Genomic DNA, 144,179 nt, shown 5'->3' with positions numbered 1-144,179 from the left:
AGTTTCCTTACAAATGAATATGGTTTTGGTAAGTGTTAAACAAAAGACAGGCTGGTAACAACCAAGAAAGGTGGGATTGTAAAAACCAGGAAATTTACTTGGGGTTAAAAGAAAAACATTAAGTTTTATTTTACGTTTCAGGTTTAGAGAAGGCAAAATATGGCATCAGTAACTGTAGTAATTTATTTTTTCTTATTTTAAATAGCTGTATATTACATGTTTGTTTGGTGCCTACAGTTATTAAGAGTTGCTTGGATGATGGGCAGTGATGGCAGTTTCATCCCTGCCTTTCTAATCTGTCCTGGCCCCTCCAAGCAAATGTTAGCACAAGTGACAGAAATGGAGACAAGAGAGTGATCGATGGGGCTTAGGGAAATAGCATCAATGATAGGGTGGAAAAACACCAGGGAAAGGAAAATATGTCTTTCCGAACTCAAGAGTGCAAGCAAGAGTCACTGCCTCCAGAAAGCCTTCCTCAGGAATCTATCAGTGGAGGGACCTAATCTCTTGATGCTGAGAAGGAAGCATTGTAGTGCTGGGTCACCAAACTTCTGACATTTTATTCAAGATTTTCACTGATGGCAGTCTGGATCATCCTTTCCATTTTAAAAATGCAGAGAAAAACCTCAGCAATAGCAGAGTGGATGTTACAGTGCACAAAAACTTAAGTTTTCAGAAGTAGGCATGTAAAAATGCCAAATCTAGCAATAAAACATCTGTCTTTGTTTTATAGCAGTATGATGCTTTTGGTGGTTTAAACTACAGAAATGCCTTTGAGATCTTGACTATTTAACAGAACTGTGCTGTACCATGCTTTTCACTGTGGGAAAGAGAGTATGAGTGGTGCCTATGGACCAATAAAAGTCTCTCTTCATAATGAGATATAATCTGAAGGCAAACACTGCTCTATCTTTACAGATGACATTCACACTGGAATGTTTTAGGCTAATTTTCATCACAAATAAAGTTCATGGATTATTTTACCAGTGCTATTACATACCCATGTCCAGCAAGCCCAAAACAATCTGTGTACCTTTTCAAAAGACAGCTGCTGGGAAGTGGAAATGAGACCTGAGGCATTGCAAGATTTGTACCTTATTAAAATGTAGGCTGAATTCCTTACAGATACCTACTCAGATATCTTGTATAATCTTCTATCGGGATTGTATCTTAGCTTCAGTTTGTATGACATTGCATGTTTTGAATAGGACAAAGGCTCACTGCTGTCAGTCCTGTTTCAAGCCCAGAATTTATCTGCTTCTTTGCGGAAAGCATTTTTTATCTGGTATCCAGAAGAGCATACCTCTGCCAACACACCATTTCCCAATACATTGCTCTTTGGCTTGCATGATTTCTGGAGAGACAAGCTCAGACGTGGATGCTTTTCCTCGCTGTGGTAGAGAAAAGGGACGTCTCTGGTGCCTGCTCTGACAAGAAAGTTGATTCATGTGTAAATTACCAGTTGCCCTTTATTTGCTTGGTCCATGGAGACATACACAGATAAAAGGCTCAGTGGGTCAGAGCTGAGTGTGTGCCGGTTTCTCCCATGGCCACGATTACAGGGTTAGGGTTGTTGTCAAAGATTATCAGACAGCCTCTGATGTCTTATCACTATTTACTTGCAGGGTAATACAGAAAAATAAAATTTGGCACATAGAAGCCTTTTACAGCATTTCAGCCACGTGTGCATTTTCAGATGCCTGATGTCATCACCATTGACTTTCAATATCAGGAGTTCTGCACATCTGTCTTTATACTTAAATGCTTTGCTTTTAATACATAGAGATTTTAATACATAGAGAGGGAGCATGCCCCAGGCTTCTTCAGTCCTCTACAGGAAAAAAAAAAAAAAAAGAAGTATTATCTGAGCAAAATCACTTCTAAAATCATATATAAAAAAGTAACAGAGGGAAGCTTGCAATAATTTTGAACTGAAGCCCCTTTAGTGTGTGATTTTGCATGCTTGTAATTCCCAGTCACGGCATTGAACAGCTCTCTAATACTTGCAACACCCCGTGTTGTGTCTCATTTAATAACATAGTTATAATATATTTGTCTACTTTACAACTGTATTTGTATTGGCATATAAAGTGTGCAGCAGCTGGGAGCTGTGTGGGGGTGGCAGAAAGTTATTTGATCTACAAAATCAGTTACTTGTCACTCAGTTGCCTTTCACTGAAGCATAATAAAGAATCATTATGGGCCTATTAGGCAGTGCTGATGTAAATGCATTTTATGTGCCATTTTCAGATCAACAGTTAACCACACAAAAGTAAAGTTGTTAAGTACATCCTTCTTTGTTTAAGAAGGCAAATCATAAATCAGGCAGAATATTAAGCTTATGAAATTTAAATTTGAGACCCCAAGGGTTTTATCTATTAGGTCAACTTCAGATTAGGCATCAGGCCTATCCTTTGCTTCAATAGCAAGGAGACAAAGTCATCTGTGCTAGCTTTCTACTTCTGTGACAGTGTTATGAATGCCTCTTAAAAGGTTTTTGTGGGGAGAAAAAAGCAAACCTTTTAATATATTTTAAAAACCCTAGAAATTAAATGTCTCAGACTGGATTAGGAGAGTGAGGATTTAACTTGTTGCGCATGCATTTTATATCTCCCATGAGAATTCTTTTCTTCTTCATTGTTATTAATGATATCCCATTTTTGTGTATAATATTGATGCTACTGGAATCACTTAACGGCTTTATTTGCCAGACAGAACCTGTCTGAAAAAAGAAAGTTATTAATGCTAATATTTTGAAATTCTCCTCACATCCCATGTTACTCTTTTAGTTACTGAAATTGCAATTTGAAAATCCCCACATTTTCAGAATCTGAGTTTCATCTTGATCTTATTGGTGAAGTTTGAAGCAAATGTTTTCAAAGCCATCTGTACAGCAGTGCACTTTTGGCTCCTTTTATGGACTACCAAGGTCAGGGGTAAAAAGGAAATATGGAATATAGTAAAATCCATAGTTCACAATCTCATTTTGCCTTCTTCTGCACAAGTTTTCCAGTTCATTTTATTGGTCCATCTGGGCATCCCCAGTACCTGCTGCAGGTTTAGTGGTAAAACACAAGAAAGAATGTTGTACATACTAGTACACACTAGTATGTGTGTACTACACACATACCGTACATATGTGTACGGTATCTGGGAAAGCAAAGATTTGGTAACTTGGTTCAAAAGCTTAGCTGATAATACCCAAAATGGGCTGCTATAAGCAAATGGTAGGTTTAGTAGTAGTTCATGTGGAGTGTTTGGCACTAGGAGATAGCAAGTAATGGAGATAGCAGTGGAGGCTACAGTTTGAATAAGTCTTGATTTAATTGGATAGATAAAAGCTGTGTTCTTAGCTGCAAGCCTACCTAGATGCATAGTATCCTTAGTTCTAGTGTGATGCAGCCTTATCAGTATAAAAACATATTTTCTGAAAGGTATGTTGGTAACCCAGTCTCAAAAAGACTTAGGAGAGTTAGTGGAAGGAATTTTTTTCAGTAATATCAATGTGTTTGTATAGTAACAGAACTGAAATATTTGGCAGTTCTGTAAGTATACAAATATGCTTCATATATGTAAGTATGGAGCACAGTACACAAATACAGCATTTCCTTATTATAAGCAGTAACATTCTGTGGCAAATTTCCTAAGAATATATTTTATACATCTGTGAGGATATTTATGAGATATAATTATACGACAAAAATATTTGAAGGTAGTGAACAGATTTGTTTATACATATAGTCTTTTACTTACCAGGATAGCTGATCACAAATGTGGAATTCTTACTTACATTGTGCCATTAGCATGTGTTCTTATGCATACAGAACTATACCTAACAACAAAGAGCAAATATCAGTGCTAAAACTCAGTCTACAGCATACATGGCACTGTCTATTGAAACTCGGTGAATAAATGCTGCAGCACAATTGGCCAGGTGTGTTTTGAGGGAGATCACAGCATTGTCTTTATCTTGTGAAGCCAAGTCATGTGCTTGATGTAAAGTTTATGAGGCAGACTTTCAGGTGCTTAGTGTTCATTTGTGCCTGAGAACTGCATACTCAAGGCCTGGTTTGTGTTCACCAGTGTTTTGATTTATGAACACAAATCAGTTAATATGCTACAAATTATGTATGCACTTAAACTGAGTGACATTTGAAAACTTGCATGCTATTTGCATGATATCTGATCTTACTGCATCAGGTTCTGCAACCCAGAAACAAGCAAGGAAGGTCATGGGGTGATGTGACTTCCAGCAACATTCCCCGTTGATTATGGGATGATTGCAAAGAAGAAAGCTGGCTTCACACCATTTTATGCTTTCTGTCACATATCATTAATTGATGGCAAACAACTCTTGTGCAGCCACACACTTCTAAGCAACCTTATCTCACCTTCATGCAACTTAACAGCACAAAGAAAATTTTGTTATTTGTTATTGTTTAGGGCAGGCACAAAAGCAACAACAAAAACTTTATAAGATAAAGTCATGAAGTCAGTATAACAGTAATTCTTATAGCTGTGCATCTCACTGTTTTCTGGATTACTTTGCAAATAATAAATCAAATTCTTCCTCAAGGTGACATGTCAGTAATTTCAAATTTGATTAGCTTTATATGAAGAATATTGGTACATTTCTGTATGAATCTTTGATAGCTCAGCATGTGACCTTAACACGTAGAATGCCCCTTTGTGACAGTGTGGCACACTGAAGTAAAGTTAGCTACTTACATCTATAAAATCATGGGGATTCCGGTTGGGGTATGGCTCAGCAAGCTTGACTTTGGCCTGTTCCTCCTAAAAGAATCTGAGACATGTAGTAACTGTTCAAGAATTTTGGTGGGTTTATATTTTGATATCATAAAAGAAAACAGATGGGTCTGAAGGGGAACATCTACATCATGCAATAACATGACCCATAACTTCAAGCTTCCAGGTGATGGAGTCAAATCTAAAGTGATCCATAGGACATTTAGTCCCTAGAATTGTAAACCACGCCATGTGTAAGGCAAAAAGCACTGATTTTAAGCACTGCTACTTGATGTGCTGTATTTTTTTGTTGATGAGGCTTTGTGAAAGTGCCAGGTTTTCATCATTTTATAGTTAAAGCTTGTTACAAATCATAACTCAAACATTCCTCCTAGCAAAAGTGCCACAGCACAAATTCATGTTGCTGCTTGCACAATGATCTATCTTTATTTTCTTTGAAAAGGCTTTAACAGGGCCTGTATGGATTGCAAAACTGGCAATTTTATGAAAAGTCTTTTTTACCCCAGGTATTTATCTTTAAAAAGTGAAAAGCTAAATTCTTTTAGTTTTGTTTTTATTCTGGCTTCAGATTCTTCACTGTCTTATTCCCACTCTTTATCCACATTAAGTAAAGATGGTCTTATATTAGTATATGTATCATGAGCCCTTTAAAGAAAACTCACCTACCTGCCTACTCCCTGAGCCTGCCAATTAGTCTTCTACAGTTAATGACATCACTTCAATTTTGGAGGTAGATATTTTGAAGAGGAAGAACTTGAAAAACCCAAAAACATTAGTAAAGCCCAGTAACTATTGTTCAGCAAACTAATTCATGTCTTATGCACATTCCACATTTCATAATGGGTTAGCTGCTGAGTTTCTCACTTTGGAGAGTTAAACAGATGGGATATTGCTATTTTAAGAAATAAATGTTTGTGCTAGTGGCCAGTTTGCATTCAGGAGAAAGGGAATAGAAGAGTTCTTATCCTGAAAATCTGACTAGTAATTAGAAAGTTTTACCCAAATAATTGAGAAAATGATGCACACGAGAGCACTGACTGCTAGGGCATCTGCACATAGGCCCTGTTAGAAGAGACAGCATTTTACTTCCCTGTTGTGTCAGGCAATTTAAAACATGCTGGTAAGTGCATGGGTTAAGAGTCTGCTGGAATAAATCAAGGTGTTATAACATTATGCCTTTTCAGAGCCACTAAGAACTGGGATTTTTGCATTAGCAGTTTGTGTACTGCACAGAACTAAGGTAGAGCATCCTGTGGTGCTAAGCAAAAAAACCTGCTGAGAGTATGTATAGCAACACCTGTCACTGCCAAGCCCAGGATGGATGTTGTGATGTGGCACTAGTAAACAGAGCAACAAACGATAGTTGGTAAAAGATACTGGGCCTTAAAACATGGATAAGAGTGTGCAACATGTGTAGTGTTATTGAAATGGTAACATGTTGCATGAGCAGTATAATTGCCATAAATATACTACTGAACACGAATGTTTATAGGGTGATTTCCTCTTTGGGCATATTAATGCTTTCATAATTTGCCTGGCTTGTTACATATTTCATATGAGTATTAGGTATCTGCTTTTGAAACAAAGCCTTCTATGACTTGACTGGACTCAGCAGATTTGCTGTATTTGAAATTGATCAATTAGATCGGTTGGGGGGGTAATTGATTCTGCTTGCTGCAGAGCAGCCTGTGGCTCAGTCATCATTCCTTTTTATCGTATTCGAAGAAAACTGTCATATTAGCACAGAAATGTATGTGCTAGCAGCTGATGCAAGAAAAAGAAACCATGCATGGCTGTCATTCCAAAATAAGTAACTCATATATGTCATAGAATCATATATCATATAAAGTTAAAATTTGGATGCTGGTTCTTTCCTATAAGATACGTATTAAAACTGCCATTGGTGATACTACATCTGCCATCTGCCATTTATGATCATTTGCATGATTCTTCATACAGCTTTTTCATTTATTCATTTTCTTTATCACTGTTCTGATAAAAAAATGTCAAAAAAAAAAAAATTGTTATCTAAAGCCACAGAAGCAAACTGCAGGGATGAGTCTACAAATGCATATGATGTGATTACAGAATAATATTGCTTTTAGTGACCAGCCATTCTTACCTCCAACAATGTATGAAGTATTTAAATTTTTTATTGACTTATGTTACAGTGAAAGACCAGCTGAAGCTCATGTTAGAGCGTGAGCAAGATACAAACATTTTGTGCTTCATACTTTTTTACTCCTACCTGTGTTGTGTCTTTCAAAACCTCTTTGTACCCTGCAGTGAGTGCAGCTCTGCAGATCCTTTCTTTTACCACTAGATTTGCAGAACCACAGGGCTTGCGCATCCCCAGACCAAGCCAACCTGTGATATCCCTTGGAATTGCCACATTCAGCCCATCACCAGTGTTACTCAGCTCCTCTGCTAGTTTAGATGCTAATGCATCTGAGATTTTTGGTGGACTGTGCATCACCCTAAAAAAAAGTTGTGGGTAGGCTTGCAAAGTAATTATTTTGTCTTAAACAAGTTTTATTTGGAATGGGTAGGAAAACAGAATAACAGACTGCTGTGAAACAAAAGTCACCTCACTTATATGTTCGCAGGAGGGGATCCTGTTGTATCACACAGTATCATTAAAGGACTGATGATTTCTTCAAATTGCTCTCAGTTACCATTTCAGGAAATAATGAAATAATAGAAATATAAAGCTTTCAGTTGCCTTGTTGTGTGGCTTTCAGTTTCCTTCTTGTGTACCTCATCTATTTTTTCATAACAAACCATTATTTCTGTATTACCTCTTATATGTGATCCCAACTACATAATGCAACTACACACTCAGGTTAAAATAGCAGTTACTGTGAGGTAGATGTATAAGAATGACCATTAGGGGAAGCTTTGCTCTTCTTTGACTACTGGGAATTTAGGTAACCTGGAAACTTTGAATGTATGAGAAAGAGTCATGTCTTTCCACCAGCAGAGATTAGAGAGTCAGTTCAGCTGTGAGCTGCTTGCAGTGAGATTCATGTCTATAGATGCTCAAAAAATCCTCCTTGGGGCTCTGTAAAGTTTTTTTCTGTTAATGAGATTAATTCCTTATTGATACTTTTAAAAATAGCCATTAGTCTTTAAATACCTGGGGGTTTTTATCCAAACACTTACAACTTCTTTCACTGCCCATGTAATAGCCAATATACATTTCAAAGCAGTGTATTACAGGAGTTTCCCATATTCAAATTGTGTTACATTCTCCTTCATTTACTCATTGTACTGCATTGAAATGAAGTTATTTCATGTTTTGTTGCAAAAGCCTCATCTGTTTGGACCGGTTCTCTCTACTCCCAGGCAATAGCTGCTGGTCAACAGAGGTGTCTGGTAGAGAAATGCACAAGTGATGCTCAAGGGCAGCATAACACTCTCTGCAAAGTCAACACAAGCTGTACCAGAGCAGCGCCAGCAAGCACCATCCCCCCTCAGTTTTGTCTGAACCATTTTGACATCGACTAAACTGAATGTCCTTAACTTGTCCCTTCAGCATGCATGCTTCAAATATTCTCCTAATACAGTTTTCTGTGTGTAATTTGTTTTCTTCAACCACAATAAGACTAAGAAAGGCAATTTTATCATGTGATGTTCTATGGCTGCATGTCAGTTGCAGAGGTGGAGATTTCAGACATGGAGTTTGAGCTCAGACGCACAGGATGGTGTAGCAAGGTAAAGGTGCTGAGAGTATTAGTGCAGTAGATTGTTACCTTCTCTGTAACCCACAGCCAAGGGAGAATGAAACATTGGCAGTTTTGTCTTTGCCTGGAGAGACTTGAGTCTCCCATAGGGCAGCTCTTACCTAGTTTGGAGAGTCATGAGAGTCATGTGCCACTGTGCCTCTCCTCCTCTCCATGTCTCCCCTGTCCCTGCTCTGTCCAATCTGTCTGCTGTTCCTCAGGTCTGCCTCCTAACCTCTTTTTGCTGCCAGTTCCCTGCTTTTCAAGGTCTTTCCTTCTCCTGCAGAGGTGTTCCCTTCACCTTCCTTGGTGTTCCTATGCCACTTCTTTGATCTTTTTACACAGTCAACCTCATGCCTTGATTCACTCACCCTGCTCCCCAGAGACTAGATCTCCTCTCTATTTAATTAGGCTGCTTTTTTCCCCTTCTCCCCTGGTTCTGCCTGCATTTGGAGCCCAAGACAGAGTGCTGTCTGCACGTAGTTCCTGTGCCTGATGCCACATTAGAGTGCAACATCTGGGAGCAGCAGTGGCAAAAAAAAAGTCTGGCTTAGCCCTGTAGACTCTGGGCAAACTGCATCTTCAGAGGAATCTTTGGCCACTTAGACTTGCAGATTCTGGGGACTCTGTGCTGAGCATATGCTAATGAGTTTTTACAAAGGCTTGTGACTAGGCAAAAAGCTGGCTGTTTTTTCATGGGAATTGCAAAAGGACTCCAGGGATCTTACCTTCCAAATTTCAAACTGTGAAGAATAGAGACAGAGGAGCTACTCAGCAAAATTCTTGTAAGACCTTTTTTTATTTTTTTGTTTGTATCATTTTTTTATTCCTCCCAGCAGGGCCAAAATATGTTTTCCCTCAGTCTTATTTCCTGAAGTGCCTAAATCCTCTCACTTGAAATGTAAAAAAATAATAATAATCAGCCTAAGGCAGAGATGGAGCCTGGGAATTTTCATCCCAAATACTTAGCTTAACAAAATATATAAACAACTGAAAACAAGCTCTTATAAAGGGAAGTATTGAGATCCCAAACTACAGAGGACTTGCTTGCTTATACACAGAAGTCAGATAAGATTTCCTCTGTGATCCATTTGGGATACGAAACTCAATTAAAAAGAATCCACTTTTCCTATTTCAGAAATCCACCTTAAGTAATGGGTGTCATAAGGAAACATTTGATTTCAGCACTTCTCAGGCCATACCAAAGCTGTTGCAACCAGTTGATTTGTTAAGTATGTCACAGATTTATTTTATCAGTTTTCTTGTGGGATTTTGTGGGGTTTTTACTGAATCTCTTTTGTTGTGAAACATAATTTAAGTACTTACATGCATTTTAGAAGTACAGCCCAGTCAGCATTGTACAAGTTGAGCAGTAGGATTCCTTCAATGCACATCTTTAGTATCCCCTGGGCATTTCAAATATGAAAATGATAGATCAGGTTATTCTTAATTTAGACCAGTAGCAAACTTATTTCCTACCAGCATCCTTGGTCCTAGGCTTACAGGGCAAATCCTGATGCTTCCACCTATTGCCATGGTAGTAGATGAGATGTGGTGTTTCTACCACAAGTGGATTTACATGCCCCATTTCTCTTGCTGTGAAAGAGCAGGAGCACCTTGTCAGTGTGCAGCATGGGGCATGGTGTCCTTCATGCCAAGGCTCTGTGAAGGCTTCTGCAGCTGCAGAAGACATGACCTTGGTGAGCAGGCTTCACTGTTCCTCTTGCAGCTGCAGAGGACCTGCTGTTGCAGTCCAGTTTTGCTAAAGATATTTTGGCATGGAAGCAGGTTTGCCTTGGGGTGTGAGTTCTTTGCAATAAAAAGCAGCAAATCTTTTTGACCACACCCATTGTTCCCACTGCAGATGCCAAGATGCACAGACCTCAGCATGGCAGAAAGTTTCCTGAGCTGCCTGGCTGCTGGTTTCCCCAGCTTCGCAAAGGAGAGCAAACCCTACATTTACAGTGCTGTGTCCCCTCAGCAGTCCTTCCTCAGAGGAAGTCTTGTAGGCTTTGAGTGTGTGTCCAAATGCAGATGTGGAATAGCAATTCTGAAACCTGTGAGAATGGAATATTTGCACTGTAAAACTTCATTTGGAAAGTAACAATCATGGCTGCAGAGACACTGATGTGAAGTGTTTGTCATTCTGGAACTGTAAAACATGATAAAACATATGGGAATGTTGTTGACTTCAAGGTCTTTGCTTTTTAGTCACTCATAGACTCTTCACTTTTCACAACAGAGTGAAAAAAATGTTTTCTTAATTTAATATTGTGGTTATAGTGTTTCCTTTATCCTCAGACTAACAGGAAATGTTCAAGCCACAGCACAAGTTTTCCTCAAGTGTTCACATATGAGCTCCTCTCTAACCTCCCTCTACAGGAGATAGTTTTCATATTATCTCATTGCAGGATTTTATGAGCAATGACTGTCAAACTTTAGGTGTCTATGCATTTGTGCATATTGATATTGGTCTTATTTAGACAAATTTCAGCTCCTGCCTCAATCCTTGTTTTTATGATGAAGTCTCTTCCCTTATGTGTCAATAGTTTGCTTTAAAATTGCTTGAAAAAATTCAACGTATGGTGCTTCAGACAAATTAAACCAAAATGGAGCAATAAGTGTTAAATATTAAGAGATATGCATGGGCCATCAACAAAAGAACTCCCCAGTTGTATTTAAGTGATTTTCTTCATGCTTTTTAATGTAATATTTGTAGGCCAGCTGTGGTAATAACTAATAGTTTTAATGCAAGATGACATAACTCCAGTTCAGTGATTCTTCAGAGAGAAACTACCTTGACTACCTTATTTTTATTTTGTTCTAATTTTGTGAAAAAACAAAACTGAGGTTCTTGATGAAAGAAAAAAAAAATTTGAAACATCGAATTTTGAAACTCATTTAAATATTTCATCTTTCTTGCACTTCCAAATATACTTTCCTGGCAGTTTCTGTTTCTATTCCCAGTTCCCAAGGTTTAACCATCTTTCTGAATAGAAGAAACTGGCATTTTCTTTAGAACTACTAAATGCATGGCAAAAAATCTCTACCATGACACAAGGATTTTTCTTGATTGTTCCACAGTCTGTCTCAGCAGCCCTGGTTCTGCTGGAAGATTCCACATGGAAAGATCAGTTATTAGAACAATATTGTATTTTGAAGTGAAAATTGCATTTGCAAATACAAGGCAAATGCATTGTTTTCTATCTTTGGATGTTTGGGGGTTTATTTTTCCTCTGGCTGGTGAGGAGATCATAAATTGTTTCTTCAACGTCGAAGTGACTGTGTCAGCTTGAAGATACAGCTTTGGAGTTTGATGTTACCTATTGTATTATTTTTTTAAAGGGTAATAGTGAAGTCCCTGTTCTGAAACAAATTTGGTCTCCCAAATTAAGCTTATTTAGTTAGTGTAGCATTTAAATGGAATGGTTAGAAACCTTACAACTCAGTAATTGGATGTCTAAAATTGGATTATCAGAAAAACTCTGATTTTTGAGTTGTTTTGTGTCCTGGTGTGTTTTCCCTCTGGCTGTAAAGCAGAACATTAATTGCAGTTTCTCCAGGAGAAACCCCTATCTGTTTTCATCCCACTGACTGCTGGGTCTCACTAAGCTTTCTCCAGCCACATCTCAGCAATGGGGCCCCACCAGTCACACAAGCAAACCCACAGTAAATATCCACAGCTCTAAAGGATTTATTTGGTTGGGGTGCTCTTTTTCCTTAATATGAACTTAATATTTCCCTTCACATTCATCCCAGACTTTTGAGTTCTCCCTTCTACTGTTGGCAGACCTACCTCCCACACTGATGTTCATGTCTGACTCCCATAGACAGGGATGTCAGGAGAGCTGTTGGCAGAGGTCAGCACATGCCAGCACACAACATGCCTTCTCATCTTATCTGCCGTGCGCCTGCCTTCAGCTTCACTCTGCCTGTGCCTCACTTCACTGCCTCCCCCACCTGATCCCTGTCTTGAACTCTTTGCCGCGTGACTGGCTTGCTGCCCTTGCATCCTGAGCATCACCCATGACTGATTTTGGGTGGTGCTGTTCAGAAGAGGTAGGAAGCAAGGCACATGCACTGTGCATTTCCAGGCAGAGCTGCTGTCTGCTGTAATAAGGAGGAGCGTTAAGCAGGGAGGGAATGCAGCTTTATGATCATTAATCTCAAACAGTCCCTCTAGTGACATCTCTGAGGTTAAGTCAGAGGAAGTGTGATATTATTAAGCTTAGTTAAATTTAGTGTAATTCACACCTGCAGAGCCTTTTTTGAATTAGTGTTTAGTCTTAAATTGCCAGTTTCCATGATATAGGGGCTTTATAATATCCCACACTAAGCCTTGATGTGTTATAAATTAGAGTGCAGAAGCCTAAAATCCAGATGACGTATGAAAACCCCTCAAGTTTCTGAGTACTTCTGAGACAAATATACAATTAATTTAGTTTGCAACACTAAGCAGGGATGGTACCCCTACAAAAAATTATTTTCTTCTTTATTTGTTCGCACAGCGTAGGTGTGGAAATGGGGTCACTGGAGATCTCTTGCAAAGCCCTGTTTATGAGCTGTGGTTTTTACCCAGTGCAGTTAATCCTTGCCACACACTTCATCTCATCAGGCTGTAATAGGTGCAGACCCGTATTGATTACCATGACTTGTGGGAGACAAAAATCTTTGCACTTCAAATTTGGTATAAATTATAAATAGCATCTCCAAAGGCTGTGAGTCACACAAGTGTCACTTCTCTGAGACAGCGATATGTAAAGCTGTTGTTGTAGAGGTTATTAATTTTATGATTGCAGCACAAGTGCACTTGACCCACAGCAATGATCATTGTCCATAAAATCCCACCATCTGGGTTCAGTCACCTGCCTCCTTCAAGAATGGTCATTAACAACACCTAGCAAAGGTTATGCTAATAAAAGAAAGTTAATCCCCACTATATTGGTGTAAGTTCACTGGTGAAATCACAGAATCACAGAATTTCTAGGTTGGAAGAGACCTTTAAGATCATCGAGTCCAACCCAACTAGAACTCATCACGTTCTAACACCTCAACTAGATCATGGCACCAAGTGCCACATCCAGTCTTTTTTTAAACACATCAAGGGATAGTGACTCCACCACCTCCCTGGGTAAATGATTCCAATACTTGACCACTCTTTCTTGAAAAACTTCCTCCTTAATTCTAGCCTGTATCTCCCTTGGCGCAGCTTGAGACTGTGTCCTCTTGTTCTGTCTGTTGTTGCCCGGAGAAAGAGACCGACCCCCAGCCCACCACAGTCACCCTTCAGGAAGTTGAAGAGAGTGGCAAGGTCACCTCTGAGTCTCCTTTTCTCCAGGCTGAACAACCCCAGCTCCCTTAGTCATTCTTCATACAGCTTGTGTTCCAAACCACTCACCAGCCTTGTTGCTCTCCTTTGGACGCGCTCCAGCATCTCAACGTCCCTCCTAAACTGAGGGGCCCAGAGCTGGACACAGCACTCAAGGTGTGGCCTCACCAGTGCTGAGTACAGGGGAAGAATTACCCCCCTGCTCCTGCTGGCCACACTATTCCTGATACTAGCCAGGATGCCATTGGCCTTCTTGGCCACCTGGGCACACTGCTGGCTCATGTTCAGCCGGCTGTCAACCAGCACGCCCAGGTCCCTTTCCTCCTGAGCACTGTCCAGCCACACCGTCCCCAGCCTATAATGCTGCAGGGGGTTATTGTGGCCAAAGTGCAGGACTTGGCACTTGGACTTATTGAACTTCATCCCATTCGATTCTGCCCATCCATCCAACCGTTCCAAGTCCCTCTGCAAAGCCCTCTGTCCCTCTAACAGATCAACACACGCTCCCAGCTTAGTATCATCTGCAAATTTGCTAATGAAAGACTCTAAACCCTCATCCCTGTCATCAATAAAAATATTAAACAGAACTGGCCCCAGCACAGAGCTCTGAGGGACACCCCTGGTGACTGGCCCCCAGCTGGATGCAGCACCATTCACCACCACTCTCTGAGCCTGGCCATCCAGCCAGTTCCTAACCCAGCAAAGAGTGCTCCTGTCCAAGCCACGGGCTGCCAGCTTGTCCAGGAGTGTGCTGTGGGAGACAGTGTCAAAGGCCTTGCTGAAATCCAAATAAACATCTACAGCCTTCCCTGCATCCACTAGGCAGGTTACCTGGTCATAAAAGGTGACCAGGTTGGTCAAACATGACCTACCCCTCCTAAACCCATGCTGACTGGGTCTGATACCCTGGCCATCCTGTAAATTCTATGTGATGACACTTAATATGAACTGTTCCATTATCTTGCCAGGTACTGAGATCAGGCTGACTGGTCTATAATTACCAGGATCCTCCTTTGCACCCTTTTTGTGAATGGGCATCACGTTGGCCAGCTTCCAGTCATCCGGAACCTCACCAGTGAGCCGGGACTGTTGGTAAATGATGGAGAGTGGCTTTGCAAGCTCGTTTGCCAGCTCTCTCGTTACCCTGGGGTGGATCCCCTCTGGTCCCATAGATTTATGAACATCCAAGCATTTCAGCAGTTCTTTGACTGCCTCCTCTTGGATAATGGGGGGACCATTCTGCTCCCTGACACCATCAACCATTCCAAGCGGGCAGGTGTCTTGAGGGCAAGTCATCTTCCCACTAAAAACTGAGGCAAAGTAGGCATTAAGCACTTCTGCCTTCTCCTCATCTGCAGATGCTAAGTTCCCTCCTTTGTCCAATAAAGAACAAAGGCTGGTCTTACCCTTCCTTCTAGCATTAAGGTATTTGTAAAAACATTTTTTATTATCCTTTACAGAAGTCGCCATGCTAAGTTCATAATGAGCTTTCGCCTCCTTAATTTTTTTTTTCTGCATGCTCCAGCAGCCTTCTTGAATACTTCCTTAGAGACCTGACCCTCCTTCCAATCCTGATACATCCTCTTTTTATTCCTAAGCTCCTCCAAAACCTACTTGCCCAGCCAGGCTGGACGTTTACCCCGTTGACTGATCTTTCGGCACACAGGGACAGTCTGTTCCTGTGCCCTCAAGATCTCTGTTTTGAGGCATGCCCACCTTTCCTGAACTCCTTTGTTTTTAAGGGCTGTTTCCCAAGGGAGGTTCTGAATAAGTCTCCTAAACAGGCCAAAGTCTGTCCTCCGGAAGTTCAATGTAAGAGTCTTACTGGTGCTCCTCCTGACTTCACCAAATATTGAGAATTCTATTATTTCATGATCACTCTGCCCCAAGCGACCTCCAACCACCACATCTCCCACCAGCCCATCTCTATTTGCAAACAGCAGGTCTAACATAGCCCCTCCCCTGGTGGGTTCACCCACCAGCTGCAACAGAAAGTTGTCCTCCATACATTCTAAGAATTTCCTGGACTGCCTCTTTACTGCTGTATTAAGTTCCCAGCAGATGTCTGGTAGGTTGAAGTCACCCACAAGAACAAGGGCTGATGAACTTGAAACATTACCTAGTTGCTTATAGAATAAGTCATCTACCTCTTCTTCCTGGCTGGGTAGACGATAACAGACTCCCAGTAGGGTGTCAGCCTTGTTGGCCTTCCCCTTAATTCTTACCCATAGACATTCAACTCCATCTTCCTTAGTTTCAATTTCTACAGCATTTAAAGTCTGCTTAATATAAAGGGCCACCCCTCCTCCTCTTCTTCCTTTCCTGTCTCTTCTGAGTAGCTTGTATCCATCCAGTGCGGTACTCCAGCTATGTGAGTCATCCCACCATGTTTCTGTGATGGCAACTACATCAGAGCTCTGCTGTTGCACCATGGCCTCTAGTTCTTCTTGTTTCTTGCCCAAGCTGCATGCATTGGTATACATGCACTTCAGCTGGGCTACTGACTTCGCCCCTGACTTAGCCTTGCAACCCTTGGGCCTGCTTCCAGATAGCTCAGCTGCTTCCCCTTCCCCCTTCAAACCTAGTTTAAAGCCCTCTCAATGAGGTCTGCCAGCTCATGAGCTAAAAACCTTTTGCCCTTAACAGAGAGATGTACCCCATCTGGTTCCAGCAGAGCAGATGCTGTAAAAGTTTCCCCATGATCAAAGAATACAAAATTTTGCTGATGACACCAACCCTTAAGCCACTTGTTGATGATGAGGATTCTCCTGTTTCTTTCTTCATTTTCCTCCGCCACCAAAGGGACTGAGCAGAACACTACCTGTGCCCCTGCCCTATCAACTACCTGCCCCAGTACCCTGAAGTCCTTTCTAATTGCCTTGACACTCCTCTTTTCAATCTCATCACTGCCAGCCTGGAGCATCAGCAGTGGGTAATAATCAGAGGGCTGAATCAGCCCAGGAAGTCTCTCAGTGATATTTTGTACCCGGGCCCCAGGGAGGCAACAGACCTCCCTGTGGGATGGGTCTGGTCAACATGGGGCCCTCAGTTCCCTTCAGAAGGGAATCACCTACTACGATTACCCTTCTTTTCTTCTTGATTCTAGAGGTGGTGATCCATCTTACAGATGAATCATAACTGGGGGGTTCACAGGGCAGATAATTTTCTCCTAAATCATCTAGTTGGGCCTCTAGATCCAGGACCTCATACCTATTCTGAAGTGGTACCTGGTTGGATGATGGGGATGGGGAGGAGTTTTTGCTATTACCTCCCCAAATGGGGACCCATTTCCACTCCTCTTCATCTACTGGGTGCCCTTCTATTGCCTGAGAGTGGGAGGCATATAAGTCCTCAGTCTCTCAGTCAGAGGCCTCCCTTAAAGATGGAAGGGCTGAGCTCCACCAGTCTATTTCCCTTTCACTTTCCCTGATACTCCTTAACCTTTCAACTTCCTCCCTAAGCTCAGTCACCAGTGAAAGGAGGTCGTTCACTTGTTCACACCGCAGGCAGGTCTCCTCCAACACACTCCCTGAAGCCACTGATAAACTCAAACACTCTGGGCATGGATGGGTCTGAACAGAAACATCTTTTTTGGAGGGCTCGACTTGGTCACTTACACTTGTACCAGCCACAGTTTTTGACCGTGTAGAAACCATTACTAACAGACACCTCAAACACAACCAGGCAGCAGAAAGACCTCAAAGAACACAGAGGACTCCTTACTAGCAAGAGAGCAAGTTACTAAGCAAGTAACCCTGCCTGCTTGCCCTGCCTGTGCAAACTGCCGTGCAAACTGCCTTGTATACGCCCCACAGACTCACCACACCCCTGTTTGCCCGCTCCTGTTCACCACACTCCCCAGAGGCTTCTTCTAATCAGCCACTCAGCAGCAACACAGGAAGCTCCACCCCTAGTTCCTCACTGACTCACAATGGCAATCCACTCACCTGCTCACAATCTTCTCCATCACCATCTTCTCACCATTTTTCTCACTAGTACAGCTTTGCAGACACCTGGAAGTGGGTCATATAAGTCCTAGATGCCCAGGATGGGGGAATGTAATACATGTATATATATAAACAGCAGTTGGTGTGATGCAAACAAGAAAAATTTATATGGTATGGGTTAGTCATAAATTACTTACTACAAGTGCACAAGGGTTATTCACACATCAAATATACAAATTTTTATTTTTTACAGAAATTTCTTTATACTTACTTGGCATAACTAAAATTTTATCAGACTTTAAGGAATTTGTTATTTACTCCCCAAACATGATTTTTAAACTCCATTTGTTAATTGTTGTTTGTATTCTGGTGGCCCAGCTTCATCTCCCATGGCATTTTACAAACTCAGATATGTTTCCTTTCCATTAAATCATTAAGAAAATGCCCTGAATTTCCCATGAAACTATCATTCTCACCTAGGAGATAAACATCTCATTTCTCTGATCCTGGAGAGTAGGGCAACTGCAGTTTCAGATTTGTCCTCTTTTTCTGTCCTCACCACTACATCTGGGTAGTAGGGTCATCTTGTGTTCAGCTTTTTTTAATACTTGCCAAATACTTGTCTGACTTGCCAGTCAGACCTGGGAAAACATGGAGAAGAAAGATGTGTTGGATGCCAGCAGCTGGAAGACAAAGGTGTTTGTGAGGAGAAACTGGATGGGTGCACTAGCAGTGAGGTAGAGGAAGTCTTCCTGAAATGGCTGAAGCAAAGTCAGAAAAAGGCAGAAATTGGTGGGCCATGAGAGCAGGACAGCTGAGATCAGTGTGTGGATGAGATGGAGCAAGATCAAAGCCAGGCACTGAGCATGAGTTCAAGGAGAGCTGCCAGGTGAGCATGTTATAGAAGAAGAATTCAGAATTGGATTTCCTGGAGAAACAGGTGTTCTGGAGAAACAGATGTCCCAGGTGGATGAAAAACAGGCAAGGAGTAGGAAGAGATTCATTTGAAATGAAGCCTTAGGAAGGAGATTAAAGGGTATTCCTGCCACTGTGGCTTGGACACATACTTAGCATTATGGGGCAGGGGGAGAGGGGGACATGGAAACACTATATCTGCCTGAGACCCTTGGGAATATTTTCACTGCCAAGCCTGATGTGTTTCTGTGCATGTACAGAAGTGATATCATTATAACGTGCAAACTTTAAGGTCAGGAGCTGAGGTGTTTGTGGAGCTTAGACACTTCAGGGTGTGGTGAGTGACTGAATTGGGATTTTCAGGATCACTTGGATTTAGGCTCTTCAGTTTCACCTCTCTTGATCTAAGGAAGTGAATCCTTTGCGGCAGGTGGTGGCTCCTGAAGTTGGTCTCCAGCAAAAGCAGGAAAGCAGATCAACAGCCCCATCTTAGCCCACCATTTGCTAACCCATTTCTGCAGGAGCAGCCATCAGAAGGGGAGGATCAGGTGCAGATGAAGTTAGGTTTCCCACAGGACCAAAGTTGGCACTGTAGAGGTAGCACTTGGATTCTTGAGTTTTTTTCATTTTACCTGTCACAGGATTAGCCTCTGAAGACAAATCAAGGGGAAGTGCCTTTTCTGTGACTGCTCCAGGACTAGGGAGAGGATGAATGGCGCCAGTGGCACATTGGAGGAGTTTAATTGTGTAGAGTCAGGTTAGGTTAGGCTAGGTTAGGTTAGATTAGGTTAGGTTAGGTTAGGTTAGGTTAGGTTAGGTTAGGTTAGGTTAGGTTAGTTAGGTTAGCTTGGGGCCAGCCAGAGGCAGTAGTCCCAAGATGAAGCAGATGGGTTAGTGAATACCATTGTACCGGGGAAAGTGCTCTGGACTTGGATTGACTGTAGTCTTTTGTCTACATGGATACAACAGGACACTATAATCAAAGTAAAAAATTCAGGAGGAAAACATGCTTTTGAACTATTTCTTATCTAGAAGATTTTAAACATTTTCCACTGTGGGAAGGGAGAGTTAGTGTATTCATTAAAGGCTTGCAAGGTATGAATTCAGATTCTCACTAAAATCATAAAAACACACTGAATGTTCATGTGTTTCATGCCCCACACATGTTCTCATTGCAGCTTGTTCCTTAGACACAGGCTCATTCCTGTCCCCCAGAAGACCTTATTTACTTCCACAGCTGCTGTGTCAGCATCCACACCAGTCTTCAAGCTCTGCTTCTGGTGTGAAAGAACAGAAAATTATATTCTGCTACTTTATTTTAAAATTGCTTTAGTGTAATTTGTTTGTGTGTTCAAAACTTCACAAATTGGCAAGTAGTATGTTCTTATCCTGCTAGTGATTAAGAACCTTTTTACGTCTTTAGTGTTTGGGGTGTCTCTTCTGTCATGTTAACATGTTTTAAAGCTTTGCTGCCTCTCCTAGCTGCTCTTTGGTGCCCGCATTGCCATTTCCATGGTGTTGCATTGGCTGCTGTGTTTTTGGAAAGTGCAAAACTGTGTTGGTTTATGCCTATGCTGCTGGTACATCCAGATGTTTGATGGCACAATTACTATTTAGAAACAAATAATCATAAAATATCATTACAAAGAGGAGCTATTTTCTAAGCAGCTGGTTGTTTCCCTTGTCCTGGTATCACTGTAGAATTTCTTGCATTAGTAGAGTTCTCACAAGATAGCAAGAGTGTATATCCTTCTGGTCTCTGCCCCATGGGCAGTAAAAAGCTGTGGGATTTTGGAATAAACTCAGATTTAAAAATCAGCCCTTGGGTATTTAAGATTAAAGTAACTTGCAGGAATTGCTGCAGAATGTTTTAAATTAGTTTAAATATAGTTTATAATACCTGTATGCTTGTTAACATCAGCGGCATTGCTGTGTGAACAGAGCCCTGCTGTGGGCTCAGCAGAGCTCAGGTCCATTCCTCATTTTGGCTGAGCCACTTGGTTTGCAAAAGCACAGTAATGATGACTTTTCCCTTACAAAACTCTGTTAGATGTGTCTTTGCAAAGCAGTGAGGAAAAGGGGGTATAACTGATGGCTTGCATCATGCTGCAGCGTGTTAAGATCTGTCAGGTATATTAGTATTTTTCAGGTTTATAACCTGTGGAAGCTGTGAGGCTTGAACAGTTGGTTTTCAGTGGTTTCACCCAAGAAGTCTTGTGGTTGTAAGTTCTCTCATAAAGTGACGAGTTCTGAGCAAGTCGAAACTTCCTTTATTTAAAAGCCAACTTTCTCCTAGTTGAGAAAATAATTGTTTCAAATGCTATCTACTTTATTTGTGCTCTTGCTTGCAATTTTATATAGATGTTTTCCCTAATTCATGATAGAAAATATTCTTGGGCATTTAAAAAATTGTCTCACTAACGTGTATTATTCAAATGCTTCAGAGCTACTGTGAAGTACCTTGCTAATACAATCAATTTTAGATGTTGTTTAGATAAAGCCAATGAAGTCACAGAAGCAACAAGCCTGGATAGAAAGAAACTCGGGAAGTTACTTAATTTGTCCATATTTCCCAGGGTGAGGTCAGCTATACCCATAATATTCCTAAGACATGGTTGTCTAACCTATTCTTAATTTCCATTGGTGAGATCCTGCACCTACCATTGGTATGTTCTTAGCCCAAAAATATCTTTGTAAGATGTAACCTGAGTATCCCACCTCGCAATTGTCAGGTAAGGAATTTTATACTTGAATTACATACAGTAAGGGTGAAGTTACAGGTATGAATAGATAGATGGAGGGATAGATTGACAGACAGACAGTGCTGTTGATATACATGCTATGTAGATGGAGATAGATATATGAAGATTGTATAGAGATAGGGATAAAGATAGCAGTAGAGAGGTGAACACATATACCGATATAAATACAACTTCAAACCCTACCTTCTTCTCTCTGCATGGTACACCATTTTAACATGAGTTTTAAAATCTATGGTTGCATAATATTGCGCACATCTTTACTGGATCTCTTCTTCAAGGAAATGGCTTGCTCTCCTGCAAAAATTTATTGCATTGGAAATTGCTGTCTCTGAGAATGTCATTCAGACACCATCTTTACCTTTTTTAATGTATACTCAAAAGAAAATTGCTTGACTCTGGTGAACCAGACAATGACCTAACTTTTGGTAACCTGTGCTCGGGAGAGAATGACCTCACAAGTTTCACTTATTTGGCCAGTTCACATGTAGAGGAACAAACAAATGACCTGTGCTCATAGGACTGCCCTTAATATTAAATGAAGAGTAGTGAAAAATAATGATGGTCGTGTCAGAACTCCTGTCTCTTTCCTACTTTGCAGACCTTGCTTGCAATGAGCTTTTGTCTGGATCTTTGCATCTTGTTGCTCAGAGGACAAGAGAAATTTACAAATTTTTTTTTACTCTTTTTAATCACTTGCTTCTTGTGGGAAGTTGGTGTGTTGTAAACAAGGAGTAGAAGAAAAGCAAATTGCAAGTATGGGAGTTCAGAGGTGAACTTTTTTCTTGGTAGGATGCTTGTTGCTCTGTTTTTATCATCCCACTAAAGATTATTATAGATAATAAGTGGTTATTATCTATAATAACCACTTATTATCTATAATAAGATATATTATTATATATCTTATATATATAAGATATAAGATATATATAAGATATAAGATATTTTTGTTGGACAACAAAAATAAGAACTGCTTTGTGTCACAGTAGATAATAACTAAGTAAAAAATTTCTTTAGTGTGTGTAGTCTAGTTTCCAGCATTGCTATGATTTTTCTTATATTGAGTCTTAACCAGTTTATTGTGTGCCTAAGCCCACTTAATAAGCTGTATTTCATGTCTTCAAATGGTTCTGTTTCTTCCCTCTTGGCTTCTCCAAAGAATTCATTTCCCTACAGTTACTTTCAGATTATTATCATGTCCATGACTACACAAACGATTACTTCTTAGCCAAACTAAACACATCAAAGTTTGGGGATTGTTTTGAGGTTGAGTTTTTTTATGTCCCCTCAGAAATTACTGTTTTCATGTCATTAATTGGTGTTTAGTTTATATCTTAATTTTGCCTAAGTTTTTAATCTTTCTTTACCATTGTGACATCTAGAAGTGCTTAAAAACTCCTGAGGTCATTGAATCTCAATGTTCTTGAGCTTGTGGACTCGTTCACAATTTTTCCAGAAGTTCTCGTTTTCCTAATCAGAACTATTGCATGATTTTAGGCAAGATGTATTTTTTTTAATCTCCTTTTCTGTTAGCTTTACTGGGGATGCTCTGAGAGCTTCTTCTGTTTTGGGGTTTGAGACCTGGATGTTTACATCAGTAGACCAAACTAGTCAAAAAGACACAATAATTTCTTCCCATGAAGATCAACAGGGTAAAGGAATTTTAAGTAGAGAAACCCTATGAATTAAAAGTAGTTATGTCATACTTGATAGTATCTGATTTACTGGAGAGTAAAAAATTGAAATTCCTGTTCAGAAATAGCTTTGTGATATGAAGTAAATTGTAAGCATACGGAAAGATGAATGCAGGACAGGCAGGTAGCATCTCTTATTCACACCTAAGTGCATATTTGAACAGTATTGTTATATTGCTACAGAACTCAATACCTAATAATTAAAGAAGTTCTTCAATGTGTGCATGGATAATATGATAAAGAAAGAAAGAAACTTCCATTGATTCATAACTTTCAGGAGAAAAAATCCTTTCTGAAAGGTCTGCCACACTTGTCTATGCAGTCAAATGGAGTTGGCTTATCTGTTAGTTTACCTATAAAGGACAAATTAATTGTGTTGCTTTTCATGTTTAATAATGTTTAAAGTGTTTCATTCCTGCAAATGCCCACAAAAGTCTGTATTTCAACCTCCGAACCATTTGAATCAAGTTCTGATAAGACTGAGTGCCTTTTAGATACCTAGCTTGAATCATAAATGTAAAAGCAACCTGTCTACAGACAAGGTGGCTAAGCTACTTGCATTGGCATTTTGCAGCATGACAGGGTCTCAGTGTAGATCATGATCACAGGGAGCAAACTCTCTGCTGAGCAAGACCTTGTTGAAGAGCAGCAGAATTCTCCATCCCAATGGGGACTAAACCCCAAGGCGTGGAACACCCTTAATTCATTTTGAAGCCCGCGCTATTTAGCAATGAGCTGTCACTTAGAGAAGCAGACCTGAGGTCAGCCCTGTGGCTAGTATCTGTGGAGAAGCTTTTCAACCTGGAAACTTTTCTCTGCAGAAATATTTCAGCATTAAGGCATGTATGAAGATCTCTCACAGCTCCTGTGCAGCAGGAAACCTTTGTCCCACACATCTTGTAAACGCAGTGGGGGGCCACCATTGTGCTGTGCATCTTCTGAGCACCGCGGGAGGAGGCTTTTGTCTGACACAGTGGGCAGGCACTGTAGGAGGGCACCTTTGTCCTGCACAGCCAGTAATCGCTCTGCAAGAGCGAATTATGGTGATTGCAGAGCTCTTCTCTCTCCAGACACTCTGCTTTCAGATGGAGGAATTTTTCAGCCTTGCTAGGTGAAGAGCTGCTTTTCCTGAGTGGAAGTGGAAAGGGAAGACAGTGAAAGTGCCTTTGCATGCGTGTATGCAAATGGCCATCAGGATCATTCACATAGTCATATTGCATTACCACCCCTGCAGGCACCATTCCCAGTTTCAGTCTTTGCTTTTCCTCTTCCCTGTTTTTCCTACCCATTTAGGCTGCCCTTTTGATTATTATTTCTTTGTTCCTTCTTATGTTTGTACTATCTCCTATTCAATATGCTATTCCTATATTCTGTATCTATATTCTTAGTATTCTTTCAGATGACTAATAACCACATTTAAAAGACTTGAGCCCAAATACCAATCTTTCTGGGACTTCACAGGTATATTTCCAACCCCATATTACTACTTATTATTTGTCTTCTCAAATGCTTTAACCACTTATCCAAAAGTGTGCCAGTGCCCATTTTCTAGAGTCCAAGATGATGTACAATGGGAAAGGCATAACGCGACATCTGTGAGATGGGATGGGATGAGATGAGATATGAGACAAGATGCTGAGTCTGGACCCTGTAGAGATGTGATGTGTACTGCAGCTGCTGGTGGACATGCTGCTGGCAGCTAGAGCCAGTGCAGGTATGGCAGCACATATTTGGGAGCTGCATTACTGTAGATCTCAAGTGTTTGCGGGCCCCTTGACTGGCATAAAGCAACTAATTTGCAAGTGAGAGGTAGGAGTGACCATAGTGAGCAGTGAGGGTCATAATCCATTTTAAGTGATTACATTGGTTCCCACTGCCTCAAGGCTGCCACGTTGACCTATGTCAAAAACACAGTAGTGGATAAGTCTCTCACCTGCTGATTTTTGTTATTCAATTGAGTTTGGGTTTTATCTATTCTTGTCAAATTTGAGCCTGTTGTGTCTGCTGTTATCCTAGAGGTGCTTGTGATTTTTTATAATGTTGATCCCTTTCTTTACCGGTATTCAGACATGAATTTTATGTGTGGTAGTTAGTTTCAATTAATCCTCCTTTTCTCAAATTAGAAATTTCTTTTCTTCTCATTCCCACCTCAGTCCTCTGGTGCCAACCTGATTGTACATGAATTCTCAGAAATAATTGCCAGTAGTCCAGCAAGTTCTTTAACTGATTCCCTGAAGACCCACATATGCATGTCATCCAGACCTGATAATTTGGATATTGAATTTTTAAAAGTATTCCCTTACCTGGTTTTTTGTATCAACAGCTGTATTGTCAAGTCTTCATTATTTCTAATTATATATCTCTTTATGGTACTTGGTAAATTGATTCTGGAACTTGTTCACTGTTTTACTGTCATTACTCATTTCACCTCACACATTAATGGTTCCACCATCTTTTTGGAGCTCCTTTCCAATGATGTTATGCACGTGTTAAAATATATATTCATTTCTCTCTACATCTCTTCATGCTGGCAAGTGGGAGGCTGGTTTGCTTTTTGACGTTTCTGTCATTTATTTCAGTGGAGCTGGGACTAGGAGGGATTTATACTTTTTTGTTCTGCAATTGTTGCCTTCCCATATTTTAGAGTATTCTTGCGGTTTCCCACACTTAACAGGGTTTTTATATCTTTTCCATGCCGCATGCTTCTAAGATTTCTCAAAGAGCTAATATCTGAAATCACTACATGCTGTGTAACAGCCCATCAATTAATACAATATATTGAATCATAGTTTATCATCACAGCTGTTGAAATTAGTGAGCACTAAGAATATCTGTCTCAGAGGACCTTGGCTTTAGAACAACTGCTTCTTATTGTCTGTCTCTTAAAAATTATTCTTTCTGTTAAGAAATAGATGGCTATTCATGCATTTAATTTAGATCTGTGTACTGCTAAATACACAATTGAGATTGCAGTCGTCAATGGTATTTTTCCTCTGGCAAAAATCTTATGGCTAAAATCTGTTGTCACCCTTAGGACATAATTCCACTTGCTTTGGTTGAATTTTCCAAGCCTTTGGTATATAAATCATAAATGCACAGTGTGTGCAATGTTAAATTTTTAGAGGTCTCTCTTTATTAGTAGTTAAATGTGAATATGTGAGGGCAAAATTTGACCTTTAGAAATGACTGTAAAGGTCCAAGGCAGATACTTAGCAAGCTTTTCTTATTGCAATATTAATCAAGCAAAGAATCATCATAATCCTGGAAACTAAATATCCATTGTAGTGATTTTATCACCAGGGAAATTGTTCATCTGCCAGTAAGATTGTTACTAGGAAAAGGAAAATAGGGAGTGTTAAAATTGCTTTAGACTGCTGAATCATTGAGTCCCTCTAGACTCAAAGCTTGAATTGTTTTTTGAGAAGAGTGGGTTGAGAGGAGTTGCCACAGGAAAGCTGTAGGTTAATCAGTTTCAGTAACACTAGTGAATGTGAGTGTGATCTCTCTTGGGAACATGAGGAAAGTGCATGGGAGAAGGCAGGATGAAGAAAGACACAGGGAGGCTTCAGAAACTTACTCTTTTTTTTGTTTGTTTTGGCTTGTTTTGTTTTGTGTTTGTTTTTGTTTTTGTTTTCTCATTTTTTGTTTCTGGATGACCCTTTTACAGAGGAGGAAGGTTGTTGATGAAAAAGGAAGAAGGGAAAAAAACCCATATTATTCACAGCCTATATTTTCATCTTAATCCAGTGGATATTAATGATGACTATTACAATCAAGATGGAGAATGCAGACAGGCGGAAGTGAGAAAGATGTGTTTGTGTGGGAGATATCTGTGTAGGGACCAGAAAGCCACATGGAAAGATGTTTTGCCTTCAGGGCTCAAAGATGTGTTCACCATATGCTGGGAAGGAGGTGAAACCGCTGTGCAGGAGTGTCCTTACAGTGTGTTAGGACAGCCTGTCCCTCCATAAAATCAGCTTTGGTAGATGACTTTTGTGTGCATGGTGGCAGTGGGCCGTCACAGTATACCGAGCCAAGCCATAACCTCAGGGACATGTCCGTTAGGCTGCAGGTTTTGCTAGAAGGGAAGCTTTATCCTCCTGCTGTGTTGGGCCACTTCTGTGTTTCCCGGGTGGGGAACGATTCTTAAGGAGTATTGCTATGAGGAGTCTTACAGGGGATGGGATAGGTGATCTGTATTGAAAGCCACCTGCAGGACAGAGTTAGAGAAACTTCTGTGTTGGACAGGACCCTTGGGATCATGGAGCCCAACTCAACACAGCACTGCCAAGTCCAGCACTTGATAAGATGGACTACCTCTCAGCAAAAATAATTTCTACAATGATGAGTGAATTTAAAGGTGGAAAGCATTTGTATAAAAGGAGGATGTGGGAAAATTCTGGAAGATGTCATGAGTTGTCTCTGTAAAATGAATATGAAGAGGGAGAGGAAAATCTGTGTGTGCATGTGACATGCTCTTTGTACGAAAACATCTCTTTGTGTGAGAAGTAGTGTCTTTCTAGAGAGTGCTTTTTTGAGGGTTGCTTTGCTTGTGTGATCGCTGCCTTTGAGGGTGCAGGGACGTGCAATATGGCAGGTAGTGCCTCCATCAAAGACTTGGCGGGGGGGGGGGGTGTTGGCCCACCAAGGATGCTCCATGGATGGATGCCTAGAGGGTCCTGACAGGGCTGTGAAGCTAGGAATGAGGGAAATGCCATGCCAGAGCAGCTATCTCATATCCCAGGTACTGATGGCCACCCTATGTCCTGCAGGGACCATCATCCACCCTGGACTGTATCGCTTTCCACCTGCCAGGCTGTGGCCACTGTGTCCCTCATTGTTGTCACTCTCAGATTGTGAAACTGTCACAGAACTGTTGCTAGGTAACAAATGTGGTTGCTGTGTCTCAACGAATAGCTGAAGGGGAAAGTGAAGTGTTGCACCATTGTAGAGTAACCATAGCAATGACCTACTATCACAGACTAAAGAATTATCATTAGCAATGTTAAAGTATCAAACAGAGGCCCAGGATCCAAAGACTACCAGGCAGTATCTCTGCATAATTGGGTTACCCAGGAAGAGGTCCCAACTCTTTCACACCCCTTGGCTGCCTATCTCCATTGTCTTGGTTTTGTTTTGGGGGTTGGTTGTGGGGGGGGAAGGAGGAGGAAGTGTGGTTGTTTAAATAAAGCAAATGTGTTGAGGAAGGCACTTGCAAAACAATAGAAGCATACAGCAAAATAAAATACAGAGATAAATCTGTGTGCAAAGGGAAGATACAAATAGGAAAGGTCCACTTTACTGTCTCAATATTATCTGTGGGAGCAGGTGCACAAAGGATGCCTTCGTGATGCATGAGATGTAGTTCAGATCAAGTGTTCTCTTTCACTTGAAAACAGATATGCCAGGCTAGAAGCAGTATAAAATGAAAAATAAATAATATAAAGTATGTCTGAAAAGTAGACACTTTCTTTTTCCCAAGGTAGGTCAGATCAGTGAGCTGCTTCAGTGACCTTTTATTAGCAGAGTGCTTTGAGACCTTATTTTCCCAGATACGAGACATGTTGAGGACCTCTGATTGTGATGTGGGTGGCTGTGCATGTGCATACATGTATCTTTGTGCATGTGTCTGCCTGCTTGTGTGTGCAGTTTTTCTTGTCAGCTGCCCCAGAGCTCAGCAGCAGGACAGCTCTGACCCTTCCCAGGCTCTCTCCAGACCAGCTGCAGCAGCTGGGTGTCCTCTGTGAGTTTTGCATTTTTACATTTTACAGAGCATTTATCCTGTGAACACCCAGCAGGTCAGAGAACGACCCCTAGTCAAACTGTCACCTTTGTATTTTGCAGGTACAGAACGCCATGAACTAACTTCTTGGAAGAGTTTTCCATCTGTTTTCAAATTCTTCAGTGAGGCTGTAAAGGCGAAGAACAGCTTGGTGAAACCAACCCCAACAAGGCGCTCCAACAGGATAAAATACGAAGAATTCTAAAAGGAGGGGAGGAAAAAAAACCACCTCCACCACCACCAATGTCTTTGCTGCTTGTTTTCTGCAAGGAGTCTCCCACCCCCTCATTAGATTGTTTTCTTCCTAGAGCACAGGGTCGTGATGTATACATCTAAATAGCGTTTTGCATTATTTCTAGATGAGTGCAACTGTCAAAGCAATATGGGTTCACTGGTTGTGCTTCCTGTGGGCTGTAACTTGGATTTTGTGCTGCCCATCAGTGTGCAGATTAAGGCTGACAGTGGTACTGCACAGTGCAGCATGGTGCAGCTCTAATTGCCCTGACATAGCCCTGCACCAAGCTGATGCCAGAATTTAACAGCTTCTTCGCAGTCCTATTGCCTGCAGGATATTTTGCAGCTTCCTTCTATTTTGAGACAGAACGAACTACAAATTAATCTTTTCTAAAAGATGGACCTAACTCATACCAGCCTATGATTTTACACCTAGTAGCCTTCCCTTTCTCTGGGACCAAGTGGAATTGACTTCTAACTCTGTCATTTTTCTGCTGGCAAGAGTGTCCAAGAACTTTGGCCCAGAATTCTAGAAAGGCTCTGTTGTTGAAGAGATTTTCTCTTGCTAGATCAACAGCATTATCTGTAGATCTTCTCTTCCTTTGGAAAGCTCTACTTTAAAAAATGCCTATTCATTAACAGGCTGGATCACACTGTGAAATATGACAGAAAAAAAAAAAAAGACACACTGCATATTCTTTTTGTTTCTTTTTAAACACAAAAATGCTTCCATTTTCATATGCTGAGTTTGTAATGAATTGCCATCCCATGATTATTCCCTTTTCCCTAAACTCACAGGTTCCTCCTCACTTTTCCAGTCTCTCTGACAAAGGTTGGCCAGCAGGGCACTCTGTAGGGATTTCACACCATGCATAGGGGGTATGTGGCTGGAGCCATAACTGTGGTGTTAGGCAGGTTTTCTGCACTAAAACTAAGGGAAAAGATGTGCTTGATGGCATGCCCAGTGAGCCAGCACTCTAATTAAGCTCCTTTGGTGTTGATAATACTGAATTAAAGTTGTCCTTTCTTTAATGGCCATGCCCACCTCGCCTCTGATGCTGTTAGTGGCAAGGAGGTGCCACTTAGACATGAGTTTTGGACCCAATCCCGCCCTCTCCTACGCAGTGTGTCCAATCAATCCTACAGCTGGGGGCCAGAAGTGGTGGTGGGGAGCATTAAAAGACAATGCCAAAGCAGGGGTAACCCTTCTATGCCACGGAGCAAAAGCAGAAATGCTCATAGTGAGGTGTAAAGGGAAACCCAGCTGGGTTTGGGCCTAAATCCTCCAGGTGGGGGGCTCTCAGCACCTAGAGTGCTTACATCCATCCCTACCTGCTCATACTGGCAGCAAGGCTTCACTTCCCCAGCTGCTGCTTCCTGTCATCTTGCTGCATTTGAGCTCTGCCCTTGGGGAAGGGTGCTTGGAGCAAACCCCTGGAAGGGCCATTGCCTGTGTGGAGGGAAGTGCAGTATCTGTGCCTGGAGGATTTTCTTCTTGGAGGGGAGCCTGTTGCTGAAGTGAGAGTACTGTGCCCATATTCCTGTGGCATCCAGTCTCTGCCTTCACTCCCAGTCAGAGGATGCTGCTGCCTGTGGCCAGCCTCACCCCCCCTGCCAGGGTCTAGACCCCCCCCTCCCCAGGTCCGTGTCCACCCTAGCCCCCTGGATCCTGTGTGTTCAGGGACAAGGCAAGAGTTTACATGGTGTGGTTTGGCTGTCCGTGCTTCATCCTGCAGCCAGGGAAGATGCAAAGGCCAGGGAAGTTTGCACATGCACACACCAGACCTGCCACTCTCCATCTCTGTGGAAGTGAGATGGACTCTCTAGGGTGCCCAAATATTGGAGGAGCAGATCTATTTTTTTAACTGTTGATGAGAAACAAACTACATTTTTACTGTAATGCTTATCATTTTCTAAAAAATTTTTCTTTACTGTGCCCTGGGCCCAGCTCACATTATCGCTCCTGTGGGGGGGCTGCAGAGCAGAGGGGATCCTCACCACTGGTACTGCTCTGCTTGCAATGAACAAAAAATAAATATGCTCTCTTCTTCTTGCACACTTTGTGTCCTTGTGTTGAGCTCCACAGAAGCCTCTGTCTCTGGTGGGTAGGGTGGGGGCTGCATGGGCAGCAGCTCCACCAACCTCAGAATACATGCAGGGGGGGCAAGTGTGTTTGCAAACAGGACCCCATATGGTTGCAGGGTTGGGGCTAGAAGGTGTGAGGGGGTTGAGGTTCATTTGTTCCATGGATGGGCTGCATGTCCTGCCCTGTGGCTCAGCCCACGAGCATGGGCTTCTCTCCACACACTCCACATCATCCATAGGAAGCCACATAGCCAAGTGGGCCGCACCATCCTGTCCCCTTTACTGTTCAGAAACATGAAACCATAAAGTTACACCAAGGGAGAAGTTTGACCAGTTTTTTGGGGAGGGCCTTTTGCAGGGGATGTGGGTTAGAGATGGAGGAGGCAGTGTTTGCAGCCTCAGATGAAGAGGGTGCATGGTCTGCAGAAAGAGAGGAAGGTGTGGGAGTATCCCAGCATGTACCACCGCATTAGTGTCGCATGGAAAGGTGACAATGGTAACCCTGCAGCACACTAAGGAGGGATGAGTGTTGATTTAGCCTATTCCTTTGGATTGATGTTTTTAAAGATGCACACCACTGGCCCCTCAGGCCATGATGTCTTTAGGAGACAGAGGTTTGACATCACCCTCCTCCTGGTTTCATCACAGCAAAGCTCCCTGACGTGGACATGGTGCACCAGCGTCTGCCCTAGGTAGCTTTGGAGCTACGAGTTCAAAAGTGGACAGAAAAAAAGACCAAAAACACAACAAACCCCCAAATGGAAAACAACAACAGAAAACCAACAAAACCGACCCTACAACAGGATCTAGGAAAACTCCCAGCTCCTTGTCGCCCAAAAGGTTTGCACACCATTGTCCAAGTCAAAATGCTGCCGTTAAAGCCATGGACCAATGAAAGCAGTGCTTCGTTGTCAAGAATGGAGAATAAGAAAGAAATGTTCCTAGCAGAAAACAGCCAGCAGGCCCCCAAACACAGTAGGGTTGTGTGGAAAAAGAAAGAAAAAAGGCAGAGGAGAAGCAAAGATATCCCTCACTTTCATTGTGCATACATGGCAGCGCACTGGTTACAGTTACAGTTCTCACAGTGTGATTCTCCCAGACTCAGAAGAAGCCGCTGCTTTTCATGGAAATGTGCGTTTTTCCTCTGTCTCTGAGAAACATCACTTACTGTGGGTAGTGGAGTATTTCTCCCCTCTAGAAATTTCATTCAGAAGTACAAATGAAAAGTGTCACATCTAAAACTGCATGGAGCCACATATTGCACCATTCTCAAGTCAACCAAACCAAAAATAACCTGCCAAGAAATGTGTACATCCCTCGTACACCAGGGTAGAGCTGTCTTACAGAGTGGAAGGATGCATGTGTGTGTGTGTGACTGCACGCATTCATGGATATCTCGATCTCACAGGGATGTGTGTGTGTGTGCATGTGTGTGTGCGTCCGCATTATGTTGATGTACTCGACAAAGTGTGAAAAATGTACTTCTATAAAAACTTGAAAGGAGATGTCATTTATCATTGTATCATCATAATACCACAAATTTCACTTTTCTGTTCCATTTTGGATTGCATGTGTTAGAGAGTATTTCACTAGATCAGTGACAGCTCTTTATTTGCATAATTATATGCTCTGGTCTGAAGAGAAAACTAACCCCCAAATTTCATGGGTCACCAAACTGCAACAATCAATGTTTTATCACATATGCTAAGCAAAACCTAAGGAGCTATATGAAGTTTCTTGTGGATTTTTTGCTCCTCAGAAAATTAAAGATGTGCCTCCTGAATAGATGCAAAATCTTTCCAAGCTCTTTGTAGCTGAATTCCATTTGAAGGGAAAACTAGAGATTAGCTCGTAGATCTGGATTTCAAACCCACTAGCATTCTTACTTCAAAGTGGATTCAGACAAGAAGATTTACTGCATCTCTAAATTTTGCCATTCTAAGTAATGTCATTTAAATTGTGACAATCAAAAAATTAAACTAAAAGAAAAAAAATTGGTCAAATGTAAAAAATACAATCACCCCTCTCTCATCAAGCCCATAGTGACCAGTGGGTTTAATTCTATTCATTCTGTGCAGTTTCATTGTTTCAGCTGGGTGTTATCCCTGTATAAAGATACAGATATATGGTATATGTAGAAAACCCTTTCCTGGGCTGCAGAATTTGTTCTGGTCTATCAGTTGCACAATAACCACACACTCCAGTTAGGACATACATACTCCAAGTTTCCTTCTCAATCAAAATGTTATGAGGAGGAAAGAACCTGGGGATGGGAACTGACTGGAAGATCAGTGAAGATCCCCCATATCCTCCTCTTCCATCCACACTAGTACTGCTAGAAAGGTCTACCTCTTTTTTAAAGTCAATTTAATACAATATAATAAATATAATAAATATTATATAGTGCAATATAATAATTCACACAAAGTACAGGAGGACCTCTTAGAAGTGTAGGTGACCAGCACCTATCCCCTGGGGATGCCACCCACACTTAACTTCACTGCAAACAACCCAGAAAAAACCCCAAAAGCTTCTATGGGCTTCAAGCTGTAACTGTACTGGTAGAAGTTTGCATAGGTTGCTCCCTTGAAGTTGGGTTCCTCTAAGCTCTTGGGAAGAATAAACTTTTATAAAGGGGCCTATTTCAAGTAACATGGCCCTCCGTGATCTTCTGAGCCCATGGTGGGAAGAGCAGTACCTGGGAAGGAAGGAGTGTGTGTTGTGTGGGTTAAGAACCTGGAGAGAAGCCCTTCTGCTATCTTATCTGTGGCTTCTTTTTTTCATTTTTCTGACTTTAGCATCAACTCCAGAAGCCTTCCAGGGGTAAATGGGTTTCCAGCACAGACTAGCACCTGGGAAGTTCAACTTCTCACATTTGCCTCCTGAGTGATCTCCAAACACCTGCTCCAGGCAGATACCAGCTTTGCAGCACCTCCTCGCCTTGCAGGAGGAAGAAGGTGAAACATGAGTGGGAAATAAAAGCAGTGCTAAAACACACCTCCTTACCCCCTTGTCTTACTGCTATCATGGGGTTCTGTGAGATGCAGGGACAGGGTCTGCCCAACGCTGTTCACTTTCTCCAGGGAGACCCAAAGAGAGAGCAGAAACCACTCTGAAGCATCTTACCCCTCCACACTCTCTGTATTCCTCCTCTGGAGTCAAGTAAATATGAATATTCACAGAAGATTGGTCTGCCGGCTGGTTTGTCCCAGTGGAGACAATAGCATCAGTTATTTCCCACTGAATTGCAGCACAGGGGAGAGCTGACCTCTCTGAGGAGAGGCCTAGGTCATCTTCTTTTGTCATTTCCATTTCTCTTTGCTCATGCCCTACCTAATCCCCTAATGCCTGGTAAAGGGCTGTCTCCAGATTCTGTCTTCTTTAAAAGTGCTATCTCTGCTACAATCACATAAGTAAGCTTCCTGCTCATCTCCCATCCTTCTGGGTCTGCTTTTTGCTTTCTCCTTCCAAATCAACTTGCCAAGAAATTATGTTTCCTATAGTAAAGCCCGTGGTCCTCCATGTCTCCCCACAACAAGCAGGTACAAAATTAACATACCCCATAATATAGTGTCCAGGCCTGCTTGCCTACAGTTTGTGGAGAAAGGGCCTAACATCACCAGGAACTTGCAAACACTGATGTGTCTGTTTACAGTGAGCCAGGTGTTGCCAATTTTGCCAATGGCTGAGGGGAAATCTACCTCTCATACACTTCTTGATAGGTCTTTCAGGTGTTGGTGGGGTATTTTGTTGTTTGGGGTTTTTTGTATGGTGATGGCTGTTTGGATTATAAATCGTTTCCTTCGTACTTTCTCCCAATTTAGTATGTATCCTCTTGGAGGGGGGCCCGGAAAGGGGGGTACAGAACTGCAAGCAAGAAGCACAGAGGGTGCTTATTGCAGTGTTTCCCGTGGGCTCCCCACGCCACTAAGTAGGTGCTGTGATCAAAGCCAGGACGGTTCCCGACAAGCGGCGGCGTGGTGGGGCAGACACCAAGGAGCAGGATGCCGTTCTTCCCGGGGAGTCTCGGCGCTCCCAACCCGCCCTTTCCAGGTGGCGGCAGCGCCCGGCGGCTCTCGGGGCGGGCCCAGCACCAAGGACAGCGCCCGCTCCTGGCTCGGGGGGCCCCGCGCCCCCCGCGGCCCCTCACGGCCCCCAGGGGAAGGCTCAGTGCCCGGCAGTGCTCAGCCCCAACTACCATCTCCAGGAGTGCCTAGACCGCCGCGTTCCGCCGAGGAGATCCCCCGGAGCCCCTCTCGGCGGGGGAGGGGGTCGTGGAGGGGGACATCACACCACTGCTCGGCCACTTGGCTGTCGTGACATACCTTAAGTCATGGGGCCAGCTGGGGAATAACTATTCGCTCGCCTGCGGTTTCCGGACAAAGGGAAGAGAAAAAAAAGGAGGAAAATGTTAATTTCCCGGCTCACTTCTCCGGGGTGGTAGGGAGGAACCAGGGATGCTGGGGCTGTGTCAGGTCTGTGCGCCCCGACGGGGCCCGGACCCCACGCACAAGGTTTTCCCTACTCTTCCTCCCGCGGAGCATCGCTCCCGCGGCCCCGGCGTGCAGGTGTTGGCTATGGGAGGGGCTCCTCATGGGCCGCCGCGACTCTGGTTTCGCCACGCAGGGTGGGGTGCAGGGGCCGGGCGCCGGGAATCCCTTTGCTCCCTCCAGCCGCCCCGCAGTCCTGCGGCCGCTGCTGGCCGCCGTCCCTCTGTCGTTTCGGGGCTCGCCAGGGCTGATCTCGGGGTAACGCCAGCTCTCCCCTGGCCCGTTAGGAGCCTCCATCAACTCCGGCCGGACGGAGGACGTGCGGATGCCCTCGGGGCCGGGAACCGCGGCGGAGACACCGGCGGTACCTGTGGCGCGAAACCACAGGTCTCGCTACGGGAGGCTCTGGCTTGTTTTGGCTACACAAACCCACTCCCCCACTTCCCACAGCGCGGGGTCCTTCGCTAGGAATTTTGATACAGAGGGAGACGCCTGCACCAAAGCCCTTCTCCACTCCCACGCGAAATATTTGACAGCACTGAATATTCTCCTAGATTTGTCTTTCCTTTCCTTTCCTTTCCTTTCCTTTCCTTTCCTTTCCTTTCCTTTCCTTTCCTTTCCTTTCCTTTCCTTTCCTTTCCTTTCCTTTCCTTTCCTTTCCTTTCCTTTCCTTCCTTCCTTCCCTTTTTTGTTTTTATTATTACTTAATTATTGTTATTGTTGTTATTACTATTATCGTTATGATTGCTTTTGTTATTGATTTTTGTGTTATTTCCTTTTTAAGATTAGGTGGAAAGAGAGCTATCTTCCATTCTGTGCTGTGAAAAAAGCTTCCAGATCTCCAGCAAGCCTAGAGCTATCTTGAGAGTTTTGCAAGAAAGTGCAAATGCTGAAGCTTCCTTAAGTTCTGCCCCAACTTCTTTGATTTTTACCTTAACTGCTTGTATTTAGTTGTATGCTTTTAGTAGTTTGTAGGATTTAAGTGTTGGGAGTGAGCTGGTTTTTTAAAGATCTCTATTATTCTCTCTCTTCCCAGCACCGTGTTCGCCCCTGGCTCTTATCCCGAGCCGGTGGGGCAGGCGCGGCCGGCGCCCTTCCCACGCTCCCTGCCCTGCCCGCTCGCCCCTCGTGGCCGTGACCATGGACCGGGTCCCACGCGGAGCCCCGAGCGGGGCTCGGAAAGGAAAGAGCTCTGCGGAAAGGAAAGCGTAGCTCAAACGCGCTTCTCCCTCTCCAGGCTTCCCTTCTCCCGGGGAGCACAGAAAGTTTCCTGTACAAGCAGAGCAAATGCTTTTTATCTTCCCTTTTGGAGATTTTCTCCTGCCGCTGTCTCTTTGGAAAAATGAACATATCTTCCCGAGCCCTAGGAGGAATCTGGAGACCCCCCTCGTCCTCTCTTCCCGTAACCTTTCAAAGTCGCTTAAAATTACTTTTTCTGTCTTTCGGCCATCTGTCAGTGTCACATCCACGCCGCCTGCTCGGGGTGGGGGGAAGCAGGAGGCGGATGAGGAGAGTCCCTGCGCGTTCCTGATCCCTGGCGGATCCCCTACACCCCGCTACCTTGCTGACAGACCCGCCACCCCTTCCCGCTGGGCGCCAGCCTTAGCACGGCTCCGGGGGCCAGGCGCGACAGCGGACGGGGTTTGTCCTGTCGCCGGGTGGCGACACGAGGCGCCTCTTGGGAGGCTCCGAACGCGCATCTCCCGTCCAAGGGGAACAGCGGGGCCCTCTGCTCAGGGGGGCTGAGAACAGGAAACAAAGTGTAGAGGGGGCTTAGGACGTAGCCTTCCTCCTGAAAGTTCACTAGTCGCCGTAATATTCCTCGTCAGCGTAGGGGGCACTAAGTAACCTTGCCGTGAAGATTTTTGTGCTGCGGAAGAACGAGAAAGAAGGGAAAGGAAAACAAATCCAAACTCCTGTGGTGCTGACAATGCTTCGGGAAAAGGGTTGCTCGTCTTTCTGGCGTGACACGCCGCGATAAGGAGAGGGGGTGTGCCTTGGCCTCCACGCACCGCCTGGGCACGGCGGGAGAGGCTGGGACGCGGGGCGAGTGGGGAAGCTCCGATCCCTCTGCTACTTCTTCCCTGAAACGATTACGTGGCCGAGCTTCGCTGGCGAGAAATTCAAAGCTCAGGACAGGCACAGCTTCGGTAGAAGGGCACTTGTCAAGGCTCTCTTCCCAGCTGGATGAAATTTAGAAGACTTCTTTAATTTTTTTCTAATTTCCTGGGAAAATAGAAGGGATGTGTTAGCATGCAAGTAACTGAAGTTAGAAAAAGAGCCAAACTCTTCAACATATAAATTCTCATTATCAACTTTCAGCCTAGCAAAACTAGAGCCATTTGCTTAGCTTAATCTGTAACATATGCTTGCAACAGTAGCAGATTTTATGTGTGTGTGTGTGCGCGCGTGTGCGCGCGTGTGTGTGCATGTGTGTGCGTGTGTGGTTTGGAACTGATCAAGTGGTAGGTTTTCTGCCTGACGTTTTCAGCGCCTCCTAGTTACAGCGTAACACCTATTGAGAGAGAGAGGGAGACACCACAAAGATCCCACAGCACCAAATCTGAATAATGCGACCCGAAATCGCTAGTAAATTTTATCAATTAGGCCACTCCAACTCCTTCGGATTCATCCCACTGAGAAAGGAGCTACCACGTTTCTGAGAAAATTAAACAAGCAATTCAGTAGCATCCCAATCATGCTTTATCTGCATAATTCAATGTTTACCATTACTTTTTTTTCCCATCTCATATACCACTTCTCCTTAAAGTCTCGCAGGAATGATAGAAGCAAACTGTGGTAGCCTCCCTGATCCGTTAACAATAATGACAGCAGTGACAGCGCCCGTGGGGATCCCACAGAGGACTGGTGGTTTGAAGCCTGATTCACTCTGTTGGCGTTATGTCCCACAACAACTTTTAAAGCATCTGTCCTGCAGGAAGATTTTTTTTTTTCCGTACTGAAGTGACATTTAGTCTTTAAATATGGGGTTAAAACAGGGCCCGAGCAAGATGAGGGGAGATTTTTTCGAAGTATTATAAACACACATTCACACACACATGCACACCCAATTTAGCATTATCAGTCTTTACATCGGCTATTGACGCTTGCCTTGAAAAAAAAAAGTAATAAAAATTACACAGAATGGCTCAGAAAGATCCAAGGCCCGTGATTTTTTTTGCATCTGCGTTTGGGATGCATAACGATTGTGTGGATTGGTTAGTGGCAGAGAAAACAGGGATAATTACAGAGGACATGTTGGATAATTACAGAGGACATGTTGGTATTCCTGCCAGGCGAGTCCCCGAGAGCCTTTTCCGCGGCACATCACTCCCAGCCTACGGACTTGCGCCCTCAGCCGTGCGCCACCAGGACCTGAGGCAGCGCGTTCAGGGCACCCGTGAAAGGGAGAGACCTCGCCCCCGCCTTCCCCACCGCGATGCACAGTGGCACCGAGGGCGCAGCGCCCCCGTCCAGTTCCGACCCGACTCGACCCGATCTGACCCGGTCCGGTCCCGCCCGGTCCCGCCCGCTCCGGTCCGGGGCGCTCCGCGGGCGGCGCGCGGCGGTGCGGCGAGGCAGAGCGCCCCCTAGCCCCCGCCGCGGGAACGGCGGCCGCGGGGAGCGGGAGCGGGAGCGGGAGCGGGAGCGGGAGCGGGAGCGGGAGCGGGAGCGGGAGCTGAGCGAGCGAGGCGGCCCGGCGGGGCCGGGGGAGGCGCGGGGGAACGCCTCTTCGGCAGCGGAAGGGACGACTCTGTTCTTCCTTTTAAAAATTACTTTAATTAATTCCACCTGAACACTCCACGGGCTGTGGGTTTGTGCGCAAAGATTCGCGGAGGCGAGAGCGGCGCGCACCTGCCTGTTCACCCCCAGGACTCGCCAACCCCGGACTCACGAAAAAAAAAGTAGACAAAAAAAGCCAACCAACCAAGCAAAGCACCAAAACGCCTCCTCGGTGTTACCGTGAGGAGCAACGGCACAACCGGGGTGCGGGGCGAGCGCGCCCAAAGAGCCGAGGAGATTTGTCAAGGGGAACCGAATAGGCTGCTTTAAGTGTTACTTGATAGCAGCAGCAGTGCCTTGCGTGAAACTTAGAAACTCCAATGCCCTTATCTTCAGACAGACAAACTGGTGAACAAACTTTACCGGGTGTTTAGATCCTCCTCTCAAAGACAGCTAAACAAAGGCAGGGCATATTATTAAATGACCGCTTCGGCTCCCATCCCATCGAGTGTCACTTTTATTTCTCACACTTACAGGTATCTCAGGGACAAAACCCCCTCAAACCAACAAACAAACAAATAGCTTCTACGTCGTGTTCGAATTATTTCTGCAAGATAATTCAAGTCGTGGGTGGCGTGCAGACACCGAAGCATCATCCTGCAAGCTGGACAGAGGGTTCCACTGTCGAGGAGTCGCCACAAACCATCCGCCCTAACCATCTCTAGAGTGTTTTGAAGAAAATTACTAACACCAATGCATGCCTCTGTGTAAAAGTATCTTTATTTTAAAGCCGTTTTAGAGGTTGCTCGATTATTTCAAAACCTTCTGTCATATTTTCTAACAGAAAATCATGCCGGTTTATCTACTACGATATTGCTTTTTGTTGTTCGGGGGTTTTAGTATCTTATTGATTAATGGTGTATCTATATCATCATGTTAGAATGTTACTGCAGGTCGCTAACATTTTCTTTCTTTCTTTCTTTCTTTCTTTCTTTCTTTCTTTCTTTCTTTCTTTCTTTCTTTCTTTCTTTCTTTCTTTCTTTCTTTCTTTCTTTCTTTCTTTCTTTCTTTCTTTCTTTCTTTCTTTCTTTCTTTCTTTCTTTCTTTCTTTCTTTCTTTCTTTCTTTCTTTCTTTCTTTCTTTCTTTCTTTCTTTCTTCCTTTCTTCCTTCCTTCCTTCCTTTCTTCCTTTCTTTCTTCCTTTCTTTCTTTCCTTTTTGGAAAGAAATCTCTCCTTTTTGTTCTTTCTCTCTATCTCTCTTGCTTCCCTTCCCTCCCCGTTCTCTTTCTTTCTTTCTCTCTTTTTCTCTCCTACTTCACTCCTTCTGCCTATCATATTTTCCCCTTCCTTCCCCGTCTCCCCCTCTTCTTCTCCCTCTACCTCGCTCAGCATTTCTGAAAACAGAAAGCAGATGTGATTAGACAAGCGGCGCCCGGGGTCCCGTGGCGAGCAGGTGCACCCAACTTCTTCATACTCACTGTGAGCATTCTTAAAATGGAAAGTTATGACTGAAAAAGCAGAGATTCCTGCCCCTTTCGACCGCGGCCACCTGCATGCCGTGCAACTGCCTCGTGGTGCGGAAATGATGAAATTAGCACTTGGATAATAACAGTTTGGGGCTATTTCGACAGGTCGCGATACTCAGCCTGGATGCAAGACCCGAGGGCTCTTCGCAGGCAATCTCTGGTGCGCCGGGCGGGGCGGGGTGTGTGCACCACCGGGTGCCCCCCGGGCTGGCCCCGTCTCTCGGGTGCTCCCCAGCGTCCTCTCCCCCGCTGGCAGCGGAGGGGCGGCAGCCAGCGGGGCGGGAGACGGAATTTTTCACCCGAGGGAGGGCTCGGCACCCGGGGTGTCCGGCTGAACCTCGCTGCTGAGGTTTGCCTAAACGTAAAACCTCCGCCGAGATAGCAAGCCCAGCTGTTATATTAACATTGATTTATTGCTTTAAAAATAAATTTACACACAAGCCAACAGCACTCCGTTTTGTTTCCCCAGACTCAAGGATTTATTTCCGACTTGGTGCTCATCTGACAAAACAATGCCCTTTAATTTCATTACATATCGATGAGAAAATTGGTCTTGTTTTTGGTTGAATTTGTCGTTCTGCTACTTGTGGAGACTTTTGTGATACAGCAAAAGCCAAAGTCAGAAAATACACACAAAAATGACAGCCAGACACAGAAGCAAATATCAAAAAAGAAAGCAACACCTAGTAGATGCTATTATCTAGAGTCTATATGCAGCCAGGACCACAATTAGAAAAGGAAAAAAACCTTTGTAGCTTGGAGTATGCAGGTAGTTTGCCTGGCGTTGTTTTTTCTTTTTGGTTGTGTTTGGGTTTTTTTTTTGTTGTTGTTGTTGTCTTTTGGTTTGGTTTTTGTTTGTTTTTTGTTTGTTTTTTGTTTAGTTTGTTTTTTGTTTGTTTTTGGTTTAGTTTGGTTTGGTTTAGTTTGGTTTGGTTTGGTTTGGTTTGGTTTGGTTTGGTTTGGTTTGGTTTGATTTGATTTGGTTTGTTTTTTGGGGTTTTTGTTATGGTGAAGACTGGGTCTTCGATTATTTGCAGGAGTAAGAGATCTCTAATATCCCACGGTTTTGTGCTAATACAGTCCGTGAAATACATCTACAGTTACTGAAGGGAAGAAGTACAAGTTTATCCACACCGTGCTGCCTTACTTCTGTGCAACTCCCAATTACCAGATCTATCTGATGGCTGAACTCAGCGGAATTAGATCGTACTTTGAAGCAGCTTTTGTGGTACCTTTCAGCTACATTTTGGTTTTCTTTAGTAGTCATTAAAAGGGCACTTCTTCATGGTGGCCACCATCATTGTGTCCTTCATTTCACACTCTCAGGGGAAAAAAAGAAAAGAAAAAAAGGAGAAGTTTTGACATCTTGGAGTTGGGTCAAAAATAATATTTTTTAAAACCTGTGTACTGTATTGCTCCCCCCTGTGTACTGTATTCTTCCCCCCCCCCCCCCCCCAGCCTGGTGCTAATCTATAATTTTAAAGCAGGGATTGTTTACACTAATGCAAACTCCTTCAGTAAGAGTGCAGACAGAAGGATACTCCAGCAGCATTAGGAAAGTAAAATAAGATGTGGACAGAGTGCAAACAAATCCTTTCATTTTTCTTTTTTTCTTTTTTTCTTTTCTCCTTTTCTCCTTTTCTCCTTTTCTCCTTTTCTCCTTTTCTCCTTTTCTCCTTTTCTCCTTTTCTCCTTTTCTCCTTTTCTCCTTTTCTCCTTTTCTCCTTTTCTCCTTTCCTCCTTTCCTTCCTTTCCTTTCCTTTCCTTTCCTTTCCTTTCCTTTCCTTTCCTTTCCTTTCCTTTCCTTTCCTTTCCTTTCCTTTCCTTTCCTTTCCTTTCCTTTCCTTTCCTTTCCTTTCCTTTCCTTTCCTTTCCTTTCCTTTCCTTTCCTTTCCTTTCCTTTCCTTTCCTTTCCTTTCCTTTCCTTTCCTTTCCTTTCCTTTCCTTTCCTTTCCTTTCCTTTCCTTTCCTTTCCTTTCCTTTCCTTTCCTTTCCTTTCCTTTCCTTTCCTTTCCTTTCCCTTTCCCTTTCCCTTTCCCTTTCCCTCTCCCTCTCCCTCTCCCTCTCCCTCTCCCTCTCCCTCTCCCTCTCCCTCTCCCTCTTCCTTTCCCCTTTCCCCTTTCCTCTTTCCCTTTTCCCTTTTCTCCCTCGGCATTTTTTTGGTTGTATTCTAGACTTATTCCCACAAACTGATTTTTCAGAGAAGTATCTAATAATCACTTTAGAGATGTCCAAATTAGGGCACTCACGCTTCTCTAGCACTAAGTAAAGACGTGAAAGGTTTTGTTATCGACAGTAGAGTTAGACCTTTGTAAGAAACTCCCTCTCTTTTCCGTAAATACATCATCTACAAATAAAGACCTCCTGTCTTAAAGGCGTGACTCTTCTCTGTGTCTCTGTCCACATTCTGTCCACTGGCTCCACATAAACTCAAACTCTGTTTCATTTAGCACATTTAAATATTTTCTTTACAGATAGTTAGGTTTATGGGTGGTTTGGTGCCATATTTTTTTTCTCTTCAGAAACTGTACTATGCTTTTCCCTGCTGATCCCTAAGTCCACATTTCCCTGCATAAGCCTCGGTAGCAAAGAGACACAATGAACCCACTAAAGCAGATAGCAGAGGACCTCTGCAGATTGCTGGAAACTCTGCTGCCCGTGTTAGCAGTGGTTTTCCGATCGGGCTCTGGGGGTAGAGAGGAAAAGGACAGAAAAGGGGAAGGGCTGGGGTGGGGGGGGGGGTGGGAGAGAAATTTTAAAAAACACCCAGACACTGAGAAAGGGGCCGTTTCCTTAACACCCCTGTCGCAGGCCTGCCTGCTCTGCCCCACCAGGCACACGGGCATGTGGAAAGGCTACAGGGACCCTGCCGGGAGGCAGACACCACACCTCGTCCCCTACCAAAACTGGCTTCTGAGGCAGTCCAGGGTAGGACACAAGAGCTGGGGGCCACCTAAAAGTTCCCTCCCCAAGACCTGTGTCTGGGTACTGGGGGTAGAATGGACTGGGATTTGTGTCCCTCTCATCATGCCCTAAGCCCGTGCGGGTTCAGCCCGAGGGGCAGCTGCATTCCCAGAGGTGCACCTCCCCTCAGTTCCTCAGCCCCGGCTGGGGTCGCCTTACGGTGTGTCCGCCCTTCCCCAGACTTGATCGGTTTTGTCATCTCAATTTTGAGGATGCAAGGAGAGGGGAAGCACCTCGAAGCCCTTTCCGGGAGGAAACAGTAGAGGTGCGTTTTGGGTGCAGAGAACATTTGCAAAACACTCCGGTGGCTCATCCGGCAGTGGCTCTGGCCTTTTACTGCAGACAGAGTAAAGAGACTGGGTGCTTGCAGATCCCATCCCCCTCTTCAGACGAAAGACAAAGCTTGGTAAAATAGCCCGTGTGTGAGGATCGCCGGGAAGCACCGGCTGCATCCCCTAGACAAAGGTGGAAGCTGAGGAAGGAGATAGAGGAGGGATCGCACCTTCTGGGCATCCGGTCTGAAGAGAAGAGGAAGACTCTTGAGGACGCAGGAGAATAAAATCTGAGTTGGAGCAGTATTAAACACAGCATCCGAGGTTGCCTAAACATAAAATACCTGTGCACATTTCCGTCTTGATATGCAATTAAATTGCAGCAAATTCCTCTATAAATAATATCGTTGGGAATCCTTTAAGATTCAAGAATGCCTGAGGTTAAGTAGCTTTTAAAACGTCGGTTCTGAATAGCTTATGCAATGAATGACTACCTTCAAATCTTAAACCCATTGTAAATATGCTATACATATGGATTCCTGTTTATCTCTACCTATTTCTTTTTAAAATGAGGGAAACATTCTTTAAAAGCTACTTGTAACACTTTATTTTAGGAAAGCAGATGTTAACTTTTTACATATTATTTTATGACCATTTATGACCAAATTGGAAACCATCCAGAACGCCTCTATTATTTGCGAAATGATTTTTAGTAGAGGCATATTATTCCTGGCACAACCAAGGTATAGGTTACATCAATGAAATAAACATCTGTGATTTTGGCAGGAGAGGAAATAAACGTGAGTTCGTGTAAAAGCAGGGAAAGCATTCGTGTAGAGGGAGACACACCTGCAAAGGAGTAAATCGGCTATTTACACAGCCACGCTGTAACCAGGCTCTCTCCCGAAGAGGAAAAAAAAAAAGGAAAAAAAAAAAAAAAAGAAAGAGAGAGAGAGAGAGAGAAGGGTCTTGGAATTCCAGGAGAAAAAACGAACGCGACTCTGGATATAGATTTCTGATAACATATCCCGGGCAGTGAAATAAAAGCCCTGGAATGTTTTCTAGACAAGGATTGCGCTCTCTCCCTCTCTCTCCTCCCCTAAAAGCAGAGTGTTTAGCTCGCAGGAAGATATTAGCCACAGTTTCCTCCTGTCAATATTTAAGAATTCCCGGAGACTTCAAGGGAATTTTTCCCTGAGTTTTTCCCTTTTCACAGCAAAATATCTGCGAGAGACGTTTGTGTTTGCGAGGAGTTTTACGAGGGGTCTGAGTACATAAGAAGAGCAAGGCATAATGCACCGGCATAATAATTAACCGTATGCAATATTTATTGCCCTGTGTTGTTTGTTATCATGCAGGCGAGTGCACTCAATTGAGGTTTAACAAATATAAGCGTTATTGATCAAATATAATGAATAAATATGCATATGTATTATTTATCTCTGCACACATGTATACACACAGGAGCATCCCGGTTTTGAGGATGAGGAAAGCTATCTGCCGCTGCTCCTGCCTTCCTGTCCACCCTGCCTCTGTGCCAAGAGGCTGCAGAGAAGTTAGGTTTTGAGGTTTTTGTAATATAAAATATCTCAGATATGTGAAAAAAATAAAGGTCACCAATAAAATTGGTCTCAGCATGGAGTATAATTGTAACAAAACACTGCTGAATTAAAATCAAAGATCTCACTGGCTGAGGCAGCATCGTGGCGAACCATCTGGTGTGTATTAAAAGCAATGCTGTAAATATTGCTAGAAACTAATGTGGTACCAGATCCTATAGGCGCAGGGGCCTGCCGAGCTTTCCATATGCTGGAAGTGTGGATGGTGTGGCACACGGAGGGAAAGGTGTCGCATCGTCCAGGAGCTCTTAGGGCATGATTTTGCATAATCCTGATGGAAGTTTGCCCCGACAGAGAGGGGAGAAGGAGGCAAGGAAGGCAGAGGAAAGGCCTCTCTCCCCGTCCTGCTCCATCTGACGACGATAGGGTATGCAACTGCTGACGTCACTTCGCATCAGGACCGGGGAGCAAACGTGACCCAGGCAGGAGCTCATCTGTTTCTCATCACTTGGGAAGTTTCTCTCGCTCCCCTCCCATCCTTCTTCCCTCTCCCTTTCTGCCCTCCCCCCCCTCCCCCCCTTTCTTTTTATTCCGTACATAAATCGGGGCAGGCCCCATCCCCGTTCTCGACCCCATCCCCATCCTCACCCTCGTCCCTTCCCCGTCCCCGTCCCCGCCGCCGCCCGGGCTCCCCGCAGGGCAGGACCGGAGGTCGCGGCGCGCTCCCGCGCAGGGTGCCCGGCCCTGCCGCCTCCCTGGGCCTGGGTCTTCCCTTCCCCCCCATTCCGATACCATTGTTCGCGCTCGCAACCCAACTTTGGCTGCCGATTCAAAGCTCGGCAGTCCCCTGGCTCCTGTATTGTACTGAGGGTCACTTACTCTTTTCTCGGAGTTAGACTCTGCTCCTTAATCTCTCCTCTTCTCTGCTCCTCATGAGCTGTCGCGTTCTCCCCGCGCACCCGAAGCTGCCACAGAGGCTCGTCTTGATAAACCTGCTGCTAATCTCGGCCCGGTGCAACGAATACAGAAATAAAAAATCTCTCTCCCTCTCTGCTTCCCCACACACCTCTTTTTTTTTTTCGTTTCCCCCCTTCCTCTTCTTTTCCTCCAGGCTTCATTCCCCTCAGAGTGCTGCCGCCTTTAATTATGGGAGATACATGTCTTCCCTGGGAGTCATTCATGGTTTTTAGGTGGAAAGGCGTTTCGGAGGAGTTATTTTTGAGCAGGAACCAGTGCCCTATATCCAGAGGCTTTGACTGAAGTGCAGATTGAGACATATCGGGTTCCCTATAAAAGGATCATTTCTTGTGGGAGGTTGGACACGAAGTTTGGACTCGTGACTTGCATTCTTGAGAGACATGCATATTTTAAAACAACAAAGCAAGCTCGGAAGAAGGCTTAGAAGAGGGGAGGGGGAGAAATAAAAGAAAAAACTTCAAGAAGTTACTAAGTTACAAACATCTGTCAACATGGACCAATTTGTGTGGCTCTCAGGGGGAAAAAAATACCTGCTTTTTTTTTTTTTTTTTTTTTTTTTTTTTTAATCACTTCAGGAGTCTCGGCTACTTGCTGGAAGTTGATGTGGCTCTCCAGACGCTAAGAAATGCAGTTTGGCTCAAAACTGGGAGCTTAAAGCGCTTTCGTGGCCTGTGAATTTAAATCCCAACTCCTTCTTTATCGGCTCTTTGCGTGGAGCTCGTTAAGCGTTTCAACGGATATCTCACCTCTCAAAAAGAACCACAGGTGGGGGAAAGACAAAAGGAGAGCAAATGGGGCGACTCGTGTGTTTGTTGAAGGAAGTCACTGGCGCACCCGATCCCGCAGTGCAGATAGAGGAAAAGTGAGAAAACAAGGTGAAAAAGAGCAGCCCTGACTTGCTGTGAGCCCTGAGGGGAATGGGGATCCTGGGGGCCGCGGGAAGGGCCCCCCACTTCAACCTCCTAAGGAGAAGGAAGGGAACAAAAAGATAGATAGATAGATAGATAGATAGATAGATAGATAGATAGATAGATAGATAGATAGATAGATAGATAGATTAACTGTCGGGGAGGTGAAGGGAGGGGCTGGCCGCGGGCAGCGGCAGGTGGGCTGGCAGCTTGCGGCCGGACAGCAGCGCACGGAGCGCGGCACGCAGGGCTGCAGCCGCCGCGGTGCGGGCAGCGGAGGCGCGGGGGTCTGGGCTGCTGCCGGGAGTTTGCAGACAAAAGGAGAAGGCCTAATGGTGAGCTGGATATCTCTGTTAGTTGTCAGCGCTGGTACACGGCTGCCGGGAAATGCTAATCAGCCCTCGCCGAGCGGGGTGCAGCCTAGGTTGACTCCTGGCGTACACACGCACAAGCACTCGGGCTGCTGCAGGGTCTGTGGCACGCACACACACGCATCTCGCTCCTCACTGGGGTCGACCATGACCCCCACGCTTTGGTCTGGGCTTTGTTTGGTCCAGCGGTAGTATGATCCACTTTAAACGTCATATACAGCAAATACCTTCCTAAATAACATAATAGCATAGCTTACAGCCAGCAGCCCCCTTCTTCTCTGAGGAGCTTCCCCCCACCTGCTCTTACACCTTCTTCCTTCTTTTTTACAGCTGGGGATCTTTTATACCTGTAGTTTTGAATTTGATCTGCTGCTTTAAGTTTGGTGGAGGGTTCTACAGGAGAGGAGGTTATTATTGTATATCCAATTATGGATTATACAGCTATCATTGAAATGACTAACAGCGAATCTAATGTCAGGCAGACAGTCCAGCTTTGAAACGTTACTCACGTTACCCTGATTTTGCAAAATTTGGGCTAAGGAAAAGGCAGGGAGATATAATTTCCCACCATCACTTTTACTAATTGTTGTCATTCCTCGCAACTACTTTTATAAACTGATTGGGCCCGTTATATATGTAGTGTCTTTGTATTTCTAGTGGAGACCACTTGGATGCCGGAGAAGAGATCCTGACATTCCTCCTCAAGCCTTCTTCGGAATACCTCCACCACCCGCCTCCGCACACCAACCCTTGCATCCCAGTGACCATCAGAACTGGTCTAGCAAGAGTAGCCAGGGTCCCCACCTTTCTGTGCCTTCGGCAGTCTCAGGGAGGGGGTGTTTACGGTCCTTTCTCACAGGCAGAAAATGCAATTTTTTTTCAGGTGGCCACACCTTGCATCGGGACGGCCATAGAAAAATGTCCGGCAGGATGCCCTCACTTAAAAAAGAGCGGAGGGTGACTCCATAGCACTGTCAGAGACACCTTGGGAGAAACGGGAGGGAGGGAAAAAAGGGCAGGAGCTGTAAAGTGGGACCACCTTGGGAAGTGATCGCCTTTCCCATCTTCGCAGTTTCAGACTTGCTCCCCGGCTATTTTGCGCTGAAGGTGCTCAGACTGGAGAAGGAGTGGGTGCTGAAAAGCTTAAAGGGAGCATTTAAACCCAGAGCCTTCAATGAAGGAAGAAAGAATGGGCGTGGAGGTGGAAAAAAAGTGGGAAAATGGATTCGCTGACAAGTAAGGATAATAAATGAGAGGCGCTTTCAGATAGATATCTCAGTCGTGAAATTGCACCCAGCTGGTTGTGTAAGCAAACAAATAGTTTCATGTTAGGGATTCTCGACTTGTGACTTGATGAATAGGACACGACAGAGGTAAATGGCTCTTTAACTCATTTAGGAATAAAACTCTTTGGCTTCCTAAGTAAGAGACCTTGTGACGCCATGGATCCTGAGCAAGAACTTTAACAAGAGTTTTATTAGTTTCCACTTCTGCTCCTGGATCTCCCCTCTCATTCTCCCCTCTCGTTCTCCTCCTCCCCCACACCTCTATCCTTTTTTTTTTTTTTTTTTTTTAATGTTTTACTCTTTTTTATCTTTTCTTTCTTTCATCCCTCCTTCTTGGTCTTTGTTTCTCTGTCTCTCCTTTTTTTTTCTACTCCTCTTCAAAAGCACCTCGTAGAAGAAATTCTTCCACGTCATCAGCACCTGGAAACCCGGCAGGTTTGCAGGTTTGCAAAGTACCCGAACATATCAGGTCTGTCCATAGCACCTTAGAGTTATGGCTTGTGAAATGTATTTATTTTTTATTATTACTGGGGGAATCACCACAGAAAACTCATCCTCCCTCTCTCTGACCCTCTGCGGATTAAACAGGGAAGGGTGTCTAAAAAAAAAAAAATCCCACATCCAAGTCAGTGGCTGTAAGCCCAGTGAGAAAGCGAACCTTTTAAAACAAATATATAGACAGGTTTCGTGGAGATCATGCAGTTTCCGAAATTAGTTCCAAAGATATAAAAGAAATGGAACAAACGCGGAAAAAGGCAAGGGGACCTCAGTTTCTGCCTGTCCCAGTAAAATAGAGAGCAGAGAAGACAGATATATGAATCTAAAAAAATAAAAAGGAGAGAAGAGGAGAGGAGAGGAGAGGAGAGGAGAGGAGAGGAGAGGAGAGGAGAGGAGAGGAGAGGAGAGGAGAGGAGAGGAGAGGAGAGGAGAGGAGAGGAGAGGAGAGGAGAGGAGAGGAGAGGAGAGGAGAGGAGAGGAGAGGAGAGGAGAGGAGAGGAGAGGAGAGGAGAGGAGAGGAGAGGAGAGGAGAGGAGACTCTAGCCGCTATTTCAAGACTTATAAACTAACGCTTTGAATAGTCAAAATGTCCCATGAAACCGGAGGAAGCATGTCGCCAGCGCCTGTAACAGCCGTGCACACGCGTTCGCGGACACTCCCTGTGAATGGCTGCGCGCCGGGACACTGCTGGAGGGGGCGGCTGCAGCAAGCCCTAACATCCCTGTTGAACCCTCCGTCCCTCTGTCCATCTGTCGGAGAGTCCATCCAAGCCAACCAGTGCCACCGTCCCTGCCAACCCTGCCTGCTCGCAGCTGGTCGCATCTGTTGTCTGTTGAGAAGGGGACTTCTGGCTGCCACACCCCACAGGTAATGAGAAGAAACCAAACCGAGCAAAAAAAATCAAACAAACACACTCCCCTCAAAAACAACAACAACAACCCAAACAAAAAACCACAAACAAAAACAAAACAAAAAAAACCAAACCCAAACCACACACACACACAAAAAAATCCCTCAACCAGCCAACCAACCAACCAACCAACCAACCAAAAAAAACCAAAACCGAAAAAAACCACAACAAAACACCAGCAAAACCGGAGGTCCTATTCAGCCCTTTCTGTCAGATAAAAGACATTACTGTCTTTGTGTAGGTAACCAACCAGTCTCCTGCGAGTGAACCCACGCAGAATCTACCTTTTCTTGTATTACTTCTGCTGACACTTGCAGTGACCCCGAGCCAGATTTTCGTGCAAGACCCTCCATTTACCTCAGCAGGAAAAAAGTCTTTTGCATCTTGATCCGTCGATTTTATTGGTGGCGATGAGACAGGTCACTCGTGATGGAGTCCCATACCCACGCTCCCTCCCCATTTCCACTTTATTTCGACGGATACGGAGAAAGTGGGGCTTATCCTTTACCCCCACCCTTAGAGTGGGCTTACCACCCTCCTCCTGCAGATGGAGGAGGTGGGTGGAAGCCGTGCCACCCAAAAGGTGCCTCCCGGGGGCAAGGGCGTGTCGAGAAATCCCAGGGAAGGGGAAGCCGCAGCCCGTGGCGTTCAGGGACAGCCGGAGGAGGAACGCACACACACAGGGGCGCGCAGCGACCCTCGCCTCGGCGCTACCCCTGCCACCGCCGGCAAGCCCCCCTCCTCCTCAGCTCGGGTTCAACCTACCACTTAGCAGCATTTCCAAATATTTATTCGATTAAATGTATAGAAAAGGCCTAATTGGGCGGTGGGAGGAGGCAAGCTAGTTAGCGAGGTGCTAAGAGGAGTGCTTTGTTAACTGCCCTGCCCCGAGCAGGTCCCCTGCGCGGGGCTGGGATGGGAGGGTCGCCCTCTCCCAAATTCCATCGACCCCCAGCTTCCTCCCCTCCAACCCCACCCCAACCTTTGAAGTGCTGCCGCAGCTGTTGGTGAGCATGGAGGGGCCGCGGAGCCCGGCGCGGCAGGATGCAGGGATGCGAGGGAACTCCCTGCCGACCCCGCCTCCTGAGGAGCCTGGGGAACCGAGGAGCCTCCGGGGACAGCGCCCGGGCCCCCGGCAACAACACGGCGGAAGAAATGTAGATGGGGTTGGTTTTAAAGCAGTATATTGTAGATGACGAATAAGTCGGCAGAAACTTGCTGAGGGACCCCAGCCCGTCTCCACATCCACATATTACTTTTTTTTCCCCAGCAAATGACGCGATGATACAGTACTTTTAGCTACCATATGAATGCCCGAGAAGCTGCAGCGTGGCAAAGGAAAACATCCACTGACACAACGCAGACTGGGTAGTTAACACTTCAAAACACAAGACCGTCTTATAAGCAAAGTTTAATAAGGGATTGAAACACTTCTGTCTAGGCACATACATGGAAATAAGTGCATCTCGTACACCTCCTCTACACCTGCAAGTTTCTTGGCAATCCGTGGGTTATTATTATTCATAAATATGAAAATTAATTGAAAAATATCTACGAAAAAGTTTATCTGTTTTCAACAGTGGGACAACACTGTAATGAATTTATTTACATCTCATTGGAAGAAACCGAGACCTGTTTTTCTCTTCCTATATCCCCGTTTGTTTTGTTTATTTTTAGGTAGAGGGAGGCTGGTTTTTGTTTTGTTGGTTTGTTTTTGTTGTTATTTTTGGTTGGGGGGTGTTTGATTGTTTGCTTGTTTGTTTCGGTGGGTTTGGGTTTTTTGGGTTCGGGTTTGGGTTTTTTGTCTTCTTTTGCTGTTTTTCTTTTTCTTTTTCTTTTTTTTAACTGCTAATTCATCTGGGTCCCAAATCACCATCCCACCATAAAGCAGTGCTGAAAATGCTTCTTTCAGCACCTCCCATGTCTGAGCATTCCCTCTCACTCCCTGTTGAGAGCCCGGAGGGGCTGCTGGACTCCCTTTCTCCAGGGAAGGCCCCGGGGAAGGGGCAGGAACAAAGCTCTCACTCATACAGTGTCCAAGTGAGTGACAAAAGGGAGGATGTCTGTCTGTCTGTCTAACTCCCAAATCCTTGTTCTTGTGTGGTCAGGTCTGGAATTATCGAAGTCCCCCCACTCCCAGCACCTATGAATACAGGCCGTTTCTCCATCCTGAATGGGGTGATAGCCCCATAAAGGATCTGCCCGTAATGTTGATTATCCAGCTATAACTGTCTACTATATAGAGCTGCTCTCACCTCAGATCTGCTGCGTCTAGAATATTAAAAACCCCAAGCGAGTTGAATTGAAGAATCTTGTTAAAGAAAGAAAAAGGGGAAAAAAAGAAATAAAGAATGAAAAAAAAAGGATGGGAGAGATTGTGAGAGAGAGGGAAGGAGAAATAGGAGACTATGGAAGATAGCAAATTAAAGGGAAAACACTGCCCATGTCTTCACAAACTGAAAAGTCTACCTTATCTAGACTTGTTTGGAGGGCACAGGAGGTGTCTGTGTGAGAGGGACAATGTTATTTTTAAAGATCCAGCTTTATTAATACATTAAGAAAGAGCTCCCTTGGTAGTATGTGTTCTTACAGCTCTGTCTCAGATCCTATAAAACATTAATGCACTGAAAGCTGTTACAGAGATCTGCACCACCAGCTAGAAGCCTTTACCTTCAAAGGAGCTCCATTACAAAAACAATTTTTAATTTTCTGGGAAAAAAAAGACAAGCTGAAATGAAAAGGGGTTTTTGGCACAGAGCTCAGGCCCTGGCAGTGGGTGGGCCATGGTGTGGGATGTCACAGCCTGTGTTTTTTGCATGGCCATGGCACATAAGCATACATGAAATGCACTAGCTCACCACCCAATGAGCAAGCATCCAGCTGGATTTCTATATTAATGGAGTGGGAATACCCTCCACACACAGCAACTAGATTTGGGAAAAAAATCAAGAGATCTGTTCTGGCTGACAGTAAGCACAAGGCATGCACACTGGAGTACATATTGGGGTCTGCGAGCCCTTGGAGTGGAAAAGAAGATAAAACCAAAAAAAGTCAACCCCAGCCAAGCCCCCAGAAGCGGAAAGCCATCATGCCTGGAACAAACAGGACCCATGGCTAGAGTATGCCTCCTGCTGCACAGGCAGAGATGATGGCATGTGGTGACTTCAATCCATGCCCATGGTGTCTGAGAGTAAAAAGCAAGGTGTGAACTCAGCAGAAAATTCAAGTGATGGGAAAAGGTGTTTCAAAAAGGGGCAGGCCAGGCTGACAGGCCCATCAGCCTTGGTGAAAGGTTTGTGGTGCAGTCCCAGTGAGGCGAGGTCACCTAAGGCATCACACTGCAACTCCTGCTCCCTTTTTCTAGGCCTTGACAGCTCAGCCCTAAGCTTATACAGTCAAGTCCATTTTGGAGCATCCCGTAGTTTGCATGACTTGGTTACCCCTCCCAAGTATTTTTCAAGTTCTCCTTTTTAGCACCAGTAAAGGAGTTAAAAATGTGGGGAGATTTTTGTTTTTATTGTTTGTGGGTTTTTTCCTTTTTTTTTTTTTTTTTTTTTTTTTTTGTGAATTGTTGGCATGTTTCAAGCAACAAGACTCATGGGTTGTGGGGTGATAAGTTGGGGTTTTTTGCTAAATTCTTTTATTTTTTTTAAATTCTCACTTCAATTTTAATTCTTGAAGAACAGCTTTGACAACATATATCGCACTCATTATAAGAAGCAAAGGGTTATATCAAAAATTATTAGTATAGAATCACAGGAAACCTGGTTTGGAACCAGAAAAAAATACAAAACAGATATAGATACATAGACACAGGACAATTCTCTTATAATTATTTGGAAAATGTTATTTTCCCCTAATTCTCCTTTTTTTTTTTCCTTTATGCGCATATGATGTTTTAACTTTTACCAAAATTGAAAATAAAGGCTAATATATTACAAAAGGAGTAACAATGTTCATGGTAAATGTTTGCGCATGGAAATTTTGTTGTTGTTTGCTTGGTTTTGGGTGGTTTTGTTTTTATTCTACACAAGGTTCAGTTCAGTTTCAATGCTTTTTTGTTTTGTTGGTTTACTGTACAGCATATATCAACAACAGTCCACAATAAATCCTGGAAGATCCAGTATCCCCTTCAGGTTTGATTAATATCCCCTCAATACTCATTTTTTTTTTTTGTCTCTTTTATTAATATTATTTATTTCTTTTTTCCTCCTCTCCGAAAGAAAACAAAACAAAATAAAACAAAAAACCAAAATAGGCCAAAAAAAAAAAAAAAGGCGAAACATCACAACCTCCACGGACGACAGGTCCGTCCTTCTCCCCTCCACGGCCACATCTCTGCTCCCACTTGCCCTTTCTTTTGTTCAGTGTCCACCTCCCGGGCCCCCCCCGCACCCCGAGTGCCCCTGGGTGCGAGCGCTCCCCTCTCCGCCGCTCCGCCGCCTCTCAGCCGGGGGTGCGGGATGGGCTCTAGGAGCACTGGATGGACATGTAAGGCCAGTTGAAGCTGCTCCCCGACAGTAGCATATCCCTGATGAGGGTTTCGATGGGGGTTTTACCTACCAAGCGGACGAAGAAGAGCTGTTCGATGACGGAGGAGGAGACGGTGCGCAGGGAGGGCAGCCGCAGCAGCAGCTTCCCGAAGCGGCTCGGCTGGTTGGGGTACTGGCTCCGCACGTACTCCTCTAGCGCGCACTGCGATTTCTCCTGGAGGCTTTCGATGTGCGCAGCATCCGATAGGCCGCAGGCGTCTGCCCACCGCAGCGCACCCGCGGAGCCAGCCGCAGAACGGCGGGAGGAGAGTGGAGGAAGGAGGTGGAGGAGGACGATAAAGCGGGGGGGAGATGGTTAGTGGCTGGGAACCACATAGGGAAACTCTGCGAGGATGGGGGGCAGCCCAAAGGCGCACCCCCCCATCCCGTCTCATCCCACCCCTTCCCATCCCATCCCATCCTATCCCATCCCATCCCACCCCACGCTACCCCATCCCATCCCGCGCACCACTGCCAAATAAATAACGCGACCTCTCTGTGCCTCGTTGCCACCGTGGGTGTTTTCACCCAGGATACGATGGGGTGCCAACACCCCGCTCGTCCCAGTCACACACAAACACACACACACACACACACACACACACACACACACACACACTTCCTTTTCACATCCCCCCACCGACACTCCGCGCTGCCGAGTGTGGTTTCTGCTCCAGGGAGCCCATCACCGGGATGCTGGAAACCTGGACCAGCCCCCTTAAATAACGCCGAGAGGAAGACAAATAAGGTATTGGGGAAAATAATAATAATAATAATAATAATAATAATAATAATAATAATAATAATAATAATAATCAGAGTTGCACACAAGTAGAGTGAGACACAAGGAGTTTGTTTACATGGCTGCACATCACAGAGAGGCAGCGACTGGGTCCTGCAGCGACTGGCAGGGAGCCGGCTGGGGGATGCCGTGGGGCAGGGGAGTCTCCTCTGCTTCTGCCTCTCTGCCAGTGATCGCAAATTTGAGACGTCTTTGCAGGCTGTGTGATAAATCCAGTAGCAAAGGGCTAGGTTAGTCCCAGCTTGTGCTCAGCAGGCGTCTGTAGCTTTCAGACACAAAGCTGGGAAGAGCTGCAGCAGCTAAGCCTTGCCTAAATGAAACCAGAGAGACTCCTTCCTTATAGGTCTTTCTGGCACCCAAACTGTCAAGAAACATACACCTTGCACCTTGCAGAACTACGTGACCTGGGCAAGCATGCACTAATCCGAGACCAGAAGCTCTTTACATCCACGTATTGTATCTATACACCTTATTCTGTTTATATAAATACAAGCAGAGAGGTATGGATGCATCTGTGCATTTGCACACACATACAGACACTTACAAGCACATATCCTATCTCAAAGAACATATAAGCCAAACCAGAGGATAACTGGGCACCAGCTGCTTGTGGAAGGACTTTCTCAGGAAACTGCAGTCATGGAAAAGTCGTGACTATGCCCATACAGTTGAAACCATCCACATTGTTTCGAAGATTCAGAATAGATATTAAAAACACCAAACCAAAACAATAACTGAAAAATCTAACCAAAAAACCAACCAACAAACAAAAAAAATGCCTCCAGCCATCAAGATCAGAGCAAGGCAGTTAGCTAGTAGTGCAGGTTAACAGATCAAAGCCAGACTTTACTAATATATAGATCCATATATGAATTAGTTAATGGCCCCTAAAAAAACATTATAAAAATGTGAATGTAGAATTGTGACCCTGGAAAGATGCAACAAATCAACAAATTATTCAAAGCTAAAAATAAAATAAAATAAAATCTGTTGCACAGGCATTTTTGAAGCTTAAGTCTTCCCTTACCGAGAACTAACTTTACAAAGATTTCTGAACACCTTCATCTACAGTACTATGGCCTCAAGCAAAAATACAAATAAAACAAGCCATAATTTAGGAACTTCTGAGAAGAAGAACCTTTGACCTGAGCTGCAGACTTGGCATCCCTCAGACACACAATTATCTGAGCCAGGCTGCTCTGCTAATCCATACTTTACCTTTAATGCAATGATATTTTGCAACATCTAAAGCACCAGGTTGCAACATACATATCTATCAAAAGCTGCGGCCTGTTCTTGTTTGCAATACATATCAAAAACCACAGACCTGTTCATATGTTGATTGCCACAAATCAGATTCCATATTTACATATATCTTGCTATTTTACATGCATTATCTGCCCATTATGCATTAGGATCCTATTCAACTTCCAAACAATGCAATATGAAAGAGTCTTACTGACACCCTGGCAGAGTTTTTTTCTTTATGCCCCATATGTCATACCCTTAAGGTTAGTAAAATATTTATCAGACATTTACAATAAGTGCACCTAGAAGTGCCGGTCACTGGACAATGTGGATGGGGAACTTGCCCTCTAAAAGGGCATCAGCCTGATGTGTTTTTGAAAAATTGCCACGGGTTTTGCCTTAGACCTCCAAAAACTCAGAATTTTCTCATGCTGATAGTATCTGTTTGGCTTAAATTATTTTAAATGGTCTGGCATATGCCTTCACTTGGGTTTTATTTCACAACCTAAAGTGGGGGTGGGAAGGCTCAATTCTCCCTTCAGAATGAGATTAAAAATAATAATAATTAAGGGATCCACAACTTGATTAGATTATGTAGCCCACAAAGGTGCAATCCATGGGAGAAATAATGCAAGTCATGTTTACTGAAGGTAAATTATTATTCCATCTCAGAAAGTGGGCTAATGTGAAAATCCTGTGTGTGCCTTGCTTTTTTATATGGCAGTGTGTCAATAAGGGAAAGCTCTATATTTCTTCTTGCAGTCTATGGAAAAGAAATTATGTAAATAAATAACCATTACTGTTCAACACACTCCAGTCTTCCCTTTGTAGTGGCGGCAATGTATTTCATGTTACATGTTCAGAAGAGTTTAGTGTTCAGAAAATATAGACGTAATCAACTGGCATCTAACTAGAAATCAAAAGTTCTTATTGCACTGCAAATAGATTTATTTGATTTATGTTATCTGTCTCTGTCTGTTCCCGGAAACATTTATTTATGACAATGAAATGGTAGATGCAGGAATTAATAATGCCAAAGTTTGGCAGCGGGGAGAAGGAGATGAGGGCAAGGAGAAGGGTATACAAGAGAAGGGTAAAGGAGGAAAGAAGGGAGCTGGTTTTGGGTTGCTACACAGCTTTTGGATGGTGTCCAGAATTTTACAGAATAAATATATGCTCTCTGGAGCCCAAATGTAGAAACCACGACAGGAAAAATCCATGCCAGTTTTAGACACTTTGTCCTCAGTGAAGGACTTTACACAATATGCCTAAAAATGTCTTTTCTGTCACTTAAAGTTTGTTTAAAAGTTGGATGACTTAGAGAAAGGCTTCTCATTAATTCCCCTCTGAATATGCAATGAAAACAAGTTTAGTGAAAAGTGGAAATGTGCGGATGGGGTAAGGAGTAGTAGATTACTCCTGACAGCAGTATTTCCATTTTCTGAGATGCCTTGTGTGATCCTGCTCTGAAATAATATTATTGTTCCCTTCATTCTCCACTCCACTGTGGAAAGGGGCTTCTCCCCTCACAAATATTATTACATTTGGTTTTATTATATGTAAATGAAGGGCTCCTCTAAAGCCACTTACCCTTTTTCTAGCCAAGGTCAATTGTTTCAGAAGTAAAGGGGGAAGATTGGAGGGAACAGGGTGAGAAGAAAAAGAAGAAAAAATAAAATATTGCCTCAACCAAGTCCCTATCAGGGGCAACTTCCTTCACAGGGCCTTTGATGTGTGGAAGGGCTGAGGCACAGGCCAGACATTTTCCCAGCTCTGCTTGGGAAGAATCTCTCCAAGTTACGTCTGGGGGAAAAAAAAAAGGTTCTCCTTGGCTATCCATGTGTATTGATGAGCTTCCTGAAACGAATGGGAAAGGAAAGTCTGGGAGTCTGCAGGCAGGCTGTGGAGTTAAATCACCCTGATAAATGCAGGCAGGTCTCTTTGTCACTCTTGAAAAACATGTTTCCATCAAGAAGACTTATTATGATAAAATACATTAAAATGTCGAGTTGGCTATTCAGTAAATCTTGCATTTGTTTTAAGATTTGCACATTATCCTTTGCAAAGAAATATTCTCTCCAATGCTGCGAAACTGCATTTGCACTGGAAGTAAAAGGGGGCAGTCACAGTACATGTCTCTGACCACCCTGCATACAAATTAGATACTCCTGTCTAAATAAATTATCTGATGTTCAAATCGATATTAATACTACATTTGCTACATTACAATATAGTGCAAATTTAGGAGACATTTTAATACAATGTAAATACTGTCTTTCGTGCTTGAAAGGCATCAAATATTGATGGATTATAAACTGCTCAGTGTTAAACAAGGCCTTTGAACGATTTGCCATCTTTGTTCAGGAATGCTTTTAATTTTGCCTCGGCCTGGTTTTAAGCCACATTTATCAGAACTGTTCAGTTATTGCTAATCGGGAAAAGGGGGGAGAAGCTCATAAAAGAGAGGAGCTAGGGGATGGGGAGAGGGGATATAAAAATGAAAAAGAAAAAAAAAAGAAAAACAAGTAGGAAAGGTGGCAATTAGTCATATCGTGATGATAATTAGAATAATTAAAAAACTACACTGCCCAGACTCTTATCTTGCCTTGTTTCTATTTCCTATATTTCCTTCACAAAGTTCCCCTTTGATGTTTATAAATTCTCCCTTGCAGGTTACAATAATAGTATACGTATTATATTCTTATAGGCTATGACCAGAGCACTTCAAAGGCAATGCTAATGCAACTTTCCTGCTAGTTAATTCAAACCATCTATCACAGGGAAAAATTGTTAACATGCATGTTTCCACCGCCTACACTTAATTTGATTTTGGTTTTTAGTATTTTTTTTTGGAGGGGCTGTGTGTTAAAGAGCCAGTATCAGTGGCAATGAGGATGATCCCTGGACCAGAGCATATCCCCATCAGGTGCTATGCTTCCTCGACCTCCAGTCCCCTTCCTTTAAAAATAATTCTATTAAATTATTTCCTTATTTTCCTGCATGTAATTTGGGGTTTTTTTGCCTTTTTTTTCCTTCCCAGACATCTCACACCCCCAACCCGTCCCCTCACCTGAGGTGAAGAGGACGATGGCTTTCAGACAGCTGTATTCAGCCGAATCGACGTGCAGCGCCTTCAGCTTCTCCACCTGTTCCTGGAAGATGCGGATGTGGTCCATGAAGGCGACAACGCGGTCTGCCGACATGGGGGAGGCGTGGAGGCCGGCAGCGGCCAGGAGCGGGGCCACATGGAGGGGCATGGAGCACTGGGCAGCATTGAGGACGAAGAGCTCGCTCCAGGTGAGCCGCAGCAAGGCCACCTGGTCGGTGATCTGCAGGTCGGGGAAGAAGGGAATATTGCGGGCCCACTCGACGGCGCTGAAGAGCAGACGGGCGGCCAGCTCGCAGATGTTCTCGATGCCCATGATGTTGTTGGGCTGCATGCACTGGCTGCCGTAGCGGGAGGTGGGGTAGGGCTCGGCCCGCAGCAGGAGGGAGATGTATCCCGAGAGATAGCAGTGCCCGTTCAGGGGGTCGCCGTTGGTCAGCGCGTACTGGCCGGGGTTGGGCTGGGTGGGCGGCATTCTTCCTCGCTGAACCGCTGACAAAAAGAAGGAGAGAAGGAGAGGAAATGTGCATCCAGGAGGCTCGCAGGCATCGCCCCGGCGGCGCTGCCAACCAGCCGGAGACAATGCCGGGTTTCTTCCCCTCCCCGCCACCGCCTCGCCCCCGGCACACGCACAGGCACGGACAGAGGCATGCGGAGTCGGGCAGCTGCCGCCGACCTGCTCTGAGCCCCCCGCCCGGCCCCTGCATCGGCCCCGGCCCCGGCCCCGACCCCTGCTCAGGCAGCCTCAGCTCAGCGGCAGCCAAGCGCGTTCCACTCCCCCCACCCCCGACCACAATGCAGACAGCCTTCACAAAATAAACAGATTAAAAAGAAAAAAAAAAAAAAAAAAAAAGCCAAGGCAAACAAGACAAATCCGCACACAACCCCCTCTTCCCCCCTCCCCTCTCGTAACAAAAGAAAGCCCCGCACGTAAAAAAAAAAAAAAAAAAAAAAAAAAAAAAAAAAAAAAGAAAACCAAAAAGAAAGAAAAAAAAGAAAAAAAAATCAAAGTCCTCCGGGTGGTAAGAAAGTAGAGTTAAAAATCACAGCCAACTGTAAAAAATATATCCAAGCTCTGTTGTGAATCCCAACCTATTGCCCTGATACTACTGAAATTTACAAGTAAACTGATGTATAGCGCTTTAGAATAAAATATTAAATAAAATAATTCATAAAACCAAATGTGTCCATATTCTTCAAAAATACCTCGTTGTTACCCTTCAAGCTGGAACAGGTCGCAGCGTTCCAGCTCCCCACTGCTAACTTTATTACACAGAACCAGCTTTCCATCGAGTCCCCCCCTCCCCCGCCCAGCAAAGTTTTCCCTGCTAAAAGGAAGAAAAAGGTTAAATATTATCAAGGGAAAGGGGGAAATAAAATAAAAATGTCCGAACTTACAATAGCCAAACATTCGTGGAAAAAAAAGGGGACGGTGTAATTAATATCTTTGGTGAGCTGTTGCCACTGCAAAAGCCTGCAGTCAGCGTTGCACAGTGAATGCACAAGCTTGCAACTGCAAAAACACTGGATGCATTAACCATCTCCACACAGAGCGTAAGCATGCCTCGAGTCCCGAAAGCTGACCAAAGTTGGGGTTTTTTTGTTGTTCTTTTTCTTTTTTTTTTTTTTTTTTTTTTTTTTTAGTGTGTGCATGTGTTTTCCTCCATCAGTGCCAGCGTTTGCAGCCGCTTGCCATGTAAACAAATGTAACTTCAGGGGAAGATACGGCTACTCAGGCTCGTACCCTGCACACACAGACACCCCGCACAACCGCACACGCTTGCTGGCACACACCCGCACATGCAATCACTCATTTTTCCGGCGTGCCACATTTTTCTCAACTTTCTCTTTTCTTCCCCAGCGAGCCCTCCTCGCCACCCGGGCCAGACCTCTGTCCTGCTGCCCTCCAGCCTACCTCTCCCTCTTCAATCTACTTGCAAACTTGGCAGATATTTTTCATTTAACTGCGTGCACAATTCTCACTTTTTTGTTTATTTTTTCTCCTCCTTCCTTTTTTAAAAAAATTGCTTGCCTCCACTCTCCCAGGTGCCTACTAATAGCCCCTGCAGCTACCAATGAAGCCATCATATTTGTGAGCTCTTTCAGATCTGGAGCAGCCTAATTCAATTCCTTTTCTTGTGGCGTATAAAATACAGTTTTAAAATCCCTGCTCCGGAGAATCAACTATTTCGCTGATGTGACATCTTTAGAACATCTTTAACGACAGTCACAGGGTAAACTTTAAACCGAGAGAACATGTTTCAAGGAGAAAAGAGGGCAGGAAATCCCCCATACACGAGAATGAGTCTGAACGCAAGGAAAACCACAGACAACTTTTGGAAAGGAGGAGGAAAAAAAAAAAAAGCAGAGCAGTTGGAAATAGTGGGAACCCCGTGGCAGATGCAGGCTGTGGATGCTGCTAAAATGAGAAAAACCGGTAAAGAGGTTATAAATCGAGATTTGTATGAAGACTTTAAGGAGAGGGTGGAGTTTGATGAAGAAATAAAATGAGCAACGCATTAAAAAAAAAAAAGAAAAGAAAAAGAAAAAGAAAAAAATAGAAAGAAAGAAATGACAGAAGTACAGAAACACGATTCAGTCATAAACTTTCCTTTGAACGCATGGAATGAAAACAAGGCCAAATCTCTCACAGAAGCACACTCCGGGGCACCGGGAAGCACAGGGAAGCGAAGATAGAGTAGCACATTTCCTCCCCTCCTTTTTTTTTTTTTTTTTTCCTTTTCTCCCTTCCATCTTTTTCACACCCTTTCCTCTTTCTCTAATTACACGTCTTTCATCTTTCTTTCGGGAAAAATGAGCCTGAGAGATGAATCTACCGAGAGGTATTGCAGGTTTAAAAAGAAATGATGGGGTGGAAAGGGGGTGGGGAGGGGGTGAGGGGGAAGGAAGCTGAATGGAGTCACATCTCGTACGGGAGAAAGATGTATCTCCCCCCACCCTCCGGTCTCATGCCAACAATAGACAAAACCACATCTAAAACACGCACACGCACACACGCACACACGCGCGCGCAGGGGGAAGTGGGGATAGAGGCTAAATGATAAATATTTAGCAAGCGATTGTAATAATAGTAATAGTAGTAGTAGTAATAATAATAATAATAATAATAATAATAAATTCTCTGCACAACTATCAGGAAAGGGGAGAGTGTGGCAGTGCTGGAGAAGGGGGTGGGGAGAAGCGGGAGGGAGGGCAGGAGGCACAAACCGAAAAGCAAAAGAAAACACCACCAACCACCATCGACAATAACAACAGAACCTGGTGCAAAGCTGCCAGATGGAGTGCAGGCAGAGGAAGAGATTGACATGTGCATGGAAATATATAGAGAATCCTGGTTGGATTGCTACGGAGAGCTGTAAATATATATATATATATATGTGTATATATATATATATATATATATATATATATACATATATACATACACACAAACATATGTATGTGTGTGTGTGTATTTATTTTTACATATTTATATTTATGTGTGTGTGTGTTTGCACGCCGCGCGTGTGCGCGCGTGTGTGTGTGTATGTATATGCATATAGGTGCGCGTGTGTGCGCGTACGGACAGGCAGACACAGACAGACCGAGAGCCCTCGCACACGCACGCCTGCACAGCCAAGGGGAGAGGGGAGCGATAGCATAGTAGGGAAGAAATATTCACCTTCCCGCCTCATGCCCACTTTGAGGCACTTCTTGAGGCGGCAGTACTGGCACTGGTTGCGGTGGTGCTGGTCGATGGGACAGTTCCTGTTGGCGCGGCATGTGTAAGTTAAGTTCCTGCGGACGCTCCTCTTGAAGAAACTTTTGCAGCCCTCGCAGGTGAACTGGCCGTAGTGCTTGCCGCTGGACTTGTCTCCGCACACCACACATTCGATGTGCTGCTGGCTCTGCCCCGAGCCCTGCTGGCCCGCTCCCTTGTCTCCGGCCGTTCCCGGCGTGGAGGGGGGTCCCGGCTGGCTGGGGGTCTGCGGGGTGTGTGGGGTGGCCGAACTCCCCTGCTGCTGGGGCTGCTGCTCCCGGGCCGGCTGCGTCGCGGCGGGGTTGGGGCCGCTCGGAGTGCCCCCGGCCACGTCTTCCTGCGGATCTCGCCAGCTGCTAACTACCATTGCCATATCTCGGGCCCAAAAAAGTGCTGGGGAGCGGCGCGTCTCGCTGCGGGCTGCCGGGGAGTGAGGCGGGGGGCGGGGGGGTGGCGGCCGCCCGGGCGCCGGGGGCGAGCGGAAAGCGAGGGGACCCTTGCTGCCGCCTGCCTCCGCCTCGGCTGCCGCCGCCGCTGCCCTGCTGCCGCCGCCGCTGCTGCCGGCTGGAGCCGCTCCTGCCGTTTTCTTTATTTTATTTATTTTTCGCCGCCGCGAGCCCCCCTCCTCTTGCTCGCGCTCTTGCTATTTTTTTTTTTTAGAGAGGGGGAGGGGGCGACGGAGGATTTTCTCCCTCTCTCTTCCCCCCCCCTTCCCTTTCCTTTTCCTCCCTTCCTTTTCCTTTCCTTTCCTTTCCTTTCCTTTCCTTTCCTTTCCTTTCCTTTCCTTTCCTTTCCTTTCCTTTCCTTCCCTTCCCTGCCCTTTCCAGCGATCCCCCCTCTTTAAAATACCCCCGCCTGACCGCTTCTCCCCTCTGCTCCCGCTCTCCCCGGCTCTCACTGCCTCTCCTCGCCCTCCCCCCCCCCCCCCCTCCGCCGCCACTTCAAGTTGCAAAATCAGAAACGGCAAACAAGGCTGTCGGGAGAGGCATTCAGGAGAGTAACACGCCGGACACGCACACGCAGGAGGCAGACACGCGCGCAATCGCCCGGCACACGGCTCCCCACTCGCGCACACGCACACACGCACGGGCACAGGCACACGCGGTCCGGGCGCTACGAGCGCGGAGGATGTGCAGGCATAGAGGAAGCCGCGGCGCCGCCGAGGAGGAGGAGGAAAAGGAGGAGGAGGTGGAGGAGGAGGAGGGGAAGGAAGAGGAGGAGGAGGAGGTCGCCGCTCGCCGCTCGCCGCCGCCGGGGCTCGGCCGCCGCCGCTCCCGCGGAGGCTGCTGTCGCCGCCGCTGTCGCCGCCGCCGGTGCCGGTGTGGGCTCTCGGGGAGGCGGGAGGTCGAGAGAGGAGCCGCTCGCCGGCGATCAGAGTATGGAGGTGTCCGGGGGCCAGGTCCAGGGCAGGGCGCCGTCAGCCATTCAGGGCGGTGGAGCCGGGGAGCGCGGCGGAGGCGGGCGGGGAGCTGAGGCAGTTTGATCTCCTGTCGCGGCGGCGGGGAAGGAGGAGGAGGAGGTTGCCGGTCGCTGCTCTTTCTCTCCCGAGCTGCTCTCTCTCGCTCTCTGTCTCTCTCGCTCGCTCTCGCTCTCTCTCGCCTTTTTTTTTTTTTTTTTTTTTTAAATCGCAGAAAAAAAATCGGATGTGACTAAATTCGCAGAGGAGACGAATTCACGGCGAAGTGTAAAAATAGAGAACGGGAATAATAATGACACTTGCAGGAAAAAGAGAGATCCAAAGTAGGTCGGTAAATAAATCCTCTTCTTCTCCTCTTTCTTGCCTTTTCGGTGTTCTTCTCCTGTGAGAGCGCACGATACTGGTTGCGAGGAAAAAAAAAAAGGAAGAAAAACGGTGGAAATCGCCCCAAAAATATTCTCTTTTTTGTTTGTTTAGTTGCCTAAAAAAAGTATTTCGTGTAAAAACTCATCACCCAGAAGAGAAGCCCTCCCCCAAAATAAAAAAAGAGGCAAGAATTGTCAAAATAATAACGGTATTAAGATGTGAACGCGTTCTCTCTCTCTCCGGACTTTCCCCCTCCCCCCTGTTTCTCTCTCTCTCCTTTCCCCCTTTTCTCTTTCTTTCTTTCCGAGTTTGGTTTTTTTTTTTTTTTTCCAGTTTCACCTCTCTCCTCTTCTCCTGCAGGAATGAAGCGAAAGACACAAGGAGGAAGGGTGGAAAAAAGAAGAAAAGGAAGGAGAAGAGGGAGATGAAGGGGGGGCACACAACTAATAGAATATGCAAGAAAGGGAAGGGGGGGAGAGAGGGAGAGAGGGAGAGAGGAGGAGAGAGGGAGAGAGAGAGACCCAAAAAATGAATGCGTTTAAACGGGAAGCCTAGCAAAGCAATGTTTCCGAAAGGGGGATCTGCGCGAATGTCTGTATATAGTGAACTTTGACACTACTATTGAAACTGACACGTTTCTATGGAGATCGCTGCCTTATATGGAGCTCGTGTCAAGGAGCCAAGAGAAGGGCTGCTGGCAACTGATAATCAAAGGCGACTGACTGGTCAGAGCCCTGAACTGGGGGGAGAGAAAATGGGAGGCTAAGGTTAGCCAAGCCTCCTTCACTCCATTGGTTACCCCCCAACTCCCCCCCGTCCACCCCCCCCCCCCCCCGCGCTTTTCTTTCTTTCTTTCTTTCTTTCTTTCTTTCTTTCTTTCTTTCTTTCTTTCTTTCTTTCTTTCTTTCTTTCTTTCTTTCTTTCTTTCTTTCTTTCTTTCTTTCTTTCTTTCTTTCTTTCTTTCTTTCTTTCTTTCTTTCTTTCTTTCTTTCTTTCTTTCTTTCTTTCTTTCTTTCTTTCTTTCTTTCTTTCTTTCTTTCTTTCTTTCTTTCTTTCTTTCTTTCTTTCTTTCTTTCTTTCTTTCTTTCTTTCTTTCTTTCTTTCTTTCTTTCTTTCTTTCTTTCTTTCTTTCTTTCTTTCTTTCTTTCTTTCTTTCCCTTTATTTTTAAAAAATTTAAATGAAAAAAAATTCTTCACTACCTACTGAATGGGATAGGGAAGGGAAAGGAAAAGGGAGGGGGGAGGGAGGGAGGGAGGGAGGGAGAGAGGAAGAGTAGAGAGAGGGAGAGGAGATTCTTCTGACAAGCACAATTTACACTGAGATCCCCCTGTGCTGCTATTTACTTTGAGACCTGATTAGTATGGGTCGTCTATGACCCCTCTACCACCCCAACCCGTCACACACATGGCCAGAGGAGGATGCATTGCGATAGACAGAAAGATGCAATTAAAAGGACACGGTGGATGTGGGCTCCCTGTGAAAAGTTAGTGTGGGTTGGAGTTTTTTTTTTTGTTTGTGGTTTTTTTTTTTTTTTTTTTTTTTTGTTGTTTTTCCCCTACAGATCTGAAATAGGGATTTATCTTCTGCTTTCCAGTTGCAAAAGCCACTCCAGGGGTTTTAATGATGGAGAAGGAAACACGCGCTGCACGGAGGAGCAGGCGCCCGTATATGCACACCCTGGCAGACACGCGGCCGAGTCCACACATATATTCAAATCCCCATATGTTCCCATCCCACTTCGGGCTATTTTTGCAGCCTGTCCCTCGTCCCTCACCCCTCATTCCTCACCTAACATGTCCACCCGCAGCCCAGCAGGGCTCCACGCTTCTCGCGTGGGTTTCACCCCTACCCTTTAATTTTATTTTGGGGGTGTGTGAGCAGTCAGCATAACCCCCACTGCCCTGCAGGCAGTGCCCTCCCCCTCGCTCCCCTTCCCCCGGCTCTCCTGATGTCTCCAAGTGCTCCACGCGGGGAGGGGGGATGCGCAGGGGGTTGCGGGGGTGTCAGTCCCCCCCTTGCCCTGCGCTCCCCTCCGCTCCCGGCCCGGGCCCCGGCCTGGGCGAGCGGGAATCGCTGGCTCCGGCTGCCATCTAGTGGGCGCGGAGCCTCGGCCCGGGGGAGCCCGGCGAGCAGGGGGTTCCGCGCCTGTCTGCAGCCTTCCACCCCACCCCCTACTTTTACCAAAAAATGCATTTCCCCTTTCTTATTTTAAATAGAAAACTGCACTGAGGAGAAGACCCTCTTCTTTTCAATTTCTGTCTCTCTCACAAGCCGGCCTTAGAGGCAGCTTCCCTTTTGTCAGGGATCTGAAATTTGCCTTGGGTTCGAAAGACTGCATGTGACAAAGAAGAAGCAGACTGTAAAAACTGAACAGCTCCCCCCCGCAACAAAAAATCCCACCAAAACTAAAATCCCAGGCGCCCCTACTTGCCACCATACCTTTCTCGTAGCTCCCAATAAAGTTTATAGTCAGATTAGAAGGTGGATGGAAAACCTGCAGAAGGAAAGTGAATTAAATAGGTGACAGAAATTTTATTGTTATTATTTAGTTTTGTAAAGTGATGTTGCTTTAATTAAAAGTAAAGAGAAAAAAATAAGCCCCTCAAATTTGATGCATAGTGATCATGATATTTTTTTTCTTTCCCTGTCGCCTCTGAAATCTGAGGCTGGGAGACGCCTGAAGAAAAGATTCCTTCATCATTTCTAAGATCAGAATAATGCTTGATTTTGTCCCGAAATAATGAAGAGATTTTCAATGAGCCCCTTGGCCAAGCCGTCTCTGTTGTATATTGCATTGATAAAAAGGATGTTATTGACTATGCAACAGTAGGCTTCTTTCCTCTCTCTCGCTCTTTCCAAATAAAGTCTCCGTCCTGTCTCTTGATCAGTGAGAAGGTGAAACGAATAAGATTAAATAGGACAAAAAAGCAAGCTCCGTATGTGTATCATCTAGATTTTACTCCCCAGACTGTGAAGAGACAGGGAGTAAAAGAGGCAGAGCGAGGCACGGAGGGGGGGGGGAGAGGGAGAGAGAGAGAGTGAGAGAGAGAGACAGAGACACAGACACAGACACAGACACAGACAGAGGCAGAAAGCCTGAGAGAAGGTGGACGGACACAGCAGCCGCAGCCCAGCTCCTCCCGGACCGGGCACTCTGCCGACGGCCCCGGCTCCCCGGGCCACCCCAGGCAAGTCGCCGCTTCCTTCCTCGTGGTTTCGGGGCAGAGGGAGGGGAGCAAGGCCGCGACACTTGGCAGGGAGACCTTCCCCAGTCCTGCCCCCCCCTGGGCCACCTCCTCCCCTGGCGTCATTTGGGCATCCCGGCATTTGGGAGGAGTGAAAGGAGCCTAGTCCTCATTCTGTCCGAGATTTTTTCTCCCTCCTCTCTTCCGTTCTCTTTTCCCCCTATAAGAACATGTGTGGGAATTTCCACTGCTCCCCTCCCCATATAACGCGCGTGTCTCACAGAGGTGACCCACGCAGGTACGGCAGGCACCGACCTGGGTGCCAGGGCCAGCTGCAGCCGCAGGGCGCCGGGCTGGGGACGTGCAAGCATTCCAGCGTTCTTCTCTTTCACCTGCTTTGTTTGTTACTTGATCACCTAATGAAAAGATCGATGGCGGCTTGTTTATGTGGGTGATAGTGTCAACAGATTACAGGGGCAGTAATCAGATGTTTCCCAGCCGGGCTGGGAACAATTGTAATACAGAGGGAGCCTAAACATGCTCAGACTGCGCTAGTCTGGGCAACGGGGGTTGTGCGGCGGGGAGAAATTTTTTCCCTTCGTCTGGCTGGAAGCGCTTGGTGGTTTTCATTCGCTCCGTGATGAGGAAAAGCAGCTTTTAAACAGGATTTGTAGAAATAGCTGATGGGTGAAGGCCGGTGAAGTTTGCGGGAGTCCCGAGGAGAAACCCATCTCCGACGTCCTGTGGCTGTGCAGTAGTAGCCTGTTGGGGAGGGGAGACGGGACTCTGGGCATCCATCAATAAAAGTCTCATGCTTGTGTTGACCAGGTTAAAACAGAGATCAGTCGACGAGAGGCATTTCCTCTCCTCAACAAATTACAGGGACACGGTCACAACTGACATTTAATTGGGAAATGAACTTTGATTCCTTTTTTAACCTCTGTGGATCTGGAATGTGTAAAGGAGATGGAGCTGGGAACTTGGAGAATTAATTTTCCCTCTGTCGTACTAGATGCTACTTTCCCCAGGCCAGAGTCCAAGGCTGGGATCTCAAGGTGGGAGAGTTTTGGAAGGCTTTAGCGGGTGGTTTTGGTTGTTTCTGTTTGTTTGGTTTTTTCCCCTCCTTTCTGTATCTCTCTTCTCCACCCCTATCTCCTTCCTCGTGTAACCCAGCCCATAATGGCACTGGTTCCTCTCTTGTCCCCTGCAGAAAGGAAAAGTTCCTCTGGAAATTAGTGGTGGATTTGTAAGTGGCCCGGCCGCATGTAATTTGGGAGCACGGATACATAGCCTGTGTTTTCTTAAACAAATAAGTGCCTTCTTCAGCTGCCAAGCTCCACAAGGCACCACACACACACACACACACACACACATATATATACACATACACATACACACACATTGAAAAAAGTACCCACACGGGGACGTCCATACATATACCCACATATATATGCACACGCCTATGGAATGGGGTAGATGGAGGACAGTATGTGCACACTTACACAGGGTGCAGTGAACAGCTTTGGCCTGCAAAAAAAAATTCATTCTTGCTTTCAATTTTTAGTGTATTTAGTCATCCTCAGTTCTGACCTGTGGACACCTACAGGCTGTAAAACCGGAGTGTTGTACTGGGGTTTCCCCCAGCCTCTGCCTTCATCCCTTGGTTGGAGCTTTTTGCACGGCCTCTCTCCTGGGCCGGCCTGCTGCAGAGCAAATGTGAACAGTCACATTGGACCCCCCCAGTATAAACTGTGTGTCCCAGCCCTGCTGCTCCCCAGGCCCTCAGCCAGGCTGGGGGTGGCACTGCTGTTCCAGGCCTCCACAACTGGTGGTGCCCAGCCAGGCCTCATTTCCCATCAGCAATGCTGGAGCTTTTCCTCATAGGCCTTTTTCTCCATTTGCCTTTTTTCTCTCTTTCTTTTTTCCTTCCTTTTCCTGCCTCCGCTCAAGCCAGACCTGAAGGATAACTAAGTTTCTTGAGGAATGCAACATATGGTGTGTGTGTGTGTGCTGGAGGTGGTGCTTCTGGAGGACACGCAGTCACCCCCTGCCCTGGGCAGGTGGTCTCCGGTGAGTGGCATCACCCCGGGGAGACGTGACTGAGCGGGGCCAGCTCCTCCCGGGCGGTCTGTGCTGCTCCTTCGCTGCCTCCTGCAGCACCCACCCGCAGCTGTCCTGAGGGAAGCACTCTGGGACGCTTTGTACCAACCCTGGTCGCTTTCTAAAGGAAGCCTGATGCCGAAGGTGGGCCCATCCAACCCTGGACGTTCTGGTATCTCCCCCCTCCTGGTATCCCTATCACAGTCACCTTAGTCAGTCGCCCAGGACGTTTCAGTACTTCCCACCGAAGGCGACTGGACTTGGGAAACAAGGCCCTCCACCTTTCCCTGCTGAGCTCCCCCTCCGCCCGTCTGCCGCACATGCCCCGGGCCACGCCATCATGCACAACCTGCTTTATTTATTTATTTATCAAAAAAACCCAAACAAAACCCCCACTCTTTGGAGCGTACTCCTTCCCCCCGTTTCCTCTGTGAAACACCATCTTGGAGTCAGGGCCGACATCCCCGCGGTATCCAAAGCTGCTGCTGGGTCTCGCAACCCACGGGGTATTGTGTGTCCCACCCCGCCGAGTTGTGCCCGCTCTTCCTCGCCTTCCGCGTGTGTTTAACCCAGAGGCGCGACCGCCCTTCCCTTCCGCGCACACCGCCTGCTTCCCTGGAATTATTTTAGACGGGATTGGCAAAAAAGCAGTGAGACAGCGGCCCTCGCAACTCCCCCCGCCACGCCCTCGAGAAGGCAATCTGCCGTTCCCGCATCCTCTCCGGCAGCGGCTCCGCGCCGAGCCGGGGTTTGTCATTTGTTAGCACTCAAAAGTACGGGGCTCCAGTGCCAACCAGAAAGCAGGCGCTCGTTATCCCTACAGACAGAAACGCCTGAGCACCCAACAGTCAGCCTTTTTTCCCCAATTAAAAAAAAATAAAAAATCTGTGCCTAGAAGTAAAAACCAAACCAAACCAAAAGCAAAACTAAAAAAACACAGAGCCCCAACCAACAAGCACACAACAAAAAAAAAGCTGTCTGTGTGAGGACGGGAGAGAAGGCACCCAAAACGAAGGCCACTTTTCTAACAGCACAAAGAAGCATAACAATTCCCAAGTAGAGCCGCAGGAACAGAAACTGATGACCTTGGATGGAGATCAAACTTTCCTGTATAAGGAAAATCTGGGAATAATTTTCAACACACTCGTGAATCCAGGACCAAATATTTACATTCGGCACAAATAAAGCTGCGGTGATCAGAGCGCTGAAGCCAAGAGAAAAAAAATTACAAAAACCACTAGCATAACGCTTTGCACTGAACAGTTCCGACTGTATTTTATGCTTTCACCTTCTGTTAGGGATGAATTTGGTATTTTTATGATTCTGAGTTGCGCTGGAGATTTTGATAAAGAGCTGACGCTTGGAAACGAGTTTGTAAGTCGTGAGATTGTCCTGACAACGCCATCGACGGCAGTATATAATAATTTCCTTAATAGTTACCTGTCAGAGATGCCATTTCTTTTACTGAGGGGATTAGTCAGTCAGGAGTAGATTTGAGCTGGACTTTCCGCAGACCAGAGACCAGCTCCAAGATGTTTAAGTATTTAATGTCACTTTCTCCCCTGCATCCGAGATAAAACTGTGCAAAAGTATGTTTGCTGGCAAATACTCAGCAATGGTAGAGTAGTAGCGATATAATAATATTTATTCATCAGAAATTGATCTGAGTAATAAACCTTAGCATTTCCATTGAAACTGTCAGGAGCAAGATATGTTTATTACGGCATATTCTGTCTGCGTGGGGAGGACGCGGCTGCGCTTCAGCTAAAGTTTAAATGAAACAGAATAAATACAGTAGATCGCTCCGGCCCAACACAAAATCTATAAATGACTGCTACATATTTTACGGAGCAAAGGGTTTTTTATTATTTTTTAAAAATAGAATTATTCACACGTTTCTCGGGGTTAAGCCCAGACATATCCAACAGTGTCGTTAATAAGTTACACAAAATTGCCTGATCCTATCAAACGGGTCTAGAGTTATATGTTTTATTGTTAACCCCTTCCACCGAATCTTCTGAAGCTGAAAGGGAAAGGGAAAGGGCTTTTGTCCGAGTTGATCCTTGGCTATTCTGGGGCTCAGGTTGGTGTGAAAAGGACGAGGAGGTCTCTTGAAATCTCCTTTTATCTACTCCTATTTTCTCTCTGGATCAGCAAATTTGAATAGACACCATCTAATCGCTCGTAATGGAAAATGAAAAAAAAAAAAAAAAAAGAAAACCAAGCCACCCAACAAAAAACAACTGTGTGTGTGCTCTGGGAGCTGCGAAAATGCTTTTGCACTGGGCTGCCTGGCCGAAGGGGTGCGTGCCCTTGAGTGCGCTAGACAAGGAGCGGCTTGAGCAGCCCCCTGCAGCCGAAGCCTGCTATGCGCGCACCCTGCGACTCCGCGGAGACACAGGCATGCCCTGTCCCTCCTCCCTTCGCCCCCGCGCCAGGGTATTCCCTGCCTGGGGCCGGGTGGTCTGGGGATGGGCATGCTGGAGCAACCAGCATCTCAGAGACTCCTTCCCAGTGCCCGGGCTGTGAGGACCTTTTTTGAGGGGTGATGCTCGGAGTTGTAACACGGAATCGACCCGACACTATTTTCTCTCTCACCCTCAGACTCCTGGATTTTCGTAATTTGCACTTATTGCGGATACCTGGACTGAGAGAGAGTCCCGGCCGCCGGGAGTGGGTAACCCCAAGGAACAGTCGCCTTGTGGCGGGCAACCAACTCCACACATCAGCCAGGCACCGAAGGAGGTGTCCGCAGGTTCCTGGGGATCATCTTGCCAAGTCTGGTGTTTCTGGGTTTTTTTTGGGGTTTTTTTTGGTTGGGGTGTTTTTTTTTTTGTTTGTTTGTTTGGTTTTTTTTGGGGGGGGGGGCGGGAGGGTGTTGGGTTTTTGGTATGCGTTAAGGGGAAAAATAAAAAAAAGAGGTGGGCAAACTTGGGGACCTCTGTCAAATAGAAAAAGTTTTGTTCCAGAGGCTCAATCCAGGACACTATGTCTTCCTTCCTAGCTGCTCAGAAATTGGCGTTTCTTTCTCAGTCTGGGATACTTTTGCTGAAAATTCCTTCATGTGACTACTTTGTTGCTAAGGCTACAAGTTCCCATCCCGACACACAAATCTTTTCCACTCCAGGAACAGCTCAAGTCCTGGGCAGAAGTCATGACTTAAGAGACTTACTTCAAACTCCTTGGAGTGCCTCCCTGCTAAATACCTGCTTAAGTCTAGAGGTTCAAATGAAGTCCTCCCCCCGCCATCGTGTGTCACCCCTCCTCCTTCTCTCCCGAGGTACGTTTTGCTGGGACTTCTAGTAAAAGGTGGCAAGAAGAAACACAGTCGAATAAGGATTAAATTAAGTAGAAGAAATCCAGGCGATGTATATTTTGAAGCTCCGATGGGGCGTCAAACTGATGTTTAACACATTTTTTCCACTCACTGTGCACAAGTCCTCAGCCCCCATCGCCTTGTTTAATTTTTTCACCCCCGAGGAGGCGGCAGTTGTGGGAGGTGGACAGAAAAAGGCTCCCTCGACCCACAGATCTTTTCCTATCCTCAAATGCCATGGGAAAGGGCAAAGAGACGTCGTGTCCCCAGGCACGGCTGGGGACACACTCACACACACTCACACTCACACTCACACTCTCACACACAGAGAGGGGCTCTTCCAGCACCGAAGGACCTGTTAGGTGGAGTACTGCGTGGTCATCCAGGCTGTCCCTAAATGCAGAGCTCAGGCAGGTGGAAAGTAGTTTTTTTGTTTTGTTTTGTTTTTGTTTGTTTGGTTGGTTGTTTGGTTTTTTTCCCCTTAGCAGAATTACCCATCTCCTTCCTCCCCACTGCCCTCGCTGCTCTCTTGGTTGCACCGGTCAGGAAAATACAGTTTTATCTCCCCGGCTCAGCAGAGTGGACACGTGTTTGTGCACGACTGAGCCCGCCAGCACCGCTGAGAGAGTGGCTCTCCTGGATGCAAAAGGAGAAAAAATCTCAACAAAACCCCCTCAACCTCCCTCCCTACCGCCTCCGCCCCCCAACCCCCAAGAAGCCCCAGAGAGGCTCTTTTCCTGGAAAAGTTAAGTGTGACTTAGCAAACATTTGTAAATGCAAATAGATATGAATAAATAAACCTCAAACCAGGTAGTTTGGGTGTAACAGGACTAATTGCAGACAATGAAGCTGAAATGACTTCTCCAATTAGCTGCTGGCTGGAGCTTATTTGAAGGAACTGTCAGCTCTAGCGATAGATAATTGCTTTATTGCTCACAAAACTATCATCTATTTAGAACATATGTGCTAATTACTCTGGATGGGCGTCGGAAAAGAGACCATAAATCTATTAGCCCTTTAAAAAGTCTAAGGTACTTGTGAACGACCAAACTCCCTTCCTTGGAGTTTAAGGGCAAGAGTCTCGTCTGGATGGTACTCTTTCCATAAAATAAAATAAAATAAAATAAAATAAAATAAAATAAAATAAAATAAAATAAAATAAAATAAAATAAAATAAAATGAAATAAAGTAAAATGAAATGAAATGAAATGAAATAAAATAAAATAAATTCAGCCATATATACACGTGTATTTTTCAGCGTATATTTGCGACTTCACAGTGGGAGGGAAAACAAGGGAAATCATCCTTCTATAGACCAAACTGGTGCAATAAATCACTGTCATAAAACCGATTTTCCTCTTCAGCTTTGCACTATTTTTCCCCCCAAAAAGATTAGTTTAAAAATCTTTTAATTGGATTACTCTGGAAAATTAATCTCCTTTGGGCTCGCTAAGTTTGTGTACCAAATATCTGGAATTAATTCAGTGCCACAAAACGCATCTGCGATGCCTTTTGTTCAAACTAGCTAAAAAAGGGACAGGTAGGGAAAGTGGCATTTCGCCCTACGCATTCATGTCCCCTCGCAGTTCTCTATGCATATTCATTGTTGTATGTGTCGCATTGTACCGCATAAAATTGCTATTGTAAAGGACATAAACAGAATTGTTTGCTGGACTGTGCTGTGGGTCAAGACACCAGTGAGGGGTGAGGAATTCAGGGGGAAAAAAATAGAGAAAGGAAAAAGCTTTGGCAGCCCAAGTAGCAGTCTCCTGGGCGTCGCGCACCGAGGGTCATACCCGGGTCGAAGCGGCTTTCAGTCGCCACCCGCCCCTGGCCGCTCCGCGGATGCGCACTCCCTCCGCGCTGCTCCGAGCATTCCGCCCTCCCACCCCCGCTCGTCTCCACTGCTGCGGCTGGCCCCGGACCTGCGGCACTCTCGGGGCCGTGTGAGTGGAATTTCCCATCCCCGGCACCCGCTGAGATTCAATAGGATCCCTTAGTTTTCAGCGCAATTTGAGCGTGAGCAGCACCCTCGTGAGGTGCGGCTAATTGCGGGGGCGGCAGGGGGTTAGAGGCGCAATGACTTGTCGGGGCGGTGGTGGTGACTCTGTAACACAGCGTCTTCTTTCCCTCCGCCTTTTACAAGTACAGGCTGTCTCTCTGCTAACAGAGCAATAAGGCTCTGGTTCATCTCTATGTTTTTACTTGCTTGTTTTCCCGGAAGCAAACGAACCTGTCGCTTATTCCCGGTGGTTTATATGCAGATTGTGACACTATACAGAGTCTTGGGGACCGAAGGGGCAGGGAGCGGTTCCTTCCCGGGGGAGGAATGTGGGAGGAGAGATGGTGAGCAGGAAAGTTCCTCCTGGGTGGAACAGGAGGCAGGTACCGCTTGTGCGAGTGTCTGTACGTGTGAGCTGAGATTCAGGCTGGGTAGGTGAGGGGGCAGCACGGTGGGGGGATACGAAGCAGGCTGGAGGATGAGGTTGAGGAGTGTGAGGGTGAGGATGAGGGTGAAGGTAGGTTTTGACCTCTTGAGCACTGGTCTAGCTCAGCGCCCTATAGAATAATCTCTCTGCCCAGACCCAAATCCCAGCCATTCTTGCATGCTTGTCGCCCTTCATAGGCTGTGTGTCAGCATTAAATTTCCAGTGTCAGCCGCTGCTGAACTGCGAACCGCGGAGCGGGATTGTCTGTGTTTAATAATACATGACACAAACACGCGTGGAATCGCATGGAGGGAAAACATGCACAGCGAGGTGAACATCCCATGCTACAGGCTGGACATATCACGCAGGGGTGTATCACACGAGCCCAAGCCCCGAAATCCTGGAGACAGGTGTCACATGTGCTCACATGCAGCCAAACAACTTCCATTGCAACACGCGTGAGATCCTTGTGTGGACGTGCACAAGTAGATCACTGCTTCCAGACAGACTTTACGTACTTGCTAAAGAGCCCTGTGGTTTGCAGTGAATTAATTATTGCACCTTGGATCCCCGCTGACCATGTATCACCCTCGTGTTTCTTCCCACCGTGCACAGGTAGAAGTTTTTCAGCCCTGTGCTGTAGCTGAACAGATGATTACACATTGACAGAATGAATCTTTATCCCTAATCACATGATGTTAAATGAATCTTAAAGTCCCTTCTGAGACAAACGAAGAATTCTCTCTCTTTTTCTCTCTTTTGTCTCCCTGTCCATCTGCCTGCACTGTGGGCGTGCTCTGTGGAAAATGTTTACAGTTTGGAGGACTCTAACCTTGACTTTCCAGCTTTGAGCTCCCTCTGGAAGCGGTAAGAGCAACTACTCCATATTACTGTACATATTCCAGTACCACTGTGGGTCGCAGGTGTTGCAGCCGCTATTGTTTTCATCCCTTCTGCAGCCCCGCGGCCAGAGCCCAGAGGTTGCACCGACCTCCATATGCTGCTACGCACACCCTCAGAGCCCGGGGTTGCCCCCGTGCTGAGCGTGCACGGAGGTGGAGAGAGGCGAATTTGCGTCCTCGCCCACCCCCGCTCCTCGCCGCCCTTCGGCCGCCCGCTGGCCTCTCCCACCAGGGCTCAGCATGGGGATTCTTACTTTCTCCCACAAGGGGAATAGAAAGCTCATGCGTGGACAGGCATCTTTGTCGGTTTAATGTGAGGAGTGCCGGGCGCCCAACGCAAGGCAGGAGGCAAAGACCTCCGAGATAAACTGGGATTGCCCTTTAGCCCCAGGCTGGGAGTGGAGGGACGGGGAAGACAGTCACCGCGCCGAAGGTTCCGAGGCAAAAACTTGGCAGAGACGACAGACAAAACAACTCCTAAACAGGAAAATACCTAGAAACCGAGCTGTGCACATTTAACCAGAAAGCATCTGGGACGGTTGCTTTTAATTTAGGGGGTGCAATGATCCTTTGGAGACGATGTAAAGGATGCATTTGTAACGAGCTACAAAAGTGCGGGGTGGAGGCGGGATGCTGTGCTATGCCGGAGCATCCCTGAATAGCATTAAACTGTGTCATGAATCAGTGTCATCATGACGTATGACACACCACAAGGGATCATGATGAGTGACTGGCATAATAGACACAGATAGTGGACCAAAGTCTCCTTGACAATTCTTAGTCATATGTCTTGGGGGGATAGTTTTACATTCATGATCCGTTTATTTGGAGCCAATACAGGGAGGGAGACACATGAAGCACCCTGCTGAATCTGTCTGAGCAGGATGAACGGGCTTAAATGGCACAAAGCGTTGCCGGGGGGAATCTGAAGAGGTCGCAGGTTTAGCAGCAAAACACGTGGAAAACCCCACCTGCTATTAGGCTATACATAATTAAGCAGAACGCCCCTGGTTTCTCCTGCCAGCCCAGGAAAGGGCTGGCTCACCCAGCGTGTTTCCGCGCTTCTCCGTCAATAAGCTGCAGAACATCTCAGGCACCACGCACCACCCATCCCGCGGGCTGATAGCCTCCCGTCCCATCGCAAACTGAGGGACGCCGCTCGCCTCCTTTTCCTCACGCTTGAGCTTTGCTGCGGGTTGCGAAACTCCGAGGCTCCAGTGCTAGCAGGGGCAGGTCTGCCGAGCAGGCAGGAAGCACACCTATAATAAACGCTTAATCCAAGAAACGCCCCCAGTATGCCTCTCACTACGAGCTGGAGAGCCCGAGTTGCTGGAGCTGCGGGTTTTCTTTTGTTTGCCAACTTCCCGAGCTACCAAGTAGAAATGCCTTTACTTTTTTTCCTTTCCCTCTCCTCCAAACTTAAGTTTCCCTTTGGCGGTGTCTCCAGAAGGGCAAGAGGGCCCCAGTGACCCTTTGAAGGCGATCAGCACTCCGAAATCCCCCTGGGCTGGCTGGGAATGCTTGCCATCTCAGCGGAGATCACTGACAGGCTTCTTCCCGAGAGACTAAGTTCGCGAGGCTCCAGCTTCACATAGACCCTTCAGGAATACTGATAACCTCTAGAAATCTCCATAGGAGACATTCCAATGAGCAAAATGAATGACATACGCCCAGAAAATAAGAGTACAAGAGGGTAATCCTCTTCAGTCTGAACCACCGCCCCACTCCCCTCCCCCAAAACAAACAGACAAGCAAACAAACCTGAAAAATCCCCACAAAAGTGATGGTCCAGATTCTAAGAAGTTCGCTAAGTGTGTGAGTATCTAATGAAGGGAATAGTGAGATTTTTAAAAGAAAACATCTAATGACTTCATTTGATTTGGAGGATGAAAAAGCCTTTTAAATCAGTCCAGATTCACTGGCCTAAACGCAGCCAATTTTTGAATATGAAGGTTGTACTGAGTCTGCCTTCTTTCAAGACATCATCTGAAAGGTAATAGTATAGGTGAAGTAATGTAGTTACACTGTAGAAACTTTTGTTTCCCTTTCCTGGCAATTTAATTCGGTGCTTCTTCACTTTCTTAGGAACAGACTGACTCCGTCAACGGCGATCTCCATGTTTAGACGCATGTCTGTTCAAAGCATTTAGGTTCCCCAATTTGCATATTTCTCCCGACATCGGCAGCATCACTGGATTCTTACGTTATCAGCCTTTTCAAAGTAGGGGAAATTCGGAATAAAACATGATTCCTAAGTGTGCAGGGTAGCAAAGCCGATATGGAAGCGGGCTATCAAAATCACCTTTTTGCCCTTATAATGGGAGGAGTGAAAAATTAAAATAAAGAAGCGCTCCTCCTGAGAGCACCCCGGTGGCCGAGTTTCGGTAGTTTAGCCATTTCACGAGTTTTCAGCTGATTTTCCAGCGTGTTGCCGAACTCTTGCCAGTCTCCCACAGCCTTCGGGGGGTCGCCCTGAGGGATGGATGAAGCTCCCGGTTCTGTCCCACTTTCGAAACAGGAGCCACATCCATAAGGGGAGAGAGAAAAACAGTCAGCGAGGGTGCGGGAGCCGGACCGCGCAGGCACTGCCGCCACGCCATGTGTGGTTTTGTTTTTGTTTTGTTTTGGTTTTTTGTTTTTGTTTGTTTGGTTTTTTTGTTTTTGTTTTTGTTTTTGGTTTTGGTTTTGTTTTTGGTTTTGTTTTTGTTGTTTTATTGAGGCGGCGCTCGTGACCGGCAGCAGGTGTCGCTCCCAGCAACCCCCCCTCCCTCGAAGGGGTGGGGGGAAGGTGTAATTTTGGATACCACTAAGTGATTTTTAAGCACCTGTCGATGGTATCGACAAATCCGTATCTTTTGCTCCACGTCCGTTTCCCTAAAAGGGACTCGCAGAGGGGTGTGAGGATAGAGGGGGAGAGCAGGTCTAATTCTGCCCAGCCTCTCCGCCCTCACAGCCGGTGACAACTGACGACGCGGACAGTGGGCTACTCCTTGCCCCCCTACCCTGCTCCACATGCATGCCATGGAGCTGAAGAAGTGGGTAAGAATCAGTGCACTTGTTGCCTGCGGGGTCCGATCCTGCAAAGCCTGGAGGACCTTCAGAGACCCTCCCCTCCAAAAGTCAGTTTCTCAGCCACTTGCCCATCATAGGTAAAAACAATCATTTCCACACCTGCTCCTGGAAGTCCACGGAGGCGATCAGGGTAGCTAGTTCTCAGCAGGTAGGGCTGTCCGCCCAGAGCTTTGCCGCAGCATGAAGAAAAATATAAAACTAAACAGACAATCAGCTGAAATCTATCCTCTTTAAATAAACCGATTCCTTAGTATTTTCCCAGTATTGTTGTAAGTTGTTGTCTGTGATGTCCCCCAGGGCTCTTTCCTCTGCTCTCTGATTTCGTGTATAAAAGCACCTCTGAGTGATGGATTACTGTGTCATTGCAGCCTGTGAAGGATTAATTTGTTTCATTGATTTCTCTTTAGGCAGATTGCCAGAATTCTCTGCTTCCCACCTTTCTCCAGGACTTCAGCAGTAATAGACAGTAACAGCCTAAAACAAATCAGCCCATTCTTGTAAAAATAGAAACACAAAATCCTGAAGTCCCAGGGAAGCTGTAAAGAAGTTTTTTCCTTATGGTGTAGACCCACTAATTCCTTAAATGAGTCCATCTTCTCTCTTTTCACCACTTCCCCTTTAAAAAAAAGGTTACCATGTCTTGGTGGGAGTTGCTTAGTCTCAAGAGCAATTTCAACAAGCAGTTGGATGTGAGCAGTGGGCATTTGATGGTCACAGAGAAATGTTCTGTTCATGCTAAACAGCAGGGGTAGGAATTACAGGAGGGTTGCATAAACTTCAAGGTTCATTCTTTCTTAAAATCACCAGAACACCTACATCTAATCAATTTTCTATCCATCTACCTATCTGGGATATTGAAATAAGCTGTAGTTTATGTCAAGTCCCGGAGTTGCTGGTCTGATGCGTGTGGGGGTGGATGGGACTGGAATCTCCCAGATCAATTCATCTGCATGTTTTCAGGAGAATCTGATAAAAAAAATCAGACCTTGAAGTGTCAACCTGTGGTGAAAAAAGGGAGCTGGGCACTTCTTTTGGTGCAGATTGCGGAACCGTGAGGGGAAGAGAATGAGATCTGCTGCTGCTACTCTGACCACAGCACTGCTCTTTTCAGACCTGCTTTATCTGCAGCAGAGACAGGTCAGCTGTGCTCTTCTGTTTGTTTCCACAATGCAGCACTAAATACTGTATTGATTTAGTCTCCAAAAGTTCAACTTTAGGTGCTTCTAGTGCATAATGTTATCATAGATTACTGTTTTTACTCCTTGGGCTTGTGGAAAGCTGTGTTGTGCAAAACCAGCACTTTTAGATATCATGGAGAGCAGAGAAATGTTTATTTTATCTCTGTATCTGACTTGTGATGAGTGTAGTTCAATAACTATTTTCAAAGGGACAGTAAATGTATTGTACTGGAGAGTACAGATCCACTCCATAGCAAATCTAGGAAATTTTGAAGTTACAGCCTTACTATTTTTTCCCCTCCTCTCTCAGAGGATGTTAGCCTACCACTTTCTTTTTTAATTTTCTGTAATTTCAGGTGAAATCCAAATACCAGTACTAGGGTGACAGCATGATTTCCTTGTTATCCCACAAGAAAATATGCCTTGCCCTGCCTGAGGAATGCTCTTGTGTTTTCTTGCATGAGATCCCTCTGTGGTCTGTCAAGTCTAACTTTCCTTTCTCTACCTGGCAGGTTTCAAAGGAACTTTAAAAGTAGTCATGAGGAGTTAATTTTTGTTTCCACTTCTGGGAATCCCTTGAAATCCCTATTTTGTCTGGGGAAACCCTGCAGTGTGGGTTAGCCTGCAGAAGGAAAAGGGTGGCTGCCTCCTGGCATGGCAGCCTGGGAAATGCTGTTATCCTGAGGAATCCTGCAAACTTTCCTTCAAACGCTTCTGTGGTGTTACAGGGACCCCCGCTTTTCTGGCTTAACACAGGCATTCCCACTGCCTGGCATTCCCACTCCTGATAGTTTTTCACTGTCAAGTAACTTTGAAAATAAAGGCACAAAATGCAACAGTTCACATTCTTCCTTCTTGGACAGCCAAGCCCCAGGGAGGCTTGGCTCTCAGGGCAGAGTTTGTCTTGCTTGGAAGCAAACACTCTCATTCCCTCTGCCCCTTTCTCCTTGCCAATTCTTTTCAGCTTACACAGGGGAATCCTTCTGCTCCTTTGCTAGACAATAAGGAAAGTTATGCTCTTGATTAATAACGATAACAATATTCTTGGCCTGGAAAGTCTGAGTTAGGAGCAGAGACAGATTTCCACCCCTATCTCTCCAGTTTGTAATAAAACAGGCAGAATCCATCACAGACCAAATTTAAAATGCTTAAGTCAAGCTCACATCCTTTTATCCCTTCAGATCTGTAAAGAAACAGAGTCTGTTAGTTTAGCGAACATTAACCTCTTGCATAGTTATGAAAGTAGGATTAATGCCTACTGAAGGGACAGCTGTATGACCCTCACACACACTAACTATACATTAGGGCTGTCATGCTATTGATCGGGAGAAGTTTGTGTGAAGAAGCACTCCCCACCAGGGAGAAAAACAGACTAGAGTGGGGAAAAGCCACTCTAAGATGCATCCACTCCTTCTGCTAAGATGCACTTTTAAAAACTCAGTTCCCATTTCTGGCATCCAGTGTAGATGTGCTGGAATCTGCATTCTTGCAGTTCTGGTGCATACAGACCACACACAGTTGTCAGCTGTGGCCCTGGGACTGGCTCATCTTCGGACAAAACAGACCTCTGCCAATGCTGGATTTGCACATAAGTAGAGTTTTGCTTGGACACATGGGGTTTTGTGGCCTTATGGGGTTCTGACTGGCTGTACTTTAGTGTATCTATTCCCATTTAGCTAATTTGGAAGAGGCTGATCGCGAAGACATTTCTCCCTCACCCCATAAGCTAACAAAAAGAAGAAGTAGTGATGAATAACGTTTGTCAAACTTTCTTTTCATTAAAGTATTACTTCTTTATGCTAACAAAGTACAAGATGATTGTTTCCTAGGGTTTGCTGGGTTAAATACAAACTCTGGATTTGACTTTCATCACATACAATTTTTGTGTTAGTCTAACTCTTATAACATTGAATTCTGCAGAAGCAACTGCAATTTCAGTGCATTTCTGAAAACAGACATTTTAAGGGCCCATCCAAACACTTTGTTAGAGCAGTCCTGAAGTCTCATCTGTCACTTAAAATTCATATTTATAAGGGACTCATGACAAAGGTGAGACCAGCTGTTTTAGAATTGAATCTTCCAGTCAAGGTAGTTTTTGACTACATTAAGTGCGATGGTTCACAAGTTGTAAGAGTATGGGACTTGTTCTTAGCAGTGCTGAAACTCTGCAGTTCTGCAAGATGCAAATATTTGCTTTGGTCCGCCTGAATCATCAGATATAAAGAAAAATAAATCTGCAAGGAAGAGAAACAAAGAAGTCCCTTCTGATGGACACAATGGGGACTTGTGCCTTGCTAAGACAGGTCCATATATTTTGTACAGAGCAACTACTAGACCCTGGCCCAACTTCTGAAAAATATAAAAGAAAAGATCCTGACTGAAAAGGTAAACAATTAGACAAAGCTCTGAGTTTTTTCCCTTGTAGCAGGGAGTAATTTTTTAATTTATTTTTTTTCCCTGAAGCAGCAGGGAGTAACTTTCCCCTCCCTGCATTATTGGAGGCCGTGCAACTGTAGCTGTATGCATAGGTAGGTAGAGAACTGCTGGATACATGAAAGCTGGAAGTTAGGCGCTAAAGGGCATCAGTCCTGCTGCTCTCAGCTCACCTATAAGTCATTTAGTTCAAATAGACAGGTGAAGAGTTAGAAAAAAATACCATGTTAGAGCAAGATACCCAAGAACTGGACTAATTTCTCTGGAAACATGCTCTCCCAGCAAGTAGATTGATTTTTTCCTCTATTAAATTTATTTGTTTTAAATTCATCTAGAAATTTGTACAAGGGGTTAACACTCATGCCCTTCTCAGCAGTATTTGGGAGTAGATCTCTTGCCTACACATTTACCTCTGCTATTATGAAGCTTTAAAACAGCAGCAGTAAAACTCACCTCCCTGCATTAGGTGTTGCTATATAGCAGATCAAAGTTTTGCTGTTTGCAGAACCATGGAAAGAATACCATAATTCAATCTGTTTGGTTAGAACTCAGCATTCAATGAGTAACAAGTTTCTGCTTTTCCACGGAAAGTGTGAATTGAAACTCCAAATGAATGAGTAGGACTTTCTTGCTTCATATCTTACAGCCACTGCTGTATTGATAATTCATTTTTTCCAAGTGAGTAAAATGTATGTGGCTTACCACTCTAGCATCTCATTACTAAGATCACAGGCAACATATTGAAAATGGTGGGATGCTAGATAGTTCCAGTACTTTATGTAGCTATTAAAATTATCTGCACCAGAACTTCTTTCAGTTTACACCATATTAAAGGAAGTTTAAAAATCGCAGTTTTGATTCTAATCAGCTTTTCAGCTTTACTGTATTCCAATGTATCAAGACCACCATCACTAGTAAATCGTAATTGTGTATTGGTAGAGATCATGGCTCTAGAAGGGAAGTACGGTTTTCTCATTCCAAAATCCACTGATTTTTAACATGACAACCATTACATTTTCTAGTTACAAGCTCACGCTCATGAGCTTGTGACTAGAAAACGATCCCTGTAAGACCTTGTTTTTGAAGAGCTCAACATGGACATTCTTGACTAACTGCTGTGGGACTCCTTCAGCTAGAAACACTGACAGTTACATTAGTTGGAAAAACGCGTATGTTTAGTCCACACTGCACACTGCACTAACAACCCATCTTGACCTTGTGAACTCCATCATCTGCGGATTTAAAATAATTTTTGAAATTATTTCAGCAGTCAGAAAAGACATTAAAATTAACTATGATATTTCTCTATCAAAACTGTTTTTTATCTTCTGAGAAATGTTTTCAGGTTCTCCCCTAACATTTGAATAGTAAAGACAAAATTACCCAAGATTTTATGGTGCTTTTTGTAGTTTTTCTCAGCTTTTAAAACTGAGTCAAAGTTGTCTTTTTAAAGTTGCCAGTTTGATTTTCAAATTTTTTTCTTCATCCACCATCACAATGGCACCCTGTCTGGTCTGTGTGCCCTGTGTGAGCATTTCCACAGACCAGAATGTTATGTTTTCACCGGAAATAAAAAAATATCCTAAAACATGAGTTTTGCTCATGGTTAAACTTCAGTTATAATTTACATTTGATTTGATGCTGCCCCTTAGAAATGACAATAGCTTCAGAGAAGGTTTAAAATGCATACAGTGATCCCTTGCAATCATTATAAAATAGCATAGGAATGCCTACAACAGTAGGGACACCACCCTGTCTATAATTCAGTTTAGCTAATTACATCCTGCTTTTCTAAATTCAAGTTTATTTCTAAGCTTGATCCAAAACTTCCAGAAATAACTGTTTTTTCCCATTACCAGTTTTTGGGGTGGGATAGGTTGTATTTCACTGCCAGATGAAGTTCTCTGTTTTTTTTGTTTTTTATTTTAAATAAGAAATGACCTTTTAGTTTATAGGGAGGTGTAAGCCTCTCATCTGGATGATCAATAAAGTAAATTCCTTAAAATCCTTCTGGCTAAAATAACATCAAAATATATAATAAATTAAATTTTATCACTTCACAATTCATTCTTTGTCACACAGACCCTCACCATGAAAAAAAAATTACATCAGTACAAATTGACAAGAGGCAATTGTCTGTCAATGGACTTGCTTTATAGGTAGGGGAAGAGGCCAAGAATAAAGAATCTTAGAGCATAGGTGCACCAATCACTCAAAAATTGACTGATTAAGTTGTCAGGACATTGGAAACATATGTTTAGAAATGCATGAGATAACAATGAATAGTATAGCAAACAATAAATTAAAATTTCAATGTAAGAGAAACTGCAATTAAGGGACTTCCGAAGAAATGCTAGTTGCATGGCTCAGAAGTTTTGTTTTGCAGCAAAAGCCTAGAAGAGAAACTAAACATTAAAAATCTGCACTTCTGAATATGATTAACACATATTAAACTGCATCTTCAGCACAGTTTCATATTTAAGGTGGTTGTGTCTTGTTTCCATCTCTGTCTACAACTATCTGATTCTGCCAGACTATGGTAAAAATACAGGTTTGGATGTAATTCCTTATTAAATAAGCATACAATGTAAAGATGCTTCTCAGCTACAGAAAGAGAGCAAAGCAGTTGCTCTTTAACAAATGCCATGCTATATGCATTATGCAATTTCTATGGTTATAAAACAACTTGAGAAATTGTACTATAACAATATGATATATGAAAGGATTGATTACTCCAAAAATCCTTTCAAGAGGAAAAATTATGGGGGAGATGGGGAAGGGAAAAGCTTTTTTTTCTGTTCAAGCTCCACTTCCTAAAGATTTAGCTTCTGTGGAGAAAAACCTCACATTCAGTTGTTACATCGAGTGGTCACTCAATTTGTTTATTAAATAGTCAAATATATTCTTTTCAGTATATATGAATAGTTTAATTTATTCTGCTGAAAGAGAGATAAGTATCAGAAATAGCAATAGAAGTCACATAATGAGATAAGAATACTAGAAAATCTGAGGATTTTAGTAGAGTCCATTATTCATTCAATTCCTGGCAGCCTTTATGATTACAAAGCACTTGATTGACTAACTAGACATTCTCAAAGTGAATTATGAATCAGGTTCATTTTTCCTGGTTGAGAGCTGGTACATGTTGTAACTCTTCCACTTTGTGATATATCAAGCTCTTGTAACAGTAATAACAGATATAATCAGCTCCTATTTCAGGACAAATAAACTGGCTTTTCAAAAATGAAATGTGGTTGCTAACATTTTTACAGTGTGCAATTTAATTCCTTCCTGCTATTCTCAGAGCTCAATCTGGTGTGATGACACAGCTTTTGAATATTTGACTTTGTTGAAACTCTTTTAGGAGAGTCTTACACCCTCAGTCCAGGCATACTGATATCAGTGGAAATGTGGTGTTGGGTCTAAGAGCAGTGAGTGGTCCTTTACTTGTTGAAAACAAGCCTCAGACACTGAAAACCTGGGCCACAATTTGCCCTTTTGTGCTGTCTCTGATCTCAGCTTGGGAATACTGAACAGTTTTAAAGCTGTTTAAGTTTACTTTGAAACACAAAAAAGGAAAAAAAAGAAGAACCTCTTCTAAAGTGTGCTTGACCCTCAAGTCCTCTTTCATGAAAAAGTCCCTCAGGCTTTTGTGGAAATTATGCAAAGGGAATGACTGGCAGGCTAGGATAGGACTCATTTGTAGAACAAATGCACAATCAGATCACAAGTCCCCCTGGAACAGGTTTAGTGAGAGGTGCATTTCACCTCCAAATGACTACAGGGAAAACAAAATTAAAAAAAAAAAAAAGACTGCTCAAAATCTGTGTGAGTGAATGTCCAAGAAAATCACTACGAAGAGCATTTGTGCCATGCATCTGAATAAGAGATGTAGCCCATAAGTGCTGGTTTGGCTTTCTGGGGTGTGGTGGTCTCTGGATGCTAGTGTCCCAGTCAGCAGAGGCAGCTTACAAGTGTGGTGATATGGGCTGCGGTACTTGATAAAGTGTTGGGTCCAAGGGACAGGGTACATCACATCCTCTGGTACGTGTGCTGAAACATGATCTTCCCACATGGGGTTCTGTGCAATACCCCCACCACAGGTCACAGCTTTGCAGGGAGGAGAGGATTTTTCTGTTGCTTAGGGAGGTTAGCCTAGTGTTTGTGTGCTTATTTTAGTTCCAGTAAAGGGGTAGGCTGATATTCAGTGGGTTGACATTATTTGTAAAACAATTTTAAAGACTTCAACCCCCTCTGTTTCCCTTCTGAAACACAAAAGCATATCTCTTAAGCAAGACCTTTGGGAGAAAAGATCTATTATCACTTTGGTTTTGGAAGGCCTTAATGTGGTCATTCATTTTAGAAACAATGGTTACAGACTTCAGATTTCTTCTTTAGTCATCTTTCTTTCTATCTAATTTCTGGCCTTCTAATGACCTTAATTAAATGCTGAGTAGTTTAGAATATTATTAAATAGCTTTCATAGAATTTAAAAAAATTCTGATTACATCATGAGTACAGATTATTAAATATTCCATTCATTTTAAAATTATGATTAAGAGGATAATACCAAAAAAGATGTTTGTAACAATTTTAACTAAGCTGTGTTAATTGAGTTAGGGGATAAGAAATGAGATTTAAAGGGTGAGAAATTACTGAAATCAAAGTCTTCATAGTTTTGAAATCAAGTGGATTAAGAGAACGGTCAGAATGGAGGAGGTGGGGGGTTAAATTTGAATGAATGGTTTGAATAGAAAATTCACTTACTTTTAGGCTACGTGTGCTGTCTTTCACAGAAATTGTTTGCAATGGTACCTGATGTCATGTGGGTAAACAGGAAAGGTAAAAAATGCCTGCTAGCCACCAACAGGATACATGTTGCTCATTGTCTGGCAAAGGTATGCAACAAGAATGGACACAGAAAAGTCTGCTCAAAAGTTGCTACAGCTGGCAGCTCTGCATCCACTAATGTGCAGAAGCACAGCAGATCAACCTCCAGCATGCGTGGGTCACACTGTTGGGATCACTGTCCGAAGCGGTGCATGGAGTGGCAATGACTTTGTTGCCTTTTGTTTAATATCTCAAGCGTGGCCACTGTTCTCCTGATCTGACATTTGTTTGTAACTTCTATTTGTCAGCACAGCATGAATTTTTGCTAGGCTATTCTACTTACTGCTCTGAAATACTGGTTGGGAGTTAAACACAACTTTTCTGGTTGCCATGTTCTTCTTGGTGGCCCACTCCCAGATTCTCACCATTCAGAGGGCTTTACATGGGATGTTCACACCTCACCCCTTGTAGGAAGAACGTAGCTCCAACCTGCCTGGAAAACAGGCAGATTTTTCTACTTGTGCTCCTTCAACATTAACCAGAGAGTAAATGAGCCTCACATGCTGGAGGTTAGGAATCATCTGTACGTACAAAAATTACAGCATCCTTTGCAGTTTCCTTCTGGGGATGTGAGAGGAAACCAATACTCATGAAACAGACTGGGGAGAAGAGTGACAGGAAAGTGAATGAAAAGTAGGATGCAGAACTTAAACTACCAGTAAGGGATGATGGAGGCAATGTGCCTTTGTTTAAAAGATTGACACAGGCATCCTATTAAGGACAGGCTAACTCACATGACCAACATCAGGTGGGCTATCACACGTATCTTGCTTGCACATGGATTCCTTACACTTAGTATGTGCTGCCTCCTTCTTTGGCATGTTTGCTGGTTTCAGAAATTTTCTACTGATTCAGGGCATAAAGAGAAGTCTAAAACAGCATATGCCCAATGAAGCTGGGGAAAGACTGACTGCAAAAAAATCAGCTCTTGAACCCCAAAGAGAAAAGCATAAAATGAATCTGAATTTAACCAAGAATAATAAATACTGTAATGATATACTAATGATGGAGACATTAGTATTGCAGGCTTAGTTATGTAAGCTGGGATTTATTATGTACCTCTTTCTTTCAATCTTAACAGCTTTAATTATTTTCACAAATAAACACATAAGCAAACAAACAAACAAACTCAATGCTTCCTTAAACATTACTAATAAAAAAATCGAGTAATCATGGATATTTGAAAACAGAAATCAAAAAGAACATATTGCATTCACACCAACTACATACCAAGCAGAATGTTAATAACATTAACCTTTACTCTATCAGATATTTTCAAGAAATACCACTATATTTTTTTTGCAATGGCTCATATCTGTCATTTAACTGACATGTGAACTTTTCTAAGTTTGCCAAATCACTGAGGCCTGAATACCATTCAGCAATGTTAATTTTGTTTTCCTATTCGAGCTTTTACACAATTATTCTCATGGCAATCATTCTAGCCTTGAGTATAAATAATACTTCAAGTGGTTTGTTGATATCCAAAAAATGATGTGTATCTACATTAAGAGACTCTGGAATCTAATGGGAAAACCATGCATATTATTAAGCTGAAATGCCTATTTCTTTCCTCCCAGATGGGAAGTAGTACCGGGTAATGCCATGGCATATGCATTAATTTTATTCCTTCCGCAAATTTTAGCACATATTATTTTTGCAGATTTTGAATCTTTGCCTCCCACCCAATATACAGGAGAGTTAAAAAGGAGTTTGCTGCAGAGAAGATCTCAGTCTTAATAAGGGCCCTGGATAACTCTTAGGTGAGCTGAGGAAGAAGAGCATGGGAACAATTCTGTTTTGGAGAAGAGTAAGAGAAAAAATGAAAGTTTGGTAGGAGGAAATCCTGAGCAGGATTAACAGGGGCAAAAAGAGAGACAGAGTATACTATTTTCCCGGCTTTCACATTTCCATCTTACAGATTGGGTATGCTGGATCTGAAGGTTCTATCAATAGATAAAGGGCACATTTTAAATGAATAAATACAAATACAAACAAAGAATAATGAAAAACATAAATCCCAATGTCTGTTCATCAGTGTTGCTACCCAAATAAAACTTACTCTGTAATAGATTTCTTCCTAAGTCTATGGATTTCTTGCACATGATTTTCCACGGTTTTATTTCATATTACTTGTTTTTCAAAATTCCAGAGCTTTTCTTAATTTTTCTTGCTTTTCAGTCCAATGGGGCTTTTAATTTCCTCATGATCTGAGAAAGTGGAAGGAGCACACTGTATTGCAAGCTGAATGTTTGTGTGGGAATGAGCTGAGTGGGAGCATTTTATGCAGGTCTTTATAAATACTAGAAAGAATAAGTTTAAAATTGTGATTGTTGATGTTTGCAGATATGCAAGCATAGCATGGCATCATCTCTAAAGACTGATGGTCTAAAGAGAGGTAGGACAGTAGAAAATGAGGGTTTACTTATTTGATCAGTGTTTTTCTTTTTGCTACTTTTCTCTCTGGGTTCCTGTAAGTTGGTCTTTGCATGTGTTTAGACTTCACCACTTGTACCTGTCACTTAAAAGGAGTTTTAAGCTAACATCAGTTAATGGCTGCGGAATCTAGAGTGTGTGTTGAGTCTTGAGGGGAGCCCTGGGTAAACTGGCTCAGAGGGGGAGTGTGGGTTCAAAATCGCCCTTCCATGCTGGCTCAGCCAAAGGCTGGCATAAAGCACCTAGTGTATTTAGATGAAGTTATTCCTCCTATTCCATAGAGGAAAATGGTATCTACAGGTGAGGATGGGGGTGGAGAAAAGGCATGTGTGGTTCTCCACAGCCCACCACCCAAAGCAGCTCCTGGGAGAAGCCCAGCCTGTCACACATGCACAATGCTAGCTGGCTGCCTGTTCCCCAGCAGAACTGCAGTGAGGGCTCTGGTCCTTTCCACTGTATATAGGCTTTTTGAATTGATGAACACATCTGTCTCCTGAACAAAAGGAGGTATTATGGCAGATAGGCATACACTGCTTGATTTGAGCATCACAGTGCCCAGCCAGGTCAGTGCCAGATACATAATATATTCTAAAAACACAGATCTGGTGGCCAAGTACAATAGTGCATACCTAGTTGCAAATCTACATAAAATTTAATATTTTTAGTTTCTGCCTAATCCATCTTAGTTTTAATTTGATGCACATATTGTTATGAAATATCTTGGTCTTCTCTCTCTTCACTGAGCAACTATGGTCAAAGCATCTCTATTAGACATCTAAGTGCTACCACTAGATGGGAAGAAGTCAGCCTTTATTTCTGTAGTCCTTTTTCTGTCTTCTTTTTTTCCCTCTTCTGATCAGCATAGATGCAGTTTTCATCAGGATAACTTCTGTTGTGTTTGAACTCCTCTTTGTGTGGTTCCCAGCATTTCAGACAGTGCAGCACAACAGTATCACACCCCTCTCTGGTACGCTATTCCCTCAAGACTCCCATGGCAGAGAGAGATGGGTAATGTTTTCTGAGCTTCTTCCTCTATTTTTATTCTTCCTCTATTCCTCCTTTTTTATAGAGGATCAAAATGGATTATTTTCATCTTGACATGCAAATGCCTAGGCTGTGCCCTTGGCTGAGATCTCAGCATTGACTACATGAGTGAAAGATATGGGAGCAGCAGAGTTTTAATATGGCATATGGAAGCAGCAGTCTTATTTCTTAAGAAAAAAAAGAAAAAAGTTACTATAGTCCTTTGTGCCTTGAAAAATAATAAAAAAAGCCTAATAAAAACATTTCCCATGCACTACTGAATACTATATTCATATGCTGTCATTGGTCTGCACAGAGGCAAATGAACATTGTGTGCAGCTTGGTATCTTATTGTTGTACTCAGATCTGCCTATTTGCCATGACAAAAGTATAAATGGGAGTAGAAGACACATGAATAATTTTACCAAGTCACATTATGCCTCCAAATATGAACATTTAATAAGGGATGGGATTATAAAAGAAATAGGAAGGATTTCTAAGACTGCTTGAGAAATGCTTACAGAGATAAAAAGGTCAAATTCTTCAGCAATTTTCACTCTGCAACACAGCAGTTAAGTAAATGAAACAACATGACCTGCAAATCGGTGCAGGATACAACTCTCAGAATTCATTGGTACACCATAAAAGTCATCATGTGGTTTCATGTTAACATGAAAGAAATGGTATCTGACCTCGAAAGCATGCACACTGGCTCACTGTTTCTAATTATTATAATATTCTTTTTCTGAAACAGAAGCAGCAAAACACTATCAAGAAACTGCCTCCTGGCTAGCATTCTCAGCAAACCCTCATGGCTATTTATGGAAATGAGCAGCCCAACAAGTAAGTTGTTAGCTTAAATGAAAATTGTAGCAGATAAAAATTGTCAGCCTGGGAACTGAACTAACAAGGAGAAGAATTGCATGAAGCTGATGGCACAGTTTTGAATCTTGGGAAGAATAAAGGAAAGCACAGCTACTGAAATTAACTCATGAGGCTGAGGTAAACAGTCTCATGAAAGTCCACATCCATCGTTACATTGCACATAGGTGATGAGTGCATGACTCTCAGCAGTGATGGCTTAACCAAGCTTTCACACACTAAAACTCAAGTGTTTATGCTAGGCAGTGAATTAAGTGCGGACTGAAAATGTAGCAGCATGGTGTTACTGTTAATTGTTCTTGCTTTTTACTTTCTTGCAGGAAAAGTGACTGGATGGGGTTAGGCAACCGGGGTGCACTCTTCAAAGCATTCCAGAGGAGTAAACAAGGTATTTGTAAGAAGCTGGGGAAGCACTCTGGCACAAGGTCCTAAGCTGGCTGAATGGGGCGAGGAGTTGGAGGGGAAAGGTGATAAGCCATGCTGGGTTTGTTTTGCAGTGTCCCTGGCTGGTGTTCAGACTAAAGCCTTGGACACAGTCTACTGACAGGCCTTCTGCCAGGAGATTTGTTACTACAAGAGTTTTGCTTAGGCAGGATTTTATTATAAAAATTGTCTCAATCCTCCTTTTATAAAAATCTATCCCACCTTTCTCTTCTACCCTAGGAGGAATATTTTGTGAATATATCTGGGTGAAACACATAAACAAATTCATTTCCCATGGATAATATATTCAGAGTGATTTGCTTTTCAGAGTCAGAAGCTCAAAATCATGAATTTATTATGCAAAGTAATAATTGCAAATTATATTGGCAAACTCCATTCCAGAAAAAAAAAAATAAAAAATGGAGTATTAATATAACTAAAAGGATTTAAAAAATACTGCCTCTTAACTTGGGGCTACTACAGATATTTTAGGAGGTTTTATATCTCTGTTCCACGTAAACCACCAGAGGCAGTAGCTTTCATTTTAAAGGTCTAGTGAGATACTGCAATTAATGGGCCCATCTAACAGCATATGTCGTGCTTGTATTGAGTAGTAAGACATGGAAAGAAAATGAAAGAAATGCTTAGTACCATAAAAATTTGCATCTCTTTCTAGTTAATTTTTTAGTGCAAAGAAATGAAATATATCAGGGTCAGAACATGAAAGGATTTGATTCCAGTTTTTGGGTCAAGCTAGGCTATGCCTTTAGTGGGATAACTGGACAGCATATTTTGACTTCGTGGGTCTTAAAGAATCTGAAATGCCTCATTAACAATCCATTGGAGATATATAACACTTCCCAAGGATGAGTGGAGCAGCCCAGCTTCTCCATGTGAAACTAGGGGCAGGTGGTAATTGTTCCTTCAGGACGCCCACATTTTCCCTGCCTGGCTTGGTCCTTTGCGGTCATCAGCAGAAAGGAGCACTGACAGATGCCAGAGTCAAGATCTTTAATGCAGTGCTTGTCAGCTATACACAGATTTATTTATTCTGCTGGACCTGTAAGTTATATCAGGATTAATTTGCAATCATGGTCTTCATAACAACCTCACAGCTCTCTGCTGCTGTAGGAGCATTTTCCTCTCTGGCACAGATGTTCCATTAGAAGGCATTCTGTAGTAGATCATACTATCCAGACTAGTTGAGATTTGTGGGTAGTTATGACAAAAATAAAGATAATGTGCTTGTAAACTTTGCAAGTAATTATTGCAGTACTTACAATGTAATTCACAGATGCTGCACCATTAGAAAGTAACTTTAGTTAAGCCAAAGTTACTAAAGCTAAAACTTTAGTGATATTTCCAGCATTTCATAAAAGCATTGTGACCTGAGTGCAAGGATGGGATTCAAGTGCTCTACAAGTTTGTTTCTGTCTCTGTCACACATGCTGGCTGTGCTCTTGAGAGAGTATAGTGCTTCCCTTCCCAAAAGCGAGGTGCTTGAGAATCACTTCCAGCCCAGGAGGAACTTATTTAGATTGTGGTGTGAGAGTCCCCATGAAGCTAGGTTTCCAGGCCTTACATGAGGCATTTGAGGCATTTAAAACTTCACCTGATTGTAGTTAAAGCCTTAAGGGATATGCCTTTGTGAGGTGGGGAGAGGAGTGATAGTTGTTTAGCATTTCCAAGGGACTTTGAAGCTGTGGGAGTTTACAACCCACTGCAAGGAGACAACAAACTCTCTAACCCTTATTATCTTTTCTCATAGTGTGCCTTTATTGATAGTGATTACTGTAAAGGGTTCCACCTTGTTGAAAAAAGGTCATTAAAAAAAAAAATGTAACTGAGATGTTTAGTGTGTAAACACTGAATTAGTTAAAATTCTCCTTAACTGAACAAAAACTATTTTGCTTTTCAAGCAGAGCAAGAGAGATCATGATTCACAGATCGTTTATACAGACCCTGAGACCAACACGTCTTTGGACTGAAAAAGAGGAGCAGTCTGCAGCCTCCAGCCTTACCCAGTTGTGTTATCAATAGCACTTACAAAGGTAAACCTGCTCCTTAGATGTCACAGCACAGTTCCTCCAAAAGGAATTATACTGTAGCATGGTCTTGGTCTTCCCCATCAGGTGAGGACACAGACTAATAAACTCTTTCAAATATTCAGTAAATCCAACTAAAAGCACAATTAAAATTAGAAAAGGGAATTGGAGTTCAGCAAAACTCAACAAAGCTGAATAACTACTCAATTGAATCCAATTCTCGTGGTATTTGTAGAGTTATTCTTGTGAGGAAGCTGTTTTGGGAACTACTTTGGGTCATCCAAATCATGCTTGATGTGGCAGTGTTTTAATATGGTTTGGGAAGTTCCTGTCATTTTTTCATGTTCTCAGTGAAATTACTATCATGACTGATGACCTCAGCAACAAAGAATGAGGAGTTCTATATCTCTCCATCCATTGATCCAAAGAAACTTTGCCATAAGGTTTAGCAATAAGTCTGGAAGTACTACAAATAGTTACAACTGATCTCTACATGCCAAATAAATGAACATCATGCTGAAGTGCATTGCTATTAGGCAAAGCAAACAACAGAGATTCTAGTATGAGCTGAAGATGCTCAGGTTAAAAACCATGTTGGTGGCCCACAAGATGCATCATAATAATAATGTAAAAATGGAAAGTCAGGTCTGTATTTCCTTGCTACGGTCTCAAGTCTGATTTTGAAGCTTCAGTTGGCCCTACTGCCTTGAAAACTAAAGAATACTTGGATTTTACTCTATTTTAACCTTCAAAATGTTTGGCAGTCTAGACTCCTTTTTCTGCTGGTGAAGGAGGCAGATCATCCATCACTGTGTAAGAGAGGTAGACTCTGGGTTGCTAACTTCTGAAGACACTGAGGTGATCCTGGACTGATGTGCCTCCAAAGCTGATACCATGCAGGTGGCTCCAGCATGCAATCCATAATGCTGAGTGAGCAGTTCACGTTTCCTACCCTGCCCCTCAAAACATGTTCAAAACAGCAGACAGAAGCATCTATTCACTCAGTAGACAAACAACCTAATGAGTGTAGGTCTTACAGGCTGTTTTTTGTCTGTTTGTTTCTCATCAAACTAAGAAGGGAAACACTGTATTCTGTTAAAATACTTTGGGAAGAGGACAGAAAGTGATAGTGCCTGCCATCTTCTTGTAGTGCAATAGCCTTATTGTCAGAGCTGTCACAGAGGAAGAAGGACACGTGGGTCTCATTTCCCCTTCTGCCTTGAGCTGCTCAGACCCTTGTTTCCTGCCCTTTTGAGAAAAGTCTCTAGTCAACGGGAGGATTCAGTATTCACCAACGAGCCAGTGAGCAAAGATGAAAGGGAGCTCATGGCTTCAGGGGTCAGGGAATTCTTTCAGTTGCACTCTCTGCTCCCAGGATAATTTCTGTTTATTTAAAGACTCCCTCGTGTAAGCATACACAGTCTTGGGATGACACAGTGACATGGTTTCACTGTTTTCTGCTGACCCACATGAGCTGTGCCTTGCAAAAAACGTATGGAACATACATGATTTTGTTGAATAGAAATTGAAGATATTGGGACTATTCAATTGACAGAAATTAGTAAGAAGGAATATAAAACAGCACTATTTGAGATGAGGAATTGTTCTGAGAAGGTAAAACAGGTTCTTTGTTTATCCGATCAAGAAAATAATGAAGTAGAAAGGAGGAAAAAAACATAATTAAAGGAAGCTTTTATTTTCCTTTTCTCTTTCTCTCTCTTTTTCCCAAACAAAAAAAGCTGCAATTAACTTGTTGAACTAATTACTTCTAGGTATAACTTAGGCCAAGAGATTAGTACGATCTGAAAAGGATTACACAAGTATATGCATAACGAAAATATCCATAAACTACAATAGGTAGAACATTATCTCAAGCCCTTTTATAGAATAGCTCACCTCTTAATATCAAGTGAATCCTGTGTACCCCTGTCTAGTCAAGGACCTTGTGAAGTACTCCTCATTTTATCCAGGGTCTGTACTTATCTTCCTTACTGAAAAAAAGACAATAAAAGAAGTCAGCTAAAATATAATACATGCCTCTGCATTAGTTCTGTTTCAGGGGAGAGGTATTTTATTGCTTAGATGGAACAGTGATTGTACAAAGTTGGGTGATACTTATACTTCTTATATTAGCATTTTTACCCTATAATTAAAATTCAGCCCTGGTAGATAAAGGGAGAAGCATAATCTGACCACTCAGCAGGAATGATATGCTGGAGCCATTTCTTTAAGAGGAAATCCACAGCAGTGGGGATGTAATTTTGCATTATAAGTGTACTCCTACTTGCAACAGGAGTGAGCTGACAACAAAGGTCTTTGCAGAATAGCCTCATACCAATAATGCAGTGGGAGAGATGGACATCTATCAAATTCTCTATGTGTCATTTCATGCAGGCTGAGGACAAACCTTTCCCCTGCACTCTGTTATTAGATGCACAATGATGCTTGGAGAATCGGAGAGCATTTCAGGGTTGGGCTCTTCTTCCTCCTCTTCCTGGACTTAGTTATTTAGAAATTAACAAGTACAGGCAGATCTTAAAATAACTGTCAAGGTTTTATAATTAAAATAAAATTAAATTGTACAATTATACAGTTATAAATATATAGTATTGGTTATATAAATATATAACCAATTATATTATTATTGTCTGGGAGGCCATAGAAGTTAAGTGAAGACTAACTCTTGCATTATATTAAGTCAATAGTTTACTGTCTGTAGTAAATGTCAAAACAGAATTTCATTTGAATTTATATAGTATTTTCCTCTCTGATCTCTTTTTTGACGGTCTCTTGAGCCATCTAAATTTTCCCATTCCTGAGGAAGGCTGCCCTTCTAGCCTCTTAATGTGACCCTAGGGGTGAGAAGACCAACCGGTTTTCTGTTTGCTGCGGAATATGTTGTTTTACTGTTATGAAAACATAGAAAGGTCTTGCCTTGCTATCAGACTCATTATCTCATATTGTCAAATCCAGACAAACAGTCCCACTGTAGTTACATCCACCAGAACGAGCTGAGCACCGAACACTGGGTTCCTGAGTGTTCTTGTGTCCTCAGGTACTACTGAAGTTTTTGCAGTCCAAAAGTGTTCACTGCCTTAAGTGTCCAAGACCAAAGAAAGCTCCTTCTACCAATATAAATGTATCAGCTAAATTCAGTTGTGAATGATATTTAATAATTCCAGAGTCCCTTTACTCTTGTTTTGTAATTCGTCACATTACTTTATTACTGTTTGCAAAAGTAAAAAAAGATATTGCAGCAAGGATTCATTTGGGCAAATTAAACCTGCAGAGGGATTTCAAATGCAGTTTTTTGTTCTCTGGAATTAGGCATCAGCAGCCTGTGGAATTATTTCTGACATTTAATCCATCATACACTCAGAATAACTAAACAAGCCGGTGATGGTCTCTTCCTGCTCAAAGAACAACTTTCACAGAACCTACCCAACCTATTAGTCTCAGGAAATTGTGCTTGGAAAGAGAAAAAAGAAAATTCTTCTACAAATAAAAGGCAGAAATCTTATCATGCATCAATAACATGCATTAAACAGACTTTTAGCTGCTGTAAATTGGAATGACATAACTGGTGTGTGTATATTGATTTAGTTCAGTCCTGTAATTTTCACACAGGAGTGTCTAGATCCACAGCTGTCCAAATCTGGACCTGGTCTTCTAAAAGTAAACCATGAAATTGGAAGTAGGTAGAATGTAAGGTGGACTGCTTATTTTCCTTTTCTTTGTTTGAAAAAGTAAATTCTGAAGTATGTGTTTTTAGCATAACCTATTGCACTCTGCAATTTTCAGTCTTTTCTTGAATTTCTGAGCACATATTTTAGTGGCCTAAGGTTTTACTTCAAACAGCTGCTTCCAGGCCAAACATGGTCAAACTAGATTAACTGTATTATGTAAATACTATAGCATCAGTGAATGCTATAGGGCTACCACATAATTAGAGGATAATAACTTTTTAAATGATATTAATTATTTTTTTTTCCTAATACACCTCAAACAGGTTTCCCATTCTGGACAGAACTTCAAGTATTTTTTCAGTTACAGGAGGTTTCCCTCCTCACCCTGCCTCCTTCCCTCCCCTGCTTTAAAAATGAATATAATGTGCTTTGATGTAACATGGTCTCACAGTGAAATCTACAATCATACCTAAACTTACAGAAAAGATAAAATCACCAAAAGGGAGATTTTAGAAACAGAATGCATAATCAGATAAATGAGAACAAAGTTTTGAAAAGGATTGCAGAGGGGTAATAAGAGGGGTAATATAAGATATTGCTGGTGTGCTTCTTACTTCATCATTGTTTTCCTTCAGTAAACATTCTATCAGCTGGGGAGAGTTTCTCACATGTTTGAAGCTGGGGGTCTAGTTTCTCTGAAATCAGATTCCTTATTCCCAAAACTCCACTACACGGTGCCAGCACAAACACACATCAGCAGCTACACAGCACTTTAAAGAGTTAGCAAGGACCTATCAAGCATTTACTCAATTTCAGATCTCTGTCCCTTATTTTCACTGAGCAAATCCAAAGTTGGGGGAACCAAAGTCAAAGAAAGCAAATAAACATTTTGGAAGTCTGAGTATCTCATCTAAGGAGTGAAACTCACCTACTGCTTAACCTTGTAGGTAAGAATTACTGTTGTGAAGAATGATTCCTTTTCCACAAATAAAGCTTTTGAAAGTACTTGGATCTTCACTGATGAAAACAGTGAATGTGATGCACTGAGCTAGTGTCAGCCTTACTTCTGTCAGGGGCAAGTGCAATTCTGGTTGCTTCTGTACTTGGAAAACTGTGTGCATGCTGATTCTGGTGGAATCCCCTTAGAATTAGTAGGGCTGGCCTGTGGGTGAGTTGGGTAGAATGAAGTGAAGGAATAAACTAAATTTGAAATTCTCAGATTACTTCCAAAATTAACTTCTTGCTGTTATAGTTGTTGTTACTGAGCCTAGATTTATGCTGTTTTCTAGTGTGTGAAATACAAGCTATTGTAGACAGATATTGATATTTTGTACAAACAGGTGCACACTCATCCTGTGGCCTGAACTGGACAAACAAAAGCATTAACAAGCTTCTCATACAATAAGCAATAGTGTAACCATGAGCCACCTTTGCTTTAAAGGTGTTGGTGTGGCTGAGGTTTGTTAATAAAACTTGTTTGACACCAGCAAAGCAAAAAGCCATCACAACAAAAAGGCTGCAAAATCTCAAGCGGCTCTCATACAACTCATCTCATACAACTGTATGAGAAAAGACAGTCTTTGCTGTTTACCCACAAGTTGTCTTTTGGCTTGTATGGTATTAGTTAATGCCAAAAGAAGTGCTACACTGAATAATCTGAGAAAAAAGGAAAAAAAACCAAACCCAAACCCATGCAGATACAATTTACCATAATGAGGAAGTCCAAAAGCTTCAGAACAATATCCTGATGTTTTATAATTTTCTAATATTTTAGCTCCTTAAGCTCCATCCTTCCTTGCATATTCCTATCTGAATATTAAAAAAAAAGTCTGAAATCAATGAGAGCTTCTCCTATGTGCAGGTAGATATGTCTATGTTGTTGATGTAGGATTTTGTAAATTTTGATAGAACACATGGAAGTTTCCTACAGCTATCACTGAAAGCAAAGCTGAAGGACTGTGGATGAAGAACCTTTACCCTTTTCTTCCTTTCCTTCATCCTCAAAGCAGTGAGATTTATCCTAGGTGAGCATCCAGGGTGAATCTCCCTACTTGTCTCCTGCTGGCAGAGGTGGCCAATGTTACTGTGAGATAGATCACTTGAACTGTGCCACTGATTTTCATCCTGACTCTTCATCTATCCTCCTTCATTAATGTATGTGTAGGTGTACACAACCATTTAGGTGTCTTCCATACTAAAATTTCAGGAAATTGTGGCTCAGTAGGAACAAGTACTTTCCCACCAGAGCAATTTATTAATTTTGCTGAGTGTAAGACTTGTGAGCAGGTCCATGAGTAGTTCTGGACCCAAGCCTATAATCACCTTTATACGTGTCTTTTCCATCTTTGTCTTTGACATGTTTAATTTCTCTGAGAGCATATTTTTTTGAGCTGAGACAGAAAGTAAGAGGAAAACAAAGCTGGGTGGGATGACTTCGAAATACCAATGCCAGGCTTTGCATAAAGTGTTATTTTAGACATTCACCCAAAACATCAGAGGATCAGCCCTAATCTCTGAGTCACTAATAAAACTCCATCAGTGCAGGAAACAGCACTGAACATTTTTTAAGAGATGGGGCTTGATGTCAGCTTGAGGGAGACATGTATAGATCTGAATTGCTGCAGAACAGAGACAGGCATCATCTCAGGGCTAAGGATTTCCCAAGATGCTTTAAAAGTAGGTTACTTTATTTATTTTTTATCCCTCTAGAATTTTTTTTATATCTGGTTCTGCTTCTGAAACATTCACAAGCAAAGAATTATGGAAGATGTCTGCAACAGAGTACTTTGTAGCAGACAGCTTTTTAAATGAATGACTTACTTAAAATTTCTTTTCTGGCTGGAAAAAGAGAAATTATTTTTTCAATCTTGATATTGGAGCCATAGAGTCTAATGTGTAGTTCCTATATGGCGGCAACAACTTTTTTGATTTACACAAGCATACACAAATAGCCTGAAATAAAGAAATCTTGAATAACAGATGAAAGTTGGTCACTTTGATTTCCAAAGTGGCTCTGAAGATAATGAGAAAATACAGCAGCAAAGAAGCAGTCCACTTCCCATACTGATCACATAGTTAGGATGTGAACCTATATGCCAGACTTAATATCACTTTCTTGCACAAGGATGGAAGCTCAAAAACGATCTGTGCTTCATTGCTTCATGGTGACTCTTGAAGATCCATTTCCTACATGAAGCAAAACACAGCATAGAAGTTCGGCCATCCCTTGTCTTATATTTCTCAAACTGCTCTCTAGTTCTAAACTATTTACAACTGCAAATTTTGAACAAGGTTAACAGTTGAAAAAAATGAGAGAAGGCAAGAGACCTACAACATACTGCACTTGTCTTGCCTAGCACAAGAAATCTCTTTTAAAGAAAAAGGAGTTGGTTGGGTACCCAAACTGAAATGAAGACACTGACTATGCTGTACTATTCCTTATTTCCCAATATATCCATTAAGGTAAATAAATACTTCTAGATGACAGAAACTACCTTTTAGACAGTCAAACTTAGGCGAGTTGAATCCCAAACATCTTTTACAGCCAGATTTTTCAATGAACAGTATAAAACTGAAGCCCCTGTAAAACAAAAATAAACACTTAAAATATTTTATAAGATCTATAGGTGTATGCAACTGATTAGATGTCTCCAGTGCTAAAATTTCAGTAGTACCTGGTAGTACCCATGCATTTCCCAAAAGACGTGAAGTTTCAAAAGGCTGTGATATCATTTCATGTATGACAGTGGCTGAGAGAGACAGCACAAGGCCTGGGCTGCAGACAGTACCTTCATCCTGTGTTTCTGAATAGCCTTAAAAGAATTAGGCTAGGTGTACTAAGAAGTCTAAGGAGAGATATTAGGCTGGGCTTGACATACTAAAGTTTAGAGATATTATATTATCTCTAAAGATATTAGAGATATTATAAAAGAGATATTATACTCACTAGGATTCTTTCTAGGTTCTTTTGTGTTTCTGGTTTGTGGTCATACATTAATAAATGTATGTTCAAATTTACTTTTGCCACATGCATGTGCATTATGGAGTGAAAACCTGACTATTTCTACACATCAAGTTATACAACACTGCAAGGGTCAGTTATGGCAAAACCAGGCAAAGTTGTGGCCCTGATAGTGACAAGTGCAAATTTGATTTGATGCAAATTGGGGAAGATTTCCAAGTAAAATTTGTAAATTTCTTCATTGGACATCATGTTCTCTGTCTCAAGCTTCTAAAATCATAAAGTCATAAATGCCTCAAATCAACATGCTACCAAAAGCCATATTGAAAGGTAAGTATTCAAGCTGTGTTGCGAAAACGATGCTTTTCTTTCAAGAAAGGTTAGCCCTTACCTGAAAGTCTATTGTGTGATGCAATCACAAAGACCAATTGATCACTCCAACAACCAGCACCATACACAGAATTTAGAGTAAACTCCTCTTTAACCTGCCCCGGGGCTTAGCTGGTGGTTTGCACTCTACACATTTGTTGACATCAACAAGGCTAACAGAAAAGTAGGTTAGTGATTGCAATTTCTGCTTTGATTAATTCACTCTATAATTTGTCTCTTTGAAGGGGGAAAAAGGGGGACTATATAATTAATATATTTTCAAAGAACTATATCTTAATCAAGCATAAATATTTTTCTAGATTGAATCATTACAACCTCTTCCTATACTAGCAGATACTACTATCTTAGATACTATCATCTTAGCTCAAATTTGGTTTCAGTAAGAAGGTATTAAAGTATTAACCAAAAATAAGTTGTGGTAGGGCTTGTTTGTGTGTTGTGCGTTATGGAAAGTACTGTGCCTCCTCCATCAGAACAGCATACAACAAAGGCTACATGCCACAAAGTATTGAGTTCCTGAGTATCCTGGCTTTCGAAGTTAATAAATTACCGCTAGTAACTCACTGAATATTTAGACAGAGCTGCAAGCAACTCACAAATGTCCAACTATTTTTTTTAAATTTAGCTTTTGAAATAACAGAACAGAAAAAAAGACAATAAACATTTTTAAGATGATAACTTATAGCTATATGAAGCATCAAATTATATTTAAATACATCCTAAGAACTGAGTGGTCTTGCCTTATTCTTATCAGTGTATAATTTTACCCAATAAGAACATAATGTTCCTTTCTTATTATGGCTATAATACTATGCTATTCACACCAATTTTCATGTATGACAGATTCCAGCTGTGATACCACAGTGACTACTCATTTAGTACTGGTGATCTCCCCTCATCCCATGGCTGCAGAGAGAAACACAGAAGGATCACAAGACCCTGTAATAATAATGTACAACTTACATGTACTCACATTCTACCATTGAAGCAGAAACATTGTGTTCTGCTTCCTTAATTTGCTATTTGCTTGGTGAAAACCTTAAACATTAATTGTAGATCAGTATTACTTCTCAGGCTAGTGTCAACTTTTTTTTACTCTTTCTTGCCAAGATAATTTGTGCAGACCCTCCAATGCCAAATATCAGGTACATATGATACAATATTACACATAGAGATATGTGTAGACAACATGTTGGCAAAGTATTTGAAGTGATATTCTTCAAAAACTATGAGTACTTTCCTCATCATGCACACATTTGATTGTACTAATGCAATTGCTGGTGCACACACTTCATATTCAGGCTCTTAGGACGCCTTCATTTGTTAGGACATAGCTCTGCCATACATATCCATCAGATTTTCCACTACTCTAAAATAACTCGTCTCTAGCCTTGGTTGAATGCAAGAGTTCTATTAGAAATGTGCAGATATTTTACAGAGGCTATGTAGAGTGGGATTTATGTTTCGTCAATGAATGTACATTGGCTCTTATTTGAATATGTACACATATACACCAGAAATACGCAGACAATGAATAGATCCTCAAAAGAAAAGGACATACTTTCCATAGCACTGAGAAACAAGACATTGACATTAGGGCTATCACTTCTCCAGTATATGCAGACATAGGGTGGGAATCTACAGTATAAACACAGAGAAAATTATTGCTTTTCATTCCAGTTTAATGATCTTCCACTCACACACTGAAAATGGGGATGCATCCTCTCTTCACCTGAAACTAGCTACCTGAAAGATTGGCAGCTGCCTGCAGAACAGGTACATCTTGCATTTAGTACCAGGTGGTCAAGGTTTTAATCATGGCTATGGTGATAAAAAGGCTGGGAAGGCTTACATTTCATGCACTGACCTAGACAAACACAACACCACACAACATCTTTGCTGCAACCCAAGCTAGTTCTTGGATTCAACTTTCCCTACACACAGAATCACAACAAGTTGGAAGGGTCCACAGTGCGGCAACTGGTCCAACCTCCCTAATCAAGCAGGGTCCTCCTGGAACAAATGGCACAGGATTGTATCCAGATGGTTGTGGAATATCTCCAGTGAGGGAGACTCCTCTGGGTAATCTCTTCCAGTGTGTCATCACCTGTATAGCAGAGAAGTTCTTCCAAATATTTAGGTGTCACTTTGTTTGTATGAGTTTCTGTCTATTGCCTCTTGTTTTATTGATTTGCACCACTGAGAAGAGCCCAGATCCATTCTCTTGATTCCCTTACTTTAGATATCTATACACATCTATGGCATCCCCTCTAAGTCACCTCTTCTCATGCCCCAGCTCCCCCAGTCTTATGTCATATGAGACATCCTCCAGACCCTTGACCAACTTAGTAGCTCTCTGCTGGACCTGCCCCAGCAGTTCCATGTCTCTCTTGTACTCAGGGGCCCAGAACTGCTCACAGTACTCCAAATGGGGTGGTACCAGGGCTAAACAGAGAGGCAGGATCATCCCCCTGGACCTGCTGGCAGTGCTCCTCCTAATACATTCCAGCATTCCTTTGGCCTTCTTGGCCACAAGGGCACACTACTGGTTCATGTACAGCTAGCTGTCCAACAGGATCCCTGGGTTCTTCTCCTCAGAGCTGCTTCCCAGCAGGTCAGCCTGTGCTGGTGCCTGGGGTTATCCCTCCTCAGATGCAGGACCTTGCATTTACCCTTTTTGAATTTCAGAAGGTTCTTCTCTGCCCACCTGCCCAGTCTGTGAAAGTCCTTCTGAAGGGCTGCACAACTCTCTGAGGCATCGGCGACTTCCCCCAGCTTTGTATCATCTGCAGACCAGCTGAGGAGGCATTTCCCCTTCATCCAAGTCGTTGACAAGTTAAACAGCACTGAACCCAGTACAGAACCCCGGGGCACACCTGAAGTGACAGGCCTCCAACTAAACTCTGTACCACCGATCACAATCTTCTGGGATCTGACTCAGGAATCTGACTCTGGAATCTGGGCTCAGCCAGTTTTCTCAACCTAGCCGAAGTGTCCATTTGTCCACCCTATACTTGAGTTTTCTAATAAAGATGTTAAGAGAGACAGCCTTACAAAAGTCAGGGCAGACAATATCCACTGCTCTCTCCTCATTCGTCTGGGTAATTTTTTCATTGTAGTAGGCAATCAGGTTGGTCAAGCATGATTTGCCTTTAGTGAATTCTTGCTGACTTCTCCTGATCATATTTATGTCTTCCATGTTGATAGACATGGCCTCCAGAATAAAGCACTCCATCTTCTTTCCAGGGATCGAGGTGATGCTGACTGGATGGTAGATCCCTTTGTACTCTTTCTTGCTCTTTTTGAAGACTGGAATGATGTTTGTTTACTTCAAGTCCTCAGACACCTCTCCTGATCTCCATGACCTCTCAAAGATGATCATGAGAGGCCTATTTATGATGTCTGCCAGCTCTCTCAGCACTCATGGATGCATCCCATCATGGCCTGTGGACTTGTGGATGTGAAATTCATTTAGGTGCTCTCTGACAAAATCCTCCTTCAGTGAAGAAAGCTCTTCCTCCTGACATTCATACACCCTGGTCTCCTGGCTTAGAGATCCCTGGGGGCTGATATTGTTGGTGAAGACAGATGCAAAGAAGACATTCAATAACTCTGCCTTCTCTGTGTCCTCTGTTACCAGAATGCCCTCCATTTACTAATAGTTATCCTTTGTTTTCCTTTTGTTATTTACATATTCGAAAAAGCCCTTTTTGTCATCCTTGGTTAGATTAAATACTAGATGGACATTGGTCTTTCTAGACTTACTTCTAGACTCACTGCAGCAGGGGTCCCTGCACATACTCCTTGCACTGTACAGTCATAAACATAACTTGTTTACATGCTTCTGTGTCTTGATACATTGCTGAGTTTGGCCTATTAGAAACCTCGGGTTAATGCTTCCCCATCATCACAGCAAACTTCCATTCTGGGTTTACTTAAAAAGAGAAAAAGAAATTAAATTGATTTCATAATCCTTCTTAATTATTGACACAAGAGGACAAAAAGTTGTCCTCCAGAGTCCTGCAAACTGGTGTAAAATTTCAAAGCTAGAGTTCCTCTCCAGTAAGTTATTCTCAGCAAATTTGGTCTGTTCGTTGCACACATACATATATAGATCTGTCTTTATATATGTGTTCTCCTTGTGAAAAGCATTCTGGCTACTTAACAGGCTTGTGGGATCCTGCATAAATGATGCTGATTCTATATGATTCAAACTATAAAATATAAAATTAAATCCCATTTTCAACATGTGAATACAGAGATTATATAGAATCTGAAAGATCAAACTGGAAATTCTTCATTCTCATGTGTGAGGTTTTTTTTCAATCCCACAGTCCCATTGGTTTCAACTGGGCTGAGTAAGGTCTCACATAAGACCACATTCTGGCCCTGTTTTAAAACCACATCAAGTCTCTAATCTTGCAGTCTGATCTGTGCAAAGACAGTCATGTTATGCCAGTGGACTGTTTTTCTGGTGTGGGAAGACATTTCATGGATCAAGGCCATAACAGTTAACTACCCAAACAAGAACAAGACAAAGCTTCACTGCAGCATTTAATCTAATGTTTTTGAGGTTATATTAAGTTTTAGCTTCAGAGATATGCAGTTTCCAAAAGCACTTTCCAAAATGTGTAATATTCTTAATGTATTCTTACATCTTTAAGATGACAAACATCACACAAATGTTAGAGAATGGCAGTGTAGTCACTTCTGCAAGTCTGAAGTGGACTACAGCAGAAAAATAGCCATGCCTGCAGAAAAGGTGGTCCTTCCAGGACACCCATTCCTCCTGCTGAATTTTTGCATGTTTGTTTTCCTGGTGTCTTATACTGACATTTCCAATTTGCTTGTGAGCAACATGGGTATGTGTCTTGGTTTGAAAAGACAGGTGTCTGCTAAGGAAGGCAGGAGTGTCTCTTGAAATGGAAAATGTAAACTCCCTCCATCCAAATTATTATAATTTTGAAATTAGGGGGGGGGGTCTCAGTAGAGTAGAAATAACAGTTATTTATTAGGAAAAATAAAAATGCAGGAAAAATAAAAATATAAAACAACACTGACAGAGTCAAAAATCTGACCTGACACCCTGTGGGTCAGGGTGTTGGTAGCATTCTGATTAAATGGTGGCTGCAGTCCTCCTGGAGTGACAGCTGTGATTCTGTTGAAGCAATCATCCTGTAGAAGGATGTTGTTTTCCTCTGAAGGTCCAGTGGTGGTGTAGATGGGTCTGGTCTTCCTCTGGGAATCCAGTGGAAAAGAAACCTGCTCCCCTGGGAATCCAGGGGGAAAAGGTTGCTTGTGGTGTTCTAAATATCAGATTCTATCCAGGTAGGAATGCTTGGCTCCTCTCCCTGGGCAGAACATCTCCCAGTGGGATGATGTAATTTTATCAGTCATGGAGTGACAGTCAATGGCTAATGAAGAGAAGATATCTCCCCTGAGGGAGGATGGGTCATGGAAGAGATAAAGAAAACTGCCCCACCTGGTTTTAACAGGTGGCCCAATTAACAGAAGATAACTGCCCCACCTCTAACAGATGGCAATAAAATACACACTCCCAGCCACATCTTTGCAACCTAAGACAGAATGGAAATTCAACCAGCCACCCAAAAGGTTTAACACACCACTAGACAGAAGTGATTTTTCTGTGATAGTGAAACAGAGGTACCTACCTATTTTAGACAGCTTTATAGTGCCCATCTGCCTTCACTGCTATCTATTTTAATATTAATAGTGATCAGAAATATAAGTACTCTCAACAGGGTACTTTTCATAAACTTTCACTGGACTCTGATGGGCATATTCACATCTCTGCAGCACTTCAATGTGTTTTCTTTTTACAGATATATCAGACATTTCACTTCTTTAATGAATGGCATACAGATAGATGGATGCACGCACATGAACCATGTATCAGTGTGCAGCCAGGTGTGCATTACAAGTAGAAAAAACTGGGCTTGACATGAATAAAAGTGTCCTATCATACTGTATATGAATTGACTTTAATGAATTTATCTGACCATTGTTTTTTAATGGCATGAACACCACTGTAAGTTTGTGGGTTACCAACTGTTAAGCTCATATCATGAAATTCTTATGCATCCATAGTTTCAGTTTTTAAATATATCTTCCCTGAGTAAAAGAAAAAATGGTGAAGGACCCAGAAGAAAAACTTTGCCTTTGGGCTTCAGAGTCTCTTAACTAGTAAAATAATACTGGTGGGCTATGTCTACAGTTGCTTGTCAATGTTAGAGTAGGACTGGAATGTGTCAGATCTATGAAGAACTGAATTCTTTCTGCATCTCCTTAGCTCATGAAAAGTCATATTGCTGCCCACAAAGGTGCAAAGGTTGAATAAAATTTCATTTCAGACAGTGTGAATCCAATCCATCACCTGATTTTGGATTGCCATTTTGATTATTACCAGGAGCTGCATAATGGCTTGAAGGGCACCCCAGTAGGATTTCTCCTTGCTGGAGAGGAGAGCTGCAGAGGTTAATCAAAACCAGTACAGCCCTTCTTATCTTTTACCGCTTCTGCTCATCTCCCATTCAGCATCTGTCTAATCTGGGCATATTCAGTACAGTATTCCCTGTCTGTGCACTCAGAATGATCTAAATACAGCTGTTAACATCTCGATCAAGGCACAGCTCTAATTAGATTTCTCTGTTGTAGTTGAAGGAAACATACTTGGAAAGTTGCTCCATGCCATATTTCAACTACCAACAGTAGCTGGTTTTGTTGAAACTTCTGTTATGTTTAAAAAAGGATATATTTCTAGTTAATTACAAGCTTTCACTTAAGAAACACTTTTGGAGCAAAGGTAAAGACCAAAAGGCTTAGCCCAAAATGTAAAGGCATGAAAGCGAAGATGAGAAAAATTTAAATACTTAAATATAGGAGCTTAAAACGGAAACTGGTGCTCCTCTTTAACCATGGTTATTTTCTGTACTAATCTACCTGTCTCTATGAAACAGACAAAGGCAGACTTGTTTTTGCAGCCAGACAAGAGGATATCTTTAATAAAATAATTATTTTAATAGTAACATAATAACAAAACAACAACACAACAAGAACAAGAATAACAAGAATAACAATAACAATAACAATAACAATAATAATGCCAGAAAAATTAATGTCATTGAGTACCAAAAATATGCAAAACAAATAAGGGCCAGGATAAGGAACACTGAAATGTGAATATTCAATTAACAATAACAGAAATGATGTGGGACATGGTATGCAAATGATGAGTGCCTCAGACCAAGCATTCTCAATAGCAAAGCCAATTAGTCATTTGTTAAAAACAACCCACATGACTGTTTTTCAGATCATGAGGAAATCCATGTTGAAGATGTTTGCTGTCCTAACAGCAAAACCAAACATGTTCCATAGTGCAAGCATTAAGAAGACGTATAACCCACACAGTATTCACAGCTAGGAAAATGATAAGAGGGAGAGATGCTTGAGGAGAAAAAACTTGCTAACCAGGGATTTTTACATTGACCACAGCACCCCATGTCCCACATGCTGATTTCTCAAGCAAACCTGTTGCCAACTGAAATTTTTTCTTGAACTGTAAAATTCATAGGATGTGCTTGGCTTGCATCAAGAACACAGCAGTTTATTCCCCACACAAACAGCTCTGTCTAGCTCAGCTGGATATAAACAGAAAGACTTCTTCACTAATTATTTATACAAACATAGCTGCATTCTGGAAGATTCATAGGAACTGGAAATTGGTTTACTTCTGATTCTTACTGGTCTTTTGATTTTCAGGGCTGTCGACTACTGAAAACCATCTAGACCTTCATCCACAGGAAGGTAATTCACAAGTGATTTTTCTCCCCCTGAGAGTACTGATACTGCTTATATAGTAATAATAATCATAAAGTATTTATATAAAGCACAATCTTTACTTGTACAAAGAATTTGTCTTCCAACCTGTCCAACTTTGAGAGTACTTGTATGAGTAAAGAGTACATCAACCTTGCCGCAGATGTTTGCGCTGTGAGAAGAATATTCTTACATGTCTGGAATTGCATTACACTTATGTGGCAAACAGTGCACAGATAATTGCATTATCTGTCCTGGCAAACAGTGGCTTTTTCAAATCAAAATGACTACTTTTATTAGTCAAGGTGAACTTATTCATAAGTGTTTTCAGATTCAAGACAACTGGTTTTTACATTATGCACCTCCCTCTTTCCCCTTTTCTAACCTCTGGTAGACCAAGCAGTTGAAATACTGAAACAAGCTTTGCAAGGGGAATAAGAGGAAAAATATTTTCCTGGTGCTTTGCATGCTGTCATCCACATCCTCTCACTTGTTCGTGAAATGCAGTCACAATAGGGAACATGTGAAATAAGTTCCCAGCAGTTTGCTTTAAACGAAAGGGGGTGAGAGAAGAAAGAATAGTGCAGCCAGTGGAAAAAGAACTATAATTTTGGTCAGGCAGAATACTGTGGCTCTGCAGCCATCTAGGACTGTAAAGCAAACCTTACCCTATTTTAAGAACATTTGAAAAGCTTGTGGGACTGGATCTCAGTTTAGGGTCTGAGATTAGCATTCCACTTGTGCAAAGTACCATGGAATTTTAATGAATAGAAGTAGCCAGATTTTCTCCTCTCTTCCTGAGATCTCTGTGTTTGCTAATTTAGAGACACATTTCACATTTCACCATTTCAGTGGTGCATTTGTACTAGCACCATACTGGGGCAATGGTTAAAAAACCTGATGCTGAGAAAAGTGGTATCTGTGAATCTTATGTAGTCCTAGATACACACATAAATGTTTCCACACCTTAGATAATGAGATATTAAAATACTGCAATGAACACAAAGATCTAAGAGGCCAGTCCACAGTCCACTTTGCTGTTGTGAGGAGTTTCTGGATTTAAAATAATGGAAAAAAAAATCAAGATATTATTTAAATTTCTGCTCTAAATGCATGACTGTTTTTCCTTAGGAAATGAGTCTCTAGGACCTGATTATCTCTGCACTTGTTTTTGTCAAACAGAGTTATTATATTGAAATAACATTTCAGGTCCTTTATGGTGGGTTCTCAAGGGGAGTTAAGTATTTAACTCATTTTGGTAAAACCAAGCAGCCATTTTTCCAGGTCTCTATCTTAGCTAGTCCTTGTCTTTATTACAGGTTTTCTGAATTATTTTCCCTTTAAAATGTTCATGTAGAGTTGCAGGGACCCACCAGCAGCAAACAATGAGAGGAGCTGGATAGGGAACTTCTTGGTCTCATAATGACCATCCAAAAACCTTGATCTAGCCTGAGAATCAAGATGCTTGACCCAAATCTAAAATTTTGTGCAAGTCATTTATTTGCCTTTAAGAAGACTGTTCAAAAAAATTGTTTTTAGCCTTGAGATAAGGCATTGTGAAATGTGTGCAGATGGTTTGCGACAAAGTTTTAAGCCTTTTATTGACATTTGCTTTGGAGAAAAATTAGGTAGCTGTCTGTATAAAATCTGGTCACACAGTCCTGAAAATCTGGCTGTATTCTTTTTGTTAATCAAAACCATACAGTAGTATGCAATGTGGTCTTTTTTATTTCAATAGCATGAAATATTTTGGATATTAGCTGCTTCTTAAAATGACTATAAATTTCAACAAATACCAAGAAAGACAACAGCTTCAAACAAAAGTGGAAACGAAACACCTCACTGCAAAACCCAAGGCTTCCCAGAGCATTTAATCCAACATTTCTGGAACTTAACTGCACTCTCTAGTGCAGTTTCTGGAGCTATAAAAATCTGTTCATTGTCACTTAATGTCACAGGTTAGAGTAAATGCTTATATGCTGAATTTTAATATTTGTGTTTTTGTTGTAACTTAAAAGTCACATAAAAAATTATTATAAACTGCTGGAGCACAGTCAAGTTTTGGTAAAAATCAGGCTAGATGATGTATTCTCTTCATATGGGTGTGCACCCATCACTGGAAGCAGCTGCTGGGTCTTGAACAAGGTAGAAGAAGAGGCTGATAAAAGGCAAATCCTGTGAGGGGGTATAGTGATTTTTATTATGTCAATCTCCTCCCTTACATAATGGGTCAGGTGTGAAAATTCCACTCCAGGAGAGTGCAGGAAGTTCAAACTAGCCTGAAGGTATTCATTCATGCCTTTTGATGGACCATAACTGACTCAACTGTGCTGACAGGAGAGGCATCTGTAATGTCTTAAACAATCAAAGACTCCTGAAGTGTTCCATAATCCACATCATTGCATCATTCAGTGTGAAACTTCCCACCCCTGAGGAGGTACCTGGGTATTCCCACCTGACCATAAGTGAATACAAACACAGTAGATTCTGATGTTTTGTGGGCTTTCCACACTCCTGACAGATCAAGCCAGTGACCATCACTTTGACCAACAGACATCAAAATTGCAACAACAAAGTCTCCTTTCAGCATCCAACAGGTGGCAACTCTATACCTTTCTAGTTTCTTTTTCCTTTTTTTTTCTATTTCTACCTCACATTTATTGTTATATAAAAATCCATTCTCTTGACTTTGGCATATGGTCTTGTTTGCAATAACCAGATCTTAACACTATATAATTACCTTTTAAGTCAATTACTCTGTTGCTTCTCCTCATGACTCTATCCTCCCCAAACTGTATCAGCTGAGTTTTTAATTATTATTTACCAAATAAGAAAAAAAGAAAAATTAAGAGCAAAGTTCACATGCAAAGATTATAATCTTCTGCAGAGTTCTCTGTATGTGAGCATATTGAAGATAGCACTCTTACTGACATAGGGGTTGCTACTTTTTGTGATGCTTTTTTAGTTAGTAAAGTCAGTAGCAGTAAAGCCTTGGACTTGGCAGCAAGTCAGCATTTGAATCTTTAATTTTGTGGCTATAAACAGCCACATCATATTTCCAGCAAAAACAATGGGGCTGTTTTCAGCACTGCTCTACCAAGGAGACATGTTTTTTATTTTCTTCTTGTATATACAATTAAAACCATTCCAATCACAGAACTCTGCTCTGCATTCACCTCTGAAACAGAGCATGAGGGATGTCACTCAAAAGTGAAAATCCTGCCCTTCCTTGGGCCAAATAATGAAAGAAAGCTTAGCAGTGCAGCATTACTCATTGGACTTCTATTAAAATTTTGAATTAATTGTCTAATTACTAATACTTACCCCAGTGTGCAATAAAAAAGGAGACATCTTGTCGTAAGCAGTCTTTTTTCCTTCTGTCTGGGAAAGATGGAAGTTTGTCCCAGTCTTGGCCAGGACCTGGAGGTTATTCTATACCACCTCACAGAGTTGCTGGGGCCAGGGGGAAATGACTCTCTGACTTCCAAGAAGGGCATAGTTTCTGATTGAAAAGAAGTGGCAGCATTGTCTGCCATTGTTCATTTCCTTGTAGTCCTTGGTGAGAATTCTTTTGAGTGAATCACCCTCTCTTTTGCATACTTTTGTTTCCAATACTGTTGTTTTTACTGTCCATTTTCTTATATCATTGCTGTTTGCAATAAACTGTTCTTATCTCAACCAGCGATCTTCACCTTTTGTGCCTCCAACTCCATCCTGCTGGAGTGGAAGTCAACTGATGATATATGGTTTAGGAGAGTCTTGGTGAGAGCAATGAATTAGGGAGTACCATTCCTGAACCATGACAACCTTTCATCCTGCATGTGATAAGGAACTGCATGCATGGAGTATAGACAAGTTCTCTTCTTGCTGTAGAGGATTTCCACCAGTGCCTGTGTTCTTGTTGAGTAATAATGAGATAACATAATGAAACTGTAGAAGATGTATGTCAGATGGTTCTCCAATAACATTAGGAAAAAAAACCCCCAGCTGATGTATGGGATATTGAAGGAAGATTAAGTTGTTAATGCATATTAGTATATTCTTAATTTCCTTTTAATTGAAAAAGACATATTGACTTTAATTAAAACCATTTCACAGGAACTGTCATTTAGCACATGTCAAGCTAGTTAATTCAGAACAGAATTCTTTTAATTAGGGTCTGCTTTCCTTATATGTGGGGCCAATGAAATCAGCCTTTCCTTATCAAGAATTTACATATCTCAAAGAAATACAATACAAATCTCTAAAAACTCTTATCTATTATTAGAAGCCCATATGGATAGCATTAAAATGATGGTGCTGGCATTGTTCATGCCACAGACATCAGAGTTTCCTTTATGACTGTTTGAAAAAAAGAAAAAGAAAAAGATGGCTTTGAAGAAAGACTATTTTAAATACATAGATTTATCCTACATTAAAGAGACTACAAAATTTATGACATAGATGCTCACATTTAAATTATTTAATGTCTGCTTAAATAAATGGGCCTACTCAAGTGTGTTGTGTGTTCTGTGAGCCAAAGACACATAAAGCATTTTCAAAGCATGCAGCATGCAGTTCTTCCCTTAAATGAACTATAATCAAAAGGAGAAAAGAGATCAGATTTTTTTTTTTGGACAATACCATCATTGTTAACTTTCACTGCTTGTGAAGATTTAACAGTGATTGCTAATCCAGTGGCTGTGAACATCAGTGTGCTAACGTCATCTCAGTTATCAAATAGTATATAATCTCTATCTTGACTTTCACGTATTTTCTGAATATATCTCTAACTTTCTGATGGGTCTCCGCCTCTTGGCTGATGTACTGCTGTAAAGACCTTCTCCATGGTTTCTGGGAACCTCCATGTGTGACATCTGTAATGCTGGTCACATCCTTTCAGGAGTAAGAATAGCTGAGAAAAATATAACAAATCATAAAAGGAATAATTGCAAAATGTAGACTTAGTCTAATCATACAGGGTTTAGCCACTGTTTTACTGACCTCTGTCAACATTGGATTACAGAGATTAGTGAAAGGAATACTTAATAACTGAACTGTGGATTCTAAAGAGGATTATCTGGTAAGATATTTCATGTATCCTGATGGTTTGTTGAATATATTAGGAACCTCATTATGGGCCTTACTAACTCAACCATAAAGGAAGAATGATTCCCCAAAATCAAGTGTAACTTAAAATTTAATGTGTTTATTGCAAACACTTTACCTAGGATCCTACCCATACCAATTTTTCTCCCAGGGCAACTCTCTAGTACGGATGGGTGTAGAGCTGTAGGAGCGCCATGTGTTAAAATCTGTGTTAAAATTTCTACAAAACCTTGAAAAGTGGATGAACTTTAACTAGATGATCTGCAAAACCAAAATATTGTGCCCCAGGAGTTCTTCAGCTCAAGCAAGGGGCTGTGTAGAGATGTTACTTCACTGCCTAGTCTCCTGTGTAAAGTGTACCCTGAGTATAACTAATAACTGTAGCTCTACTTTTAAATGTGACTGTAGATTGGTAACATAAGACCCTAATATTTATTCATTAATCACATTGCAGTCCATATTATATCTGTACTCATAAATTTAAATGCTTACTGTAATTTAGAACCCATTCAGCTGATCTAAGTCACTTTGGCACTGAATTGTGTATTTCAACTTCTTTTATGACATAGCAGAAACAGTGTTTTGCATTTTTATCATCTTGCTCAATATATTATTTGCTTCAAAATGGCAATTAGCAATAACTTTTCTTTTAAAATCACTCCTACAGTGGCTGTGCATAGGAAGTGTGGTTATGTTCACCACAACGGTTGTAAGATTGTAGGTGACTGCCTTTATTGCTCTGCTATACTCAATTTCATACTGTAAAAATATTTGAATAGTTTAAATGATAAGAAATTCTCAGATTATGGTGAAATTTTTAATCTTTGCAGTATTCTAGCCATATGGTTAATTATTGATGTAGCTCATACATAATGGCAGGGACAATGGAGAAACAGTTTTATGAAGGGAAAATAAGATACTGAACCCTCATACAAAGCCAGTTAGAAAAGGAATTAAAAGCAGAAGATCTTCCCTGCAAATATACCAAAGCACCTCTCAGCATAGCCTACTATGTGCCATGCTGTCAAAGCAGTGCAAAGTATTTTTTTTTTTTGCAATTAATACTAAGGTGAGTCATTGCTTAGCAGCAGCCCTAATATTTACACCCCTATGGATCTCATGACTTAGTAGCAAGCTTTGACTTCAATTAAACCTGTCAGTTTCTGATAGCAAGAAATCATTACAGCACTTCAAAAGCACTTGAACTGCATCAAGATCTTCACAATTATCTATATAATATCTTTCTGCTTTTGTTGGCTCCTTGATCTTCTGTGGCAGCCCCAACCTCTCTGTCAACTTTGTTCTGTAAGAAGTTGAACCTTAAAGTATGCTATTAAAAATATATATGAAAATGCTGCAGTATACAATGGATTTCACCCAGTCTGACATTTTTTTTTGGGATAAATTCTTAATAAAAGTTGCCCATTTAAATAATGTACTGTTCATGTATTGTTCATGAATCAAACAAAGAGCCATTTAAAAATTACTAGCATTACAGAAATGTAATAACTTTTAACAAATTATTTAAATTACTGTAGCTCTGATTTCCAATCATTTCATCCACACAGCTATGGCAGAACTATCCCAGAAAAGGGAGTAACTTTCTGATAGAACTCTTTTCTTGTTGGATTTAAGAAATATTTTAGAAGTGAGAATTTCTCAGTTATGTATTTGTCTTTCAGAGCAGGACCATAGAGGGTATAGGAACACAATCCTACAACCACGGATGAAAGCACAAAGAGTTCGGAGGATTCATTCCATCCTTACAATCACAGTGAATAAAGCCTTATACACATGCAGAGTAGAAAAGATGATTTGTTCTGACCATTGCGTAGATCACTTCCTCAGGAGTCTTTGGTCCCTGCAGCTTACCTTGCCTGGCACTTTCTCCTATTCCAAGGAGGACTTTGAGTCATGACAGCTGTGCGCATGTTAAACAATGACAGCAACTGGTTAGCAGCACCCAAAGATGGAGCCCCCACCCATCAAACTGTGAGAGCTCCTTGCTCAGTCTTCTAGACTGATGTCTTTTGTTTGCTATTGTTTTGAAACACAGCCCAGATTTTTTCAAAAACCACTGTCTTTTGGACAACTGTCTTCTGCTAACTATTTTTGAAGAAATCAATCTTTGTGTTAAGCAATGAAAATGGCATGGTCAAAAAGTAATGCTAAGGCACCTAATACATGCCTAATTATTTGCAATGTTGTTTATTAGCTCTAAACAGGGACAGTCAGATGGCTGTCCCCTCATTTTGAACAAGGGACCTATGGACCATCAGCAGTTCACTGATCATAGATGAAGAGCTCCTGGCTTTGCTCCCACTGTGAGGATATTCTTTCAGGTCATATCGCCTCACACTACAGCAATATTACCTACTAATTTATTAAACAATTCTACAGGCATAACTAAAGCATTTGGGCTGTTAACAAATCTTTAAGATGGTTTCAAATCAGCACATAGTATTTTGCAGTGAAGTCATGAAAATGTGCCAACATGAACACATCTAATGATGAAAATGTTGCATGCAGATATCTCTTTCCCTATTATCCCATAAAATAAATGTGTATTTTTATTTATATGAGTAATTTTAGATACAAACATTTTACCAAAACCCCATTCATTTAGGAAATATATAAGCACACTGAGCTTAATATAAGAAAGTGTTTTAGAACATATTTTAGTGATTATAAAATGAAAACAAATTTAAAAAAAAGTCCTAAACTACTTTTCTTTCTTCCTCATGATGAGAAAGAAATACAGATTATCATCACATTATTTGTCATGTGGCAATGAAGTGAAAGTTATGCCTCACACCATGTATTCTTTACATGATGAAAAGGAGTATAATTTAATTTTTTTATTTGAAGGTTCTGTCTGGGCACATTTGCTACCAATTTTATTTTTATTGCAGTGCATGGATAGCTAAGTCACATGTCCTTATATTAATGCAGAGTACATAGGAAAGGAAAGGGAAAGTATAATTTTTGTTGTTGCTTTTGTCATTTGAAATTTCCATAGTGTCTATGCACATTGGCTACCATTTCATTTTTACTGCACTGCACTGATAGCAATGTCACATATAATTAACACCAAGGTGGGAAAAAAAGAAAGATTTTCCCCCCTGCCTCTGCTATGAACATTGCTTGAAATTTTTGTATTGTGTGAATAGCATTTCCAGAGGGTGGTGGATATACTGAAAGATCTTACCTCCATTGTAAAAGATCTTACCTCCATTGTAGAAGAAGTATAATGGTATATGTGTTTGTATTGCTCCATAAGAGAGTGGATAGAAAATATAGTGCTACTCACATTTCTTATCAGTGGGATACAAGTTGGTTCAATATCTAGGAATAGTTAATGTAGAAACAGCCATTTCCCAGGAAAACGGAAATAATAACAGAATTTAATTTCCCCAAATCAGTATTTTTTATTAAAGTGCTTATCCATGCATCCCAAAATAACTCCCATGTCCACCTCTCTGTCTTTTAGCTTCTAAGCAGAGAATGTGACACCCTCTTTAGGATATGTAGGTGTACTCTGTAGCTGTGGTGGACTCATTCCTCATCAACAACTTGCATAAACAACAATTACCAGGATGGACACGATGCCCACCTGCATGGGGAGGACCAAACAGCTGCATGACTGGTCTCTTTTCCATGATGTGCCATTTTACAAGTTAGCACCAACAACAGACAGGATTAACTTTGGGAAAATTGTGCCTGATTTTGGTGGATCTATTGTGAGCAATTGTCTCAATTTTGGAGAGCGAAAGAGGTCAGTTTATTTTATTTTATAATTTATTATTAGAATTTGGGTATCATACACAACACTGCCTCTTTATCCTTGACCTTTGGAGGAACTGTGTTGTGGTACTTAAAACTGACTTCAATTTTTTAGGAGCCACCCAAACAGAAATAGGGCTGCCAACAGGAGATGTCAAGCTCCAGTACAGTCCTTCATCTACAGCTTGGGTAGTTCTACTAGTCTGAGATAGATCTTGTGCATTGCAGCTTGCACCCTGCTCTTTAGGCAGAATACCACAAGCTGGTCAACAAAGCTACTGAAAAGATTGGAAGGCATGTCTTTGAAGAGCAGCTGAGCACTCTGGGTTTATTCAGTTTGGAGAAAAGGGGGCTGAGGGGTGAACTCATTGCTGTCTACAACTTTCTGAGAAAGGGAAATAGAGAGGGAGGGGATCCAGGACAATCTGTGGGAATGGTTCAAACCTTTTTCAGGTTGGAGCTTGCTATTAGGAAGCATTTTTTTATTGAAAGGGTGGCCAGACATTGGGAATAAAGGGATGCCCCAAACCTGTCAATGTTTAAGAGGCATTTAGGTTATGTGCTGAATAGCATGCTTTAACTTGTTATTTAGGTAAATAACTTCAATCAAACCTGAAGTGGTGAGGCAAGTGGACTAGATAAATGTTGTAGGTCCCTTTCAACTGAAATATTAGTCCTCCCCTCCCCTCCCCTCAGGCCATAGAGGATGGTCTCAGACAATTTATCCAGCATCAGTAATGTCCCTTTCTTTTTTGTTGAACAATATTTTGAATGGGAATGTTTTTGAACGTATAGCTTTGCCCCTGCATGGACAGACACAAAGCTATCTCCAAGTTTGTTCACACACCTTTGAAGAGGCTGTTAATAAGGTGGAATAAAACAGTTTCCAGGCTCTTCCACTCTTGCCAAAGAGTAGGACAATAAAGGAACTAGGCTGAGATTTGCGGTGTACATGAACTAACCTGAATCTGGGAGGACAAGATAACCTTTGCCAACATATCTTTAATGAATTCTGCATGGCATTAAATGACTACAGATGTATGTAATAGATTTTGTGGTGGCACAACAGGCTACATGGCAATAAGCCACCTGAAAACAGAAATATGTGACAACACAGTGTACATTTTTAATGCATTTACTTGTGTGGGGCTTGGAAAAGCCTCTTTCTCACCCACTGCAGGTTACTTGTGTGCAACAGCAGCAGCATTCCTTCTTCAAAATATCATGTATCATGAAAATCATAAAAGAAATGCTGGACAGAGGAATCCCACAAGTCCTCTCATTCATGCTGAATTTGAGGTGTCATCTCCTGTACTGCTGCTGCTGCTGTTGCTTGGATGGTGTCTATGAAAATTGGCATCTTCAGTCATGTAACACAAGGATGGCTTGCTTTCGTAGAGACATTTGCAGTGTTGGGCACAACTTATGATGATGCTGGTGTTCTTTTCCCTCCTGTAGCTCAAGTGAGACTGAACAAACGTGAAATATTATGTAGCAGGTGTTAGAGCAAGAGGGATAATGCAGCAGTTTTGAAAGAAGTGCTGGATGGAAATAAACAGCTAAAGTCTTGATCTGGAGAGGAAACCCAGAACTGTCCTTTCCTCATGAGATGCAGGAAAAACAGGGCGTGTGTATTGGGGGTTAGTAGAAGGCAATTTTAAACTTGCTTCTAAAGGTCTCCATATGGTTTTATTTGTGTTTTCTATATTCATTTTGGCTGCACTGGAATCTTGTTTTATACTGGCACCTCCCAGAACATTTTTAAGTTATGAAAAACATACTTATCTCAGAGCTCCGCAAATGAACTATGAATTTTCCCCTACTCTAGGTTTTTATTAAGCTCAGTGGGACTAATTCTCTATTGTTCTGCACTTTGTGTAGGTCTTATGTGTCAAATGAGTGTGAAATGCCGGCTAAAACTACATACATCTTTGACTGATTAGCCTTGAAGTTTGGGATCACATACCAGAGATTTGTGTCCAAATCTTACATCTCCAATGTGGCCTGAGCTTCTTCAGATGGCAGGTGATATCAAGGTATTAATAAACCACTTTCTCTTCCACGATTATTTCTGTAACAAAATGCTGGTTTAATTTCTAAAGTATATTTCATCACTCTATTCCCTGCTTTTTTTTTTTTTTTTTTGACAGCCACCATGAACACTGGCAGGAGGCTGACAATGGAAAGTAATAGCAGGAAAAATGGATTTTTCTCAACAGGTTGAATACACTGTCAAAATCCCTTTGCAATCTACCTGCAGTCTGCAGGCTTCCTGTTACAGAGAAGCTGAAGCTAAATAACCAACTGTGGACTTTATATGCTAAAAATAAAACAGCTCATAAGACAAAAAACCAGTTTTAAAATAATAATCAAACTTACAGTCATAATAGAAATGATTGATTTCTTTCTGTGATGAACTTTCTCCATGAAATATTATTCTTTCTCTGGAATAACTGTAATGGATGGTGATAGATGCTGGTACTCAAATTTGGTTTTTTTTCTGTCAGAAATTTATCCTTATGGCCTTCTACTTAGCAGCTCTTTTGATCTGTTATCAACCCACACCTCTCATCTCAGAGACTCTTCAATGGAGAGGGTACTTCTTGAATAAAAACTTCTTGTACAATCTTCAGAATAAAATAATTATTACTTCTTCTAATTTGATCATTTGACCAGGTAGCTGAGATACAAAGAGTCCTCATTCTTTACAAATAGGAAAAACCAAACCCTATAGCTTATAAACATTATCATCCTGTCTGGAAAGTCAATTTCATATGCACCACAATATTGAATAGTAAGTGTCTTTGTAACAGCAGGAAAAGAGAATTTTTTAAATGCTGTGTTTATCAAGTCACCTACTTATCTCTCACTCAGACAATACTACATTGAAAGGAAATTTCTGTGAATTGGAGAAACGAGGATTTGACCACATGCAGAAAGACAATTTTCCTATTTTATGAACTTATGCACCAATTAAAGTTTTTCACCAGATTAAGTTTATTACAACCATTGTCTGATATTCTATACTGTTAAGTTATATTTAATACTTATTATAAGATTAAGACACAGAGATATATCTAGTTTAAGGAAATATCTTCAAAATTCATTTGTAAGAGATCTGTATTAAACCAAATATTCAGATTAATCGTGATGGGATCATTTAATGTCTAATATGTCTAACAGCAAAGAAAAAATCACTGACTAAGACAGTGGTGCCATAATTGTCTCTTTGCAATCACTTCCCCAAATGTTTATACATGAAAGCACTGACTAAAAATCACTTAAAATATTTAATCCGATGCTATTAGAACTTTTGCTGGTTGTTTACTATGTTTGACCGGCTTATGTAAGTACTTTAAACTAATGCATTGTCTGAAACTAACTTGCAACAGGTGAGTTTAAAGGCTAGTTAAAAACATGTGTGTTGATTATAAAATGAACAGAATAATTTTAAATTATTTCAAAATTTATGTAAAAATGAGTGTATCAAAGTACACAAAAGCATCTGACTATTTTTACTCAGATTTTAAAATCATAAATATATAATAATTAACCAGTAATTTTGAAATAGATACCTTCCCTCTATGTTTTAATGCATTTAATAATGGAGATTTTCAGGCTAGCATGTTCTAAAGAAGACATGCAAATGTTTAGTGAAAAAAAATAAAGGTAAAGAGAATGCATGCTGGTACTCCTTTGAAAGAAACTTTTAATGTGAAGACACTATTAACACATTTGATCTGTCATGATGGTAGCAGAATATGATTTTACAAAAATTAAAAGAAACTTTTATTGGAATGGACCAGAAATTTTACAAAAAAAGTATTTGATAAGGGCTATATTTCTGGACATCTAGTACAGGCATTATTGATAATAATACTATTTGCTTTCATTGACAACTATCAGAGATATTAAAATGGTGTTTTGGTAGTCTGTTGATCATCTGTCATTTCCTGGCATACCAAAGTAGTTAAAATAAAATTGTTTGGGAAGAACACTATTACTTTTCTGTCCTAGATTTATGATTATATTCAGCATAGGAACAGATTTCATGTTGTGCCATCAAGTGACTTAGTTTATTACCCAACAGCTTTCTTCCTGCCAATCCAAAGATGGGCCCAGAAGGAAAAAAATGCTCACTGACCCACATAGTTCTCTCTTGCTTTCAAAACATTACATCAGAGCATTCGTGGTAGGAGCCCACAACCAGACATGGAGAACTTTTTGCAGCAGAACAAGATACCAAAGAAAGATCTGCAGACTTCCATGGTGTTGTCTCCTGTTCATGGTGCCGCAACTTGCTGTCTGCAGATGAAAGTTACTTTCCATTAATAATTGATGCTGCAATACATCTTAGTCTGTTTTAGTGACAGATAGTGTTGCTTAGTTTAAAGAACCACTGCCAGAAGCTTAATAGCCATTGGTTTCGATGAGCTGAAAATGGGCTAACACTGGCCTCCATTTTTTTCAGAAACACTTGAAAAACAACTATTGCCATGACCACAAAGTAGTAGCAATCCCTTTTCACAAATGCAGTTTGTTCATAACCTTGTGACATGGACCATAAATAGCATTCTTATATTTCACACACATGAACAATTAACATGAACAGTATATATAATATTTACTTTACCAAAAAAACAAATTAAAGTGCTATATGAACAGCCCATCTATTAGCAAAGGATTAATTTCCTATTCCACATTAAATCCAGACTGTAAGCCAAGCTAACTTGCTTGCTATGACACTCTACTGGTTGCAGGTATAAAGTGGTAGCAAGGAACCACATACGTTTTCCAGAATCCCACTCCTTGACCTTGTCCAAGTCTCTCTGGATGGCATTTTGTCCTTCAGACAGATTAGAATTATGTTATCAAAATATGAGTGCAAACAATGAAATAGGAAATAAATATACAGTCAATAGACTTTAAACTATAATATGGATCTCCACAGATATAATTGAGATTACTTAATCTCATTTGGCTCTACCTTTCAAAGAAGTTTGAGTTTCTAGCCAAATGAAGGCCATTCATGTGGGTTGAGATACCCATAACTCCTTTTCCTTCATGTTTCCCCTGAAGCAGTTTTTAAAAAATCCTAATTTTTTTGTTTTCATAGGAATTTAGAAAAGTATAAAACTAAACTGGGCCTCAAAAACACAAAGAAACTTTGGAGACGATACTCTGTCACGTAACAGAAAGAGATGAGAGCATACATTGACAGACCAGGAACAGTTAGGAATGAAAGATCAAATAAGATGTGAGAAATCAAAATACTCAGAGATGTTTGGGAACAGAAATCATATTACTAATTTAATTACCAGTGCAAATGGTACATGTGTAGACAATATTGTGCTAAAGAGAGGTGACAGAGAGGTTGAAGGCTGAATTTCTTTCTTTATTTCTTCCTTTCTCTACTTCATTAATCCTGATGTCAAAAGAGTACAATTTCTGTCCATACATTTCACTGGAGTTTTATTAAGCTGATGGGGATTCTGCAAATTAATCTGTGATATTGCATCATAATTCAGTGGACAATGCTTTAAAAAAACTTCAGACCTATCCCTGTATTTTCTTTTTCATATTTTCTGGTAGTTGTGATTAAAGATTTTAAATCAACACCAGTTGCCACACCACAGTGTCTGAAATACTATTGTCATTTTCTCCTATAAGATAGACACATCAGGATAAATATTTCAATGTCAAAGCAAGTATTTCTTTTTCCTCCATGACTACTGAATTGTCTTAAAGATGATAAAAATGCAGAACTTGAAGGAGTGTAACCTGAAAGGATTAAAACTATGCCTCTTTTGTAAAGAGGAGCTGAATTAGAGCAAAACAGATAAAAGTAAGAAAGGAATAAAAAACCCTGGACTTTCCAAAATCTTATGGTAAAGGTAATTTAAATAAACTGTTTAAGGAAATAAATTTCTTTGTTGGAAGGAATGAACTCCTACTTTGGATTAAAACAGATAGTTATTATTTTTATTGCATCAGTTCTCTTCTCCCTCCCTGCCCCAACCAGAATGAAGGTAAATTAAAATTGTACTAACACATAGTTAGGATGGATAATAACTCCTGCTGTGTTTCTCTGCTTATGTCGATACATGTTGACTGGAATGGATAAAGTAAGAAGTAGCTAATATCAGTAAGGTGATTTGAGTGGCTCTAAAACTGATATGGCCAGTGGTAAGGATGCTGGGATAACGGAGGCATCTGCTGAACTCCAGCTCTTCCTGCCAGCTCTTGCAGGGTCTGACAGTACACAGCAACCTGTCTGTCCATGCCCAAGCTGTGGCTGTGTTTACTCCTGAAACAAGGCTTGATTCTCCAGATTTGTTCTCTAGGAGCATACTACAGAGACTGCAAGGAAGTTGTAGTGTCAGTGGAGACTCATGCAAGGTCTGCTTGTGAGGAGCAGTGAGGCAGCTTGTGCTCCCATATTTAAAAGAATAGCAATAACACAACCAGCCAATAAATTTTTTCTGCTCTAAACCTGTAAATTGTACAGAAATCAATGTCATATTGTCACCCTAACCACAACTTATTGCTTGTAGGAGCACATCCAGGTTTCTTCATCTGACTTTGGGAAGGACACTTGGTGTCACTTGGGTAACACACTTTCAACACAGGTTTTATTTAGTGTGTCAGATTGCAAAACAAGTAGTTAGACCTCAGTCTGAGACTGACTCACCTTCGACTCACCCAAAGTCTGTAGAAAAGATTATTATTTGAGTGGATATAGGCATAAAACAAATGGCATATCTTCTGCCCTATGCAGACCCGCAGATAAAAAGTAGAAGGACATATTGATGAACAGAAATAAGATTAAGTCCTCTCTCTGGCTTGAAATCAAAATGGAATCCAGTCCTATTCAGTCAAATATTTTGGCTGGATTTTTAAAAAGTGTTGGGTCAGTGCATTGCTGTTATTCACTGTAACAACTCATATAAACAGATAAATATGTGACTTTTTAAGCCAAATGCTCTTCTCAAGCTTTGAAATGTTACTACAGTGAAAAGTTTGGCTATCTAAAAGTAATCAAATGTAACGCTTCATGTTGTACAGTAACTTTTCTGTCTGAAGAGGTTAGGAAGGATATATCTTCCCATGTTAATGGGTAACCTAGCTTTTATTTTTTCATGAGCTGATATGTTTTTGAGGTAGTCATTAATACGGTAGACACAGTGTGCCTGGCCTAATTCTTTGTGCCAGTGATGTTACTTCTCCAGCTGGGAGAAAGCATTTAACATCCCAGAAAAAATGGAACTGTTACTCACTTTTCTTCTCATGGATTCAGCTAAATCATTCCTTTGTGGCCATCCAAATTTTGGTCTACTTTATTTCTCTTTTAGTCAATCAAATGTAATTTTTAATGTGTCCAGTAATCTCTATGCTCCGGCTTTACCTATTAAAGCACAACTAAGCACAAAAGTGATGCAGGGCACTGGTTAATGGTGACTTTCCCTCATACATATGTAAAAAGCTTGTCAAATATACCTCTGCCTAATGAGAGAGCACAGGTGTTCCAACAAGCAACAGCAACAAATTAAAAAAATAGTCACTATCCTGTCAAATAATGTTTGTATATCCAGGATATGGAATACAAAGCATATTTACCAACAATCACATTTTGAGTAGAATTCACTTGAATGTAACACCTTCTACCTCTAAGGTTTTGAGTGAGGCATATTAAAGAAGATCATACAACTTACTTATCCCAGGTTCTTTCTGAAAGCTGTCAGCTTGCTGACAGATATGATGAACATTTACTTCAGTCTTGTAGAACATTTAATCGAACTTGTTCCTATAGCTTCAGTCCAAGGAGGGTTACTGTTTGCTTTAGAAAAATGTACATAATTGAGGAACGATGAATACATGTGTAACTCGAATGCAAACCATTATCTATGACATTCATTTATTTGTAATGAATACATACTACTTACTCTATAACAGGCTTAAGGGAAATGTAAGCAGTATATGGAAATCTGTTTAATACAAGGCTATTTTCCAAAGGTCCATGCACCATTCATTGAACTTTAAGAAACTTTTGAAAATATAGGTTGCATTTGCAAACTTCCATGTATGGAGAGTTGGCAAGCTGCCTGGTTTCTACTTAAAGGATTGTCATCCTTGGAAAAATAAATTTCTCCAAATAGACAAAAGTCAGTCTTTTCATGTTTTACTGCAATCAAATTGATAAGGCTGACAATTTAATGCCTCAACACCTAAAATACCTGTGGATAATTAGTTACTTCAATTATCAGAACTACTAATTCCTCTGTTTTCAAAGATTGTATATCTATGACAGAGATATTTAAAAGTATTACCAAAAGCCTCCCCATCCTTAATCTTTAGTGATTTCTGTTAAGCTGTGAAATTATTTTTTCCCAAATGAATGATTTTATAATTAATGGGAAAAAAATCCAATCCTGCACTGTAATCAGTTTTTAAATGTTTGTATTAATGTCCTGTTTTATTTAATTTGATTAATATTTCATAGCCTGCTTGCCTGTTAAATGTATGTGGAAAGGTGCTGGCATTCTAGCTGAAGAGATCTTTATGAGTGAGAAAATGCTTAAGGCTTTTTCAAAGTAGTTGCTGAACATATGTTTCTCTTCTTTGACTCCAGAAGATGCTAACAGCTGTCCCAGCAGACAGGTATCACAAGGTTAAAGAGCTGTGGAACTTCAGGATCTGCATGTCAGCAAAGGAGATGAGTAGTTTCTCAAAATTAATAAAGAAAATGGCAGCAATGATGAGAAGCAGAAGGACCCAACAACAACAACAGCAACAGCAACAAAAAAAAAAAAAGAAAAAAAAAGAAAAGAAACAAGCAAACAATGAATTCTGGGTAGTACAACACCTGGCAGAGCTGATTTTAATATCTGGAGGTTGAGTTCACTAATCTTTGCTATTCATATTGATGTGAAACTTCATAGAGTTTTAGAGATTTGTATCTATTAATACATAAAGGAGTGTTGCTACAACATGGGAAGAAGTTTGCTAGCATCTGCCATTCATTCTCATGATAAAAATTGATATTAATTTTTTAAAATGCCTAATAGATAATTAATCTCAACACTCAATAAGAAAAGCTACATCTTTAGAGTATCCTTTATCTTTAAAAAAGTAATTAAAAAAAATAGACTAAAACTCACCAGCAAGGCAACCAAACATTCTTCCCCCCTCTCTTTTGGTTCTCTGTCAGGCTGTGTTGGAAAACAATCAATCTCGCTCTTGCTCTGGCTTGGTAGAAGTGCCACAACACAAGGAGTGCACTGCTTTGCTCTTTCTTTGAAGCTTCGATGACAAAAGTTTTTATCAGAAGCTGACTGTATTTAGGATTATGAATATGCAATGACTCTCATTAGTATTGAAGCACAGGAACACGGTCTGACATCCCTTGCCACTTTTAGCTGCTGCAGAGTTGTCTAATGAATTGTCTTGCTCTTTCACTCTCATAGTCTTTGCTGTTATGGCCCAGTTTGAGAATACTATTGATGGCAAAAAATTAATTGCCAAAACCTACTGTTGATTTTGTTAAACAGTGTTGAGTCAGTGTTTAAGTTGTCAAAACAGAAAACCATTAAACTCTACAGGAGACAAATCCATCGCAAGTGGAGAGGATATGCAGAGCTGCACGCATAGCCGTGCACAAGCAAAAAGGTGTATGGCACAGGTATGCATACAGTCTTGTAACTGCACTTATACATAAAAACAGATGTATGTGTGTCAGTGATGGGTCTCAGAAACCTAACGTCCTGATGAATTATTTCTTTTATTTTTCCAATAAGAACAAATGGAGATAATGGAAAGATTTCAAATGAGCTTGACTCTGATACACTGCTACTTGATCAACCGTTTTATACTCCTTATCCCATTGGAAATATGCCAAGTACTTTTCAGCTCATCTGCAATAATCTGTTTGAATAAGTTACTGATAAAGACAGTTCCAACAAGTGATTAAGATATATGGCTTAATTTGTTGTATTTAAGGAGGTGTGTAGGCTTTCAGAAACAAGCGAAAATGACCCTTTCCCCCCAAATGGTTAAATTCAGTAATTTTTCCCTTATTCATCTGAAATTTCTTCTGACATTAAAGAAGGTTTAATGGCTCTCTGCAGATTGTGAAGGGTAAAGTGACTTGAAACTGCTAATGTATTCAAAAAAGCTTAAGCAGCATTCTGAAAGGTGTGTATCTACTGCAAATAATAAATGATATGAAGTTCTCCTAGTAAGATGTCAGTCCTCTGGAGCTCTATATCCATTTAATCAGTAATGGAAATCATCCCAGTGCAAGGAAAGAGGATCTCTTTAATTTTTATTGTGATTTTTTTGGCACTATTGCTCTAACACAAGCTTTGCTTACCCTCTTAATCCAACCTCAGGACTGTCTGTTCTTATCAGCTGGATTAGAAAATAATGAACATCTACATCTTGTGAGTATCAAATACAAGAGCAGTTTGAAATAAATGCGGTTCTGACAAAATTGGCTCAACTACCATACATCAAATACTTGTTACCTCTCTTTGCCTTAGTGACTGCACATGACTAAGAAAGAGTGAGTGATAAAATCTGAAGAAAGATGAAACCAATCTGGACCTTTTTAAAGATCATCAATCATTCTGCACAGCCATGATATTATTAGTTCCAGTAAGCCTTGTTCTCCCATTTTATGGACATCTCAAGCCCCCCACGCCAGGACCAATGCTACCATGGGAAATAATTTTTATGGGCAGCATCTCAGTGTGGGCCAATCAGATCTAATCACATAACAAGCTACTGAATTATTCAATGTTCTCCCTAATTTTGCATTCTTTCTGCACTTTGCTGTCACTACAGGGTTTTAAAAGTATGGATTTCTACAATATTTATTAAGAAGTTAACCATTTGCAGAAATTTTTCTTTCTCTATGTCTTTCAATAATCATCTTTCCCTTAGATGGTTACCAGTGTACACACTACTATACACAGAATATTTTTTCTAAAAGAATAACAATCCATAATGTGGCACTCAGCTTTAAACACTCCCAGTTTTTAATATACCAAATGTAAGGACAACAATAGCGAAACAATTGTGTTCAAACATAAAATATTCATATTTACAGAGCAAACTATAACCAGCATGTCTCTTAGCTGTTGCTATGAATACAAGGCTTACATTGTATGTGAAAATATTTCAGTTTTAATTGCAAGTCTGTGCAGAGATGATTTGGGGTCTGTAATTAGCACATAAATTTCAGACTTTGCAACTGCTGTGAAAACACACATTATTTATGGAACTATTATCTAAATATAATTCAGTGTTTTTTGCTTTCAATAACTACTGTAAAAGTCTGATTTAATAAAATGTGAAAAATTTCCCATCTCTTGCACTTCTGTTCACATTATGGAGCATTCATTCCTCTGCACTGCCATTTCCCACTCAATCTGCCATGGACTTTGCTTTTATCCATACTTCACTCACACCTCAGGGAGATTTCTTCACAACCATAAAGTGCCTTGCACTTAATTTGTTTAAAATGAAAGCCTGGATTATTCAAATAGCTCTGAACTGCACAAACAGAGTAGTTTTTGTGGCCTCTATCCTCATGCTTTTCTTCATGGCTAGAAGCAGGAATAGACAGGAGTCTAGTCTAAGCTGGGTTTAAGCTCCTGTGTTCAGATTTCCAGTTATCCAGAGAGGGTTAATGGAAGGACAAAGTGTTGTCTTGTTATCACCACTTATTGTAAACTTCAGGCTCGACCACTTCTAGCTCCCATCAGTGTAGGGCACAACCAGTACAAAATTTGCTTCTTCCTTGCCAGAAATCCCATTTATTTTCAAAACAGGTTACTCACAAAACCTGTTTTACGGCAATAGTTTCTGAGACCTTTTACTGTTCTTGAGTTTAAAAGTGTATTTTTGGGTCTCATGGAGCTGAGCATTTTTCTTGCCAGCTTTGTGCTTGTCTCTAGGACTGGAACTACAGATAAAGAGACTGGGTACCAGGTATGCACAAATACCACAGTGTCAGGTTAAATAGCAAAACAGACCTTGCAGTAACAACAATGACAAGCCCATAATATGGGCTTAAGTTACATCATAATGTGACACATTTTTTCCCTATATCCTTTTGGGTCTCTCTGTATATAGTCTTGCTCTCTTTGAAGGAAAATACTTGTCCACTTTCTATCTGCTTCCAAACTGCAAGATGGCTTGTTGTCTCTGGCTGCTCCAGCATCTATTTTCAACGGCAACCTCAACAGTCACTGCAGTAATAATCAGAATAATGATCACTAACAGGGCTGCCTTGCTTCTCCCAGGGCTGCCTACCCTTACACAGAAAGCAGTATCTGCAGGGGCATCACCTAGTCCACTTACAGGGTGGGCTGAAAGCTGTACCAGTGCCAGGAATGTGCAAATTTTTTGGCATGTGGCTACCAGGATTTTTTCAGACCTGGGAGCAATACCTTCTCATATGTCTGTCCAGTTGCTAGCCCTGAGACAGGCAGGAGCCTTGCATGGAATACAGCAGTATAATATTCTGTTTGGACAGTGAGATCAATATCATGGTGCACATGCTCCAGAAAGAGAGTTAAAAAGAGCAAATGAAAGATTAAGTGGGAAGCCCCTGAAAGCTGTATTTTAAAGCTCCAGTATTAATATTACCATTAAAATTTAAAGTGACAGAGGCCCAATTATGAGCAGTTATTTTATTATATAAAATTACTTTTTTTTGGCCTTTGTAAAGTCCTCATTTTTGCTTTGCCATCACTGCCACAGGATCTGTCTTTATGGCTTCTGGTGTCAGCAGGATCCTGAGCCACCCAATGAGGAATGGATGAAAAGGGCAGAAAGGCTTGAAGCCTCATGGGGAATAGCAAAACAGACTCAGCCAAGTGGTCTAGCCTGCTCTCGTGGTAATATTAGACAACACTTCAGTACCTGAAGGAGCACCCCAAACCTGCTTTTGACACTTAAAGTGGCATCTGGGGGCTGAGAAGACAGTGAGTACTTTTTTAGGAAGATAAAAAAGGATGGATGAGATAGGAAAACTTTTCTGACAGACAAGTGAGTTGATAATTGTAATTGCATTCTTCACAATTTTGATGCAAAAATTTGCTGGTTGTTTACGCAACAAACATTCAGTATACACAATTAGCATTCACTATACCTCATAAGACTGTCTGCTCAAATAAAAAAAAATTCTTCTGTATCTTTATTTGGCTGGTACTACACAGACTACTTCAGATCGATAGGTTATGCCATCTTTAAAACCTTACAAATGATGTGCTTGCAGTAGTCTTATAATATTGGTAAATTTTTCTTAGTGTCTGGCATGATGAGATGCCATGAAGGTCTGAGCTTTCTCATGAGAAGGAAGGTACTGCTTTCTGGGAACAGGGAAAATTTTCATACAGAATGTCTTTGAAAAGTATCAGAGTTGTGCAGCTTTTCACACAAGGATTTCCAAAAGTGAAAGTGACATTTGGCCCACAGGTAGCAGAACTGTAGTCTAAAAATTCAGGAAAGTAGACCTGTCCTGATATCAGCCAGACCATTCAATGTGCAACAATTCAGTTCAGTTTAGTTTGGTTTTTTTCACATTATTAATGCAATTCCAGTTGCAGAACAATGAATCCAGTTTTCAGATGAGATTAGACACACCTGAATAATGTGGGAAATCCCTACTAAATCCCCAGATAGAAAGAAAATCAGAGCACTCTTTTCAAATCTGACAGAAACAATTATTTCTCCTTATAAGTGATATCAGAATATTAGGGTATTTTTCCTAGCCACCTGTCAAGCAGCTGCACGTAAGACCATGACATATGATTCTCACCTTCAGCAATGTTGTTGAAGGAATATAAGATACTTTCCATACACTGATCATCATCAGCCCAAACATTTTTCATTTTTAATCCTGCATTTAATCAAAATAGAAGTGATCAGAAGAAAATATCAGAGAACTTGTTCAGACCACACTTGAGAACATTCACCAAGAGGGCTGTAAAGAAGAGGTAAAAGGATGTTCTCTTTGAAGGTACTTCTGGGGCAGGGCAGAAAATGATTTCAAGAGCAGAAGATACAAATACACCTTGCCAGTTCACTCTTTTTAATGGTCATAAGTATCTGTGTTACAAAAGAAAGCTACAAAACAATGCAGGGAGACAAACTAGTGATGCAGTCAAGCTTTTACCTGCCTACTCCCCAGAGCAGAAATTAAAGCTATTAGTGAAAAAGGTTATTAATTTTCAGCTGGTAGGCCATTGTCAGCAGTTGCTTTCTACAATACTGGCAAGCTCAGTATTTGCTTGCTCATGCACTACTTTAAATATTTGAAGTGGGACACTGTGCAGCAGCTAGAGGACAGCATCCCTCTGTGCTCAGTACTGTACAAACACAGGATCAACACATCAAGACATCTCTGTGTCTAGGAGATTACAATGCAGGGAACTGACTGGAGATATTCATCGTCCAGGCCAAACTGGCAGTGATGCTGAACCCTAGAGGAAAAATTAATCACTTATGTCGCTCCAACTGTACCTGTATGCTGATACCAATATGTATGTTGTTCTGAGCTTGACCTGGCCTGGGCTGGTCTTGCACTTGAAGGAAAGAACCACCATATGTCATCACCAAAGAGTTTGCTCCCAGCACCATCCTTGCAGCTGGATGGATACTGGAGCTAAGTGACCTTTGGGATTCAGCCCAAAGCTTTGCTGCAAAAACAGGTGAAGGCTGGGCCCAAAGAAGGCTATTTAGTGTTGATTTAGCAGTACTGGTGAAATCATTCAAGGAAGGACACATGATCTGTGCAGATGGACAAAGCAATGGCCAAAGCTGTGATCTGCTGTCAGATTGAAAGAAAAAGAATTATCTTATGTACTGTAGATACTCTTCACCTGCTTTAATTTTTAATAGAAATGTTCCTCTTTAAGTGCTATGAGCAATACAAGTTTAATGTGAACTTAGAGGACACCATGCAACACAAGTATAACTGACTCGCTATAATCACTCTTTAGATATTTTTTTCCCTTTTTCTTAAGTCTTAATATTTCATTCTTAATGGAATCAGAAAATGACAGAGAGCTGGAATGTGACATAACTGTCAACTAATGTGAATTCAACCTAGTAGCCAATATTGAAATTGGATTTGAATTACTGCATAAGTAATTGCAGGTTAGAAAACTGGAATCAAAGAGCCATGGTAAGACATTAACCACCTGCAGGTCATAGGCAAAGGAAACCAGAAATAGTGTTTACAGAGGTCAAAGGTTTACATTTTTAAGTATCACTGTATCGGAGAACAGAGGTCACTTTTTATGTTTGTGGCATTACTCTGTAAAATTTGAGTTTGTTTTACATACAGGTTTGGTATCTTTGGTCTTACAACTGAAAAACCATATGAACATTATTTACACTGAACACTTGAACTGTTGGTCTGATACGAACTACTTTTTAAGCACAAAGTAGCTTACTTTCATCTTCTCTCTCTGCTTGTGCTGCTTTTCCCCATCAGTAGTAAACAATGAGGAAAGCTGCAACGTCCTATAGTGACAATAACACATCTTCCCCTTAATTACAGGTTTATGTGGTTTGTCAAAGTCCATCATCTGAATGGGTAAGATTGAATTCCATGACTGCTGAATTGGACATACTTTGAGCTGAAATAAAAGTGGCGAGGTCTCTGCTTATTAGGGCTCCTAGTAGAAATGTTGGTGTGTTATGGAAAGGTAGTGTTACTATGGTCTGTGGTGTTTTCTGGAGGTTCAAACTGTGAAAACAGGTGAGAAACAATATTTGCTCTATCAACCAGACTAAAGTTCATAAAACTAATGTAACTGGGAAAAGAACATTACAATTTAAAAAAATGTGGGCCCAGTCCCAGTTTTAGGGAGTAGATAAGGGGAGATGAAATAATCACATCCTCACACAGGAAAATGAAAAATGTTATATATTTCATATAAAGCTCCCAAAGAGAGTATTTTTCTCTTAAAAAGATCTCAGACCCAGAAGCTCTCCTATCTCTTTAAGCTTGTAATTTCTCTTTCTGACCAAAGTTTTCAGTCAGAAAAGACAGAAAAAATTTGTAATTTTTTACCTCTTTTGTAAAGAAGTATGGCTTCACAACTGTTTCTTGATCCTGCAAACAGGTCTGATTAAATGCATAGGAAGAATATTACTTGGTAATTTTGGGTATTAGTCCTTACCCACAACAGCATGAAACAGAAAAGTAGGGGATCTGCTTCATAGCAGTCTGGATCTGTTGTTCTATTTTCAGCTTTAGTAACAATGTTTTGTTATTCTTGAAAATGACATTTTTTTCCCTGTATTTCAGTGTATTCACCTTAAAACAATTGTAGTAATAATAATTTTCCATTGCAGAACAATGCTAGAACTACTGACTTATATAAGCAAAGTGTTTTGAGATGCTCTTAGGAAAGGAGGTAGAGAAAAGGAAGGTTGTACAAGAAGATAGCTGGCAAGAAACAGGCAAGAAACACCAGCTTATGGTACCACCACCACCTGTGATGCCATCATCTCACAGTACACCCTTTTCTCCTTTCAATTCACACATCTTAGCCCATACCTTACAAAAATATTTGAACAGATGCAAAGGTGAACATGGCCCTCAGAACTTTCTTCAGGGGAAAATGTTTCCTAGTGAAGAAAACTTATTAATAGTCAAAGTAATGATGGAATCAGCATTTGGGGCAGCTCCAAAACCACCTACTCAAACTCACAAGGAAGAGAGTTAGACACAGATCCTGGAAGCATAATTAGTATTTCCTCTGGTTTGGCTCTTATTTCTGTTCACATCTACTGAAGGCAAAAAAAAAAAAAGTTTGAAAGCTGTGATTGTGTTCCCCAGCAAAACGGATTTCCACTTTGCAGGAGATTTTAGTTTCTCTTATATCCACTACCAGGTGAAAAAACCAAATGACAACTTCTAATTCCTATTTCCCTTTGTTGACATCACCAGCAGATACAAATTTGGGAAAGCTGCTTACATAATTTGATTCAATTGGTCTGCTGGTGTTGTCCCTGGGCTGAAGAATTTGTGTAACTATGCATCCCAGCTTCTCACTGTCCTTTCAGGAAGTGAGAGGAGACTGGAAAGAAAAGAAATTTTTAATGTATTCATCTACTTCCTTCTTTCTGTGCAGTCTTTTCTGCCTGATATATAGAAAACTAGGGTGTGTGCCAGTTAACACCTTTGTGAACAACAAAAAATGTCTATATATATGAGATAAGCAGGTGGACACTAATCATGTTTTGAGTTTATGTTTTGTGTATGCTTCTTCTTGACCCTATTCCTCCCTTCATTTTTTAATTTGTAGAAGCATGTAACACACAAAGAGCACTCACACAGCCAGCCTCCCAGTACATATGGTGTAGAAGAGAATGAAGAACTAATCACTAAAACACCTTCCATTTAGTAGTGTTTGTATTTAGGAATACCTTTTCGGCACACTGACAACAACATTGTCAGGCATGAAAGAAACTTACACAAATCCATTTCAGTTTGGCCCTAATTTCTGAGAATTAAGTGTGTATTAAAGACTCTGAAAAATCCTCCCTTAAACTTAATTGAGAAAGGACACAAGACACACTTATATAAATATAAGCATATGTTATTGCTGATGAACTCATTTTGTATTTTGCGTATTTGATTTGCATCAAAAAAGAGGAGAAGACACATGCTGCTATGTGACTTCCATTGTAGCATCAGTATCATACCCTCCACTTCTTCAGATATGAAAGGTAGTTCAGGCTGGTTTTTGTAAACATATAGGTGGGTGGTATCTGTGCTGATATTTTGCTGTATGACTAAATTACATAAGGAGCAGCTCCTAGCTGCTGATGGGGCGGTGCTGCATATGCCAGCTCCACCCATGCATGGCTCTCACTGGAGGAAGCAAGAAGCATCAGAAGGTCTCAGAACAGAAAACTGGGAATGGGAGCATACTTGCTCAATGCATTTAAGGGGATTTAGTAGCTTTCATCACAAACTTAATCATATACCTTGTTTTATTGCAATAGTGGAAACCTTGTAGTAAGTTAAATTGTCAGATATGGTGAAACTATCACAGATCTATCCATAGACACCCAACTGAAGGTGGCATAGAGGACTGCAACCATACACTGCAAGATGGACACACAATGGGGAAAAGGAAAGAAAAATTCTCCATCCCTTACTCTCTCAACCCACTATGCATAACCTCCCATAGCTTGAAGCAAGACAAGAAAGTCAGCATTTCGCACCCTCCAACAACTTTGACATGACAGGTATGGTATTTTCTTACCCACAGAATTGCCAAGGAAATCCGCCCTAGCAAAAGTGCAAAAGTTTTCAGTATAAGGAGGTGGGGTGCAAAAACTGGCTTCTAGGCAAAGGTTGAAATGACTCAATCTGAAACAAAATGTAAAGCAATTACTGCCTGGAAAAAAAAAGATCATGCTGACATTTAAAGGCTGCTGTGATAGTATCTGTCCCTTCCCAGGCTGACATAAGCAGCCTTGATTTCATCCCAAAATGATTTTATTTTTGTTTGTTTGATATTTAGGATATCCTTTATTTGGACGTGGGGGGCAGCAGGATGGATTGCCTTATCTTAGCTTTTATGCTGAGAAATAATTGCCACCCCAGAAAGGTAATTACATACGCCATTGTTTATATGCATAATAGGCCTGGAAAAGCATGTTCTACAGATAGAAAAAAAAAAAGAAAATCCTGCTTTCACATCAGGGTGGAACACTATGCAAAGTGACAGATTGCCACAAATAGCATTCAAACCCTTGCACAGTAGTGGTTGATTTTTCTTCTGGGGAAGAGGGGGAAGGGATGAAGGCTATGGAATAGGGTGGAAAGGGGGAAAAAAAGGAAGACAATTTTGTTCAACAGCCATAGTAACATTCACACGGGTTTTTACTATCTTGATTGCTGCAAAATGAACCTGATTTTTAAGTTGTTTTTAAAGTCACTGCCTCAAAGGGACATTTTCTGTTGTCATCTTGTGCAAATACCACTTCTGCTAAAGTGGCCTTAATTTAAATTGCTTTGAAAGCAGACCAGATAATCTGCTAGAATATGTTGTGGCATGATGCATCTCCCCTTTGTGCCCTTAGTACCACATAGAAAGTGAATTTAGCTCAGAAAAGGACAACTAGTCCCTTTTTCCCCCTTCCATCATAATACAATGAAAGAATAAAACAAACAGTGTGCTGTGATGTCAAACCCATTTCAGATTTTTTTAAAATGCAAAATATGTATTTCTTCAAAATATTGAAAGTTTCAGGGCTGAACAAAGAAAGGAAATGCATATGTATTTCAATATTGAACCAAGCATTGTTAGGTGCTGAAGCAATTCATAGCAGGGCTATTCTCTGTGGCAGTGTCCAGCAAATTGCATGAGCTGCTTGTTAGGCTTGACAACAGTGTTTTACCTAACAAAGGCCTCAACAGTTCAGAGCAGCAGAGGAATGTCAAAATGAGCACATTTCACACACAGATGTGTGACCATTATAAGAAGATGCATAGGGTGGAGGGAAGAGGCTGGATGCTGGGAAGGCTAACAGTTAGCAGTAGGGACATGGCCCTACTGACCACATTTAATCAACCTTTCTGTAAACAATTCAACATTTTCATTGTTCTCTAAAAACTAATAAAGAGAAACAAGCACTTTTCATTCATCTTGAAGTAATTTCTGTCAGGTTTGAGCCCCTTGTGGCTTACAGCTTGTGCATTGCTAGCTGTGTGATACAACAACTATTTCAATTTATTTTACAAACTCTGGCCATTCACATGTCAGTTAGTGCTCACCAAGCCAGCATCTGAAACTGTGCAGTTAATGAGTTTTACAACATTTCTATCAAGAGAAACTGTTTAGCGTAACTGACTCTTAAGGAGTTATTATACCTCTAAAAATCCATTTTAAGGGGCATTATTTAAATAAAATAGAAAAACGGTTCACTGCCTTTTAAAGGGTCTACAAAAAAAGTCCATCAGATCCAGTGCAGTAATCCTCAGCTTAAAGCACTCTTGAGAGCACTTCTGGGAATTATCAGCATAATGAAATGTTTTGTGAAATGTCCAGATAGATTCCTCTACTCAACAATTTTACTGCACTATATTTATTTTCCCTCCAGTTTTCAAAGCAGTGAATACTTTTTTGAGGTGATGATTCTACATTGTGTAGATTAACTGAATGCATTTTTGTCAAGGCTGTAGTATAACTGAGGGGTTCAGTCTGTGTACCATCTAGAACCATTTGCACTGCAAAAAAAAAAAGTCAAGCCCTTTATGTTATTCTCAGCTCTAAAAGGGTTAAATCACCATGAGGCTTATGCAGATTTGCATTTCTCTTGTAGTACATTTTTCTTATACTTAACAACTTTCTTATCCAGTGGCACCTATTAAATGCTATATTGAAAATAATTCTTAAGTTGCTCATAAGAGCTCATAAAACTAAAATTTATTCTGAACTGCTCTGAAAAGGAGAAATTTATGAATTTTAACTTAATTAATAGATACCTTTCAACTATGGCAACTAATGATCCAAAACTGCTAATACCTGGATTCTACAATGGTAGAAACACTGCAGGATTTACATAAGTCAATCTCAGTATCTTAAACCACCTAATGGAGGTTTAACCACCCCATGTTAACAATTTAAATTAGTCAACATTCCTGCCTAATATGAGCAGTGGTAAGGGAAAGATTATATTACGGTACAATTACAGATACAGTAGACACAGTATGCAGGTGTACGTATACAATATGCACACAGAGAGAGGCAACACATATGCAAGGTTTTATTTGTTCAGTAGGATAACAAAAATGGTAAAGGGTCTTGAGGGGAAGCCGTATGAGGAGCAGCTGAGGTCACTGTGTCTGTTCAGCCTGGAGGAGAGGAGACTGAGAAGAGATATCATTGCAGTCTACAGCTGTGTCAGAGGAAGAGGAGGGGCAGGCACTGATCTCTTCTCTGTGATGACCCGGGGAAGGACCCAGGGAATGGCCCGAAGTTGTGTCAAAGGAGGTTTAAGTTGGATATTAGAAAAAGTTTCTTCACCCAGAAGGTGGTTGGGGACTAGAACAGGGTCCCCAGGGAAGTGTTCACAGCACCAAACCTGACAGAGTTCAAGCAACCTCACAAAATTCAAGAAGGACCTCTTGGGCACATGGTGTGACACCTGGGGATGGTCTTGTGCAGGCCCAGAAGCTGGACTTCATGATCCTGATGGTCCTTTGCAACTCAATATATTCTGTGATTCTGGGATCAGTTGTATCCAGTTCCACTAAAAGTCTCAGTATTATGTGTCAGCCAAAAAAATTTGACTTAGTTCTTCAGAGGTTTTACACTCATTCTAAGACAGAGAGACTAACACCATGATCCCTTGAGATCTTTCAATAGATACTCAGTAACTTTCATGCACAAGACATCTAGACAATAATTTGTGGTCTTGGCGCCATCTCAGAGCAAAGGTATAACCTTTCCTGAAGGTATAAGCTTTCCACAATCACTGTAGGCAGTACTACAGCAGTAGTGCCAAAAAACCTGCCTCTCAGAATCTATAGAGACAGAAACGCATGTAGTATAACTTCCTGACTGGCAAATCTATGACTGATCAACTATACTAAGTGAGATAATGGGCACTTTCCTAGCTACAGCTCAGTTTTGTAAGATGTCAAACATTTGGGCACTGTCTGTACATATTAAATTTTAAGCAGTCACTGGCAGAGCTGGCTAAAGCAATGGGCTTTTTTAATGACTGAAATCTTTATTGGACTGGTGTCATGCTCCTTAGCACCCTGCTTAATGCCTTGGTGTAGCAAAACACATAAAGCAGAAGAAAAAGGAGAGTGCTTTAAAAATATGCTCAAATTTATGTTAGAATCAGTGGAAAACTTAACTACACTTAAATAATGTATGAATGGTTCTGCTGCTGAAAGGCAGGGAGAGATGAAAGCCATCAGATTTCCAGATACTAAAAATTTTGGATGGTGAAACTTGACAGCACCAACTGTACAAAAAAAAATTGTGTCCAGGTCTAGAGAGAAAACTAAGGAGGAACAGACAGAAGTGAATTTTGTAAGACTGATCACACAGGCAAACCAACTAAAGGAACAAAGGAGTGAGCTGAACTTAATTCTAGTGACTCTTTACAATTGTGTATGTTCACGCTTAGTTGTTAGCTTTCTGTGTGGTCAACCAGTAGATGCTGCAGTGGGAGAACTAAAGGTCTGCTGGTGAGAGGTAGAAATTAGGATAGGATACTCTTCACAGTCCTCCCATATTTATAGGATATGACTTCTCTTTATAAACCCCACTTCTTTCTGCTTCTTGTCCTGAAGAGAGTTTTGATAGGAAATTCAGAGCTGCATTGTCAATCAAAGGCAACAGCAGGAGGTCTGAAGTAAAAGAAAGAATGTGTAAGACGTCTTCTGCTGTGTGCTGAGGAGATGCATAAGAGGCAAACACTTAAGTGGATGGGAGGTGACTTGACTGCAATCATATATTTTAGCACAGTTAATTACTGTCATGCATTTCCCATGAGTTTAACTAGTATGGCAGCAGGATTTTTTGTCACCTGATTATTTATACATAGGGTTGACCAAAATGGAAGCAAATATTTTTTGACCATGCACAGAGATTTTTTGTTCTGGACTGAAGGTCTTTCTGTTTTGGGGAAACATCTATGTAAAATGGCAAAAAAAAAAAAAAAAGACTAGTTTTATGTTTAATGGATTTATTTGTGACAAATGAAAAGTCCATAGCTGATTTTTTGTGTGACCAAAGACTTGATGCTTGCTCCACTGATTTTTCATTTATTCATACAGGTCCAACTTTTTGCCCAGGAGTTGTTTCATTTTTCTATTTTCTAAAAGGCCTTGTTTTGCCCCTGCAAGTAACATGCACATCTAATTTACAGGACATTCTAACAGGTCTTGGAGATACACAGGCTTGAAAGGGTCTAAGCTGGGGTGCAGACAAACTTTGACTATTCCTTTCTGCATGCCTGTGTGGGGTAAAGTCCCTACAAATGAGCTGTGGGTGGGAAGCACCTGGTTCATTAACTATTCATTAGCTACTGAGAACTAGCTTGGCTTTCCTTCAGCCCACACTGAAATCTACTGAAGTTTGGACATCTCAAAGCTCTAAAATATGAGAGAATATTAT

General features: G+C 42.1%; 2 protein-coding genes and 1 long non-coding RNA gene across 11 annotated transcripts in view; 2 read left to right on the top strand and 1 right to left on the bottom strand.

Moving 5' to 3' along the window:
* ARB2A (ARB2 cotranscriptional regulator A) overlaps window positions 1-31,205 on the top strand; it is a 263,785-nt gene extending 232,580 nt beyond the window's left edge. For both annotated transcript variants that reach the window (XM_066568884.1, XM_066568883.1), the window contains one exon: window positions 28,978-31,205. In XM_066568884.1, coding sequence (XP_066424981.1) covers window positions 28,978-29,120 — 143 coding nt within the window. In that variant the 3' untranslated portion in view covers window positions 29,121-31,205. The remainder of the gene's footprint in view (window positions 1-28,977) is intronic.
* Window positions 31,206-52,114: 20,909 nt separating this feature from the next.
* Window positions 52,115-64,581, bottom strand: NR2F1 (nuclear receptor subfamily 2 group F member 1). 5 transcript variants are annotated; one of them, XM_066568666.1, is made up of 4 exons: window positions 64,090-64,581; window positions 60,372-60,899; window positions 55,283-55,470; window positions 52,115-55,198 (listed from the first exon to the last, which is right to left on the bottom strand). In XM_066568666.1, the coding sequence occupies exons 1-4, from the start codon at window positions 64,538-64,540 to the stop codon at window positions 55,190-55,192; spliced, it is 1,176 nt and encodes a 391-aa protein (XP_066424763.1). In that variant the 5' UTR covers window positions 64,541-64,581; the 3' UTR covers window positions 52,115-55,189. The 5 variants fall into 5 exon arrangements, with proteins under 5 accessions (XP_066424763.1, XP_066424762.1, XP_066424767.1 ...); XM_066568667.1 differs by lacking the exon at window positions 52,115-55,198 and adding an exon at window positions 61,806-61,920 and having other exon boundaries at window positions 55,359-55,470; XM_066568668.1 differs by lacking the exon at window positions 52,115-55,198 and adding an exon at window positions 61,806-61,881 and having other exon boundaries at window positions 55,359-55,470.
* Window positions 64,582-65,393: 812 nt separating this feature from the next.
* LOC136568881 (uncharacterized) lies at window positions 65,394-125,008 on the top strand. 4 transcript variants are annotated; one of them, XR_010785286.1, is made up of 13 exons: window positions 65,394-65,543; window positions 65,799-65,911; window positions 66,311-66,717; window positions 67,546-69,139; window positions 73,841-73,991; window positions 74,364-74,516; window positions 77,798-77,848; window positions 93,669-93,757; window positions 94,117-94,184; window positions 96,142-96,270; window positions 112,081-112,125; window positions 122,890-123,044; window positions 123,159-125,008. It is a non-coding gene; the product is annotated as an uncharacterized lncRNA (long non-coding RNA). The 4 variants fall into 4 exon arrangements; XR_010785288.1 differs by having other exon boundaries at window positions 96,139-96,270; XR_010785287.1 differs by having other exon boundaries at window positions 66,284-66,717.
* The last annotated feature ends 19,171 nt before the right edge of the window (window positions 125,009-144,179 follow it).

Source organism: Molothrus aeneus, chromosome Z (genome assembly GCF_037042795.1).
Source record: "Molothrus aeneus isolate 106 chromosome Z, BPBGC_Maene_1.0, whole genome shotgun sequence".
In the NCBI taxonomy this organism is placed as follows: domain Eukaryota; kingdom Metazoa; phylum Chordata; class Aves; order Passeriformes; family Icteridae; genus Molothrus; species Molothrus aeneus.
Note: the sequence above shows the minus strand (reverse complement) of the source record. Positions and strands in the feature narration are given on the sequence as shown.

What these genes read in the sequence shown, in the direction of transcription:
- NR2F1 (XM_066568665.1), bottom strand. Translation starts at nt 64,540, where the DNA reads ATGGCAATGGTAGTTAGCAGCTGGCGAGATCCGCAGGAAGACGTGGCC. An exon ending in AGTGGGCATGAGGCGGGAAG is followed by an intron (nt 60,900 to 64,089) that starts GTGAATATTTCT and finishes TCTTTTTGTCAG; the next exon opens with CGGTTCAGCGAGGAAGAATG. An exon ending in CATCGTCCTCTTCACCTCAG is followed by an intron (nt 55,471 to 60,371) that starts GTGAGGGGACGG and finishes TGCGGTGGGCAG; the next exon opens with ACGCCTGCGGCCTATCGGAT.